Source organism: Megalops cyprinoides, chromosome 24, assembly GCF_013368585.1.
Source record: "Megalops cyprinoides isolate fMegCyp1 chromosome 24, fMegCyp1.pri, whole genome shotgun sequence".
NCBI lineage: Eukaryota > Metazoa > Chordata > Actinopteri > Elopiformes > Megalopidae > Megalops > Megalops cyprinoides.
Genome location: NC_050606.1, coordinates 8,423,916 through 8,568,094, shown reverse-complemented (window position 1 = coordinate 8,568,094; position 144,179 = coordinate 8,423,916). Strand labels below are relative to the sequence as shown.

Here is a 144,179-nt window from a genome sequence, read left to right as displayed (position 1 = left end):
GCTTACTGACTTCAGTATATCAGACCATTCATCACAAAATGCTTTGGAGTTATTTTAAATGTCAGCCGTAAATGAAAATGCATCAACATCATAACAGCAATAACAAAAAACGTTCCACAACCTCATAGAATGAAATAAATGCAAATACCAAACAAATATTTCATATACATCTATAACTGAGAATCTTATGAATAGGAGTGAGCAAATTTAAATCAGATGAGTGGCACTGGCTACATTTTTTGCTTTATCTCAAACTGGATTATGTAAGCAATTATACAGTTACAGAATACAGTTCTCCGCAGCATATTGTCTTGAGGGGTAACCAGTGGGAGTCAATAATAATGTGCTATTATTAAATGCAAGATCCGGAAAAAAAACAAAAAGGAGTATCAAAATCCAATTCAGTGAGCTCAAGTGTAAACCTTGTACTGACCCAGAAAGGCAAAGCATTTTTCCAGTGCTTGCTCTGACACACGAACCTGGCAGGAGCTTTGTAAAGGTGATTGATTTTAAAGACCCGAGACATTTCTTCCACGAAGATTTCCACACGCAAACCATAACACATGAACCAGGAGGACATTCCGTCAGAGGGGTAAATCAGAAAGCCTGAGTTTTTTTTCCGTCTCCATGCGCTGCACGTACCACGTGAGTCTGGAAGGATTTTCGTTGGATGAATGATTTTTGTACTGTACGGCGCACCTGGTCAGAAGGAGTGATGGCCTGTCCAGGGGAGTGATGCATCATGGGAGTTGGCCAGGCCAAAGGCTTCGGAATGGATGGGGGATCAATGGGCAGCAGCTGTTCTCTCTTTATGCAGGTGTGGCCCAGCCTTGGCCAGGCCCTGTCAACGTGCGCTCTCAGAAGGCCCATACGGCGAAAATCACGCTCCTCTCCGCCCCCCTGCTTCCACAAGACGTCCCATGAACAGACACGCTCAGAGCTGGAATTGTGAAGACTGCCTAAGGCAACATCCAGTGCTTTAATACATGTTTTTTTTTTCACAAGTTGCTAACAATTTTTTCAGCTGCTAAACCAGTCACTGCACCAGCCATTACAGTCCAGCTGCTGGTATCCCTTTATCTATACCTGTTTCATTTTTGGAATCAAATGAGAAGATGAGGCTTCACATATGCAGAGCCGAGAGAGTCTGCTGTAGAAGAGGAGGAAGCCGCCCCTGCACACCTGCATCTGCAGATAATGATGTCATGGCAGCAGGGTGCTGTGCAGGGCTCCGGTGTGACCCTGGGTCTGACCCGCAGGGCTAATTGGTGTGAGAGGGCCAGGCCTATGTCCACTGAGAGGCTGTGCAAAGAGGATCTGACCCCAGAGCCAGTCCATTTAACTGCAGTTCACTTACACCATTCATCATGCCCACATGCACACACACACACACACACATACACACACACATATACAAATACATATTTACACACAGGCACACAACATGCACACACAACACAAACCTCACATTTAAATGCACACAGTACGCTCTCACGCACATATAAGTACACCATACATTGTATGTGGGAAGCTGCAGCTGACACTTGTGGAGGCATTGTTCCCAGGGAGCCATTATGTTCAACAAAGCATGAAGTGCACTGCAACTGAATTGAGCTGCTGCTCACCAGAAAAATATCCCCAATAGGATGGATAATGCCATGGATAATGCTCAAACTTCAACACAGCATGATTTACCAGTCCAGCACCTTGAAAACTGAATTCATGCATTCAGTTTCCCAGGTCTCATGTCAGCAGGTTTATTTTTGAAACGATATGGACTACTGCTAGAACACACCATGCTGCAACCTGTCATGTCTATCAGGGAAGGGCAGCTCCAAACCCTGACAGCCAGGGTGGCGCAGGTTATCTTTCAATTAGCCAGCCATTTCTACCTGGAGTACCTGGAGGCTTTGAACTATGTCTTCAGTTAAACAATTACTGCGGTGTGCTGAGGTGGAGGGAAGATCAGCAAGCCTTGCAGCCCTCGAGGATTGGAGATGCCTACTCCTGCCATTAATCAAACCTGCCAAGGGAAGCCCAGAATTCCGGGTTCAACAGGGTGCATCTTTCGGTTGGGCAGGGTTGTGTCAGTATAAACCCTGACACCGGTGTTAAAGTGACAGATAGCTTAATCTGCGCATGCTAACAGTTCAGAAGGGTTTAAGAGGTGAGCGATATATTTAGGTGCAGTGTGTGTGGGAGCAGTGTAAGAACTGGGTCACAGTCATCTTGAATAAGTGAAGAAGAATTACATTACTTGGATTAGAACTGATAATAAATACAATAGTTATGTGTGACTTTTCAATGTTGTCCTTGAAATATAGTATTTAAACTGTGATGAGATCTATTGTTGGGTAATGTGGATGTTGTAGAATAGCCAACAGGAGATGAAAAAAAAAAAAATGATGAGACCAAAGATTTGATGATGCCGTGATGGTGTTTTATTCACCCAAACCAGTGACAGGTGAAAGTAACAAAAATAATACTAAACTAACAATGAAAAAAACAGAAAAAATACTAGTGCAAACAAAAAGAAGACAAAGCAAATAAAATATAAGCAATAATTGCCTAAGGCCAGCAAAAAAGAGAATACATCAATTATACAGCTACTCTAGACACCACTGCACTCTTAGCTAGCTCTCCCTCTACTGCTTCTTATAAAGGAAGTCAGCCATTTTAGAACAAACCAAGAACCATCAAATAAATCAATTCACTGAACAAAGGCAATACACCAGTAGATATTGGCATACAGGCATCTCTCTACCATATTCAAAATGATTCATATGTATTTAGCCTCTTTCATAAATCAATTATAAAAGACTTAAAAGCAAACACAGGAAACCCCCCCCCCCCCCCCCCCCCCCCCACAGTCACAGCCCATGTTGTTCAGCCCCCGGTGCCCTCCCAACACTACAAATCCCATCAGCCCCCAGCCCTCGGGTTCTTTGGTTAATGGAGTCTGTCCTGCTGGTGCTACTGAATGAACAGGTAAGCCATGTTCCCCTAAACTACAAACATTTAATTTACTTCAGCTGCTAAAAAGGTGCATATTGACAAAAATGTCCAAGATTTAGACATTCTTAAACATCCAGTTGACCACCCTGTATATTATATGTGATATTTCCGCCTGTTTCCTTGTTAGTTTGTAGAGTCCTTGGTGTAGGTGCGTTTGGGAGGAGGCAAACAACGGAGTTGGTGAAAGAGGTCTTATAAAATGTCTTTTCCTCTGACTTGTGAGCCTGTGTGTATTTGTCCAGGATGTTCCTGTTCATTTTAAAAAGGTCCATGGAATGGACATGCACTCTGTTACAGTGGAAGATCACCCTATATGAGTGAAATTGCTGGTTGCTGGTTTGAAATTGCTGGTTGCTGGTTTGATTCATACTTGGGGTCCCTTGAGTCTTGTCCGTAACCCTGATTGCTTTAGTAAGTATTGACAATGAATGAATGATATGTAAGTCACTCTGGACTGTGTTAAGATACACACTTTACTCCCTGCCTAACCCGCACATATGCAGACATATGCAGGTTTACATGCACTGTAACACTGGTCAGAAAACAATCCTCAAAACCTGTTCATTTCAATTAAAAATGCTGAAGGAGGGATGTGAAATATGGAAGGGAAGTTCTTGATGAGAAATTTTTTTTTTTCATTTTGCAAACATTAACCTTTGCAACTGGGTAAAATTTTTGTTTTCAGAGCCAGATGGGTCAGAGAAAGAATGGCTTTTAAAAGCCATTGCATCCACTTCTGCTGTTAAGCCCTGCCACTCAACATTTTATTCATGAGTTCCCTTGTGCTCTAAAATGGGAAAGGAATGAAGGGGACCTCAGAACCATGTCCATATATATTATCTTTTTTCAATTTCAGACCCAGGAGTTTTACAGTTATTCTTTTTTGCCTTGATCTGGTGAGGGAGGACAAGATCAGATCATTAGTTTCCCACTCGAGTGAGTTTTGATTTATCTGTTTTCGATTGCTTTTCCTGTGTGCATGAGTAGCTGTCTCTCGTGTCCCGCACAGACAGCATGAGAGGGGTGTGAAATGTCCTAGGGGGTTTCCTCTGGGGAGAGAGGCGGTCAGGGGGAAAATGAAAAAGGAGGGCTATAGGATTTGGTTTAATGGCAGTGAAAGAAACAGAGTGTGGGTGTGTTGGGGGGGGGGGGGGGGTGGCTTCTTACTGTAAAACCTTCACAGGAACAGTGAGGTATGTATATAGTACCATTGGAACTCTAAGACTGTGGCTGTGTCGTTATTCCCATGTAAAACACGAACGAGGACGCTAATGTCCTTTCCTGGAGGAAGAGCGCCGACATGAAAAAGCTGAAAAAGCTGGGTGTCACTGTGAAGTGGAGGTGGATTTCTAACATTATTGTACAGGTTAAAAGCGTGTAATAAATGCTAGACTTGCTAAACTTACAACCAAATTTCTAAATGAGAAGAAAATACTAAATTCCCAATCAGCTGTACTAATCAGCAAATAATGTTTATAAAATGGCTCCCAACTAACAATTCCTCTTCCAGCTGCATCAGCTCTTTCCATACCCCTAATCCTACATTGTCTCTGCTTCTGGGTCCTCCACTCCCACCTACCTGTAAGTCTCAGTGCTGGGCCGTATCTGAAGGTCTTTTGCCTGGCCTTGATGGCACTTCTCACCAGTCAGATCAAAGGCTCCACTGTCCTTGTCCTTGCCAGGTCCTGCCCCTACTCCTCCAGAATGTCCATGGGGAGACATTACAGCGCCACCCTGTGGCCATACTGAGGCATTTCCTTGACAGAATGGACACAAGCCATCAATTCCAGCAGAACTGCTCCAGATAAAATTGATCTTGGACAACTCAGTTAATAAAACTCCTCATCTCAGTTGTTTGGAAATAACTTTTTCCCGGTGCATTGTGGGGTTGTAGGGAGAAGGGAAACGTGATATCGCAGCGACCTTGACCCACGTCGCTGAGGAAAACATCTGCTTTTTCAATTTCATTTCCAAAACCACCAAACACAATCAAGACCTTTTTAATCGGGCCCTCAGAGGAAACAAACCTGGCGTCCTCGGGAGTGCAGTTGTCTAATTTTAGCTGCTGGGTGTTACTGCCGTAGATGAGATGTTGTGGAACCAGCACAAAGAGGCAGGATACTCTGCGTCTCTTCCCTCCCAACTACATCACACAGAACTCTGGGTAAATAAACAGCCCTCTCTCATGCAAATTAAGCATAGTTCAGGGATATGCTCTTCTTTGAGCGGCGTGGCATCTGCTGCACAACAGAGGCAAAAAATAACTCTATCGCATATAAATTAGCCGAGGATGAACTTGTTTGTGTGATGACTTTGTTTGAGTGGCAAGTCTGAGCCCAGGTTAGCCTATGGCTGAGATGAGTGTGTGGACTCTGCCATTGCATTTCAGCGTCCTTGACAGCGAGGCTGATGTGTTCCTGGAAAGTATTAAGGGATCTGAGAGATCTTCTCATTGCGAAGGTCAATAAGGTAAAGCGTGAAAAGGGGACGGTTCTTTGTTGGGCTGGAGCGGTGGGCGGTGGGGGCATTGTTGACTTTTGGGAGCCGGGGCGCGGCCACGGAGAGGTCGGGTCAGCTTGCGGTCACGGCAGTCGGTCACAGGAAGTGGCGTCACCGCGTTTGGCCGCGGATCAGGCGTGACCTCAGGAAGAGTCGGTTCGCACACGACTCTCTCACAATGCACCGGAGCAGCTGGGACGCGCAGGGCAGGAAAGGGCCCCGGTGTGCGCTGTGCACACAGAGGTACCACGGTAACAGTCGCCGCGTGGCGGCAGCCCTAACACTCATGCCGGAGCTCCCGGCCCTGAACCCGAAGATGGCGGGCCTTTTGTAAAACCTTAGTCATAAAGTGGGATGGAGCTCAAGACAAAAACTGAATCCTACTAAAAACAATACCCTAGATTGATTTGAGTGATTTGTATGTATTATCAATCATAAATCAATTACCATTACATTACATTAGTCATTTAGCAGACACTCTTGCATTTTTGCATTTTTTGCTTTAGAATCGCAATATAAATAAATACATCAGGTGCAATGAAAGAGAATCAGCCTTAACCACACGAAGATCAGCCTTATGCTCACAGGGGTCAGTCTAAGGGTTTAAAAATCCAGGAAGCAGGAATAGGTGTGGCCTGCAATAAAGCTGGAGGTGAGAGCTTTTTAAAAAGGCCATTGACAGTTTCTGTCTAGAGAATGTTTTAGCCTGTGATTTTACACTCACCACCGTTTTCATTCTTTAATAACATGTATCATCCACTCAGCGTGATTTCAGGGGGAGAAAGTACTTGTCTGACTGAAATTACTCGTGTGTCCAACTTAACACTTTGACTGGGTTTCATTTTCACATAATTACACTTAAAATGATGATTGTGAAGGAAAAATACTGCACTTTGTCACCTGAGAAAAGCTGTAGGGGTTCTTTATTGGTGCTGTACAAAATGACACTGCTGGAAGCATATGAATATCAATAGATGCATTTAGTTAGCGATTTTAGTTGCACACAGTTGTCTAATTGAATTCTCCCTGTCTAGAGAATTTCACAGATCTTAAGTGAAACAATAGAAATTTGCCCACATTGTTGTGACAGGAAAAGTGAAGTGTGAACAGATGAAAAAGGTCATAACACTAATTAGCAGCTGCTCCCGCGTCTTTGATACGCTTTAAAGAGGCTGAGAGACGTCGTCTTCCAGGATCAAAGCAAACCTTGAGCAGAGGCGCAGCGGTTACCACCACCAGCAGCAAAGCCGTTAAATGAACCAGACACCAAACCATCGGTCAACTGAACTTGGCGCTTCTGACCCGGATTGGGGAAAGCCGCGGGGAAGACGTTGGTTGGTGGGCGATGGAGATCTAACGATAAAGAGCAGTGGTAAGGAAAAGATGGCCACACCGCCGGGGTCCGCTGTAGTCACAGGGAAGACATCGTTTCGATGTTTTGGTTTCAGCGGATCACCGTCTGCAATCTGTGATCTTCACGGCTCAAAGCAGAGTCAAAACGCAAGCATACAAATGTGTTTGTTTTAAAATACACAGGATTGCAAATGATTTCTTTAACAGCAACACAGTCCCACATCATGGGCCTACTAATATGCACATAGAACCTTGTAATGGCCTATCAACATTACCTTGAATGGCAGTGTTTATGTTGTGATAAAACACTCTGAGTGAGTGACATACTTACAATCATACTAAAAATCTCACTGTGCCTAACTATGACAGGAAATGGCAACTTAGTACTGTATAAGATTTAGCTTTGGGGTCAGAGTGATTGGCGACTGGGTGTTAAGCTAAGGACATTATGTCGGAAATGTGACGCAGGCTTTAGTAGATGGGAGCAGAATTATTGTCTTCCCTTGATGGGTGGCGCAGTCTGGAATGAAACTTTTAAACCAGGTTTAACTGGGGTAGAAAAGGGGAGCAGGTGGCACTCTATTATATAAGACCATACTGGATTACACAGGACAGTTAAACAATTCATAACACTACCTAGAGTAACTACCCGGAGACAACTTTTTTCTATAAACTCTTGGGCATTTAAAAGAGCTGACATGCCCCCCTGATCATGCATTTTTTATCCTTCATTTTATGGCTAAAAGCATGAATGTTAGCTCTGACTCTTCCCATGCAATTTGACTCCCTGGGCAAATCATGATTGATTTTGGTGATGTCACAAGATGCAGATGGTACCTAAAATGACAAACTGATGACAATGTTAATATGATTTTCCTATTAAGAAGGCTTGACGTTCCACAGCTAGATGTGTTCATAAAAGACAAATTTCCACACACCAGCTGTGAAATGATCAGTCCCAAGGTTACACCCATAAGGCCAGAAATCATGTCACTATAACACATCCCCTCACATCCATCTCTTCCAGACTCACTGTGTCTTTCCATCATTACCACAAATAACGAGCATATTAAAAAATCGTGTGTATTTTCATACTTTTTCCAGCTTTGTGATTAAATTGCATTTAGTCTCTAAAATACTGGGTTTTGATTTACCTACAGCCCTTGGATGGAGTAATAAATTGATAGGATGACAGCAAACATTGGCACTGAAGTGGAAATATTGCATGAACAGAACCAACCTCCTCTATTTTTATAATGAGGTCATCAGCTCTGGGAATTCTATCTCAGAACTACTGGGAATCACAGTGAAAATGTAGACATATTTGTGTTTTTTTCCATGCCGCTGTTAAGGAAGAAAACATCAAGCAACGCTTTATGCAGGTGTGAGGGAGCTTTCGATTGAGTTGAATGAAATTGTCAAAGTCTCAGACCCTTTTCAAAAGGCATTATCAGTGAAGTGATATGTTTTTGCTGCCTTGTCAAATGTAGATACCATCACAACATGCAATAAAATATTAATATCAGCTAATACTGGATGTAGTGTACAAGGGTGGATCCAAAAGTTTGTGCCCTCACAAAGATGGGTGTAATCCTTTGGTGGTTTTGAATCATTCAAATGCATTACACTGCTGTGCATGCCTACTAAGTCATGAAGTACCATGAATATTCTGCCTTTATGACACTGTGCAACATCTTGCTGCATGCTATAGAGATAAGGTTAATTCTCATCTTTACAAGTTTTTTTTTTTCTTATTATAAAGAAGTGTACATTAATGGTAGCTGTGCATGCATGCGTGAGCAAGCACCCATGCACTTGAAGCATGATTTTGTAGCCTCCCCTTTCAAACGCTTTGTGGTCAGGCCCCACCACTGTCAGGTGCTTTCGATGTGGGCCTAGTGCACCTCAGCATTGCCTTTGTCCTTCACTCACAAGACACCCCCCCCCTCCCGGGCCCTCGTTAGACGGTGCGCCGCCTTGTTTGCATAACGAGACTGACGAGCCCAGCAGTAGCTGTCAGCACTATATTAAATAAATAAAAAGCACCTTGTGTAAATTATTCATTCAACACTCTTTATCCGAACAGAAAACACTTGTTGGAGCACCTCATGAGTGAAACGCGGGGGGGGAAGGAAAAGGAAGGAGAGGAGAGGGAAAGTCAGGGCCGTCACTCATCCTTTTGTGGAGGGTATCGCCCCCATCTCCAGCCCATTTGGGGTTGTCAGACGGGCAGGTAGATAATGCGTCCTGACACGTCCATTGTTTTGAGGTAGAGCTCAGACACGACCCTTTAAAATGGAATACGTTCTGGGAGTGTAATCACCCAGGATCGAGCAAACTCTGAATTATTGGAAAAAAAAAGGAGCAGCACTGAAAGGAAAGGAAAGCACCTTACCACCTACTTACCCCGGGCCCTCCCTCCTGTACCTGTCTGCTTGGTTCTGTCATGAGTTCATCCTACCTGTCATTACTATATACCCCATAATAATGCCCTCCATCATTCAGTTGAAGTAGTAAAAAGAACCATTTCAAAAGGTGAATATTCATTTCTTATTTGGGGACAATAAAAAGACTTAAAAGGATTGAAACAGTGCTTTCTCATATCACTCACAAATATTCATTTATCCATTTAGATGGTGCTTGTTGATCAACATGATAGGATTTCTATAAATATGCTGTAGGGAAGCAAATTGTTACCTGTGGGACCAGTCAGTTCCACAGTGTCACTCCATAGAACAATTCTCCTCCATATCCATGCTGTGCATATCCAAAATTGTGGGGACTGAACAATTTCCAGCAAATTCTTAGATTTCTTTCCCAATGTCAGCTTAATGTCTTTCCAAATGTGCAATATTAATGTATATTCTGATTATAGTTTTAATATTTTTTTTTTTAAAACATGTGGCTTCATTCATCGTTCTCCTCGGGCAGTTTCTTGTTGAGTAGATTGACTGCCACTGAAAGTGCATGCGGTGTGAATTATGAGCAAAGATGCACCACTGACAAGAAACACATTTACAACTTCACAGGTTACGTGCTCGGAAAATTCACTTGGGAGCAGCACCATGGAGGAGATTCTAATTAGAAAGCGTGCTGCAAGTATCTGACGGCGAAGTGTTTGTAGCCCTTTTTGATGTCTTATCTTAGATTAGAAGAATCACAATGTGCTTCTTGTTGAACTTTGTGACCTATCTATGCCAGCATTGCATTTTCGCACATGACATCAGGAGCTTGGTGGATTCTGAAATAAATAAATAATGAATGAATGTAGTGGAAGATAAAAAAATAAATTCTTAATGCTTAAAGCCATTATTCAATCTAAAGGACTTTTCACATTGGTGTTAGATCTAGACCTGTGGTAAATTTTAGCTTCTTTGATACCCCGGGTCGCTCCGCTTTAAGGCATTGCTTTCAAGTCTTTATTAGACAGCTTATTTCATTTTTAAACAGATTATGTGATTCTGATACATACCACGCAAACAAAACCGAAGGATTATTGGATATATTAGGAGGACGCTGAGTGGCCTGGGGGTGGGGGAAAGTGTGATTAATTGATGGAGAATGATCTGAGGTATCTCGCTGCCGTCCCACAATGCTCTGCTCCTCACACGGTGCAGATGCACGCCGCGGCTCCACTTCCTTTTTATTCGCATCTGGAGCTGTCACTCATTTCTCTGTCACCGAATGGCAAACATCGTACAATATAAATGATTACACCCGTGATTAAAGCCCCGTACTTCAAACAGCTGCAGCGTTTACACAGGCCCCGATGCCACGGAGTACAGCATTCGACGCCAAGCTCTTCATCTCCCCCGTCTCTGCATCAGGCTTCGCACACGTGCGATTCCGTGGCCTACCTTTCCGTAGCCTGCATTTATAATTAAAAACAAAATGTCATTCTGCATATGACTGGCCATTCATCTTTTTTCCCCCACCCTTAAACCTCAGAATGCTTTTCCTCAGGTATAAAAGTAAATGTCAATTTGTGTTAAAAGGTGTACATATGTACTTCAAGAAGTGCACCTCCTTTGCATCTGTTGCTAAAGGGATTCATAGGAAATAATAAAGCCAATACCAGGCCATTATCCTGTTTGGTTCTGACTGTAGAAAAGTCCTCAGATCCAGCAAGATTCTCTTACAGAGCGAGAGCAGTTATTTCTGAGCACAAAAGCAACCTTTCATTGGTTCATTTGAATACACTGTATTTCAATAATGCATAAATACAATGCAGAATTAATGCCTCTTTGCAATCCGCAGTGCCATACTGTATCACATCTTCATAATGCATTTTTTCCCCTCTTTTTCATTTTGAATTTAGCTCGCAGTGAGTACCTTCTTTTTTTTTTTTACCAGCACAAACAGGGATCCAGAACATTCCTATACATCATGTAGGCTGGAACATGGTCACCCTAATTGGCGAGATGGGTGCACTGTCATTGAAAATAGATCTGGACTAAGGACAGAATGCAGGACTTTGACTCCACCTCATGGCTGTATGCCGGGTGCTCGTTGAATGGGGGAAGATGACTCTTGGGAGGGGTGAGGTGGGACCGTTTAATCTTGGACAGGCCATCTAATCTGAGAAAACCTTTCATCCCATGATGATTTATCCATGGTGTTTTTGCTCAAATTAAATACCATTCCAACAGGCATAACTGACGTTTCACTATTTTCAGTGTTTTGCCTTGAATCCCCAAGTGAGACTTCAGCAAACAGCAGCAATGCTGTTATTTACTGTCCAAGCAAACACCCTCATCCAGGGTTCATTTACAGAGTCATAGTGCAGAAGAACAAATCAAGGCTTAATCAAGTGTTGTACCAAGAATCAAGTCCTGTGCCAATAACAATAATAGGCTCACAATAACAAAACCACTTCAATGCAAACCGCAACCTTCATAAGTTCCCGGGGACAACCCCCGGGGACATTTCCCGGGGACAACCCCGGCTGTTGTAAGTGTACGGTATTTTAATTGCATAGATGTTTCAGGTACAGTTCACAATGAAAGTGCTGTTTTTCATACTTCTCATTCTCACATTTAAACAAAGAAAGCCCCATGTGCGCTGTTACATAAAGCAATTATAATCGGCTTATGCGTTTTGATAAAATCAGGTTTCATTGACAATTAGGTATTTATTAGCTATGTGTGTTCATTCAAACATCTCTTAATACAATTTAGTGAATTGTGCCACAAAATGGCATTTCAGTTTTAAATGTGCTGAAAACAAGCCATTATAGGAAAAAAAAAAGCGGCAAGTGAAGATCTCAACCTCGAAGTCTGTCAGAACCTCACAGCTGCCGCAGAGCCTAAATGAACCTGGTCCACATGAAAGACTGCCAGCTCCATTTCAGGTGTTAAGAAAATTACACCTTCTCCTCTTATCCCCGGTACTGAACTACAATTAGCTCAGCACTCTAATGGCAAGGGCTTAGGGGTACTAAAGAAACAGGCTTTCATTGGGAACACGTTAATCCTCATCCTCGCATGCAGACCCGTCTATTTATATCACTCTCTTACACGTTAACACTTCATCGATTGAAGCGAAATGTTGACAAAAAAGGTCCCAAGTAAGTCTCGGGACACGGAGGGCTGTCCTAGATTAAAATAAGAGAAATATTTAGAGTCCCACAGAAGATAAATGCATGTTCATTTCCAGGTACTGGAGAGAAGGCAGATATGCTTATTTAAGTAGTAGTACCTGTACACTGTTTTAGCTCTTACTAATGCCATTATTGCGTGGTGAAACATAAGATGGAGAAACAGTGCATTTTAATCAATACACTCGGATTCAGGTGACCTGGTGATGACTGCACATGTCTGAAAATTCCATTTTACCAGCTTTTGTTTCATCGGGCAATAGAGGCATTTGTACTGTTAGTGCTAAGATTCAGTGTACGGTTGCCATTTCCAATTCACATGGAAATATTTAGAAATGCGTAAGCTCAAAACAAATTAAAACCCAATCTATTTAAAAGCGCATTAGAAAATATTTGGGAAAAAATTATGTTACTGATATCTCCATGGTCAGCTGAGTTACTAATTCTGGCACACTGTGAGCTTGTGTTTGCGCAACCAAGGGCACTGGTAGTTCTATCCCCAAAGGGCACTTCCCATCACTCCTGGTTTTATTAGCTGTTAGAGCTTTATTAAAATAAATATTTCATCCACGATCACAGTGTGCCCATTTTATCACTGTTTATTAAGCTCTGCGTGGCATGGCTTGGTAGCTCTTTATTTAGAATTTGAATGTAATGTTCGGCTGGGATGTCCAACATGAGACGATCCAAGAAGCTGTCCTTGATGCCAATTTGTGGGAATACAATGTGTTCCCAAGGATTAACCCTTTCCAGGTTTTAGGAGAGCTAAAGGTGAAAACAGCTCTCCTGGCTTTTCTCCACTGCTTACAGCCCAAGCTCAAGCCCCCCCTGCAGCACACACACACATTCACTCTCTCAAAGGAGAGTTACAGAAACTGTCAGGCTGGAAGGCAGAACAGCTCAAACATCCTTTGTATCAGTGACCCCCGCGGTCTCTGCGCTTGCAGCAAAGTGGCCCACGTTCCTGTTAACATGCAGAAAAGTGGATCTCCTCTAAACCAACGATGCAGCTCCTTTGCACTTCCTCCATCAAGATTTTTTTTGAGGGTCACCGGTACTTCACATTTAAAAAAAAAAAAAAAAACACAACAGCATGCTTCACACACGGTCGGGCTGAAAGCAGACAGCCTTTTATTTCCTCTTCACAGGAGTAGCATGCGTTGAGCTGAATTATGCATAGAGTCTGCCTCCCACTTTTAGGCTCCGGTGCTTGTTAAAATGTCTCTGCTGTACCTTCTGCGTTATTGCTCTCTGGAGCTCCCTTTTTCATCATCTCTGATATCTGTACAGTAGGTTGCTACCAGGAGGATGTTTTAACCATCTTCTCGTAACAATCATCTGATTCTCACAGGGACCTAAGAGTGTGCGTCAGTGTCAAAAATGTGTTGTGAAATTGTGCCATACCATTACACTTTGCTATACGTGTGTGTGTGTGTGTGTGTGCGTGCCTGTGTGTATGTGTGTAGATATTCAAATTCTGTTAAAAGCCCTCTCTCCTCTGCACCTGTAGGTAGAGAATAATGAGATGAGTATTAGAAGAGAAAAGTGCAGGGGGGACCCAGTGGAATTCTGGGAAAGTGAAGATAAACTGTGCAAGTCCAGCTTTGAAAGGGGAGATCAAAGACTGCATGTTTCTGGCAAATGGATCAAATCAGCGAGCCCTCTGGAGAGAGTCCTTTAAATTGATCCCAAGGAGACCTTCGACGGGGATCCGCCGCGCGCGGGCCGTGGGGGACAAAACCCGACCCAGGGGATCTCTCCAGAAGGTGGCGTTTCATCTGTGACAGGGAGGAAGCTGGGTCTGTGGTGATGGCGGCGAAAGCAGCAAAAGTGTGGCTCCTGAGAAAACTGACAGCTTCATAAAGTGTCCAATCAGTGTGGCTGTATGTGAGCCTTGCCTGCTTTGATCTCAACCCATGGTGAAATTCCGTTCAGTCTCTCTGCACTTTAATCGTTATAGAAGCATCATAGCTAGAGCAGTGAGGGGCGTTACGGTATTGGGTCTATGGCTGGTCTTTCCATTGGCTTCTCTTTGAGGAATACAGTGAGGTCAGAACCTGGACAGCAGTCAACATTGTGGGTCCCTCAGGGGACACTGTCTAGGACCTCCCTCCAGATGTTTGGGTCTGTATGTTTCTTGAAACTAGTGCTCCACCATGAAGGAAAAAAACATTGTCATAACTCGCCTCTCCGATTGTACATACATACAAGGTGTTCCAGAGGAAAATGTCTCGCCACAAAAAATATTGACATGGATATTAATAATTGCTTACTTCTGAAGTGAAAACGGGAAAGGGCAAAATCAATTTGCTTCATATTTCATCTTCTGTCTGTGAGGACAAGGCACACACTGAGATTTTATATTTATTTCCCTATAACATTATATAAAGTTCAGGGAATGACTCCTACTGTCACTCATAAATAATAACCATATTCAAGTATACATGCAGTTGTCCCATTCAGCTCAAGCACAGGAGAGCATTTCAGCAGGTGATTTGTATTTCACATGAGGTATACTATATATGGCACATATACTGTGTAAATCTATCTCAGGAGTCAGTACATCCAGACCCCTGTGTAAGAGAAATGCAGGCAAACCAGCTATAACATTGCCTTTCCAGGGCCCAGGCACAGCTTTAAATGAAAGCCCACCTCATGGAGGTCCTTGGAGAGCTGCAGAGTTCAGTAGCGATGGGGAGAGCACAGGGCCGTGCCCCACATGAGCCGACAGTACCTGGGATAATGTGATGCCAATTCCACCTCCTTTCCAAGGCCAGAAAAGTGGCAGAGAGAGAGAGAGAGAGAGAGAGAGAGAGAGTAAAACAGACAGAAAATCAGAGGGAATGAAACCGAAACCTACGGTATATACGTGCAAAAGAGAGGGAGATTTACATTTATTCATTTAGCAGGCGCTTTTATCCAAAGCAACTTACATAGGTTACAGTTCTTCACAATGTTATCCATTTATACAGCTGGATATTTACTGAGGCAACTGTGGGTTAAGTACCTTGCCCAAGGGTACAGCAGCAGTGTCCCAGCAGGGATTGAACCGGCAACATTTCGGTTACGAGTCCTGCTCCTTAACCACTATGCTACACTGCCTCTGAGATGAAGAGGCATTTGAACTGAGAGATACATTGTTTGGGAATCTGTGGTAAGGAGCAGCTGCTAGTCTTCTATACAATCCCGCTGTGAGAACTGTAACTGCTTCTTCTGTGTTTCGCTCAAGCACAACTGACACATGATTACCTGTCTGGAAATGCTACTAATTACTAATTGTATTGAGGAGTTGGTTTTTTTTCACCAATTTAACCAGCTAACTTAATCTGCTAACTATTGCCAATTTCCCTTTCAAATTGCTTTGGATGGTAGTTATAGTTGTGGCAGTGATAGCAAACGTATTCATAAAACTCCACTCTTTTTGCATTTTATAATAACGATGAGACAACAGACTCAAATGTTTTGGTGTGCTGTTTTCATCAGATTACTATTGGGAAATGTCAAGTGCTACATGCTTTTATGACTGTAGCCACTGAATTTCTTTTGATCTTCCTACCACTGTTTCTTACCTATAGGATGAAGCAAGAAATGGACATGTCTCAAGATTTGCTGCAGTAAGTTAGTAACTTTTTAATAGCCCCGTTGATTGGCAGCTCCTCTCTAATTAATTTTGTCTGTGGTGACAAATTAGATTTTGATATACACAGTGAAGGCTGCCAACAGAATAACACCATTTCACTGATAAAGCAGAATGATGAAACTTTTGAATTTTTAACCTCGTCTTCTAAAAGTTGTGCACAGAGCTTTTATGAATGTAGTTACTTAAATCCTTTTGATCTATGCACCGCTGTTTGCCGTTTTGAGTTACAGGCTGAAATAATTCCATTTCTGTTAAAAAAATGTGACAGCAAAATACCTCCACAGTAACTGACTGAGAATGCTTCTCATGTGCCCTTTTATCTAAGTGCAGGACAAGTTAGCGGTAAAGCTACTGCCCTAACTGAGCTCAGCAGTAGGACATGCAGCCATCTTTAAAAACTCACCCTTATCAGCTGATCACGGATTTCATCTCCCAGCATGCAGTTGGATCTAGAGTGCTATCTCAAAGGGGCAGGGGTGTCCCACGCCATTTGGTCTTTTCGTCATGGCCGACACGCAGCGCTGTCGAACCGGCTTCAGGCAGCTTCACTAGATGACCCCGCTGGTCACCTCGTCTTTGGGAAAAGATACCAAACCGAGCCCCTGTTGTCATCAAAGAGGCTGATGGACTCAGTGCCAGCAGTGGGGGGCTGTGACCCCAGTGTCCTGGTCAGATTCCAAATCTCTCTTACATCGCCTGCCTAATCTGTTCTACAGAGGACAGGCGACATCAGGCATCACTTACAAACCCAATACTGACTCCTGAATCTGTTGCTGGAATGCAGACAGCATTTGAATTGACTAAACCAGTTACATTTAATGTAAGATAAAATGAAAATCATCATTACCCAGAGAGCACAGTAAGAAAAATATGACCCTCTTTCTAATATTCTGAACAGAAGAATACAACAAATGGTTTACATGTAGAAATTTTGTCTTCCGTTTGAACATTGTTAGGATTGGGTCACTGCACATCACACTTGCACAGACTTTTTTGGTTTGCTCCTTTGATTTGGCACTTGTCTCTGACATCACCATGCATCCAGAGGCAGCCTCCCTTCCAGGAGAGCTAAAAAAGTTAAAAAGCTGACAGGAAAAGGAGGGAGAAATGGTGGAATGGTGGAATCTTTGAATTTTATGGTGACATTCATTGGCTATTCTTTTGAACACAGTTTGAATGGGAAGGCTAGTTTACAGAATTTGGATTGGCTGACAACAATTTTGGTAGTTCTGTTAAAGTGGTTCAGTTTTCACAAAGATGTCTGTAGACCATGTTTGTTTGAGGTCTACAAATACCATAGTGCTGAGTCATTTTGATGTGCTGTTTATTCAGCACAGACTTGCAAGACTGTATTTTTGGAACCACTTCTTCATTGTCGGTTTTTTGAAGCTAAGCGTTGGACTGTCCTATTTGTGCCATCGTTTTAAATAAATTAAACTAAACTAAATGAACCACCACTGTGGCTCTGGTGGCTGTGAAGCTATTAAGACAAAGCTGGCCCCCCAAGGAGTTCCCCAGAGCCCGACGGGTGCACTTATGTTAACCTGAGAGCTCTGCTTTGTACCACTTCTTGGGTTTGTTTATTGGTCGGTTTGTTTTTCTGCACATTCACACAACATACAGTCAGGTTCAGCTAGTTATTCCTTCACAGCCATTTTCAGCGGTTGTTTTCGAACTCAAGGAGCCTAGTCGTCACATCATCAGTCTGCCATTAGGATACAGTGATATTAATGATAGTGAAAGCAGTATATGAATGAGTTGACAAATTATCAGTAACAGGATAACCATTCATCACTTTGAAATACTCACAGGAGTTCTCCAGTCTAGAGTTCAGCAACAAGTTTCCCTCCAGAGAATAATGTAGTTCTTGTTTTCCACTCTCTGTCACAAATGCTGTATGATAAAGGAGGTCTCTGCTTTACAATATAATATTTTGCTGCGTTGTTTGTTTTTGTTTGTGTGAAGCTGAAGTGGAGAGGAATCTGTACCGGTTTGTCTGAATCCCAAGTTACCCAGAAGTGACCTTTTTATGAGACAAATTGATTGGCTAGAGAACAGACTCATCATTCAGGCTTTGCTTATCCACACAGCGCAAAAGAGTCTCAGTAACGGCGAACGGCTGAGGAAGGTATTCATCACTTGTTCGAATTAGCGGGGAAGGTTGAATCAATCTTGTTTTTTTAAAAGGCTCCCATGTTCCTGCCTTTGCTAAGTACCTTTGACAGCTGAGTGAATGCACAAAGAGAATACGGAACGGACAGACACAGGAGGATGGAGGAGGAGGAGGGAGAAAGAAAAATCAGAGAATGGATGCATTGCATTAAGATGTTCTTTAAAATGACTGGTTGTTTGCCTTGCTTTGGGGCCAACTGACTGGATGTGGAGGAGATGAGAGCTAGACTGAAGGCACTACAGAGCAGGGCTTGTAACTGAAAGGTTGCAATTCCTTGCTAGGGTGCTCCTGTTGTGCCCTTGGGTAAGGTACACAACCCGCAATTGCCTTAGTAAATATCCAGCTGTATAAATGGATAACATGTGAAAATTGTAACCCATGTTAGTCACTCTGGACAAGAGCGTCTGCTAAATGACAATAATGTAATGTAATGTAACTACAGAAGATAAGGGTGTGTTCAGTATCCCCACACTGCACAGGTCACACCAAGGTTTGAGAGGCTATTTATGTTGGTGGGACAGTGCTGTTGTGATTCCTCCTTTGTGTCACTAGGGGGCACTACCATGAGGAGAGTTCTGCAAATCAAACATCCTGTGCGTGTTCAGTCTTGATGCAAATTTACAGGTTCCTTGGTTACACTCCTCGAGGCTCTGCAGACACATTTTGTGACTTCGCTGTCTTCACGGACATGTGTGAATGATAAAATCACTGATGAGTCATTCCTTGACGTGGCTCATATTTAGCTTAATTTAAAGTGGACTCAGATGCTGGGAGGCTGCTGGCTGTCTGCTGAGTGTTTGCGCTCTGGTTAGTAGGAAATGACCTCTTTTTGGGCTTTAGCCACAACTACACACATCCACATTCACAGTCTTACTGCATCTGTGCATTATATGTGTTATCCAGGGCAGACATATTTGTCGGTCCACCACAGGTAAAAGAATCACAGAGAAATCTGAGGCGCTGCGACCGAGTACTGCTTAAATATAAATGGGGTGACATCACTTGCCATACCTTCATGAATCCACAATGTGGCAAAAATGCACGTGTGCGTGCGCATTTGTGCATGTGTTTGCTTTTATGATATATTTCGACATGTAGTGATTTGGCACCTATACTTACATAATGTGATTTACAAGAGAGATACAAAGCACAGTGCCACATACAAATAGGCAACAGTAGGTACAGCGATAGAATTAAATCACAAATACAAGCTGTTCACAATCATCTACAAACTATTAGTTGTGATGGCCTGTCTGTGGTACACTGCTTTGTGACCTACGATGATACAAGCAGGAAGTCACAGGGTGAAAGAGTGGAAAAGGTCAGCTGCATCTTGAGAGTCTGTGTGAAAAAGGTCATATGCATTCTTGTGGCTGTGTAAAGCTGCTGTTGGCTAACACTGCTAACAGGTAGACAGCTCTAATGGAGTGCTCTGTGGTTTCTCTACAGTCTTTAAATAGGTGTGTGCAAAACCAGGTCACCCTTCAAATAAACATGCCCTTCTAACTTTTAACTTCAGCTCTCCTGTCAGGAGAAATTAAAAAGCACACTTAAAAGTTACTTGCGAAACATCGCACAGTTGGTGGTACAAGGAAAGTTAATCCAGTCTCCCTCCTTTTGAAAAGTTGCTTGAAGTGTAGAGTAGCCTTGTGCTGTAAGTTTTAAACACATAAAACACAGAACAAGGGGCGGGCCTCTTTGCTTTGTAAGTTGTTCTTGATAAGAGCCTCTACCGAATGAGTAAATGCACATTTCTTACAGTGAAAGATTCTCTTTCATTTTGACATCTCAAAATGCCCAGCAGGAACCATAGCCAAAACCAAAAACTGACCTTTTCCACAATCACACAGAAATATATTTATAACTGGTTGTTTGCCTAACAGGAATGTGCCTTTTACAATATTATCATATTTTGTCCATTCTCTAATGCACATTCTCCCTTCTCACAGTAGCTATCCTCTTCCTGTCTTAATGTGTGTGCAGTAATTCTGGGTCCCACTGACTTCAAGGCAATCAGGAAATTTAAAAATTTGGCATAAAGAAGCCTTGATTGCTGTATCTTCCCGCTTTCAAGGACATCAAACACCTGTCTTGCAGTGATTGTAATGCCAGACCAGCCCTTCCTCACATTGCGGTTTAGCTGTCCTCTGAGGATGTCTAAGGACATTTGTGTTCAGGACAAAACGCCATGCTTTGAGCTTCCCTTGGTATGAAGGACTTAAAACATCTGTAATTGAATCTCATAAACTCTGTTGGTGAATCACCTGGAGCTCAGCTATACCTTAGCGCAAGGCAAGTGATAATCCACTCACTTCATGACCGATTTCATGTCATCTTCTAAAGCTAGAAGAGTAGCAGCCAAATCATAATCATTGTCCCTGTCTAACCATGCCTTCACTGCTGTATGTTGTCTAATAGGAAAGAATGCGCTTCCTCGAGGGCATCTTGCTATTCCAATAGAATTCCGTAGAATGCAGTAGATTCCAATATGGCGGACACAGCGCTGTTACCTAAATCAGCTGTGAGCCACAAGGCCTGGAAATCATTAGGGCTCGGAGGGTAATTAGTCACAGCATCACAGGGCTAAATTTAGACAGATTTGGCAGCTCCATTTCTGGGTCATGCCCATGTCTTATTGTCATATTTGCTCAATGTGGGATTGATTTAAAGCAGTGCGGACACTCTGGTTTGCCAGGCCACTTTGCCAGACAGTGCAATGTAAGCAGATCTCTCTATCAGATGTCCATTACCAACAGCTGAGATGAGGGGTGTGGGAAATAACAGAGCAATGAACAGATGTGCTGGAGGGAACATTTTAGGGAGGGGGGAAAGTTCTGGGTTGGGGCTCAGTGGAAGAGATGAAAATCTGAGACTGAATCTAATTTTCTGCTTAAATTCCGATTTCTTGTTTGCAACAGGTGGCATGGATGTAATGTCTGCACTTTTTCATATGACAGTTACAGTTACCACTAACTGCTGTTTTAACTTTCAGCTCTGTAGTTGAGTTAAAGCACTTGTATTTTTTGCTCAGAATATACCATAAACTTCAGCTTTAGCAAAAAAAGTGATTAAATAAACACATGAGAGGTATGGTTAAAGGTGTGGTGTTTTTGCTTTACTAATACTATGCATTGTCACAGACGCTAATGGTTTCAAATGCTGCACTTACATCTTTGCATCGTCCAATATTCATCAAGAAGCAAAACTGAATGTAGCTCAAGGGAATCTATAAAATAGTATGGCACTCAACACAGGGATCATCCTTCTGAATCCAAGCCTCAAAACTGACACACTGTTATAAAAGAGAGCTCTTACCACCACCTTTAAAGGAAGCACAGTGACAAGTGAAACACTATTCTGGGAGAGAGAGGGAGAGAGAGAGAGAGAGATTTTTTTCCTTAAAAACAGGCTGCTCGCCCACGCGTTCACCTGGGACCTTTCTTGGCCGGTTCAGGCAAGCCAGAAGGTTAGAGGAGCCTGGGAATGTTTAACATCAAGAAAGCAATCAGAACACAGCAAGAGCAGTGGGAATTGAGCAGGAAATGTGAAAAGTAACCCTTTCCTGCCTCAGGAAAAAAAAAAAAAACAGTTTGAAAAATTATATTTATTTCCACACCAATGTGCAGCATCGACCGGTTAAAATTTACAGGCCCGCGCTACAGAGGAAAGAAAAACAATGGCGATGCGTTTTAACATGGGCCAGACCTTACACCTCACCTACCTCACAGCGGAGACCTTGAGCGCGGAGTGCATGAAGGGGGGGGCGCGGAACAGCCCAGGGTCCCGCTCCAGGATTTCGAAAAATGTACTGCCAAAGTGCTGCACTTGCACAATTCACCTAGGCCTGAAAGTGCTTACCTCCACGAAACAAACACATGTCCCATATACCGTTGATATGGACTGTAAATAACCTTTTATTTCATGCCGCAGCAGCAAGATACTTTTGAACACACAATGCCTCCAGTGGAATTCTGTTTGATGCTGAAATCCCTAATTACCTAAAAGACAATGGGGTGGAGGAACGAAAACAGAATATTCTAGAGCCAGAATGGCTGTCTGTGCGGAGAGGCCCTCGTCATGTAGTTATTTACGTGCATTTATGCCACGATTCGGGTGAGTACTCGAATCTGATTGGCTGCTGAGCATTCAATAACTTACCATGAAGGCATTCTCTGGTTTTATCACAGCACACTTGCTTCAGATATTAACCTGCACTGACCAGGTACTCCTTTCCTTAGAAGTTAGTGTGCATCACCATGGCATCAGATTACTGGTTACCCTGCTATTGATATGTTGTTTACGTTGATGCCTCATGTAAACTGGGCTCGGCCTTGGGCCAAATCACTACCTGTGCTTAATTTTTGTCCTACCCCGGCTTCCTTGTGTTTCATGCCATACATAATGCAGCAGAAGCGAAGTTTGATTTAAAATTTCAGGGTGCCGTGGAGATCGGCCAGGAAATGTTTGCTCAGACTGATGTGGCCAAAGCCTCCATTGCCTTAAACACTATAGCTGCTTGCACAGAGGAAATCAATAACGGCAGTTACAGGTCTGGAAACGGGGGGTGATCTTTTTCATTTTTTTTTATCTGGTGCCAGGCTTGTGTATGGATTTTAAATCTGAGGTATATGGAGTTGCCTTTTCAGACTTGCATCGGCACCTGGGTAATTCATAAAGTAGATTCAAAAGGTTAAGGGAGTAATGACTTTAAAATATCCAAGCTTTTAAAAAAAGATGAGATACCCAAATGTATCCAGTCATTAAATGATGTTTTGATCACATATATAAGTCATGCTCAGCAATGACTAATGGCAGGATGGAAGCGCTGGGTGGTTGAATATTAGCTAATAGATAAAAATATTAATAATATTAGATAACAAAATTTGCTAGAAAAACCTTTGTCTGTGTTGTGGTATATGGAAACAGACTGGAAAATCTGGACCAAACAGGCATCAACCAGGCAATCTGAGGGACATTGTTGTGGGTTTAACAACATAAACAAATTTAGCCAATTAGACTGAACAAAGCTCTCATCATATATCTCCATATAAAAGAGAGCAGATATTGGTACATTTTTCTAGCTGGTATTGGCAATACTGGTGCACTAATACTACATCAAGTGGACCTGTTCTACATCCAGCTGAGAAAATGTACACCATCCTCTTTCTATCACACAGAAATGAAATCCATACATGGTTAAAGACACATACTGGATGAGATATTGATCTGGAGTGACATCATTTCTTGAAATAAATCCCAAAGACTGAAATATGTATGGCGAATGCATTATGCACAGTTCTTTCGGGAGTAGATGCTATTTTATTCAGTGTAACAGTAGCTTGTTTCCATCAGAGGAATGACTTGTCAGAATGCTATAACCTGCCTTTAAGACCATGATGCCATAAAACCATGGTGTCAGACTCAATTCCTGTGGGGGGGGGCGGGGAAGAGGGGGTGGGGTAATATGCAGGTTTTTGCTCCATCTAATTTCTGTGCCTTAATTGGTTCAATGAGTTAATTATCCATATGCATTGTCAGCTGTGATTTATCAGATGCAAAAAAAAAAAAAAAAAAAAAGATTTTAAAATGGGGTCAAACTGAGTTAATAATTTGACTAATTAAGTCATTTGGAGCAGTGGTTGGAGCAGACACCGGCATGTATATGGCCCCTGGGGAGCCGAGTTTACACCCCTGGCATGAGGATACAGAGTCCCTGCAAAGCCATGATGAATCTGCATTCTCTGCGGAAACAGTCTTTCACAACCTCAAAACACAACGGACAGTTTATCTCCTCATTCCCGCAGATGACGCCCTCCTCATGGGCGATCTGAATGTGATCGTAATACCACTTTGATTCCCGCAAAGACTCACACCTTAATTGCTTTTGTAACTGGGCATGATTCACTGGAATAGCATTGTCTCCTTCCTCTGCAGCTTTGATGAGACAGAAATGTGAGTTCATGACATCTATATACTGTGCAGAGTCTATTCATTAGAACCTTTATCTGAAAAGAAACCATTACCTTCAGCATTACCTTCCGCTCTGATTGTCTTGTGCGGTAGCAGAAAAATGAATCCAAAGGCTTAATTGCTGGACACTGTAATGAATGGCAGAAAGCAGCAGTATCATCACTGCTGCCTAAACCATATGAAAATGGTACCCATTATAAAATATTAATATGTTGCTGAAGAGTATATATGCAAATATATTTAAATATATATTAATACAAAGCAGAAATATACTGTAATAAACTAAAACTGCCATAATACAAAATTTTAAATGTATTGATTGAGCTGAAACATATCCTCAGTGTATTTTTTGTTTGGGAATCTTGCACTGCATATTGTTAACCAGGTTTCATGAAATGATGTCTTCCATTAGATGACTTTAGCATGTTGGATTAGTGACGCACACAGCCAGCCCTGTGACTTATAGTGTTAAGCCCTGAGGAGAAATTAATCAAGTATTATTTTATGCTCTTAATTTCCACCACCAATCCTGTCTTACTTCATTACTTTCACCTCAAAAGAACTTTGTCCAAAACGAGTGTGTGTGTAACTTTACTTATGAAGTGTTTACACACTAGCTCAGGTGCATGGAAGAATAACTGCTTGGCACATCACACGCGTTCACACGCCGGCTTGGGTGCGTGGATGAGTGCGCAGTTGGTGTGTGTTACACGCACTTCCAAATGACTCTGAGGAAATGTTCCGTGTAAACACACCCACGGGTTCTGGACTGCGCGGCCGGGCGTGGTGACGCACAGAGAAACCCCACCCTGCTGCCGTTCCAGTGACCACGCAGTTCGACCTCAGGGCGGCCGCGGGTTAAACAGCTTGCGTGTGCTGTCTTGATGGAGCCAGGGAACGCAGTCTTCACGAGTCAGGGCTGAGGATGTAGAGGAGAGGAGCACAGTGCTGCTGGCAGAAAAGTGGCTGGTCTGGTCTGAAAGTGATAGAGATAGAGGCAAAGGTATGATCTGGCCCTCCAGCTGCATGCTATTATTCCGTCCCCCACTCTACAGGAAATGAACAATCATTTAGCACTGACAGGTACACGGGGAACCTCACTATCTCCCCCTCTAAAACCTACCTAATAATGTATTACAGCAGGTTAGCATTAACCTTACAGCTCACTTCACATTCTTGCCAAGGTCAGTTTCATACCTTCTCTGTGTTTCCTTTTTTCTCTGGGAAAATAAAAGACGGTGGAAGGTGGGGAAAAAAAGAAAAAGGAAAAAAAAAAGGAACTCTGCCTGCCAGACCAAAAAGAAACACAACAGCAGAGAATACCGTCCAAGGCTCTTTTTTTAAGTCATAATTTAAAAGTCTCCTGTGAGCTGTAGAGATTTTAGTTCGTCCAGCTTTAACCAGGGTGTAACTGAAGGCCTGCCTTAATGGACTGCCAGTTCTTGTGCTTGTGGGGAGGAGAGGCGGCTGTCACAGCCCAGCCCTGTTAAAATAATAGCATCTGAAAACGATCTGCTAGCTGCTCGGGGCTGCTGCGACGCCCCCGTCAGAACCAGCCACCAGGCAGCCAGGACGCAGCCACTCACAGCAGAGACTGAACCAGTAGCCAGCCGTTTGGATTGGCTTAGCATTGGGATGGGCTGAGTCTTAACCTGCGTCCTTGCATGGTTTGCCACAAATGGGTTGCCACAAATGGGTTCTGAATGCATCTAACATATAACATAACATAGTACAACATAACATAATATAACATATGCATCTAATCCAGATGTGAGTGACAGGTTGAACAGGCAATGAGAGAGCGAAGTTTCACAAATGGGTGGAGTTATAATGTGCTATCAGTGTCTCGCTGACTTGATCCAAGAACAGTGCTTTGATATAGTACGAAATCAAATCTGATTGGTTCATGCCCTGTAGTGATTGACACATGATGCAGTAGCTCCACCTCTTTTGGGGTTCATAAATCCTCGCTGGTCCAGTCCCCTGGGATGGGTCAATATGCTGATGACTGTGGCACACAGTCATCATCTCAGCGTTTTACTGCATGGTCTTTGACTGTTTTTTCTGGATCACAGAGTTATGTAACCTAAACAGGACTACTTGAAGACGTAAGGGAGACAATCTAGTCTCAAGCACCTGATTTATTCCCCTGTTACTAAATTCAATGTGACATAACTGCCCAAATGATGAAGTAGTGCAGTTTTTTCGCTGGCTGGGGAAAAAAAAAACTTCGGATCTACGTGGAGGAAAATACAAACATAAAAACAGCCAAATATTTTCGGTCAAAAACAGGTTTTTATTCTTCAGGGCAAAATTATTTTTATTCCTGTTCTAAACATTCAAAAGTAAACAAATGAGTAAGAAACCAGATGACTGATTCTAAGAAAGTACAAAGCTGTGCATCTATAACGGGATCAGCTACTCACACTGCAGTGCCCAAGGCAGTGAAACCTAAACAAAATTATCTGATGCCAGAGATGTCTTTGTATGCAACTGTGTGTTTCACAAGTTAGACTCCCTTCCACTGTCATTTGTTTTAAATATCATGTCATACTAGGAAAGTGAAATACAAGCACTGTGATTTATTCGAAGGCATTTACACTGAGACAAGGCAGTTCCATTTGCTCTTTGAGGGTTTCCAGCAACCTCAGAAATATGCAGTTATTTGAGAATGAAAAATTATCACTGCAATTATACAATGCAAGACATTCATGCATATTTCAGTTTTGTGCTGCTGCTTCCTCCAATAGCTACCGGGGATTGCCCGGGTCCGTTTCAAAACCTATTATATGCACTTGGTTTGCAAGTCTGTCTGGATAAGAGCATCTGCCAAATGAGGAAATGTAAATGTTCTCCTTGTTGACCAGCAAAGACCAGTATTTGCACTGGGGCTTAAAGAGGTCCAGTTTTTCTCCCTTGTTCAGTTTTTGTTTCACATGTATTTCTGTACCATTTATAAAATGCACTACACTATAATTTTGAACTGGAAAAATAAAAATATCAGACACAATTAAATGATGCAAGTCTGCTCTCATTGTGTAAAACACAGCAAGGCTAAAAGGCTTAAAGGGACCAACTCTCTCTCTGCAAATTATTTTGTCTTGCTCTCGAATTTTAAGAAAAAATAACTAACTTCCAATGTAGACCTATGGTACAAATAGACATGGGCTGTTTCCTCTGAGTCTTTATGCTTGAAAATAGGGTGATGACAGGTGTTCTGAAGTTCTGGTAAGTTTGGGGCACACTGGGGCTCCCCATAATAGATGAGAGCAGTGCTAATGACCAGAAGGCTCTTTCAGCCTCTTCTAGAATCCCCTTCACCAGCACAACAGAGGCCTACTATCTGACCCAGACCGAGACTCAGCCTTCTCCAGACACATAATGAGGGCCATGCCATGGCTTGTAACACACACACACACACACACACACACACACACACACACACACACACACACACACACACACACACTCACTCTCTCTCTCTCTCTCTCTCTCTCTCTCTCTCTCTCTCTTTCTGTCTTTACACAAAAGTAAATGTTTGTAAGAACTGGGACATTGTGGTGTTTTTGGTTATTTCCCCTGGAAACTCTGAAAAGGGACTGACTCTTTGATGTATAGGTATATACTGTGCTCTTTCAAGCCATTACTTAACAGAATGCATACCTGCCACCCCAATATATGTTATTACCCTTTTACATATTTAATTTGTGCCTTTATTGTAGAATATATAGTCAAACATCTTCAACAATACGTCCCTGAAATTGTATGTTGACTGTATAAATTGACCATGATTGCTGTCTCTGCAATACAGTATATGCGGTCCTGTTTACCATATATGGAAATATGAACTCTTTTTTTTTTTTATTCTGGAGTTTGTATTACCAATCACTCGCATATTTTAATTTCACACCATGGTATAAAATTCTACTGTTTGCCTCTGCTTTCTCTGTGCACCGCAAAGTAAGAGCTCAGTGAAGGCACTCCTCTGACAGGTATTTGAGTGGCCCATCCCATTTCCTGCTGCATGTGACCCAGGCTAACCAGCAAAGCGTTCCAGGCAGCTCCCCATCCAAACATGCTTTTCCTGTTTATACTGCGTGTGGGTTCGCTTCTCAGCAGCTCGGACCGGGTCACCTGTGGAGGGAGACTGCTGTCCCATTGGACGAGCCACTACTCCCATTCTACCCCCTCCTCACAGTATACAGGGAACTCTGCTTCCTTTGTCAGCCATTCATCCCCCGAGTAACAATCCAAACCTGTTTCATGTGAGTCCAGTTTTTTTTTTTGATGATTTTCCAAAAAAGAAAACCTCCACTGGATTTATTTTACAATAGATGTACCAAATTACAAACGTCACTTATGATATATAGTTAAAAATACCTAAAATAAATTCCTTACAATATTTGTTGGGATTAGCATGCAGGGAGAATTATAGTTCTTGTTACTGGCACTCATTTATGCATTATTAATACATTATTAGTCGTCCTTGGAAAATTCACGTATGTGTACAGACCAGGATTGTCCTCCAATCCTCATGCATCTGCCTTGTCTTTCTCTTGTGCTCCTTCCAGATCAGGCTTTTTTTTGTTTTGTTTTTACTTTTTTTTGTTCCATCTCAGAATAACATAATGTATCAGTCCACTCATTTTAATGAATGATTTTACCGCAAAGGCACCTGCATCAGATTATCTGTAACAGCGCATCTTATTTTTGTTATTCCGTTCAAAGGGGACTCCAGGCAACCACTTAGCCTGAAAGAGCAATTACCCACAAATCAAAAATGCACCAGCCTATTACGCCACCCATTTCTTCCACACCACGATTTCCATTCATAATTTAATCTTTTATGCACTTTCCATGTAAAATTGTTGCAAGCACTTCTGTCAGTTACTGTACGATATACTGGTGTATTTTCATATGGATAAGTAGACATCAATTGCCTCCCACTACAGGTAAATTATTTTAAAGTTTCATGTACGATCGCCCTCCACATTTGCAAGGCTGTGATGTCGAGCGGACAGGACCTCTGTATGTGTCCTGGGAATTAACCATCGCCGGAGCTTTTAATTAATGAAAGACATTCAAACGGATTTTGCAAAAGTGGAAACGCCGCTCCAGTATTTTTCGTTAGGTCCGTTCGGTGAAAGCATTTGTACTACACATGTCACAGTTAATTTGAGTTTACTGCATCCATTTGTCCTCCTACTGTTATACACGCGCTCGTGCTGTTTTATGCCTGAGTGCAACGCGAGTCCGAATGTCAAGCAAAGCAGAGTAATCATCTCTTCAAAGTGAACAACCACGGCCTAAACACAACTTGAAGACAGCAATCTCATTCCATCTCCAAAAAACAAATACGCAGCGTTGCTTTGGTTATGACTGACCAGAAACCATAAATAAGCAGCTTTGGAAAAAACATCCACGACTACTGCTCTGCCATTTCTCTAACCAGATGAGAAACCACAATGTACAGATACGAGATGCCAAAGCAAACTGCCACGTGTTTGTGTGTGTGTGCGTGCGCGTGTGTGCGTGAGAGAGAGAGAGAGAGAGAGTTTTCTGAATACATGCTAAAATAATCCAGAATAATTCTCTGTGTTTACATGAAAATCCATACTGTTCTCCACTGCAGTAGACCAGGTTCCATCTGGGACTAAGATTCCCTCACACAGGAAAGATGCCGCGTACATTGTTGAATCTTGAAGGTAAAGACAAACATATCATATTTGATTTCAAGATGCTGCAATTCCTGGTTTGCTTGTCCACACTTCCACAGAGACAGCCGATGCATTTGCATCACCTGTCAAATGTTTTCTCAAAGTCCGTGTGAGAAAAACACAGTGTGGCAGCTTGATTCTGACAAACTGCAATTAGTGTCAAAACAGACTGCTGAATGGCACAGACACTGGAGTGTACATCTGAGAGCACTGGGGGAGGAGGTAACCCTGCCTGTCAAAGAGGGGTTAAACGGATATATAATGGCTCTAGTCTGGATCTAATGGAATTTTCCCCGTCTCTCTTTGCCAGTCATAATCATAAATTCACTCTCGCAATCATAAAAGGCCTTCCAGTGAATTCTCAATAGCGCACAGGTATGCTAATTCAACGCGCACGTCACTTGCGGCATTCACCCACAGTATTGAGAATGGGTCTCCGGGGAGCACTATTTAACAACTGACGAGAATGACTTTTAAAGGGAGGAGTCATCTGACAAAGCTGCGTGAAATAGGACTATTTTTCTTTTTTCTGAACCAAACAAGTCCCGGCATTTATGGGTTCATCCTGGGAAGTGTGTGCTCCCACAACATAATCTCCCCCCACCCTTGGAATTTACATCACATTAGCTTTCTAGTCTACATGTGTAGCCTGAGTTAAATGTTTAGGTTAAAGGTTAGTCTGCATTATAAAACCTGGGCTACAACTGGACTGGATGAGATCAGTATGAACTCAGATAGAGTGGTTTGCTGTTAGCTTGGTAAATGCAAGGGGTAAATGCAGAATGTATAAAATTTATAGCAATCAAAGGTAAAGGCAGCTGCCGGCTTTTGGGGTTTCATTTTTTCAGAATCCATTCATGATCTGACACCCCAAAGACCTGACTGGTGTAGCTGTGCATATTGAAATTTGTATCTCATAAATCTTAATCTGTGGCTTCACTTTAAAACACTGAAGCCCACATTTCCTTTAGTAGGAAATAAAACCCGACACAACAGGTGGTGAGCATTGCATGTATTCAGATTCATGCTTCCTATTTTCACTCCTTTAACATTAAAAAAGATTTTCATTGAGGGTATAAATTTCACTGACCAGCTCCTGCTCTGTCACAGTGTCCCTAACAGCTAAATCTAATAATTCAGTGCAGAAAAACAGTGCAGAATTGAGGTGCTTTACTTCAAGCTGGCAGCCCACTTTATTGGGGCTGGCACACCCCTTAAATAAATAATATGTTACTATACACTTATTAATCATGCATTTGTTAATATTTGATTAGCATTTATGACAAATTCACTCACTTTCAGTCAGTGCTGCATAATTCGGCTACAGTAAGGGCCACAGGGATTTCTGCCTCTGACTCAACTTTAAATCTGCATTGGTTCACTGAATTCTGGCTGGCTGGCATATGAATGTCCAATTAGTTGGTCATTGAGGTTCATTTTAAAACATGCATGGTCTGAGGGACCAGATTTACTTACTTTCAATATCTATATGACTTATTGCTTACCGAGCGCAAGTTTACAATGCTTCACGTGATTTGTTCTTTTTAAAGCAGCTATTCAGGTATAAGTTCATACATGTGCGGATTCATTATGAAGTAAATCAAATGAAAGCCCTAAATGATAGCCAAAAAACATTCTTAAATGGTACATTCATTAATATGCTTACAGCAGAAGAGGATAGGTTTATGAGAAGCCACAGGGATGGACAGGAACAATCCCCTCCTCAGTGGGAGAGTTGCTTTTACCCCACTGTTAACAGATAGTATAATTAGTAACCTTTCAATTACTTGATAAAAATAATTAGTTCACATGCTTTTATACATAAGTTTCTAACAGAAATGTCTCTAGATCAGGTTCATTGCTGTCTGAGTTTTTTCGCCTTGATGTGGAGCAGGATTAAGTCAGACTGAAAAGTTTAGCTCAGAGGTGAAGGACTGGAGGACTGCACTCAAACATTACCCCAAACGGAACCTGTGCTTTCCGAGTTTATAATGCCAGCATCTGTAAGAGGGAGCACTTGTGCGTGCATTGAGAAACCGCCACCTCGGGTCACAATGTCAGGGATGTTGGCACCTCATGCACGTTGTGGTTTCCATTTGAGATGTGAAATTACCTGCCTTGATACTCCCCCCAGATGTTTCCCTTGGCCCATGGCCTGCACACGCTACTGGTTGAGGACAGGAGAAGACGATGCTGTTCCCGCCTGCCCCACTTTCTGCTGGGGTGTCACGCCATGTCCCCAATACCGTATGACTCAATCTACTGAAATCACATCGTGTGGCGCATCTCTTTGCTGCTGTGGCAGTGTATGTCTCAGCCTCCTTTAATATCAAAGGCGTCTTTCGCTTCTTTGATGTGGAGGCGCAGGTATGCCTAAGAGATGTTGGGCCACATTCACACAGCACTGTGAATATTTCATTCAGTGTGCTGTTTTTTTTTCTTCAGATATAATGAGAGATAAACTTCTGGGCTTGTCTTTGGTTATCTTTTTTCTCCATGAGCCAGGTATAGGTGTATGTCTGGTTGTGGTTGCTGCTTTTGTTTTATATTCCCCTGAAACTGAGACGTGAGACCAGGGCAGTGAACCGAACCCAGGTCACTTAACACCTCTCAGAGAGACCGCTGGGCAATTCTGTAGGTCATGCACTGTATTAACTCTCACTACACCCGTTCAGACTCGCGAATCACGCAGAAACAGTGGCATTGTGATTTCCAACTGAGACCTCCAGCCATCGGACAAAAGAGCAGTGAGGCATGCCGGTGTGTCTGGGGTGGCTGCGCTCTCTAGTTGCCGTGACCTGAGGTTGTCACCGTTCACTGGCTGATGTCATGTGGGCCGCGGTGTAGCACAGTGGTTAGGAGCAGGACTCATAACTGAAAGGTTGCAGGTTCGATTCTCCACTGCGCCACTGCTGCTGTATTGTTGCGCAAGGTAATTCACCCACAATTGCCTCAGTACATATCCAGCTGTATAAATGGATAACATGTAAAACAAAAAAACGTTACATTGCTCTGGATAACAGCATCTGCTAAATGCCAGTAATGTAATGTAACGTCACAGCCAGGCCCATTCGCACGTATTCTGCTCTGTTAAGGGAAGGCATCGTGCATTGGGCACAGTGGCACGTTTATCAGGACTGTAGGACTGGATCGCCTCGTGCCTCTGCCCACCCCCCTGCCACCGTGGACAGACGCCAGACTGCCAAACGCTCAGATCTCGGCGCTATCAGCCGCCGCTACCAGCGCCAGATTCCAGCAGAGCGCCAGGAGGCTGGGTAATATGTGCTCTCATCCCTGCAAAAGAGATCACGGGATGAGGGTCAGATTAGGGACTGTTTACATGGAGCTTTTGTGGTGCTCTCCACAAGCTTCTGTTGCTGGAAAAAAATTACAACTGTGACATTCAAGTTATTAATTTGGAAATGTATGGTGCTAATTTAGCCATCATTTCCGTGTCACTGATGTCCGTGTATAGCCATGTATTTTACTTTCATATGCAATGAAACTGAATTTCAGATGAAAGAATGTGAGGTGTAATACAGCAAATAGGCTACACAGCGGCATGAAATTAAGGAAGGCTTTGAAGAGTGAAGTCTGCACTGTTTTCTGTAACAGAGGCACATCTGTCACCCACTCTGCTGCTACCTGTGCTGAGCGCTCCCGGGCTCCCTGCTTCCTCGCGCCTCTCATGTTAATGTCCCGGTGCGCTCGAGCGTGGCGTTGTCAGTGTGCGATCCGCGCTGCCCGTGGGGGGTGCCGTGTGTCCTGTTCGGTTAGCAGGGCGCGGCGGTCCTCCTCGGCAGGTGCGGGTCTCCGCAGCAGCAGCAGCAGTGAGGCGAACAGTCTCCGGCGCCGGCAGCCTCACCGCGGCGGGGCGGAGCGAGCCGGCGACGGGCGCGGCGATGAAGCGCGTCTTCTCGCACCGGGGCTCCCTCGCAGGCAGAGGGAGGCACCGGCTCCGCGGCGATCCCGTGACAGGTGGGGGAGCGGTTGGGCGCGGTGTTGCGCTAATTGATTCCTCCCCCGCCCCCGCTCATTAAATCTGTGCGGAGAGCACTGAAGCGCAGGAAAGATGAAACGCATCTGCATGAGTGAAATACATGGCGTGAAGCAACGGCTCTGACCTGTGAGAGAGGGAAGAGCCCCAGCCTGGGGACAGCAGGTATATTGCCCCCTTCTCTGGTTATTCCTGGATCTCTACTGGTTGTTTTATCCACAGGGCTGGGTCCCTCAGTATACTGCGGCATGCCTCGGGATGCAACATGAAGAGGAAATCTTTAAATAGATGCAAAGAAGCAGGTGCCGACAGCTGCCTGTTCTCCATCGATTGCCCGTAATGGCGCCGTTTGACATGCCGAATGATGTAGAATGGTGCTGTTTCAGGGGGAGGGTGGCAATAACGTAAACCCCTTCCCCTGAGCTCTCGGGAAAGCGACAGCGTCCATTAAACAAAGTGTCAGATTAGCAGTGTCATTCTGAGACAGTCATGGCAGATTAGAGTTTGCCTTCCAGTGTGAGTGATGGCAGATAAAGTGACTCGTCGAGATGCAATAAAACCGGTCAATGCAAAGAAATTTCTCTGCGCCCGGTCCAATAGTGCATCGGAAAGCAACCCAGACCATTTTAATAATCCCCAGGGTGATGCCACAAGGAGGTCAGGTGGTATGCAGTTGATTGGCATGCGAAAGGACTGGGTTCTTGAATGACACACTCGCCATCTTCAGAATCTTAAAACCATGGAAACAACATATTGCGAATCTGTTTTGTATTGTAGATGATAGCGTGGGTTCCCAGAGGCTACGAGGTACATGTATCCAGCCTCATTTGAATAGTGTTAACAGAGCCAGACCCTTTAATGTGAGTGACAGCAGGTTTTATAGAGGGGTGTGGAGGCCGAGGATGGATGCTTTCCCAAACTGTCAGTACGCGACCAGCTCTTCTGTGATTGATCCTGGCAATTTGCCTTTATTCTGGTGCAACACAGCAACCTTAAGCCATGTTAACTTTCTAGTGAACAAACTCTGAAATTAAATATTCAACCAAAAACCAGTTAGCTAATTCCCAAATCCTTGTTGTAAAAGACATATGCTCAATTACAAATTGCATGATAATTAGCAACAGACTGCAAAATGGCTTAGAGTGAGCACTCTAATTAGTCAGAGCCTCATGGTTAATGCTATGCAGGCATGTGTGAATTCATGTGTAAAATGCTGTGGTAGGATGTACAAGACAGTGGTATATGATGAAAAAAAGGAAATGGAAATTTAATGTTCCTCAGATTTAGAATCCTTCCAGTCCAATTATTTTAAACCAATGATAATGCCCACAATGACAATGAAATTAATGTTACAACTGATGGAAAATAACCATGAGGAGAAAAAACTTGGATATCAGACACTGACATTGTAAAAACCATATGAATTTTAGTCTTTGCATCGAACTACTAAAAAAATATGAAAATCATATCAACAAATTCCATTAAACATTGGGACTCTGATAAATTAACAAGCTTTCAGCTCATTTTCGTTGATGTTTAAAGTACTCTCTCACCTGTGTGAAGAACATATAAAACTGAACTGTATACTATGTATACACATAAACTGAAAGTTCAATTTTTGCTTTTAGGCCTTTTTCTTTTGATGTTGGAATATTGCATAAAACATTGCATAAAATGTGTTTCTGTATTCAGAGTATAGTTGCATGTAAATGTATGCATGTCCTACTCGCCTTTAGTCTGATGATATTTAAAACAGAATAAATTAATAGAAAATTAGAGGCCGCTTTATTCTGGGCACATACTGTAATTAACGCTCCAGAGGTTCGCATCACACCACATTATGCACCTGGAGAGCATGTGCAATTTTAAACATATAAATCAATCTGAGAAACCTGGAAATAGGATCCCTCCCCCGAGGTAATATGTACATGTCTTATGGTCAGTTGACTGCACTGATATTAAGCTGACTTGTAGCAGCGGTGCTGTTGAGACCTGTTGTTAATCATGTCCCTCTTTTAACGTGCGAGTCGCTAAAGTGCAACGGCAACACCAGGAGTGTTCGCCCACGCCGATTACGTAAACCTCCAAGGTTTTTCCGCCCTGGAGCTCAATTTCAGTCAAAAGCAAAGGTGATTTGAAGAGAACGTGGTTTTACCTTTTTGAGTGGACGACTGTCAGTTGGGGGTATTCCTGATTTCAGATAGAACTGGTGAAGGTCATGAGGTCACTGCACAGAGAGCTGTGACATCTCTCTGTTTTTGAGAAAGTGAGACTGAGAATTCAAAAGTATATATGTGTAGATAGACATTATTCAAATGAAATTCTGAGCAGAACTGGACATGGAAGTGTGCCATTAGACATCTCTGTAGTAATTGTACCTTTTAGGTCAAACTGCAATCTGGCTGAGAGCCAAAAATGATTTGACTTACCAGAATCAATGCCTTAATTCACTGAAAAGATATGTGGAACGGAGGTGTCATGACCTAGTGGTTTATCTGCCACAGGTGTGCACTCACAATCCCAGACAGCAGCAGACAGGTGATAGGTGAGTCCACAGCCCCGCTTCCACATCATCACTGCATATCTCTGCCCCCCCACCCCCCTTCTGAAAACAAAATGGCTACTGTCGATAATGACCTGATCAACCGGCGCCAGTCCCCGCTCAAGTGTCTGCAGGAGACGACAGAGGTGTCTGTCCTGCATATTCCGGAATGGGGGGGAACTGTGATTTACGGAGTTTGCCTGCTCGGTTAGGTAATGCCTGCACTGTAATGAGTCACACATGTGTCAGCTGAGTTGACGTCACTTTGCATCACCCCCGTTGGGTCACAGTCCCTGTTATTACGGGCATGCTATAAGAGCTGCGATTTGTTATTCATGGCCATACCTGGAGGCTGACCTAATTGTTCAGGATGTCATGCCAGGATCATGTGTCAGTACAGATTATCTCGGGTAACCACTGAGTTCTGCTCCTGCCCCTAACATTTGATCCAGGATCAGCTAGCACGTCATGATCCTGACCCCAACCATGAAGTGAATCAAGCTAGAACTGATCTAGGGTCAGTGTATTGGAGGCAGAATTAATATACACCCATTGGCTGGCTGGGCTCCTTGGGTGAGCCTTTATAATGTTGACAGACCAATCTCTCGACGCTGGCATCTTTCACATCAATCATACCACGCTATCCCAGATATTTCAATCAATTCCTAAGCTAAGTGGACTTTCATTCCCTCTCCCTTTTAGAATGATGAGCAGCATTTTAAAAGGATACATGCACCACAGGGGTTATTTTTTTAAATCAGCCAATCACGCATGCCTCACTGTTGCTGTGTTGAAGCCCTGAGGCAGATCTGAGTACGCAGCAAGGCGACTCTGAGAGTCGAGAGGTCAAGAGAAGCATGGACTGAACATAGAACACTTTTAAAGAATCATGGCATGGAACAGACGGCTCCTGCCCATAGGTGTACCTCAAAGATGCAACGTTTATCAGAAGAAACTTGTGCACAAATTCAGGCTAACTGCACACAAGTAAAGCATACTGTCTCCTCACTGGACTTCGTATCCTCTTTCGGAGCTGAACAAACAAACTTTATGCTACATATTCTCCTTGCACTTGTGGACTGCTGCTCAAGCTTGCAGTGTTTCTCCCATTATCAGTATGTTGTTAAACCAGTCTTTGGAATTCTTTAAAGGAAAAGCTAAAATATTCTTTCAACAAGGAGCATAATAAAGCATATAAAGCATAACAGGGTTTTTTCTTTGCGTGGACTCACTGCTCCTCCCAACAGGAAATTCAATAAAGGTATTACTGAGAAAGGGCAAACAGTCTAAGGTGTTCCGCAATTAATATACTGTGAAGTTATCATCTACTTTTATTAGACACCTATTTATTATACAGGTTCATTAATAAAAGGCTTTTGTTCCTTGAGAATGGGAGAATTACACAGTGACTTTTTTTTTTTAATATGCTTTTCTTGGACATGATGGCTTTATATTTACCATGGCCAATTCACAGTTATATCCTGGCAAGTCATGTTTAATACAGACGGACAGAGCTGCCTGGAGACAGCATCTGGACTCTGTGAATATGGTTTTATTGGATTATTGTGAAGTTTTGTTCAGGGGGATAAATACAGGGATTTTAGCTCCACCGGTGTTCTCCCTTTCCCCCCCATCTCTGGAGGAACGCTTCAAAACTCAGAACTCTCTCTCTCCAAAGGTTGTTCATCAGCCAAAAGGAAACGGTTTCAGGTCCACTTTATCCAGATGTCAGATGTATTGGACTGAAAAAAATGTTTCTGCATTTCAGCACTATAATACAAATCCCAGTCATTTTTTTCTCTTTTGCTGTTGTGTGTAAAGCATTACATATAACATAACAGTCATAAGACTGGGGCATAGGTCCACAGCTGAGGCTGTGAAAATATTTAGCTTTTGGCTCATGTTTGTGGTACTTTTCCGTTCTTAGAAAAGCTTTAGAATGTGAATGGATACTGAAACAAATATTTAAGAATCAATAATGAGATACACATTCTGTCAGGTTTGTGTGTTTTATCCTAAGGTTAAATGCTGTGGATTATTGACCACACACTGCATTGACCATATGGTTGTCTCAATTCATTCACTTTTCAAACTTCTCCAGACAGTCAACAAACAGGCCAGCTATCCAAATATGAAAGTGCATCTTCACCTCAGCTGTAAAATGCGCCAGGCAGTCAATGAATCATGAGATGATTTTAACAGACTTTTCTTTTTTTCCAACCAAAACACCTGAGACTACATGGAGGATGGGCGGCCAATGATTAGGTTGGTTGGCCTCATGCATGACTTGATGTACGTGACCCATGTAGTATTATCACACCAGAATGACCACGTGTGTTGGACAGCAGGGACTTGGGTCCAGTTATGCTTGCTGCATTCTGTGAGAGGTTTTGTTGGCTGTAGTCCCTTGGTTGTGGTGATCTCCCTCCAAAAAGGAGCCCTGGGTTTCCTAAGAAGGACTCCCTCCTGAATAATTCACTTCTCCTGGGCACAAAAACTAAGTTATTCTGAGAGCCGCCTCATTCACATACTGTACGACAGCAGGGTTTGACTTCAGAGTAGTCTGAGCCAGCGCGTGTGTGCATGCAAGTGTCCCACACGCTGTGCGAGCTAAAACTCTGATGCAGAAATCTGGGATGTAAACTCGTATTCCTGTGTTGCGTAAATAAGAGATGACTCTGATAAACTTCACAGTCAGTACAATACCATCAGCAGGGAGTGGTGGCTGAGGAGAAAATTCCAGGCCCAACTCCTGGACCTTTTCCTCTGACTGCCGTAGCTGGGTGTGGTTAAGCTCTGACTGGCGTGACCACCTCTTCCCTGCGAGGAAATCTATAGAAGACTATAGGAGGAAGGGAGTTTATTGTGACCTGGGAGCAGGAAAAGGACAAAGATCGACATCGTGCTCTCGAAACATTTCGCATTCTTGGGTTTCTTGGAGCTTTTGTGTGGGTGGTGAATGGCTCTGGGGCTGTTGAATTTACTCTGAATGTCTGCCGGAGTGAAGGGAGTCAGGCTTTGTGTAGAGTTTGTCAAAATGAAATAACTGCCATTCTCAAAACCCAGATCAATTGGTTATACGTGCAGGGCACATCAAATCAATGTTCAATGTTTGAAGTATGGCTCAAGCTGCCAGCCTGCACAGCACAGGACCATGCTCGTCAGCCCCAACTAGCCCCCCCCCGACCCCCTGTGCCTCCACAATGATCCTAAGGCATGAGGCATGTGCCATTCTTAAATTTGCCCCAACACACACAGACACCCACACCCACACGCACACATGCACACATGCACACACGCCCTCACCAGGGCTCTACCGCCGGCGTGTCTCTAAAACAGCATCGCTGAGACGGAGGGGACTCTCCTCGCTGCTGGCATTAATCTCCTTAATGATCCTGGCGGTGGGAGAATCGATACTCATTTTCAGCGAGCGGTATGATCCCTTAATGTGCAGGGTGGGTTCTCATTCCTTAGCTCAGGCTTTAACTGGAGAAAGCCAGAAACTGCCTGTCATATGAACTCCTATACCATGCATTATACATACATATATATGTACGTGTGTGTGTTTGTGTATATACATATATGTACGTATGTATATGCGCAAACACACACACACTGATTTATATTTATTGCATCTAGGAAACGCATATCATGCTTGTTTACCCCCCGCCCCCCCGTTACTCCCAGCTCAACCAACTACTTGCTGCTACCTCGACAAGTTCTGAGTAAACGCTTATTCACCTGTTCCATCACTTTCCAGACAACTCCAAATGCGTTCTGATCAATGGGTTCAATTTTTCCCTGTGACCAAGGAGGCTATTATCTCCTTATCCCCTTATTATACATTAGGAGGCCTGTTAAAATATTGATGTGGTGCTTACTGCGCTACAGCTCTTTAAAATGGCGGTGTCAAAGGAGAACAAAGAAAATTAAATGGGGATATGCATGAGTAATGGTTAAAATAACACATAATCCTGCATATAGTGCCCTCCATATTTATTCATTTCCCTGATTAAACAAAAGGCATGCTGTGAAAGAAAATAGTTATACTTGAAAACTGTTATACTACTGCTTAGAAATGTTATACTTCAATCTCAATAGCACTGCACACAGCAAACTCACAATGAATTTAAATCCAGAAAACAAGAGGGCCACATTTATTCACACATTTAAGTAATCTTTAAAGAAATCCCAACCAAACAAATCTACACCATTGTTCTGCTTAATGAAGTTCGGTGGAAGTTCTGGAACTACATAGGGGAATTGGAGGTAGCACACAGAAGAGATTTACCCGAGAGAGTAGAGCGCTCTTTGAAAACTGCAGGTAAATGGTCATTGACCATTACAGATTGGAAGATGGCTATCAAGGAACTACCAAAGTGGGATCCACTACATTCAGCTGTAGTATCCATTATGAATAAATTTAAGGCCACTGGCACAGTGGCAGTGACATTTGTGTTCACTGGAATAAAATCAATTATTATATCTGAATTTGCACTGTGCAATTCTCTTATGGTTAAACTATAAGTTTTTAAACATCTTTAAACAGAAGGAAATATCAAAGATGTATATTTTATCTTTTATGCCATCTTTTTCTTCCTGTTTAGTCAGAGGTCTGAATAAATATGAGTAATTGCCAGATTTCTTTAAGACATTCTGTGACTCATATGAGTCATCTGTGTTATTTTATATTTGCTGGCAATACATACAAGTATAAACCTTTGCTGATTTGACCATTCACAGTTAGTACCACCACTGTTGGTAATCATGTTTTGGTCTATTCCCGGAACATTCTGAATCCAGAATGGACTGTCTTTGATTTCTGAGCAGTCCTGTCTATTCTAGTTGTGTTCCTGAGGTGGAATAAACACAAAACAAGAAGACCTGACATGATTTTGACCTGAACTAGAAATCTTTACTTCAGCATGACCTGTTGTTATTATTCACAGAGACACATTTAAAAAAAAAAAAGATAACTAGCGTTAAAAGATCTATGCAAAAAGAAAGGATGCAGAGCGGAGACCCGGTATTCTCACCCCTGCAGTCTATATGTTTTCCAGCCCTTTTGATCTACGCTAACTGAGAGGAAAATCTGACACAAGGAGCCAGCTTCAAAGACCACACGTTCTGTGGCTCACTTTCGCTGTCATTTTTTCCCCCCCTCTTCTGACTATAAATGTGTGGTCTGATGCCAAGAGAGGGGGAAACGCAGTGTATAACACTAAAGGCTCTTTGAAAATCTCACATATCTGGCCCCAGTCTGGCTACACACAAATCACTGACTACTCACTTATTCTTATGTACCTACCCTTTCCAAAAAAAAAGAAAGAAAGAAAAGAAAAAGAAAGAAACTGACTAGCGACTGACTTCACGCTAGAGGAAGAATCCAAGGGAAAATGGGAAAGACTTTAGATTCCACAAAATAATAATAACCGTTTCTTTTTCCAGGCTATGTGTGCGGTTTTTCTAAACACATTGATCTTCGCTGACATGGGCGCTCGCTGGTGCTTTTTCATCCAGTGACACAGTGTTTCACCCTGTTCTGTATTTTAACAGCTCTGCTTATTGGTCCAATGTGGCACCGGAGTTTCAACTGCAGCGGGCCGCCAAATCTATTACACCCTGCCATTATATGAAGCTCTACTGCCCACCATTCCCCCCCCCCCCGCCGATTCAGGCTCCAGTTCCTGTCATGATCTACGCAGTCACTACCAGAGGTGTGCAAACCTATTCTTTGACAATAATGATTTGGCCTATTATGGATAATTGTATGATTTTGATGTATAGTAATGAGTACTGTGAGTGTGTAAAAGTACACTAGAGCACATTTCAAAATAAGGTGAACATACAATCAAAAACAATGTTCTTTCTTACATAAATAAACATCAACCGCTGTGCTGGTATTGAGCAACATCAAGGTACTTAAAGATATTTATATTTTCAAAGGAAAGGACTGCAGCATCAAATCCAGTGTAAGTACATATGTTAATTTCAGTACTTGTAAGCAGGTTTTAACAGGACTGCACAAAAGCTCTACCACACATTTCCCTATATATGATTAATTTAAGGAAGAACTCCAGTCAACATCTGCAACCTGATATGTTGGATAATAAATATGAAATATTACCTTGATGACTGAGAACAATCCTTTCAACAGATTGTTGCAGCCCAGCACCCCCCCTTCACCAAACCCCCCTCCACAAATAACTTTCCCCTTCCTCCCACTGACTTACAGCAATAGCTCAGAGGTGCCTTTGTTCCACTGAAATCATCGGCAAACTGGACAGGGGTGGGGGTGTGGGGAATTAGCACTGGGCTAACCAGCCTAAGGCATCGATCTTACTCATCAAAGTATTATTTCATACGTATATCAAAATTATAGACTTTGACCAGAGTGCCCATTAATGGGTACCGTACACTTCTCCTTGTCAAAAAACTCTGCAATCTTTAAACTGAACATGATGTGAATCTTCCCAGGGGTACAGCATCTCTCATAAATGTCAACCTCATAAAGACCCATTCCTCTATTTCTTACAGTTAAAAGAAAATGAAATACTCTGCAGTTGAACATTTGGTTTGGCTTTGATCCTACACGAGTCCTTGACACCTTAGAGGAAGGGGAGATGGCCAGCCGACTGACTTTGAAAGGCAAGGGGCAGAGACCGCACCTGGCAAACAGCAGTCCCACGGGAAACTCGATCGTCGTCAGGTACAAGAATAGCTCAGAGGAGCTGCGAGAGCTGCTCCTGTGACCTGCAACTGACTACCACCAGACCTGAGGCCCTGTTGTTGTAAAGCAAGTTATGAATGTTTCCTCTTCATATTTCTGGACAGCATTCAAGGGCATGTGAATGCACTTTTTCCACGGATGGGGAAGAAAAAAAAGAGAAACATTTGACAAGTGATCCAGAGCATCTAATTGGATGCAATCCCGCGGAGTGTGTTTACTTTTTTTTTTCCACATAACGATAAGCACTTCTCTCAACTCTGAGAACAGCAAGGCCATTCTTCGGATGATGGATTAAATCACTGAAGAGGGTCCCATGACTGCCCTGGTATCGCATAACAGCCTCACTGCTCACTTCGACTGGAACAAGGAGTCAAGAGGGAGAAAAGTGGTCTAAAAAGTTAAACACACAATATAATAGAAAACAGATGGCTACTTATAGTGACTTACCATACCAATATGTGACATACAGGTAACTGTTATGGTGGATGCCAAAAGAAAGTGTACATTAAATAAATGTAAGTAAACTAGCTAGGTACAGCACATGAAAGCTGACACACCAATGGCTGGGATGACTGTAACACTATACAGTAAGTGCCAAAAAAAACAGAAAACAGATACAGCATATTCCTGGGTTTTCTAGGCATAGAGAAAGCAAAGTAGCTATTTGATTTGTGCCTGCTGTGTAAATTTTGGAGGAACGATGTATGCAATTATGTCATCATCCCAAGCTTCTTTCCGGGAATCTGTAGTTAGTACAGGGAATGGAGTACAATTGCCGCAGTAGTGTTTTGGGTAATATTTTTAGAGAAGCATGCTCAAATGTAGTAGTTATAAGCGTGGAGAGAAAATGAAATAAACTAAAGCCAACTGATGTCTCTATTTACCCAGCAAGCAAGATGGATTGCCACTGACCACAAAGAGTAATGCAGACATTTGCTTACAATAAGAACTTTCCAGCTACGTAGTTTGTTATCTTCCAGAAGTATCTAGTCAGATTACATTTTTTGAATGTGCTCCTGTAAGCCAGCAAATGGGACAGTGCTTTGCACAGTATCTCATTTGGAAATGCTTCACCAGAAAATTAGGTCTGAGCTGAAAAACTCTCCAAGGAGCTCTTTGAGAATTCAGCACAGATCAAATTATTGATAAATCATGGCATGTTGTGGAAATTCAGGCATGGTTTGAACACACACAGTGGTGAAGCTATGAGTCTAAATGAATGGACATGCCTGTCAAATGCATTGTGGTTATGTCTTATCAGTTATGTCAGTAGCAGTTTACCCTGTCTAGAACATCTAGCTGGGATGTTTTACTGATGTTATTAGTGCTACTTTTTTTTTTTTAATGAAATGGAATGCAACTTAATAATTTAACATATTATGTCTTATGTATTCAGGACACCAAAGTAAAGTAAAATATAGCCTCAATATCAGTTTTAATGTACTAGGTGCATAAATTTGTGTGGTATGTCTTACCCAGGAAAATCATCTTGTGCTGAGTAAACGTACCCCCCCTTCCCCCAAGGTCCATCAACAGGTATGTATGTATTTACATTGCACATATTTCAACTGTTACCAGACAAAGCGAAGTAGAAACAGAGATAAAGAGTAACTGTGAGAAAACACTGTCAGTGCTGCCAGTGGACAGTGTTAGCATGAAAGTAGCATCATTATGGAACCTTGAAAAGATGAAGGCTCCTAATGCTATAACGAGAGGGCATGCTGCTCCTTCAGTACCGGCTTTCATGCACGTGCAAGCGGCTGCGAGCACGCGCTCCAATACACTGCCTGTTACAAGTGCAGGCAGAACGCATCTTAAAGTCCATAATGAACTTTATAATTAATAATTTATTAGGGGTAGGGGGCAAAATTCCTTCTATCACCTAGTCATTACTTGCTTATGAGCATTCATGATGTGCAAAAACTTACATTTCTTTATCATAACGTGTTCCAAATCTACCTGTTTACGCTGTATTTTCTCCTGTCTTCACGCTCGCTACTTCAAAATGCCTGCTGTCTTTTAATTTATCTATGCCTTTTATTTATTCAATAACACACAGCCCACAGTTCTTAAAATAGCCGTCTTGTTTGTTTGTTTAAATGTTATGTATTACTTTTTATTAGTTATTTTGTTTTGCTAGGTTTACCACTTCATTAATTGCCCTGTACGTGGTTCGAATGACCGCTATTGCAACTGATGCCAGCAAATATAAACATGAATTGCGGTCCTGAATGATTCATGATTACTTTCAGTTTTAGCCAACTGTCTCTGAATTTTGATTAAAAAGCTAATATACACCCGTAGGGACACTTTCCACCAATGCCTAAATTAACCTTTTCACGTGGTGGTTCAGACTCGAAAGGGTTAAAGAGACTGGTATTGAAGGGGTGTTTTTCCAAAGTGGTGTTGCTCTGCAGAGCGTGCCATTACTAGCTCAATAATAACTCAATCTCTCATGTTACCTGGTCGGGGAATAACCTCCTGACCGGGATAAAACTGTTCAACTTTTTTTTTTCCACCTAACTATTAACTTACAACCGCGCACATACCAGGTAGCATGATGCGGTGTGTAAGTGAGCGCACAGAGCTAGCCGCCCAGGGGCAGGCAGGCAAACGTCATGGAGGCCGAAGAGAAAGAGGGAACCGACGGAGCGCGTGTGAGGTGTTAGCGAGCCACGAGAAGGTGATGTCGTAAAGCAGTGTGTCGTAAACCAGGTGCAGGGGAGGGGAGGTGGAGTAGAGGGAGGGAGGGGTGGGGGGGCCAAAGAGGAGGTGACTCTCCGGCAGCATTTAGACACAGCGAAAGGATCATGGCGGATGGCCCCAGGTGTAAGCGCAGAAAACAGGCGAACCCGAGGAGGAATAACGGTGAGTTCAGCCGTCCGGATCCGGCTCGCTATTTCTCCGGGACGCGGACCCTTAGCTGACTTTTTCATCCCTGGCTCCCCGGCGACTTTGAGAGTGTTTGGATCTTGTTTTTAGTTAGTTCAAGTGTAAGAAAGTAGTGGCTAAGTCAGCTCCGTATTATATCCCACTGTGGTGTACCGTTATACCTGGCTCGCTTCTCTCTCTCCGCCTAGCGGTTCAGCGCTCTCAGAACCGTTATCCGCACCTTATCTCGCACCGACAGATCCCACTTTTGTTTCGCTCATTCTGATTTATGTTGAATTTGCTACTTTTGAAAGCGGAATTTATGTATTTATTCTGTTGCGATACTTGAAACACTGGTTACCTGATGTAATGCTCTCCTCCGTGCTTTTTCGCAGTTTTTGCTGAACGGAAACTTATCAGCAACGTTTTGCTTGCAAGCTATCTTATTCACTAGTAAAAAAAAAAAAGCATAGGTAACTTAGTGTGCGAACTACATGATTTTCTACATTTCTTCGTCAGCTAAGTTAATGTTACCTGGCTTAAAGCATAGCAAAAAAAGTGCCCCGGTTTCGTTGAACCACGTCAGGGTTGTAGTTAAACAATTATGCAGCCACTGCTTATTCATTGATGTGCTAACTGCTGTTTAAATATGTATTTTATTGTGAACGTCTATAAGGTCTTCGTGAGATGGTACCTATAGTTAGTGTACCAACTTAACCTTCCCTTGCAGCATGATCAGGTATGATACACACTGTTGCTGACTTTTTAAACTCTAGTCTTTGATATTGTTGTACTGTTTTATACTGACCATTAGTTGAGATCATTTTAATTTCTCGTGAACTGAATGTGCATTCCCCCGACTACTTTATTTACATTTTATCCTTTTTAGGTAATACGGAGGATTGTTTATAGCAGGCGAGCACGCTGTCTAACTACCTAGCTTAGCTAACTATTATTAGCTAACGTGAGATATTATTTTTGTTTTTGCTGGCAAATAAGCAGTTTGAGTTGTGTTGTGCTCAAAGAAACACGACTGCTTTAAGTTTATAAACTAAAACGCTCATATTGTGCTGCTTGAAATGTTATTGTTTATCCACTGAGCGATGCCTGCGCTTTTTCTGTTGCTACAATAAGGCGTGCTGGGGTGGGAGCAGAGCTAGCCAGCCAGCTAGAAAAGCTAACGGTGAAAAGAAGGGGCGTCACTGCTCCCTGCCTGTGTGGAGAACTGCAGCAGTCTAAATAAGGAATGCATTTACATACCACTGTTTGAGCTTAGCTAGTAGCTAGCTGGCTACTTCTCCTAAATAAAGGTACTGCGGGAACCGCGGTGCCCAGTGAGTTATTAGTTGTTGGCACTGACAGTGTTTAACATTTGATTGTTTTCTTTTTTTTATTATGTAGCTGGCAGCTTGCTTGCTGGTTAATTGGTGGAATTATATTATATGAGCATTGTTTGGTGCGCACCATAATGTAATTGACTTATTTTTTTCTGAGTGAAAGTGGCTAGCTCTATGTCTGGCTGTCCCCGTGTTTTTTTAATTTCTACCTTTGTAATATTTCTACATGTATGTCGTTATTTTTGTATTTGCGCTGTGTCTACGAAAATCTATTCTAAAATCTGACATTTTCACTAGTTATACCTTATCTGTTGTTTAGTATATTTTTCATTTTTATTTATTTATTTTTTAACTCCCTAAAAAGTACTTTAAAAGCTTTGGAGCGTTTAATGAGTATTACAATCTAACGAAAAGGGGCATTTCCTGCTGCCTCTGACGACATGTGTATGACACAAAGCTAGCTACAGCTAGCTACAGCTAAGTGTTGAGCCGCCCTGTACAGGAGCCATAAACCTGTTTACCTGAGCAGGAAATAACGGGACTTTCAAATGTGCTTTACAAAAGCAAACCCGCTCCTCTAATATCGGGAGAGCTTAATTAACAAACAGTGTTTAAAGGGCATCGTTTCATGAAAACCGATCTCTTTGAAAGCAGAAGGGAAAGACTACTCCTAATCGCTGCAGCAAATGGCAACTTGTGCAGGTAGAAAAAAGATGGTGTTTAGTTTTCCCCTGCATGTTGTTGTCAGCTAACGGTATCTTCTGTCGACTGGCTTCGTTCTCGTGGGAGCAAGTGTATTTATTTACCGTGTTTGATGTCCATTTGTACCACACTGTGTTTTAAATTAGAAGTTATTTTTTGTTAGTTTCCTTTCTTTTGACGAACGGAGTTTTTGTGCATACTAGTCTGTGCCGCCCTGTGTCTAAGCCGTAACGTTACGTTAGCCGAAGAAAAGGTGTTGACGAAAAATGAAAGTGAAGCGTAAGGTGGTTGCAGATTATATGTTGTTTCCATTCATGTATATCGATAGCGTTTCATATCGCACCCCGAATGTTCCCCTTTTTTATTTTCCGTCTGTAATGTCTATAATTATCTGAGTGAACCGGGGGGAATGGCGGTCCGTTAACCGCTACTGCAGTGCAGGCGGGGCTGGGGATTTTTAATGTAGGAGACGGCCCAGGTAAGCAAGGTGGTACACCAGCACCTATAAAGGTGTCTGAATATGAGGTGTTTCTAAAACGTATTTACAAGCGGAACGTTTAGTATGTCTGCTGTGTGTATTTGTGGTAGTGTGCGATTCGGTGAGATTATGATATTATCGTGAATAAAGGTTATGCCTGCGTGTTGGTGTGTACACACGTCGCGGTATAAAGCGTTATTTTTATTTTCATTTCGTGATTTGTCACGCATTTCCCCCCTCATTATGTTATATGATTGGAGCATTTGTTTGTCACTCACTTTGTTTTTTTTTTTTGTTTTTTTTTTACATAATATTGATGTTTAAAATAAATAATGGATTACCTCGATTTTATATTTGTTTGAGCTTATTTTTTCCCGACGATTTAAATTGATTTGAGACTGCTCATGTTGAACGTGTTAAAGGAAAAAAAAAGAACATCCTGCTGACTGTTACTAGTCCATGACATAAAGATGTAATTAGAAGATGATGCGCTAATAATGGGATATTCGTTCGTGTGGGATAGATGCGTTTGTGATGCTAATGCTTGCATTATGGTTATGTAAGTGTATCTCCAGTACAGTTTGAATATGCTGGAATAGATGTAATTTGTTCTCATTCACCTGCTCACATGCCTTAATGTTTCTTTTCAGCCCTCTGCTTGTTGTGCAGGTACTGTATAGCCGTTTTGCGATCCAGCCACAACAACAGGTCAAGAGGACCGTGTTGATAACAGCCAATGAGCAGCTGGAAAAAGATCACAAACCACTAAACCACACCCCTTTTGTGCTGCACTCATAGCAAAACACAGTTCTAGTTGTCAGAAGCTTCCTCTTTCTCACCGGTGATCACACTGTGAAGAATTGGTATGCAGTGTGACTGCATTGAAGTGTAGCTTGAAGCAGAGGGCTACATTTTGGGTCTTTCTGTAGATTTTGTGGATGGTAGTTGTTGGAAAAAGTCCTTTCACATCCAGCCAACAGTATGAGCAACCTACAGCTGAGCCATCCCAGGGGAGCCCATTTGCCCAAGAGCCTAGTCCACAATAAACACTTATGCCTACTTGGTTTTAGTGACTGTGTATTTTTGCTGGTGGAAACAGTCTCGCCCACAGGTGATCCACCTGAACAACTTGGTCAGAGACTATGACTTCTGAGTATAAACTGGACTATTATCTAGGCAAGGCAACTGCATTAGAATTAGGGGTGTGGCTACATGGCTGATTACTTGATTGGTTGACCTAGAGGATTGAGAGTGATTGTCTGACATTTGAAGGCGTGTACCTCAAAAAGAAAAAAAAAAACAATCTGGTCCTGAAGTTTAAAATACTGAAGACTGACAGGTCTGTAACCTTCATTGCATTTTTTGCTAGCTGGGCTAGTGGATGCAGACAAAAGTTAAGAGTGACATGCTGAATTGTTGTGTTTAGCAGTTACACAATGTCAGTGAAACCTTGCAGTGAGAATTATGTGGTGCATTTGTTTATTATTCAATAATTTGAAAGCTGTGGTCTAATCGATTAGTGAAAATTCTGTTATGTACATTCCTAATAAGACTGAATTTCCATAGCTGTCCTTGGCCCTATGCTGTTTTCCTTCTTAATGTTATGGGTCATCTGGCACTCCAGACCACAGTGTTAGATGTGACTGGTGAGGAAATTAAATGGCAATCAGGGAATGTGCTCTCATGTTGGATCAAGTGAAAAAAAAATCTTGAAAGCAGTAATGACGATGGTGGCTTTCTACTTGATCCAGACGTGCAGACCAATTCACTTGAAGTGCGAGGCATTTGATACCAGCAGACCTCTCACGCGCCCAGACGGATGAAGTCAGATCAGATCGCGGCTGTAAACATCAAGGTGTTAACAACTGGCCGGATGGCAGGTGTTTGCAATTTGCGAGGAAACTGCCACTCTTTGTCATGACTCTTTTATCCAGCCCCCCCGCCCCCCCCCTTTTGGCGTCTTGCATTTAGCAGAATGGTAATGTAAGACTGCAGGTTGGGAATAGAGGAATGCAGCTCGTGGTAGCATACCTGGCAAGATAAACAGGCCTTCTCAGCACCAGCTCCAGCGCCGGTTGAAGAGCTTTTGAAGCTCTGTAAGGCACTGTAGTATACTTTAAAGGCAGAGTTACAGTTTTAAACTTGTCACAGAAGCTGTGTTGGCCGCCACAAGAAATGTTTAGGCTCAGCTGTGCTAAGTTGGTGGGAGATTTAGGCCTACCGGTGTTAAATAGGGGGGAACCATTGGGAATCCACTATGAGAATGATTGGGGGAAAATGAGACAGCACTGTGGTATTCCTCATTCTGACTCTTAGCAGCCAGCATTGCTCAGTAATAATGAAAAAAAGGGTGTTACTTTACATTTTCAGTTAGCTTGCTGTACTATTTTTGAAGTCTTTTTTTGCTATTTGAATTATGGGGTCCAATATGATTTATGGCTAATTCTGATGGCTATATCTTAAGCAGGTAGACCAATGCATCAATACAATACACACATTTATTAGAAGATTGTAAGAATGGAACAAAATAGGCTAGGCCTACTTGTCATAATTTGCTAACATAACTAAATATTTATAAATTGTGAATTATGAACAAAAATTAGCTGATGACACCTCATGGTTCTCAGCTTTCATTTTGCTTTCCATGTGACTCGTATACAAGTAGATTGTTTTTCAACATTTAAGCAAATATGTTTGATGTCATGTGCCACAGACATCAAAGTCTTTGGCAGAAAATAGTAAAAAGCATCCCATGTGAAATTGGTAAGGTTGATTAATCATTAGTAAAAAACACAACCACACCTTTTACAAAAACAGTAGTTTATGTCTCTACCTTCTTTATTTTGTTGCGTTTTACAGACTTTTGAGGAAAAGTTGGGAGCAAACCCTTGTTCCTCTGAAGCATGCCCTGTTTCCCTTAAGGGCAGTAGATTTGTGTGGGATCAAGTGAAGGCAATATGTCTGTTATCAAATTTTAAAAATCCTATGATGCTTACAGTAAAACCAGTTCCCTTTGACAGTCAAACTAGTGGCTTTTGTACCTTTTATAACAATTAGCAAGTACAACTTGGGTGATGAAAAAGGTCAATGTTGCCAGTGGCAGTCAAGGCAAAGTGATGTGTGAGACCAGGAGTCTTAATCAAAACGGTTCATCTGGCCACCATACAGCCAAAACACAGCTGCATTTCTGTTCTTTAATTTAAAAATAAAACTCAGTTTTGGTATTGAATTTTATTTTTGGAAGGAACTACTTTTCAGAATCGCAGGAAGTGTGGTAACACTGATGAGAAGGATGATAAAGCAGAGGTACAGAGCCAAGGGGCTTCCAGCGCTCTGCTAACAAGCTGACTAGCTGAATAAACAAAGGAAAACCATTTTGGTTACATTGTGTGTGTAATACGTCTACGACAAATTATATAATGTCATGAAAATCACTTCCCATTTGTTTTGGTTTTGTTTTGAAATCAACACTCAGCACAGAGACTGCACAGAAGAGTGAAAATAATGCTTAATTTGATTTTAATTTGCCTCTTTGCTACAGCACAGGTTGTCACAGGCAAATGGTCTTTGTTATATAGACAGTGAGAAGAAAATAAGCTGTTTAATATTTCAGTTGAAGTGTCTTGCAGTGACAGTTGTGTTAACAATGGCTTACTATTCATAATTTAAAAGTGACTCAATCTAATTTATTAAATTCATGCAAATATGATTCACTGTCTTAAATATGGATTAAGAGGGGATATCTGAAATAAAATGTTCTGATGTAGCCTGTACAAATGTGGCCAATTGTTAGCATCTCAATTTTTCTTTTACTTGATTGATGATTTTTTGATGCCAGTACTGCCTAAGGTTAGAACACAGCGATGTTGAACAGGGTGCAGTCTGTGAGTTTAGGATATAAATCGCTGTTTTTCTCATTTTCAGAGTGTGTTTCCCTGAAATATTGAGTTAAGCAAGAGGGGAAAGTTTAATTCGTCTGACTGCTTTTGAGTAACTTCCTGTGCTTCATTTGAAAGAGAAGAGTGTGAACAAAAATGTGGACTCCAAAAGATGGGTCTCCTTCTCCGCTCCCCCTCTTCTTTACTCTGTTAGTACACAGTAGCCAGCCCATTGTTGACTGACCTTTAACCTTGGCACCCATGCGGGCAATTTCACTTTCTCCCCAGTTGTTCTTGTGTCTGGGAGCGAGGCATTGTCTGTGCTTAGGTCACTTTAATGAAAGGGCTTAGTGAAAGCATCGGGGGCGGTCTCAGGGAGAAGCCACGCCCTTATCCCCATTGTGTTGACAGGAGGGGGGAGGGGCCTGGGGCTCTGGAGGAGGTGTTGCTGAGGGCAGTGTGTGGAAAGGTGGTCGCTCTATTCTTCCAGGGTTTGCATAACAACTTAGCCGCTCTCTTGAGAATTGCCTGCATTGATTTGTAGCAGGATGGTTGTGATCCTTGTTTCTTATGCTGTTATTTGTTCTTATGTTGCCAGGGGGAAAAAAAAAAAAACTTGTAAATCTAAAATAAATTTGTTTGTAAACTTGTGGTTTAGAGGAAATAAGTATTCATTCTGCATGATTCAACCAGATGCACGTAGGTGGGAATATTGGGAATATTTAGTAAAGGCATAGACCTTTTTTGCTCAAAATGCTATCAGACAGGTTTGTGCTCAAGTGAGACAGTATAAATCAAGGGTTACTGACCATCCAGTACAGCTGAGCATAGCATGCCCATGGCTGTTCTTTGAAGTGATTGCCTATGTGTAGGGGTAGAATCACACAGAACTGTTGTGCTTACTGAACTGAGACAGGACTGAAATTATCACTTAAAGTGTGTGAGTGGGAAGCACAACAGATACGAGCAGTGTTGAGTGGGGCTTTTTTTAAAGATCACTTTTATTTTGTAAAAAAAAAAAAAACGCTATCCTCTATTCGCAATCAGTTTTACAGATCTGAAGTGCACTATTCAGACATCTCTCTCAAATGCAGATCTCTCACAGTACACTTCAAATTATCTTCAAATTTGAATGACTTGAATTTGGTGAAGACTTCAGATTTGACTTTTTTCACAATTTTAAGGACCCCCTCCCCCCACCCTCTTACTAAAAAAAAAAAAGAAAAAAAAAGCTAATATTGTTCAAGTCCGTTTCACTTACCATCGGAACTGGAGTTGGACGTACTTTTGAGTTCATTGGGCCTGAATGCGTAAATAAGCCATTGTGCGTTGAAGCCCATCGAGAGCCTGGGCAGAAAAGAGTCAGTCACCTTCGCCGCCTGCCCGCTCTACCTCGGACACTCTCTGTTTCGGAAGAAAGGGCCCATTCAGCACCGTCTGTATGGCGAGGGAGCGCTCTTTTCACACTCGGGCTTGTGGGAAACCTCTCCCCGCACCGTGCACGCTATCTGCATACGCCAACTGCTTCTCTTTATGAAGGCTCCCCAGGCAGGGCCCGCAAAGGGCTTGGGAAGTGATGAAATCTCATTTCCACGCACCCCCTGGGTTACGCGCTCGTGTTTTTTTGTGTGCTTGTGATTCTGTTCTGCTTTTGTCTGTTCGGGGAACCCTTATCTCCATCAGATTTGTGTGTGTGTGTGTGTGTGTTAGTCATTTTGTTAAATTGGCAGTTTAGGATACATTCTAATTCTTAGAAGGAGACTGGAAAAAAAGTCATGCATCAGATGATGTAATCAAAAACATACTGGTAAGTTTCTATTGACTGAGGTGCCCGAATGCGGGGGAGAATACACACAGGAAGAACACTGCATTATCAGTTGTGTCCTAAACAAATCAATGTTGTACATTGAGGTGACAATGAATGAATGTAGTTCTTGGCTCTAGGGCCAATCTGTCCTTTTTGCCATGATGAATTACCCCATGAATAGCACAAACTGTCATAGACCACTTAGACCACCTTTTCCTGTAGACCAAAGGAAAATGTCGCATGCTGCATGATTACGCCTCGCAGCATGCACCAGTAGTTTTACACAGCTTCCACATTAAAAACCACATTGATCCAAGTATGAAACAATTGACATCATTTAGTCAGCCAGGTAATGTTGTAGACATGTGAGCCATTGTATCAATGGTTATCTAAATTTAGCGGTGGGACTCATTGATGTTGTTTCGTTTTAAACACACACACGCACACATATGTATACATACGTACATACATGCATTTGTCTATAATATAAAAGAAAACCAGCAAACAGTCCCTTATACTGTTATTATTTACCTTGATGTGGCTAAAACTTCATTCTGCCACTGTACCTGTTATGCATTGCATGACTAGAGCAGATATCTAGCAAATTATATATTGTGTGATTCAGGTGGCAATCAGTTCCAAGCAAAATTTTAAAATTAAAGAAGTTACATTTCTTGTTTTGGCAACACTTATCTCAATTCCTCTTCCTCTTTTCATGCATCATCAAGAGCATATTTTAATTCTGTGGATCTGGTGGTTGAAATTACAGTTTGTGTCTGGCTCATTTCTGTTTTGCTAAGTTTGCATCTGACAAAAATAAGTGTTTGCGTTACTCCGTAAAGGAATCTTGGGATTGAATTAAGAGAGGCATGTTTTCAGCTTTCAAACAGCTATTTCAGAGGATTCCACAGGAACCCACATGTCAAATTAAGAAGTAACCATGTCTCAATTACTATAGCATTCTCAAAGGTGAAGATTCAGTTTTTTTTTTTTTCATTTTTGTCTGTGTGATTTATCATTGGAACACACACTCTGTAAGGTGTGGTTTCAAACTGATAAATGACACTGCACACAGTAACACTCATTATTGTTTTTGGAGAGTTGGGATGGCAAGCCAAGTATGTGTGCTCCGTGGGAAGGTGCAAATGTTAAACATGCATCAGCTCTCACTGGGCCTCCATGCCCTAGCCATTCAGGCGAGAGTGAGAGGAAACAAATTCATATGGGCCTGACAGCATGGTCGATGAAATAATAAGAACCATTATGGTAGGACCATTAAGGTAAATCATTGTTGACTAGTATGCATGAGAATGCTATTAAAAATCAAACTCTTGGGTCCTTAAAATTTGAGTTATTTCTCTGTGTATTCTGTGTATGTAAAACACGGAATACTTAGTTTTCAGAAAACTGTAGTTTCAGTTTCCTGTGTTTATGAGTTTTGATAAAATTTTCAGTGCTATATCAAGAATATAGACTGCTTAATATGTCAAACAAGTGAATGTTCAGTGCAGTAGTGCATCTTTTAATATTTTTAATGAAAATGAACTTGGAAAGTGACTGGCAACTTTGAGATGTATAGGCATAGAGGTATGAAGTGCTTGTGTACAGCGTTAGTATGATAGTATTAGTATTTCCTGCTCAGATGCAGTAGGAAAATGCAGGAAGATGCACACCCAGCCCACATTGATTGGCCTTTCAGTGTGACACCCCTCCATGCTTCTCTAGTGGTTCTACAGACTGGTTTTCCATCAGACGCATGCAGCTGTGGTTGGGTGTTGTCCACATTAAGTAGGCCGCCTGCTTCATTTACCACCTTTAGGTGAGGTGTGGTTGAAAGTTGGTAGCTACAGGTGCAGTCTGCAGCCTGGTGCTTAATTGAGCCAGGGCGTGGGTGCACCACTTTAAGAATAAGTACGTGCGTTCATGATGAAGGAAGTAGCCTGGCAGGATGGCACATTAATAGTTCTAGTTGACTAAGTGTTGTTGTTTTACCTAGGAAGGGTTGCGCTACGCAGTTGCGGTTTGTAACTTTTTTCTTTTTTTTTTTTTTTTTTTTTTTTTTTTTTACTAGAGTGAGATAGTTGGTCTACCTGCCCCTCAGGCAAGCAGCATCACACCATGATTAAAAACTGTCATAAACACGTAAAATAAATGCTATTTGTGCTTGTTTCAGGATTAAGGTCTCCATCGTGAATTGTAAGACAGGACACATGGATGGCTAAGAAGGGATTGTTTCTCAAATTTAAGGCCGTAGACCTCAAATTCTGGCAAGCACAGGTTCGTGCTCAGGTTTGTAAGAGGTTTGTGCTCAGGTAAGACAGTGCAAAGCGATTCAGGGTGTTGGAAGTTGCAAGTTGTGTTTCACGTGTTTCAGATTAGAGGTAGCCAATGTGTCAGGGAAGTTTGGATGGCATCGTTCAAATGATGCGTTACTAAGGTCTCCTAATGCATTTTGACACGTCTTCTACAGAGCCCTGAGCAAGATGGAAGATGAAGCGTGATGACACCCTGTGTTTAAAGTGCAGTAAAGAAGGGGAGAAATAAGATAAGTTTAGATCATTTGTGAGACACTGTATCTGATAGAATTCAAGCTGGATTGACATCGCAGAGTACAATGCTAAGCATTATCATTGTGTGCTTGTTCTGGGTTTTCACAAGTGATGAGAAGAGGTAGAGAGGAAAAGCATAAGTGCATCTAGAGCCTAAGACGAGTCATAATTTCCTTTCCAAGGAGGTCCTGAGAAGTAGCGTTTCCTCTCCTAGGAAGTCATATTTTGTAACAGTATCACGAACGTATTTAAATAAATTTGATCTATTTTATTGACCAGATGTGTTACTATGTGGTAGAAGGATAAGCTTTGTAGCTGGAACCAGTGGGACATCTGGCAACCTCAGTGTTATCTGTGTGTCTGGGGTGTAAACGGATCATCTCACACGGAGAGCTGACTGGCACCTCAGTAGAGCTGAGTAGCGAGAATTTCCCTGTTGTCGTTGTTGCAGCTTTGCTTAGGCAGGTGCAGGGTGGAGTAAGGCGTCGCTCTGCGGTATTTCGGACAGAAGCACCCCGGAGGTGACTTGGTGGCGGTGGGGCGCACAGCGAGGTGTGAGGGGGCAGGGTGTGTGCAGGGGTAGCGGTACACAGACAAGGTGCGTGGGATTTGTTTATTGTTCCCAGCAGAGAGGCCTATTCCGGCTGAATGAGTGGCACACGCTCCTGTTTCTTACAGTGGCTGTGCTGGACCTGCCCTCACCATTTGTTCTCACTTCTGCTGCCAGAACCCTGTGTTTCAATTAGGGAAACATTTCTTTGTAGCACGGCACCCTTTCAAATGATATTTTACCGGCGAGAACATTATTAGAGCTCAACTGTTTGAGCCTGCAAAGTCAATTATAAGGTAGATATCTTTGCTGGTAAATAACTAGGAGGCAGACAGTCTCCGAACAGTCCATTTCACTTGACAGTTATGTTTATTTGGAGAAGAAAAGATTGTAGGTATTAAAAATTATGAAGCATTATTTTGTTGGGGGCTCCTTCTGCCTTGAAGCAGAAGGATTGAAACTGCATGAACTCAAATCCGTTATAACAGTATTCTTCAAATATGTCCTGCTCACACAGTAGCTCTCATATGGCGTTAATAATAAACAGAAATGATATTTTCGCTCTGCAAGTAAGGCTGGAAATGTCAAGGAGGCGTGTGACGAGGCGGCGGACGGCGTTGGGGGAAAATGGAGGCAGATTATGCGCCGAGAGTAAATGGCTCAGGGCCCTACCTGCTGAATACAGTAATCAGTGCTGGTGTGAAGCATTAAAGCAGGTGGTGTGATGTAATGAGCAGGGGGGGCTTCCCGACTCCTCCGGCGGTGGCGGCAGCTGCCTTTTGTGTCCGCGTTTCCGCGAGAGTGTGCGGATCGTCGAAACGCCGCTCCCCTCTCCCCTCTCTCCCCCTGGTGATAAATCAGGGTTAGGCAGGTGGACCGGGCGGATTACCTCGTTAAACGCCCCTCCTCCTTCCCCAAAGCACACCCTACCCCCCCACCCCCCCGTTCCCTGAGCTGTGTGTGTCATTCGATCATGGCTGTATGAGGCAGGAAATTAATACCTGCGCTGTATGGACTGGATGAAATGAGGTTGTTGTGTGGTGGATTGGTGTCACAATATATGTGTGTGTGCGTGCGTGTGTGTGGGTGTGTGTGTGTGTAGGGGAGAGAGCGGGAATGTTGTTGGGTTTATGTGTGAATATGTATGTGTGTATATGTGTGTGTGTTTTGTGTATGTGTGTGTGTGTGTGTGATATTGTGAGAGAGAGTGTGAATCTGTGTGTGTGTGATATTGTGAGAGAGAGTGTGAATCTGTGTTTGTGTGTGAGAGAGAGAGCGTTGGAATCTGTGTGTGTGTGTCTATGTGAGAGAGAGTGGGAATCTGTGTGTGTGTGTGTGTGTGTGTGTGTGTGTGTGTCTGAATGTAGGTGCCTCTATGTGTTAGCGCAGCAGAGGTGGCCAGCACTGACTGTGTGAGCTGCAAGTGCGCAGTAACGTGACAAAGCTGTGACGGTAATGCTTTTGGACGTGGGTCCCGGCGGTGTGCTACTGTCTTTCCCCTCTTCCGGCTGGACCCACGGCCAAGCCGCGCAGCAAGGAGCCAGCGTCAGGACGACCGGGCCTCTGATGCACGCTGGGAACGTGGCACAAACACCCAGTCCGCGCAGCGTTGCCCGCGGTTAGCCAGCAGCCCAGGACCGAGCTGCAGCCGTGTCTGTGCCGTAGCTGCTGGGGACTGGGCCCGAATTAGGCCGAGTCGATTCGCAGGTCTCAAACAGCCCGCTCGCTCACTCGTCCGACCTCATTATCCTCTAGCAGCGCGCAACATCTGCGATGCTGTGTGACACGGCGCAACGTGAGCACAAAGACGTGCCGCTTTTGAACTTTTTTACAGGCAGGTACTGCTGTGCTGAGTCTGACTGGCAACTGCAGTGCTTTAAAGGTGTCATTAGTGGCATAGCAGGTCATTTTGTTTGATGACAGGATCAGTTCCGCCAAAACACAGGACCTCCATATAAATGGGAATACTTTGTCAGACACTGATAATTGAACTTTTCTTCCTAGCTGAGACAAGCACACAGGACATCTGCGAAAGACTTATTTTTCTTCCGATATTCCTTGTCTTTGGTATTTTTCTTCTGATTCCTTGCCTGTCTGTTCTGCTGAAATTAAAAGCGGATACCTCACGCACTGCGTGATTGAAATCACAGCCCCGGAATCGCAGAGTTGATTAATCCAAGACTCTGGCATGCTAAATGTCAGGACCTATTAACATTCAGCAGCAATATTAGAGACATGAATGCACAACCCGTGATGGAAAGACCTGCTGCCAGAACAATTGAATGGCTCTTCAGACAGGAGCAGAGGATTGTGGGAAGGCGAAAGGTGGGTCTGGTCCTCCACGCTGCCCGGGAGAGCCGCCTGAGGACACCATGTGGTCTGGGTGGTAGTTGTGCTAGAAAATGCAGCAGTTTGCTGCGCTTGTGCATTCTTTTGTCCATCCCTGCGGCTCGTCTGCATTCAGTCGCATGTTTTTTGCCTTGTTTCTTTCGCATGTTTTGGGGCTGTGGTTTTGCGGCGTGCCAGCTCTGGATATCAACTCTTTCACCCGACCGCTGTTTCAACTGCTCCGTCAAAGCGTCCCCATATCTCTTGCGATGACGCAAGCTCTGGTCGCCGTGTGAAGGAGGGTCGGTGCACGCTGTCAGCCACATCTAAACCAGGTCGAGGTTGAAAAGGAGAGTGAAGACAGGGCTCCCTCTGCGAAGCTGTCGAGCTAATGAGAGGACTCGAGACATGAATGGGACGAAACTAACAAGTTCCGGAGAATGCTTTTCACAAACGTTGCCTACGCTGGAAGTGTTGCACAAACTGCACTCCTTACATTTGGCAGGGAGCGTTAATATTTGGCAGAGCAAAAAATGTTTTGATTATGTGTTCAGAAATCTTGAACTTTCACAATGAACACCCTGATTATCATCTAATGCAGAACGCTATTTGGCTGCGTTTTATTCTTTTTTTTATTTCCTTCAGTTTCCTCTGGGAAACATTGGCCTACTCTGTCCAATGCTTTGTGATGCAGTTGCAAAAATATGTTATAACAAATAGCCTACATTTTGATCAGTTGATTGTGTTCTTATGTGACAATATTGTAATGTAGTGGTGTTAGAGCCACATGGCAGGCTTCTTGGAGATAGGTGAGGCCTAAATTTAAACATTTTTTGATACCTGTTTATTTAGTCGATTGCAGCTAAATAATTATCATGGCAAAAGATGCATCCTTTATGTGGATGTTAAGCTGGACAACAAACCTGTTGGCTTGTTTTTGATGGATGGAACATTGCTTTCCCTTAGGGATTTCCACATACAGCATATTCTCTTCATTGTATTTAAATGTGGCATTTGTACAAATTGGGCATTCACAGGTATATTCAAACAGTTAAGAACCAATTAACCTAATAAATGTAAAGATATTAAATGAATACTATTGAGTAGTTATGAAGAGTGTGTTCATTGTTCTTTTTTTGGTTTTTAGTAGGCAGGCAACAAGTTTTCACACAGTGATACTGATGGTTCTCATAATGTAACCATTTTTTAGGGGGGTACTCAGGCACTTCCATTTTTCTCTTTGCTGATTGAACTGGTACTGGTGGAAAAGCCTCTTCCCAGGAGATGCCTCCCCCCTCCCCCCCTTAGACCGGCGCGTGGATGAAGTGGAGCGGCTCCTTCACTGTAGTGACAGAGCCGGCACTGAAACCGCGTGTGCCTGACTGACCCGCGCCACCGCTCATCGGACGTGTTTGTGCCGGGCCTCACAAACCGTTTACCGTGTTCACCTCCCCCTCCGACTCGCCCGCTGTTGTGTCTGCCTGCCTTCCTGCTGAATGCGCACGACCCGTAATGAGTTGTTTGCGTTTGCGGTGTTCGCGCTCCTGTCGCGTGACGCTGGCAGGGCTTCAGAGCTCTAATCTACGTGGGATGGAATGACCCGCTCCAGTCCTGAAGGGACCAAGTGGGCCCTGAGCACACTCTTAAGTGTACTCCTCACAGCTGTGTCTAACCCCCCCCCCCCCTTACTCTCCTCTGCTGGGAATCATGGGAGTAGGCGAAGTGACCTTTCACCTACCCCGCCCCCACCTGCCAGCGCGCTCCGCTGCTGTGGAGGTGGAGCCAGCTGCGGCGGACGTGATTGGCCGTCGCGGTGAAAACAACCTGGTCAGGTGAGCCTTATCTGTTCACCTGGTGAACTCCGCTCGCAGGTTCACCTCTGCTTTATGTGCAACAAGGAAAAGCACAAACAGGACACAGCTTTCACAATCGGCTTTAGAAGCAAGATTATTTGTGTAGTGATGGGCAGATTTGGCATTTGCTGTTACACTTTTCTTTATACAGTAAATGCGGGGTGTTTATACACTTTGTTGCCAGATTGCGCTGCTTTATTTTTCTGAGTTAAGTTTTAGTGGAGCAATTTAAGCAAAGCACCTTGCTCAAGGGTAAGACAGTAGTGTTGCATTCAGGATATGAGCCTGCTGCTTGAATGTCTGCTTTAGTAGTCTGCCTTGAACAGTTGTGAGTTATCTCTGGTGCACAGAGTCTTTCAGCCTGCGTAGATTGTAGATGGAATTTCATTGGTGGCAGCGCTGTTGATTAGCGATTGTTTCTCCCTCTCGTTGCGTTCAGCGGGTTCAGAGAGAGAGGATCTCATTAGAGGCTGTTTCTATGCGAACGCACCGCGCCCGCTGTAATGACAGGGTCTGTTTCCTGCAGAGTACAGCTGCATTCCGCCACCCCCCCCCCCCCATCTCTGCCCCCCCATGCCAACCACACAGGTGCCTCTGCCACACGGGCACAGCCTTGCACCTTTCATGAATAACAGCTGCCACAGGCAACTTTCTGCCAGAGCACCGGAGAGGGGCAGGGCGCTCTGAAGAATATGCCTACTTTGCGCTTCTGAAGGGAACATTAAACAGCACTTTGGTATTTTTCAAAAGGCTCGGAGGGGAAAGAAGCGCATTTCTTACTCGTTGTCCACCCCAGCAGGGGTTCACCTGGGTATGGCCAGTTAAAGGAGACCTCAGCAGTTCCCTCTGCAAACGTGGGTTTGCCCACATAATGTGAGTGCAAGATAACACAAATTCAGAGACACAAAAACAGCCTAACACTCGCTGTCTGCACAGCAACCTTTGCAACCTCTTGAAAGTCCAAAAAAAGGAGAAAAAAGCCTACCTGAGTAATACTGGCAAGGCTAAATCAGAAAGCGTGAACAGCAGCGTCATTAAAGGCAAAGCATTTTAAATTAGCGTCACACAGAGGTGTGTGCATGTATGTTTGTGTGCGTGTGTGTGTGTGTGTGTGTGTGTGTGTGCGCGCGCATGCGTGTGTGTGTTTGTATTTATGTGTGTGTATGCGTGTGTGTCTGTGTGTGTGTGCATGTGTGTGTGTGTGTGTGTGCGCGCATGCGTGTGTGTGTTTGTATTTATGTGTGTGTGTGTGTGTGTGTGTGTGTCTGTGTCAGCCTCGCTGCTGCATGCATGACAGCGTCTCTCTTCCCTGTCCGGCCTTAGCACAGTGACATTTCAGCAGACGTCACCCTGAACGTGCCTGACATTTCCTCAGCCGTGCCTGGAAATCTTTATCTGCCCGCATCTTGTATTTCCTCTCACCCCTGGATGAAAGGAAACACTGTCACAGGCTTTGTGCTGTCTGGTGGAGAGTGATGGCCGTGGAGCAGACACATCGGTGTGTGTATGTATGTCTTTATGTCTGTTGTACACCGTGGCTTTTCAGACACGGCATTTTTTCGCCTGACGTGTATTTCCAGGTTGCCTCACTTAAATTGGTAAGTTGCAGCCCCTACAATGCTCTGTTTGCCATTACGTTTTGATAAGCATTCCTGGAATGATTATCTCCATTATCCTGGCTTTCCGTATTTCAGATTTCATTTCATCAGCGAGTCATAGAGTGCCATAACAAGAATAATTACCACGGTTTCATAGGAACGGGACTGGCAGCCAGGCCCTCCGCAGCCGAGTGGGGAGTGGTGCACAAAAGACTGTAATATAACACGAAAGCTGTCCTCGCCGCTGAATTATCTGTTATGTCATAAAGAAATGAGGCAAGCTGAACAATGACAGTCACGGCTCTGAAAGCCAAGGTGTGGTCAGGAGCGAAATGGCAATCTGAAAGGCTCAGCAATTAATTACCTCGACCGGGATGAATGGGGGTGTCATTAGGGCACAATGCATCACTGTGCCCAAAGTGAAGATGACAAACGCTGTTATTATTGGATAATAGCTCCCCTTCGCGTACAGAGGTGCGCACTGTAATTTTTGGGAGACCTGCTCTGGCAGCCCAGTATTTCCCCTGAATTGATGTTGGTTTTCTGCAGGCTGTCCGCAGTGGTGGGGGAGTTGGACACCCAGGATTATCAAGTTAGCCGCTCCTTAGAATCCGTGTCTCTCTCTCTGTCACAGCACAGAGAGGTCGAAGTAGGATCTCATCAAGGGAGGCCTCAGGTCACCTCTCCCCCACTAACAAATCTCTCATTTGATTAGCCCCCCAAGGTGGGGGATGGGAGGGGTATGGTCACTGTGCCTGTACAGTCAGATGGACATACTGTGTGGAAGGCGATCTGCGTGTTCTCTCTTTCTCTCTTTCTCTTTCTCTCTCTCTCTCTCCCTTCTCTCTCTCTCTCCCTCCCTCCTGGAATCTGTGGTGCATCAGCTGATCTTGTGGGTCTGACGTCAGCTGGGCGCGTGACACTCATAACGAGCTGTGCTTTTTTACTGAACCACCCCCCCCTTACACACACACACACACACACACACACACACCTGCGGAGAGGAAGGCTTTTCAGAGAGACCCAGGAAGCGCGCTCTGCTCCGCCGGCCCACGCGCCGATTCGCCGCATTGAGAGCAGCAGCAGATGCGGGCGAGCGCGTCGTTGGGAAGCTCAAAGCCGCGTCTGATCTGTTTTACATGTGTAAAGCGCCGCACGCTCTGAGGCATTGATGCCACACCTGGAGCACGGCGCAGCAGGGCCGCCGCAAGCATGGGGGAAGGGATGGGCGCGTCTGTGGATGTGCTGTCATTAGATTTTTCCCGCCACCAGCTCATTACCAGCAGTTCAGCTATTTCTGAGTTCAGAAACAATGCAATTCAGATGGCGGATCCGCATATATATTTTTTTTTTTGGTCTCACTTTTAAGTTTTGATGAAATTATGTGCGGGGAAAGCCTTGAGTGAAAGGTCAGGAAATGAAAGGTAGTGGTTCCTTTCCAAGCAGCTCTTCCAAAATGTCAGCGTGCACTGCACTACTGCACGGGTTTACCTTGTGGTAATTTTATCCACTGGTCCCTAGCAGGTCATGTGTGGTTTTGGATGCCCACTAAATACTTTAAGACCTTTCCAGAATGTCACTAAAACAGACCACATCGATGAAACCGATGCCCTATATCTGAGTTTGTGGAGTGTGTGTATGTGCATACAAGCAGGCTTGTTTGTGTGTTAGGTAGCGTGTGATACGGTAAGAATGTGTGTGGTAGTGTGAGGGTGTGTGTCTGTGAGTGAGTATCCATCTTTGTGAGTGATTGCATGTGTAAAATCACAGCTATAGGATTACAGACATGAATGCTTTTGAACTGCAGACTCCCATTGGCTGCTGTAGCACTGGCAGGCTCAGCTTTGCCTTCACAGGTCAGTGAGTACCTGCGTCTCCATTATAACCTGGGCACCTGCCCACACCAAAGGCTTCCTGTGGAACTGGAACACAGGCTGTTTGTGAAAGGTACACATCATGAGAATAGCTACTGAGTATAGAGATGATGATGATGATGGTGGTGATCATCATCATCATCATCATCATCATGTGACAGTGACACTGATGTTTTATGATAATTGTTGCAACAGTGTAGATGATGGTGATGACTACAGTTTGCCTTTGCCAGCAGCAGGCTTCTGTCATCTATCAAATATCTCACTGACAGGGTTTTGAGCTTTCATTTGGAACAGTAAGCATATGGAAGTCCACTGTTGTAACTTTGCCTGATAAACACAGCTGGTATGCCTAACTGCCCAAGCCAGTACCTAACTGAGTGATGAGGAACCCCAGCTTGCAGTGTAGGTTTCAAACCCTCTGCACAGTCAGCATTTGAGCTTTTCTTGGTGTGCATTTGACCTCATTTTCATCAAGCTGTAGCCTACACAAACGGTAATTTCCAGCCATCTTAGCACCCAAAAGTAGAGCCATGGTGCTGTCATCTTGGGGGGGGGGGGGGGGGGGGTGGGGGGGTCACAGTCCCATTTCCCTGCACTTTATACCTGCAGCTCTCAGAAGTGATGGGGAAGCCGAACTGGTTAAATTAAAGCAGCGGTCAGCTGGATCAGGTAGTGGCTGATATTAAAACCATCAGGCCCTGTGGCCCTCCGGGAGCAGACATGGGTGGTTGGTGTGAAGGAGCCTGTTTGGGTAAGCCTCACTCAGGGCTGAAGGAGCTCTTACCTGTCTCTGAGGTGCTGGATGGCCCGCAGCACCTGCCTGGCATCACTGGCAGTGGGCCGTCATAACATGGCTCCAAACGGGCACTCAGACTTGGCAAGACTGGAGCTGTGAGCTTGCATAATGTGGGGCGAGAAGGCGCGCAGCGCCGCCAGAGAGGCAGCAGAGCAGAGCAGTGCCGAAATCAAACACCCACCTTCTGTCCGGCGCTGAGCGCAGGGTGAGTGGGAGGCGGACAGCAGCTCTGTACCGGCCCTGCCGAGGAGCAGTCTCCCGGGGCTTCACCAAGCACACGAGAGGCACAGGAAGGGCGAGAACATTCAGCGGCGTGTCTGATTGGTTCGTGGCGCCATTTGCTAAGCACCACCTGAACCGCAGGCTCGATGCAGGGCGGACGGGGCTCGTCTCCTGCTGCACTTCGCTGTGGAGTGATCAACGTGTGGTCCTGGGGGCTGATGATGGTTTTTCATAATGTTCCTTTAAAACCGCCATAATTATTTTGTGCTGTTTCCTCACAGTTTTGGGGGAGGAGGTGGAGGGAGGAGGGGGTAGTGTCTGGCAGGTTTTCCTGGCAGGGTGGGCAAATTGCTGTTCATTTCTGAACTGACGTCTTTGAGAATTAAGTGCTTTGCAAAGTAGAGTTAGGTGTCTGAAACGGTACGGATTTCAGAGAAAATGAGTCTCTCACACTGCCACTTGCCGCAGTTTGATTTAGCAAAGTGAGCTGGGGTTGAGAAGGTTGGGTGGGGTGGAGCTGCTGTGTGACGTTATTCCTGGAGCAGAGCAGAAACAGACTCAGCCCAGTACAAGATGTGCTCTTTTCTGATCTCTTTATTATCACAAGATTGTAGGCTACAAGATGATGGTTCTCATGAATTTTCATATTAAAATATGTCCCTGGTGACTCCCGGATGTCTCCAGCCTGTGATTTGATTTTTATTGCATGAAGAAAAAATTTCTTAAACGATTGAGGAGCCGCAAATGTATGTCCCTTGATGTAGCCATAAGCAGGCTATCTAGCTAGGAGGAGACATTGAAAAAGACTTTCAGGCTTTGGTATTTTACAGGATTAACACAACCGGGCTACTATCACTTGTCAGGGCATGGGCCAGGCCTGTTGGGACTGGGAACTGGGCTTCACCATCATGCTTTCAGCTTGGGTCAGTTTGCTGTAGAAATGTCTCTGGCTTGACCTCAGGTATAACTGACCTACATTTAAGGCCTGCGGATGGCATTGCCTCAGGCTTGCCTGAGGTATAGGTGTTCTGTGGCTAAGGTGAGTCAGTGGAAATGTTCCTGTAATGCTCATGTTTGCCAATGCCAGAGGGTCGTATAGGTAGGGTAGCGTTACCTTGTATGACCGGAATTTCCTTTACAAGCTTACTGGATGTTGGTCGCGGTTACGTAATGAAAACAATGGCTTTGTTTGCCCAGTGTATTTGTTCATGATAGATCCACCCCCTGTCACTGCTGACAGGCTACACTGTACATGGTGGACTGACGCTGTTTTCAAGCCTGTGTATACAACTTGGCCTGCCCATGACCTTCCTGCATCCAGCCCCTTCCCTATTCACTGTTGTTGCTGTAATCCTGGACGAATCAGAACTCTTCCTGACATTCTTTTCTGAGAGCCTGTCCCTGTCAGTTCGCTGAAAGTATTTATTACCTGACACACATACTCATTCCACAGTGATTTTGCCAGACAGAAGAGTAATTGGCTGTACAGAAATACAGCAGACAGTATGTTGGCTGTAATTGTTAGAGTGGAAGTGTCAGGAGCTATTTGAGAACATAGTTATGTTTCATCCACATCACATCGTGGGTGGAAGGGAAGTTCTAGAGTGGTGCTGTTTGTTCCTGAGGAGAGGCCTGAAGATTCGTATTGACACCAAAAGAGGTGAACTGTGTTCCCTTCCTGTAGCGGGGAGACTGTGTTCTTATTCTCTGTGTGTGCAGCTGAAGTAGGTTGTGATCCTATCCTGCATCATGCAAGGTTAGGTTGAGGGGGCACTGTGTTCCATGCCTGTAGTGTGTTGAGTGAGGTTGAGATACTGTACGTTGCATTTCTCTACTAAAGCGTATGAGGGTAAGGGGAAATCCCCTTTCTCTGCGACAGTGAAACTCGGCACATAGGCTACGTGTCACCAACATAGGCACTCTCTGATGTCATTTTCAGGTGTGCTGTGTTGTGTTATTTCAGTCCTACATGTCTTTGCTATCAGAGATGAGCAGGATAACACCCCTAAAGAACACAATGACAAACATGGAACTTCAGCCTCTGTTCAGTTACTATGACGTAGGGAGAAGAATGTGTGGTGTCTCTGATGTTCAAATGCCAACAGAGTTCTCACAAAAGTAAAGTGAAAGGGTTGGGACTGGTATTAATTGTTTAATCATTTCCCAGTTGAGGACATAGTTTTATTTCTTGATTTATTTGTCTACATAAAACATTTCTTATCATTTCAGCTGATAGAGTTATGTTATTAAGGTTGCAGCAGAAATATTTGATGTTGAGTAAATTTCTTCCTTCCTTCTTTGTGGTTCCAGGCAAACCATGTGGTTTCAGGCCAAACACTGCATTTTGAGAGCAGTCATGTCAATAGCTGATGCTAATTCAAACAGAATTGTGACCCTGACTGACACAAAGACACAAGTGACCTTAGGTAACATGATGCAGGGTGGAGAGCGCTCGTGTGCAAGCCTGCACAATGTAAAAAACAACCTCAAAACCATCCTAGCTAGCTAAACAGCTGCATTCTATTCTTAACATAAATGTGCATTTTCATTCTTGGAAAAGTCACTATTTTTCAGCTAAAAAGCTGGTAAGGGGAGGCATATGTCTACGCGATATATGACCGGTCATACGTGGTTAAACCCGTGGAGACTGAAACATGCCCAAAGGGAGTTTCCCCATCATGTAAAATTCCAAAGTAACCACTTATTTTACGCCTTTTTAATCACACATGTATATTTATTGCACCATTTTCTATTAGTGACTCAGTACAGCATGTTCTTGTGGTAGAAAAAGGTACCACCAGGCTTAGGACATGAACCCATAGCATTAAGAGAGAATCTGATGCTTTACTGTCTGGCTGGTGTGGGTGTATGAGATCAGAGAGGCATGTCGTACAACAGATATTGTTTGCAGGGGATTTTTTTCTTGTCTCTGGGCTGCGGTAACTTTTTTGTTGTTGCTTGAGGGGCACAAGGACATCAACACTGCTCGTCCTCATGCGGTGTCATATCCTACTTCTTAAAGTGCTGACCTTGATGTGCTATTCAGCCCGTTCACGCATTCGTCTGCCAGGATCCCGTATATCTCGGGCCCATTGTCCAGCGTCATGCGGTCAGAAGCATTGGCTCCGCATCGCCTTCGATCGTTCGTACGCTTGGTGACAGAGGTTCCTTTGTGGCGGAGAATAAGCGGGGCAATGGCAGACGTGCTGTGATATTAATGTGAACCGTGCAGCAGGTGTGCGCTGTGGCAGCCTCAATCACCTCATCACAAGAAGCACCTAAGGAAATGAAGGTTGTCGTGGAAACAACGGCCCTGTCTGTCAGCGGTCACCCCGGCATTGATACGTCTTCTAATGGGGAATAAAGGCCTTGAAGCTCATGTAGGCAAGAGAGAACATCTCTCAGGAGGAGAACAGGTGGCTATCATTTTTGCCATGAAAGCAGTGCTGTAAATAGTAAAGCGCTAATCCCTTTTACTTTTGTTTTGTTAAATGTGCTTCACAGTACGAAATACTGAATTAAAATGAGTGGAGGATTGTTTCGAATGTCTGCATGGTTATACCCCTGTGCCTCACCATATTTATCTGAATTATACTGATAATGTGTACAAAGACAGAGAGAAAATTGCACATGGTCTAATGCAATGCTTTTGGAGTAAGAAAGCAAAGTCAATTAAGTCTTGCTCAGAGAGAAATGTGTATCTGTGGCATAATTTAATGCTACTTCGTATCAAATGGTCCTTTTGTTTGGTGCAGTCTTAAGTAAATTGTCTCCTCTGAAGAGGCATGTAGTGTGAGTCGGTAGCCATTTGAGCTGAAAGTGTGATGTTTAATTACTGGGTGGAAGCTGGCGGATGTCAACCATTGCATGTTTTTGTAGAGTGTGTTTACATGGACTTTCATTCTGTCAGGCCTGATATTTGCCACATTCAGCTTTTCTACTTTGACACTAGAGATCCTCTCGGCCCCTCTGGCCTGTTAACTAAAATCGCTGTGTAGGGTTCGTTCCCCACACTCCCATAAACCCACACTGGACACTCTAGATTTGTCATGAAAATCACATGTTTCTTGTATTTAAAGCTATTCACAATGCAGCAAAAAACACAGATGTGTAGGCAAGAGCTGGGTGTGAAGTTTACATGCGTGCATTGGAGACATACTGAACTGGTGAGGTTTAGGCCATCAAAGATAATGTTGTGGTGAGGAATACCCACACAGCGCAGAGGCCTCTGCCTGCATGTCTTGTCTGTACTGGGGGTCCCACAGTGGTGAATGAGCAGTGTCTTCCTGGGTCTAATTGCATTGTGGGTATATGTTGCCTTCAGAAGGGCTTCATTTAGCCTGTATTTAGGTTCGGTCCTAAAACCACAAAACGCAGCAATCGGGGACAGGCTGAGAATTTGGATTTTCAAATGAATGTTCAGTTGTATAAAAAAAGCTTGACTAGGAGTATTTGAGAAAAAAAGCCCCAGGGAAAGTGCTTAATTGGACATCCACACCAGCTGCATGTCTCCTGCAAACTTGCTTTGTGGATGTTCGACCAGACACTTTACCTGGGTTTTATGTTCTCGCAGAACAGCAGTATGTAGCTGGAATTGGGTGTCGCAACAGTCCAAGTGGCCCACTATGTATGTCTCAGTCCCTTCCTCTGTGCTGAGACTCGGTCTGGCTGGGCTGGCGATCTCACCCAATCCCGCGTAATCTTCACCAGATGTTCTCTCCCACAACTTTTAGTCACACCCGGCCCCCCCTCTGTGGGTATATTAAGCCGGTGACCAGCGGATGAATAATGCAGAGCGTAGGGGAGCGCTGTGCCAGAGGAAAGCCAGACGGGTGTGAAGTGCGCTGCATAATGATCCGGGGGGGGGAGGTGAGAGCTGCTCTCAGGAGCTGGGCAGAAGCACGCCTGAGGGGCTGAAGTTAGCCAGGGCTGATTGCTCCACCGCTGCTCGCCAAAGGGGTCTGATTGCTCGACACGTGACCTCTGAACCTCATATCCTGTGAGAGAGCCGTTAGCAGGCACGTGCGAGGCCCTCTCTGTGGTGTCAGCTCTCTGGGGCAAAGAGCTCTGCTGTGGAAATGGGAACGCTCGAAGGACCCGCATGACAAGGAGGGATCTAGAAGGAAGGTTGGGTACAAGGTTAGCACTGGGACCTCATCCTGAAAAACGTTTTTTTGGTCCAAGCATGAGACTGCAGGAAGATTCCTTCGGAATTGCGTGCGCTTAACTCAGAGGTACCATGACGGTGCGCCTGACGTTGGACCTGTTCTCAGTGGTCGTGGTGGGAGGAGCATGACCTCATTGGACAGCGTGAGTCCTGCAGATGCAGCCAATCACAACAGTGGACACAAGGCAGGCCATGGCTCTGGTATGTGTTTTCGACAAGGTAGTGGTCCCATGGGAGAGCAGGCTAGCACGGCAGAACCTCACCATCAGGACTGTTTTTCAGTGATGTCTGTATCAGTGACCTGAACCGGCACTGTTGACTAAGCAGGATAAAGAACACGGCATCAGGTAAATATTATTTCAGGATAATAATAATAATAAAAAAAAGATTTCCTGAATGATAGTTTCGCCCATCTGCATTGCATTGATACTGTAAATATTATTATTAATGTTGATTTGACATACCAGAACGTCTTATAATTAAGTGGAAAAAAAGGTTCAATTAGAGAGAAGCCAGGATTGTTTTGTGGAGATCATACTACTTTTACTACTGTTTGTAAGACATGGCAGAAATCTACACACGTGCAGTGTTTTGTTATAGTAACTGACTGTTGAAAAGTATACAGTGGCATTTGTTTTCCATAAAGGCCCTTTTAATGTATTCTTCAGTGGCACAAGTTCTCATTGCAGTTTATTTGAGTCCTGCTTACCTTATGGAAATGCTTTCTGAAGAATTTAATTAGATGTGATTAAAACAGAAACCAAAAGAAAAATGAGTGATCCCTCTTAGAGTCTGTCTGCTGTAACTACAGAATGAGGCCATGCACTCCTTTTGTGTGGGTTCAAATCAGGACAGGCAGTGGAAAAAGAGGCTGCACATGAGCTGGTGTAGGCAGTCAGTTTATTTAACTGGTATTAACTTTATTGTCAAAGCACTGCCGTGATGCTTGTGTAAGTGGCCCTTGTCACATGACCCGACCTGTCTAAGTGGCCCTTGTCACATGACCTCGCCTACATATAGGAAGGATAAAGTGTTGCTGAGGCCTGTAACCGTTGAAAGTACGGGTGTGACTCATGTTGGCTGATATGTGGACCTGTTTGTGGAGGGGATACAGCATCAGAAAGCCTGTTATTTCAGGCCGTAAAAATGCCAGAAACATCTATTCAGCATTTCCTATTCGACGGTTAATAGCTGTGTTAGTCAGGCTGTCTCCAGTTTGAGAGAAGGAGTCATTCTTATGGGGCATACTAAATTCAGTGGCTTGCGTTTTGGACATCCTGCAGCCGGTTTCAGTGACTCTGCTTCCTGTTACAGCGCGAGCCTGCCTGTCTGATAGATAAGGGAAAGGCCGAAGGGGGCCGTGTGCAGTGTTCTTCACCTTTCCGTCAGCGAGGTGAGGAGGGCGATAGCGTTGCGTTCCTTTCCTTTTCTGAGTGTATCGCAGACCTGCCTGGGTGGCTCTGTTCCCAGTGCTGCCCAGCTGCTCACTCTGCACTGCCCTGTGTGTCTGAGTGTGTGTGTGTGTGTCTGAGTGTGTGTGTGTGTGTGTGTGTGTGTGTGTGTGTGTGTGTGTGTGCATGTGTGGGGGGGGGGGCGTTGCTTGTCCCTCGAGAGAAATCGGTCCCAGTGGAATGTAAACATGTGAGCAAAACAAAGTTCTGTGCTCAGGGACAGACTACACCCAGGGGAGAAAGAGGGAGAGAGAGGAGAGGGAGAGGAGAGGGAGAGAGAGAGAAAACAGGAGAGGGGGGAAGAGGCAGAGTGAGAGAGAGGAGATGCAGAGCGGGAGGGGGGGGATGGGCTGAAAGAAACAGAGAGAGAGAGAGACACAGACATGCTGTTATGCAGCCCCTGTGCGCCTCATCTGTCCAGCCCGGCTCTGAGCCTGAAAGCGGCTCTGTTCAGGAAGCTCTCTCTCTGTATCATCCCTAACACCATCTACTCACTCATGGGGTAGATATCTCAGAAATTGTGTTTTCTCTTCCCATCTTTCAGCTCAAGGCCTTGTAAAACCATGCTGAATAAAGCCACAAACTGAAATTGTCACTGGATGTGCAAAGCTTTCGCTTGGCCTGCAACGTTAATTATAGGGTAACGGTTTTTAATAGAAGTGTTAAGCCTCTTTGGAGACGACGAGCACCTGCCCAGTCGGAAATTTAGCGGTTGGATGCTCTGACTTAGCGAACAAAAAAAGTACATTTTCATCTCAGGTCTAACAGGAGTTTGACCTCTTTTTTTGACCCCCTCTCCCTTCCTCTAAGGGCCTTGATTATGACAGTGATGTCACTCCAAATGTGACAATGTTGTCCCCTCACTTCCTTCCTGCCGCGATTCAAGGACAACATTGGAACACGCAGCAAGTGGAGATGCCCACTTATAATACAAAAAAAAAACTCCCGATGAATAATTCACAAAGAATTTTAAAAAATACAGAACAGCTGAGGGCCATCTGGTTGTAAAGAAAGCCACCACAGCAGAGAGTTCTGGTTTAGCCCCAGCTGTGACCCCAAAGTAAATTGAGACGGGGTTAAAAATACTCTGCGGTGCGGTGGTGATTGTGTCTTGCCTCACTGTGAGGTGGAGGAAGGAACAGCGGTAGGATGTGGAGTTCTCAGCGGTGAAGTCACCGTAAGTGATTGATGTGTTTTTGTGTTCGTAGCCATTGAGTGTCGCCTCGCTTGAAAACAGTGGTTCTGGGTCCCGGCCGGAAACAAATTGTACATTTAGGGGGGGAGTGCTGCGGTCGACGGGTGAAAGTTTGGTAGGCTTCACCCCCGCGCGGCACAGAAAGGCCAGTCATTGCCATAATGAGCAGCCATGCTGAGAACCAGCGGCGGTTAGCTTGTCCAGAACAGAGGTCTCTGCATGGTCATTGTCAACTGCCATTTTATCTCAGCTGCGGCCGTCCACTCAGTGTCCAGCAGCAATAACCTCCCAATGGCCTGGCACCTTCAGAGTGAAATGTTTCGGCTGCCAGATCACGATTTTCGGTCCATTTTTATTTGTTTTAAACCTCACTTGGGAAAATAACCATGTTATTTTTCAGTGTAGATCAAAAGTGTGATTTAAAGTAAAGCCCACATTTCAGAAGGTTCAGGTTATTACAGTTTTGGATTTGTTCTGATGTTTGTGCTATGGGTCCTCTGGACACCATGACGGAGCTTTCCCACAATCCTCTGTTCTGAGCGGTTCTCATCCTGTTAGCAGGCCCCATGTAACTTACAAAGGTGTTTTGTTTCGCCATTACTGGATTACAGGAAGTCTTATGAAGATATCGCAAATAGCATGACAGTAGGCCTGAAAATGGTGTGAGGCCCACTGCCTCACAGTCCTGCCATTTGCAGGGCTGTGCTGCTGTGAATCCACATTATTGGAATCACAGTGAAACCACCAGAGTTATCAAACAGACCTACAGTGGGAACAGTACTATGGTACAGTGAGTTTCAAGGTGAAGCTGCCCACTTGCCTCATGCTGTGGTCAAACAGCGGCCTACAGAGGCTGCCTGTCATATCAGCGACGCCCACTCCCCCCGAATATGGTGCACTAATTAGTTTAGTATTAGGATATAGTATCACATTTCACACCTTGTACATAAAATTGAAAATGTTTAATTACTGCAGTAGACCACCTTTGGGATTTTGGTGGAGTTTAATTGGCCAAAAAGTGATGAAGAAACACAACAGATCCCAAATGAAGGCACGCACTCCCAGAGAGCGAAATTGAACCATTGGTTTTCGCCAACAGTATTTTCCTGACACTTTCACATTGGAAAAAAGCAGATGGCAAAAAGCACTCACTCTGACCAGTCACCCCCCCTGGCAGGGCATGAAAGCATCAATAAAATGTTTGTGCAGACAGCATGGTTCTGTCTGTCACTTCAGAAGAGCAGCCCTACCTTTTAGATCAGGTCTCTTTTAAAGGAAGGACAGGCTCATCGGTGCAGTGAGAGTAAGTTTTTGGATCTGAGGTCATTCCATCCTCACCAGCACCTTTCCTGCTCTAGAGCTTGGACTTCTGACGCGTGATTGGTGTCTGCAGATTGGTCATTCATGCAGGAGCAACACAAGTTGTTGCTGCAGTAGAATAAACCCCAACGCCCCGCTGTAATATTGCATGAATCCACGGGCATCCATTGAGTTGTGAGCGGCAGTATGAAACATGCATCTGGGCCCTCCTTGTGGGGAGGAAGTGCGATTTATGAGTTTGGGGGAGCCCGTATGCTGCAGGCCCCAGTGGCTGCTGGGTAGCAGTCTGCCTGAGGGCCCACCCCACACACGCATGCACGCACACACGCACACACACACACACACACACACACACACACACACACACACACACGCGCACGTTCAACGTTGGATTAGAGACGCTGGCATCTGCATTGTCAAAGATGAAAGAGAGAGAGAGAGAGGGAGAAAGAGAGAGACCCCCACACTATCTGCACCACAGACATGATTAGGCGTCCCTCTGGGGTCGGTCTGCCACTTGGGACCAGAGGGGAGGAGAAGTGGGGAGGAAAGTGCAGGGCCAGCAATTCTCCCTCCCGCCCTGACAGATGGGCTCCTCAGGTAAATTGAATGAGTGTTTCTTGCAGGCCGGGCCCGTGTTGCCTCTGGTTGGAAATTCTATCAGATTGATTTTCATTTGCTTTCTGCTTTTTTTCCCTTCTTACCCATTTGCTTAATAGGAGAGCGGTTCAGGCCTGAAGCAGTGTCTGAGCCCGGGGCTCTTCTTGTTAATGCAGCCTTATGAACAAGCCTGGTCTCTTCTCTCTCTTGCTCTCTCTCTCTTTCTGTATCTTCTTTCTCTTTCTCAATCACTCTCTCTTTCTCTCTCTCTCTTTCTGTCTCTCTGTGTCTCTCTCTCTCTTTCTCTCTCTCCCTGTCAGCCTCTGTGTTTAAGGGTTGTGTAACACCTCGAGTCATTATCCTCCAGCTAATTTTAAAGGAGCTATTTGAGCTAAGCGGAGAGGTCAACGTTTTCCTTAATCTCTTATTCTTGGCAGCGTGTCGCGTTATGAAATCCCTCGGTTCTGTTTCTGACCGCCACCGTATCCACGCTCAGCAGCAGCACGCCAGGGTTGCTGCCTTATTAAAGACCGCCACTCTGCACGGACAGGGAAGGGGCTCTAATCCTGGGAACTAGGCTGGCGGTGTCTGATCCCGTCATACCAAGGCAACACAAACCGAGGGAAACGGAAAGGGGCACACGTTTACCAGGACCGGGAGCCCTGTGTGAAAACCCACTGTCTATCACAGTGTAATTACTCAAATCCCATCCCATTTAACATTACATTTTTAGCATTTAGCAGACGCTCTTATTCAGAGTGCCTTACATACATCTTTTTCCGTGTTATCCATTAATATAGCTGGATATTTACTGAGGCAATTCTGAGTTAAGTACCTTGCCCAAGGGTGCAGTGGCAGTGCCCCAGTGGGGAATCGAACCGGCAAACCTTTCGGTTACGAGTCCTGCTCCTTACCACTATGCTGCACTGCCACAATTTAATTGTTGCTTTAACTGTATATGGGTCGTTCCGATGACAAGAACCATTTGAAAACCGCGGTTTCTGCTAGTAGCGTGGCAGGTGTGTGTGGGGTACGAATACGGGGAGAAAAGTGTGCCGATTAATTCGTTTACTGTAAAGCCTTAATCTGGATGATCGCTCCTGACCCGGGAGCAGGTATCGACTGCACCGCGGCCCGCGAGATTAGGAGGCCCGCCGTGGCGCTGCTGTCTGATCTCTCCTCTTTAATGAGTTTTCATCAGCGGCTGAACGCGCACGGGGGGAAACAAACAAAGCCGCCGCTCGGAGCAGCGGGGCAGGCGGCCGATCTCATTACCGCCGCCGCCGCCGCGTACGCGCGGGCCGCGCCAATAAAGCGGGGAGTTATTAGATGTTTGTTTGTCGAACACGAAACAAACGGGCGCGTTGGCGGGGCTGGGGGGGATGTGGGGGTGTAGAGTGGCTTCAGTCTCTGAGAATATCCCGTTCCTGTTGCATAAGGAGGCAGCGCAGCAGCAGAGAGGTAGCTGGCGATTCCACCACCTGACTGGGTTATAGTGACGTGTGCGCGTGTGCGTGTGCGTGTGCGTGTGCGTGTGTGTGTGTGCGTGTGTGTGTGTGTGTGTGTGTGTCTGTGTCTGTGTCTGTTCCTCTCACCATAAGGTGTACAGTACGCACAGCACATGTGGGAACTCATATTTACAGTCTGCAGAAAAAAGCGCTTAGCCTGGTTTCTGAGCAAAAATAAAAAATAAAGGATGTGAGATAGAGTGGTAGAGAGCAGGGCTTATAACCCAAAGGTTGCTGTTTTGATTCCCAGGTAGGCTGCTGTGGCTGTGCTTTTTGGCAGGGTACTTAACCTGAATCACCTCAGGTAATGTCCAGCTGGATTAATGGATAACATGTAAAAACTGTGTGAGTCACTGTTGAGTGTCTGTTGGTGTACTGTTAGCTCTGTATTTTATAGTACTACTGGATGCATGGCTGCTTGGTGTATTATAGTGCTCTTATGAATATTGTAGTTCTGTATTTTATAGTACTGTGAGGTGTTCTGTTGCTGGGTATAATTATGGCTGTTAGGCTGTCGCATGGTATACTGTAATTCTGACAGGTGTATTATTGCTTGCTATTTCATAGTGCTGTAAGGTGCACTGTTGCTCTGTATATTATAATGGTTAGGTGTACTGTTGGTCTGTATATTATAATGGTTAGGTGTACTGTTGTTCTTTATATTGTAATGCTGGCAGGTGTTCGGTATATTATAGTGCTGTCAGGTGTGCTGTTGTTCAGTATATTATAATGGTTTGGTGTAATGTTGCTTGGTATATTATAGTACTGATTGGTGTACTATTGCGCAGTATATTACAGTGCTGTAAAGTGTACTGCTGCTCTGTATAAATAATGCTGTTAGGTGTACTCTTGCTTGGTATAATGCAATGCTGTAAGGTGGATTGTTTCTCTGTGTTTTATAGTGCTGACAGGTATACTGTTGGTCTGTATATTATAAGGTTGCCAGGTGTACTGTTGCGCGGTCTATCACAGTGCAGTAAAGTGCACGGTTGCTGGGTGTACTGCAGGGCCGCATGCTGTCTCCTGCAGTGAGTGAGGCTGACAGCGCTGCTGAAAGGTGAAGCGCTCTGCGCAGTCGGACGTGCAATAAATATGGAGGACGTGGGAAGAAGCGTGTGTGTGTGTGTGTGTGTGTCTGCAGATGTGGAGGAGACATTGGGCTGTGGCATGTAAACACGCATTTGGCTCACATGCACGCACACATAACACACATAAATAATCTCACATACAGAGCCTTCAAACACCTGCATGCTCACACATGCACGTACATACGCGTACACATACACATGTACGTGAACGCTGTATAAACACAGAGACAAATGAGCTAACACGCGCAGTACTTTTACACAGAAGTTCGCACATGCATGTGTGCACATGCACACGTGCACACAGACATGCTGGTACATGGCTTGTGACATACGTAATCACTCACACACACACACACACACACACACACACACACACACACACCACCTGTAGTGCTGGATGGGCCTTTCCCCCACTAACTCTTAATTGTGACCGATGGACTGTAATTAGTGTCATTTGTTTTATTCCTTGTGAGCAGGAATAAGCCATTGAAACCAAAGGCAGGCAGAAAAAGGCTGCATGGGGCTGCATGGTCATGATGAGATATCTCTGCCTGAAAATACATCGCGCGCAGTCTGTCTGGACTCAGAACCAGAGCTCCATCCTCCGTTACAGATAGTGGTACATTAACAGCTGGCCCTGGTCCAGCTCGTTCAGAGCCTCCCAGGTGGTGCAACAGTCAGGTCCTCAGATTCTCTCACCCCTCTTGAGGTGCATATTGACACCTGTGCAGAATGCTGTTGCAGAACGCAGTGCTCCACGGGTCTTTATTCAGTCCTGGTTTGGATCCAGTGTTTCAACTCAGCTGCAGTACCTGCACATGAATTCACAGGTAGCACTGACAAGTTGTGTTTGGTTTTCTTGCCATTTCGCAGGAGCTCCACTGGGCCTGTACTGTAAATGTCACAATTAATTTAATCTTTATTTAGCCAGGAAGGTCAACTGAGAACTCATTTCTCTTTTACAACCTGGCAACCTGAGGGGACGAGGAATGCCAAGAATGCACAATCGCGTAGCCAATCCTCTGTGAGGGGGGGGGTTATTAGGTGGCCAGATAAAGAGTTTGGCCAAGATGCCGGGGTTACAACACCAGCCTTGTGCAACGGGATCTTTAACGGGAAAAGTGAGTCATGTCCTCGGTTTAACGCCTCGTTCGAAAGATGGCTCCTCCTGTAGCACAGTGGCCGATCACGGCGTTGGTGTGTCAGGCTTATTTGGTCCCGTGCCTGGGAATCAAACCTGCAGCCCTTTGGGCGCAAAGCCAGTGCCCTAACCAGCATGCCCCTGCTTCCTCCATCAGCAGTACCCATTCAGGACTAATCCAGCACAGCCCCACTTAGCCTCAGCCACGGCAGGGCAAGAAGGCCTCTTGGTTGTACGGCTGTTATGCCAGATGTGTGTTGCTTAGATACAAATCAGATACACACCAGATTTGGCTAATATACTTAGGAGAATGGTACAAGAATGGAGGAATGATTTTCTAGGTAGCATCAACATTGCTGGCTTTCCTTTGCTTTTGCTGTAAGGTAAGTCTGTGGTGGCTGTAATGACATTTTTGGTTAGACTACAACTGAGCAGGTAACTACTAAAAACTTTTTTAATGTGAAAAATTGTGATGGTCTTTTATGTGTCAAGTAAACACAGTGGCTGTCAGAGAACTGAATATGTTAAGAGTGTAAGAATGTGGAAACATTTCATATCCTGATATCCACATATCGTGTGACTGGCTGTAAGCAGGCAAAACTGTTTGTACAGTGGTGTTGCGCGAAAGCTCTTGCAGAGGATTTGAAACACAAACTCTCTTTCAGTTCTGCTGTCAGATGGAATGCTTCCAAGACGAAGCTGCTTTTTTCGAGACGTTCGGCTGTCATCATCCGCTCGTCAGTCCGTAAAGGTCAGATCTGATAAGGTCTTCGCTCGTGTTCGGATTTCACGGTCTTCAGCATCAGTTTTGGAATACACGGCCGAAGCTGTCTCACTCAACCCGCGCTGTCACCTGTTATTTTGTCATTGCCGTTGCATGTGTTGCGGCGGTGCAGTTATTGCGACCGCGGGGCCGGGATGGCAAATGGAGCAGACGTACTAAATCACGTGCTGTGCGGCACGACGGTCTGCCTGTAAAGAGGGTAAGCACTCTAAGTTGGCTGCCCTGGCAAGGTTAAAACACAGATAGGGACACCTGCCCATGATGAAGCACCCTCTTTTGAAAAAAGACACCCCCTCGATTGCAATGGACAGATACACGTGGCGTATGTAATCCGGTGAATACTGACTCACGACCGCATCGGCACACGTCACACAAATATACACACACACACACAAATAAACACATACATACACACACCCACACAAGGCATCGCAGTACAAGCAGTCACCAAACCATCCCCTCCCACCATCAGTGCCTGTGTCCTCAGTACACAAGGCAATGATACAGGCCCATGTGCTCTGACTTTAACTGTTGCCCTCTGTTAAACTTGGCTCCCTCTTTTTATTAACCTGATTGGCTACAGCGGGAACATGCAGTGACATAGCTAGCGTATTTATTGTAGTTGGCGCCCCCGGCGGGGAGCGTTGTCGCCCCACAGTTGCAGTGTCTGGAGCCTGGTATGCTCCCTGTGCATATTCTGTTGTCCTCCTGTATCCCTAAGGCACGCTGTTGAGGTCAGCCTGCACCTCTAAATCGTCCTGTGTGTGTACATACTGTATGTGTGTGTGCCGCTCAGTGAGGTAACATGGCACGCAGGGCGTGGTCCCTCCCTGTCCCCTGTGGCTGTGACCCTCTGCGGGACACAGAGGCCACTGAACACGGATGGATGATCACCAACACAAAGGCCGTCTGCGGCGGCGCTCTGGGGCCCTGAGTGTGCGGCCTGTTCCAGCCGCGGTCCCTCAGTTCCCATCATCCTCTGTGAGAGCGCAGGCCTCTCGCTCTCTCTCTCTCTCTCTCTCTCTCTCAGGAGAGGGGAATGGCTCTGCCCGAGCACCTGGGCCAGAACAGGAAGCAGCTGCAGGGGCAGATTACATGTGCTAATGATTTCTCTCTCTCCGTCTCTCCTGTTCTGCCTCTCGCTCTTTGTCTCTCTATCTCTCGCTCCTTTTCTCTCTTTCGCTCTCTGTCTCTATTTCTCTTTCTCTCTTCTCCCCCCCCCAGTTAGTTTGTCTTACTTTACGTTAATGTGACGCTTCCTGGACCTTGAATGGCTCCCTTCCGCTGTTTCAGCTGTTTGTGGAAGCGCTGCACTGTTCACGGCATCGCTGTCAGTATCCTCCCTCTGTACCACAGTAGCTCCTGTGGTACGAAAATAATAATAACTGTTAGGGCCAAATGTAAGTTGGAGCACTTTATTTGTGAAGAAGGTATATCAGTTCAAGTAAGGAATTCAAACATAGCAATTTTAGCAATTGGGTTTAGCAATTTAGAGTGTCTTAAGTAACCAGCATTGCTAAGCCATTCTCAAATGTTAGACTATAGGCTGTTTACTCTTTGAAGAGCTCAGTTTTCTTTTTAGCTTTTTGTAATAGTCTGCTTGCGAGTAGCCACGGTTTTGTTTGAGTTACCTCAGTTGAATTTATTAAAAGCTGTAATGTCACGAGTCTTTAACAACTGGGACGGGACAGTACCAGGCCACATGTCCAAACATCTTTGCGTGATATTAATCTTTGAGTTCCTGAGATTTTCATTTTTGCTGCCTCTAAATTGTTTTTGTGGGCGTCACAGCCTGAAAGCAGACAGGCAGCTATGACATAACAATATCTAACCGCAACAAATGAGACACACAGACACGCACACACGCATACACACTCATGTGCCAGTGTACTGTGTGCCAATTTGGTCTCAATTTGGAACCCTAAGGGGAGACGATCTGCATAGTTCTCCTAGTCAGCCTGTTATTTTTGGGTCCAGATGAATCGGTACTGTTCCGGTTCAGATCTGGCCTCGCAGTCCAGCAGGCCCTAGTGCTGTGATGTTCTGCGGTGCCGACGCTCAGAGACTCGTCTCAGACTCGCTGTGTAGGTTCTCCGGTCTGTGAGGGGAAGTCCCACAGCTCACTGGCAAGGACTCTGGGGCCTTTGCTGTTGGTGGAGAGCGTGTGTATTTGTTTGTATGAGTGTGTGTGTGTGTGTGTGTGTGGGGGGGAGTGAACAGACAGACTGGAAATGCTCAGACTCTCGCAGGGGAATACCTCGGGAATGCCTTTCCTCCTCCAGCCCTGATGCGCTCCTGTTCGACCTCATTGGCACCTGTTACTTTTCAGGAAGTGGCAGCTCCCCTGCAATACTTGGGCAATACCGGTAACTTCCCACATTACAAACGCCATTAAGCGCGTGAGAGTTTCACTTCAGTTTCACATTGGGAGAAACCTGTACCTGAATTCAAATGGAGAGAGAAGAGATGACTGGGTTTTAGCATCACTTCAGTTAGCTATAGTTACACACAGTCTGGTCTGAGTACCAGGTGGAGTTACTGTCACGCACGTGGTCTAAGCTTCTGGGTCCTTATGTTTAATTCGGCCCCCCTTGCTCAGTGCTACCATTTCCTAGTGATGACCACTGGTGGAAATGCACTTACAGGCTCTATCAGTCAGGAGGGTAAATGGAGAAATGTGTTGCTTACTTTGTTCAGATTATGATTAAGATGAAGGAAGCCCGATGATTAGTGTTTTATACTGAGCTTTTGTTGCACAAGTGAGCCCTGTAATGAATGAAAAGCAGTAGGAAGATCAGTTGAAGCGGGATTTATCGGAATCTGTATTTGCCTTTGATCACTGAAAAATGATAAACCGCAGGCTGAGATCTGGTGACTTTCATCTTCGCAAACAGAACTCAAAACAGCCCTGCGTACTCATTCCACGATTTCAACACTTGTGTTTCTATTTTCACACATGCCCTAGTCATACTTGCAGAAAACCCTCTGTGTTGCTATAAAAAAATGATTGTCTCTGTTGAAGCACTTGCAAGTTTGACCAATCAGAGCCTAGTGCATTGACACATAAGGCTCACTGTTAGTTACAACAAACATCCTTATTGTTGTTTTTGTGGTGTCCTGAAAAGAACCCAGAGGAATATGCTCTTGCTCCCCTAACCTGAAATAACCATGAATAACATGATCATTAGACTTTCATTAGACTCATTTTCATTCAACTTGAATGGATATACTTTTGTTCTTTTGTGCTGGAATTCACTCTGGGTAAGAGCATCTGTGAATGAATGTAATGTAATGTAATGTAATTGTTGAAGCATGCAGTTTTCCGATGCTATCCTGTGGACCACACGGCTTTGGCCCTAGTTGCCAAATTGCTAAGGTCAATGCACTTGTGTCTCTACCAGCTAGCTTGTTCCATGTCTGGCAAGCTATTGAAACTATATGTCATTGAGCACTTCTATTCTTGTGACTCCTTGTATGGCTTTTGCTGGTGTTGTACTCTGCCTCACTTGTAAGTCACTTTGGATAAAAGTGACTGCCAAATGAATAAATGTAAATGTAAATGGTCACAGAGCGGGAATAGGGTTGAATGAATGGGTAATGTAGTAATGTTGTAATGTTGGATTGATCCAATCATTAGTACTAGTATTAGCATTAGTACTATTTCAGTAGGCCAATCAGGGTGAGTCTGTTCAGGGATGTTAAAGAGAGCCAATCATCAGCGGTCACAGGGCAGACACTGCGGATGAAAGAACTCTGACATGCAGGGCTGTTTGCCGTTCTCCGCCAGAGAAGACAAATCAGGCTGCTCGTAGCGAAGCATGAGCGAGGTGTGGGTTTTGTGTGTGTGTGTGTGTGTGTGTGTGTGTGTGTGTGTGTGTGTGTGTGTGTGTGACTTCGATAGAATAAACGGCGCTCATCGACGCCTCTGCGCAAAATGCGAAACAAAATCCCTCCGCTCTCCCTCGCGCATCAGATCGGCCTCTCAGGTACGGCCGAGATAATGAGCCCGTCTTCAGAGAAAATGGCAGCAAAGAGCCTCCTCTCCCCGTCTAACCTTCCCCCGGTGGAGTAATTGGTCAATACGCTAAAGGTGAATGTCAGTCCGCGTTTTCCGCGGTAATGACCTGGTTGAAGTGGCATTGACCGGCCGAATGGTAAGCGTGTCTTTTTCTGCCGTTGTTATCAGGGAGAGGAAAAAAAAATAATGGGAAAAAAAAGCTCCAATAAATAGACAAGCCTGTGTCTGTCATGTTTGTGCTGTCTGTCACAGTGGCCATGCTGTAGTTTGGCGCGAAGGCCTGACCTTTAGCAGCCCGTGCCCCCCGTACCCCCTTCAGTCCCCCCCCCGGCGGAGCGCTGCCCTCAGCCTCTGTGTGCTTGGCAGGCCCTGAGACGGCCGGCCTGACCGCGTGTGACACAGCGTTGCCCGCGAGCCAGCTCACACACAAATGAGCATTGTGGCTGACAGGCCAGCTTTGTATCTTAAAGTCATTAGCAGTTTCCCAGCGATTTGGCTTTTTCCTGCTCTCCCCTGCGCACGCCTCCGTCTGCTGTTCCCGGGGATGGGGGGCGGGGCTGTGGGGGGATTTTGGGGGGGGGGGGGGGGGGGGGGGGGTTACAGGAGGCTCTTTGACTCGCGAGTGATTTCAATAGCGGGATTTGAATTTTTAAGTCGGTTTCCCTCTGCGGGATTCATTTCATGCTGGTGTTCAGCGTGGGAGGGCTTGTGATTCGCTATGAAAAGTTGTACACTGCTCTCTCTCTCTCTCTCTCTCTCTCTCTCTCTCTCTCTCTCTCCCTCTCTTTCTGTGTCTCTATCTCTGTCTCTCTCTGTAAAAATCAAATTCAAAGGCTTTACTGGCTTGCCTTCCAATGATAATAATATTGCCAAAGTAATCATTCTTAGCAATCAGGGTGTAACATGTAAACAGATCAGTAATGAATCTCTCTCTCTCTCTCTTTCTCTCTCTGTCTGTGAATTGCTTTATACTGGAAACGGCATATGATGGTTATGATCTAAGCATTTTTCATAGGTGTCCTGAAATGGCTCAGATAACAGGTCTGTGTGTAGCATCGAGATGTGGACTGATTTCTGAGGTGCATTTTTCACTGCCACGATGGCAGTTTGTCTTTTTAACAGCTCAATAATCCATTTCTCAGAGAAACCCAAAACCAAAAAGAACTGCCAGTGATGGCCTTACCTCACTGAAATGCAGAAGACTCATATATCAAAGCCGTTGTAATTCATATTAATGTTAACATTCAGCATAAAAAATGCGTGTGTGAGAGAGGGAGTGGGTGTAAGAGAGAGTGGGTGTGAGAGGGAGAGAGTGTGTCTGTGAGAGAGGTTTTTGTATGTGGGTGGCAATGCAGCATAGCGGTTAAGTAACAGGACTCATAACTGAAAGGTTGCTGGTTCAATCCCCGCTGGGACACTGCTGCTGTACCCTTGGGCAAGGTACTCAACCCACAATTGCCTCTGCTGTATAAATGGATAACATTGGAAAGAACTGTAACTGTAAGTTGCTCTGGGTGGGTTTCTGCTAAATAATGTGTGTGTGTGTGTGTGTGTGTGTGTGTGGCAGGGAGACTCTGCATTAATGTAAGATGTGCTGAGGGTCTCCTGGTGGTTCCTGACACTTGATTGGCTGATACTCCAACAGTCTGATGCCTGGCTTACCTGGTGGGAGATGGGAGCCCTACAATGCCCCACTCCACTCAGAAAAAGGAACACTTACTGTAGTATTATGAGCAATGTAAGAGCATTGACATTTTATTCAGGTTTAACTTCTTTACTGCTCACAACTGTGTGTTGAGTAAAATTTAAAAATGAGACAATTAAAGGGCTTTATGTACACAACTTGATGCTGAGTTGGATGGTGCTGATCTGAATCCCTTTGGAAATGGTTAAACCTGTGACTCCTCATTTTCGGCGCACTGGATAGAGCATGTGCATTTAGCCTTAAACAGTCACAGTGCCCTTTGAGTTACAGTTTACCATGTTAATCAAGGGCTTTGTGTCTCTCGTTAGCTGGTGGAGGGGGTTTTTGTTTTCTCCACTGATTAAGCTCAAAATGGAATACAGCTGGGCAAGGTGTTCTAAGAAGGAATGCATGCTTTGCTGGAGAGCCAGGTCAAAGCTCTTCCACTTGGACCTCCATGTTATGACAGGCCTGCTGAGGCCAGCCTGTCAATCAAACACACAGCCAATCAAAAAGGCAAGGATGTTTTCCTCTCTTTTCCCCCCCTTCAAAAGCAGGCAAGAGAGCAGATGAACAGCTCGAGCCGCCCTGCGCGCTGACTGTGTTACGCACCTAGAGAAGTGCAGGAACGCACTCTAAAAATAACCGAGGTGTCCTCGCGCTCCGGCTGCCTGTTTGCAGATGCCTGCTGTTCGCCGGCCCTGTCCATTCAGGTTACTGCGGCCTCGTAACGGAGAGAGAGAGAGCGCTGGAACACCCTCCGCTGACGCCTCCAGAGTTATTTAAAGTGACAGCGCTGCTCTTTATTTAATCAAGTGCATGCACGCGGGACTGAGAAAGGAGGGCCGGCCCATCCCTTTTGCTATCGCGGTTATGTGTTTGCTCAGCTGGCTCTCCTAGCCTGGGTGGCTCTCGTGGCATTTTGTACATCAGCCATTCGTACACCTGGATTTCTCCTGACGCAAAAAGCACCATTGCCCAAAGGCAAAAGTGGAGTTCCCCATCCACGATTTGAACCCGCAGCTCCACTTCTAAAGACCTAAACGCTGCTTCGACGCGCCTTTGTAACGGGTGACATTTTTCACTGTATTTTCGCTGCAGTCACTACCCGTTTTCACTTGTCGTTTCTTGTGGTGGCGGTGGGGTTTTCCGAGCGTACAGTAAGGAGGAAATGACAGAGGAGACGCAGCACGGCCTTCGCCTGAGCTTCAGAATGCCTTTAATCAGTGGCAATGAGAGGGTCTGTGTGGCAGAGAGAAGCATTAGGAAGGGGATAGAGTTCATGCTGTCATCTCTCCAGGTAAACCCCAGGGGGCTAGGCCAGACGCCTCCCCCTGGTTTTCTGTACCACACCTCAGTCTTCAGCTGATTATATATAGGAGCTAGCTGCAGTCAACGCAAGTGCTGGCCCTCAAATGCTAAATGGCCTTCACTCCCATTCGCTGTAGTCCTGTACAGAGAGAGTTGGCCGCTGTGTAGCTGAGAGAAGGCTGTAATTTGCCCAGTGAAAATGACAGGTCTGAAAGTGATGCTGAAGTAGAGCTCTCTGTGTCTGGCTATAGAGGGAACCCATGGGAAGCAGAGCTCAGGGGAGCTGGGGAGGCAGAACATGACTCAGAACACACTCAAACACACACACTCACACATACACAAACACACACACACAGATTCTCTCTCTCTCACATACACACACACACACACACACACACACACACATTCATGTTCATCATTGGGGATGTGGGACTATAAGGCCAGGCCAGTAACACGTGCCCCAGTGACTGCCCACTTCCTGCCCCCCCCCGTCTCTTCCTCATCTAAACACCCCTCCCCCTCCCACTCCCACTCCCCTTCTGACCTGGCAGTGCTGATACCTCACCCACCCCCAGCTCAAGGAAGGCACTCACAATGACCTGTGTAACCGTATCAGGTTTTCCGCATACCGCCTCTCACAGCTGCCGTGTCAGGTCTCTGTGAGTAGAGCTGGTACCTCCTTGCTTTTCAAAAACCTAAGCACTGTTTGTACACTCCATAACACACACACACACACACACACACACACACACACACACACACACACTCTTGTCTGAAACCGCTCTAACTTCAGCCCAGAATCCTTCCTTTTACACACTGCCGTGGGCGTTTTTGTGGTGTCTCGCTGCCAGTCACTCCACCACTCTGCGCTGATTAGACCTGTCACCGGAGAGTGTCCAGACCCCTTTTGCCACTTTCCCCTCACACTCCACTGCAGGTGACATCACAGAGTCACGTGACATTCCTTCCCCTCCGGTCGATAGTGACAAAGAGGCTCTACATACTGTCTGTAGGGACTGTACTGTTCAGCCTAATGTGGAGCATGTTCTCATAGTAACACCATAGTAACAGGCCCTCCTGATCCAGCAAGTTTCCATTAAAATGTTTCGGAGGAGCAAAGCTGCTGGTGAGCCCGGGCCCAGCAGTGCCCCCTCATCCGCTTCAGGATTAAAGGCAAGGACTTCCTCTGGCCCGCGGTAAATATTAGTCAGTTGACTGGTGGTAATGGCAGCGCAGTTTGTCCTGCTACCCACAATCCCTCGGCTCCCCCTTGGACCCCAGTGGGTGGCCTTATTTAGAAGGGTGAGGGTTGCCAGGGCAGCCTGGCAGCATAGGCTGGTGACCCAAACGCTCTGGAGCTCGGAGGCTGACCCGTACCCTCTGCTCTCAGATCAGCAGCGCGTTTACACCTTTATGGGAAGAATAAAAAGGGGCGCGTAAAAAATTGACCATCCTGTGAAGTGCGCAGTTAACAAAGACAGCGGTCTGCTGTTATCCCAAGGCTTCCCCACAGCGAATCCTGTGTGATGAGGCTTTACAGTTTCAGGGAGGGTCATGCGCACTGCTCATGAATGTGTGCGCATAAGGAGACCAAAGCGGTAAAGCATTCAGGTTGTGCCAGGTAGCTCTCAGAGACTTTATGCGGGGAAGTATTTTTCCGAAACAATTAAAAGGAAGGCTTTCCGCGAGTACAAGCCTGGTAAAGCCAGGCGAACGTGTGAAATTAATAACCCTATTTGCATGGGAAATGCTTTGCAGAGCTCTTGACTTGCTGTCTAATAAAAGATGAGAGGTGACCAAGGAAACATAATTGGCTTCTCGGCTGAGGCTGAAATTATGCACTGTTCCGTCGACTCCTACAAGTACCTGTTCATCATTTCTTGACATTATAAATCAAAGACGTTTTGCCAGAATGCTTAATGTGCTCCATTTTACAGCATTAATCACATCTTGATCAGAATTGTCATTTACTTCATTTGGCTCTCTTGCTCTGTTATTAGCCAATTGTTCTTCTGCTCTTCGTAATTCTTCATCTGACGTTGTATTGCTTTGATTGTAGTAAGTGTAATAATAGCATGCCATGTTCCCTGAAAGCTTTCTGGAAAGGGGAGCCATGCTGTAATTAAAACAATGACATCCTCAGGTTAACTGTTTGCAGCTAGGAAGCAGTGATATGCATGCTGTATTGGGTGGAGTTTAGTGTGCAGACCAGACTTTTTAATGTTCAGGGATCATGGTGCCCTCTTCAGCTATTATAATAGAAAAGACTGTCCATTAGACCACATTTAAAAAGGGGGCTGTGAGCACTACACCTCATTTAAGATGGGGGCGCTGACCACTACACCACATTTAAGAACAGACTCTAAGCACTAGACCACATTTAATAAGAGCGTGCTATGTAGGTCTCAGTGTTGCTCTAAGCCAGTGTGTCCTGCCATTTTTAAGCCTGTGTTCTGTCTTGTGCATGGTACAAAGCCATTCAGCCCAGAATAGTTTCAGTATTTTAGTGCGTTTGCATGTTGCAGAGGAAGGACCCTCTTCATTTGGGATGCGAGTGAACTTCGGTTCATCTCCTGACTGCGGTTCCCACAGCCCTGGTCAGGGACTTTGCTCTGGGAAGTGTCCGACTGGGAAACCGCAGGCCCTTTCGCCTGGGCTTGTTATGGCCCGATTGTTTGTTTTTATTTTCTTAAGAGGGAGGCCGAGGCGGGGTGCAGTCCTTAATGATGGGAAATTCCTCTTCGGGCAACCGCGGTACCTCATTGTTAGCGCGGTCAGCGCGCGGTGATGTTATGCTACACCCTGAAAGCGGGGTTTAGGCCTAAATATAGCTGCAGCATAAAGGCTCTGATACCTTTGTCACGCACCCTGTGCTCTTTATGAAGTGACCACTCCCTTTTTTACAGACATGAAGAGCAAAAAGCTTAGGAACTTAACTTAGAGCATTTTAGCAATTGTTTAACAGAAAAAATGGTTTTCAAATATCTTCCTAAATTACTGTGACTCTGCTCAGACGCATGCCGCTGTTTGGTGCAGTTTAGCAGCACAGATCAGGGTGTGGCTAAATGTGGCTTACGATAATGTAGAACCAAACGGACACATCATACCTGGACTGATATTATGCCAGGATATCCTTGGTGGTAGGCCGTGAGCTAAGGGAAGTTTCAACTGATAACCGCCCTCAACCTCTGCTGAGCAGGCCTGTGACATTGTGATTACCTGATACGAGTTTTAAGTGGGCTGTCCCACCTATAACTTTTTTCTGCATTACCTTTATGCACCTCACACTAAGTATCTCATTCGAGATTGGGTCACGTTACATAAACTGATTTTGACAAAGAAGTCAGAGGTCATTTTTACCTTAAACCACTGTTTTTTTTTTAAGCTATATTCAGAATCTTTTCATGTGATGGCCAGGAAGTCAGAGCTGGCACGGAAGATGCAGGGCTCCGTGTAAATGAGCTGTCCTGATTTGAATTAGCACAGAGTAAAGCAGAAATAGGTTGAGTGTCAATATGAAATCCTGGTAAACAGCTCGCCTGCCCTGTTTGTAGCACACCAGCCGCCACTGGCGGTCCCAGGATACTGTCCTCGGCAGGCTTTTCATATGGCTGTCAGCGCGCCGCGCGGCTAACGCTAATCCTACCTCAGGGACAGGTGTCACGGCTGTCTTTTCAGGTAGGGTGACCTGTTTTTTTTTTTTTACACAGGCTGTGGTAGGATTTCACCGAGAACGCTTACCTTCGCGTTCGTGCGCTCTCTCTACAGAGCCTACCTCGTTCCCGCGGCGACCCCCACCCCCTGAGTTACGCTGTTGGCAACCTGCATATTTTTTTAATCTGTTATGTCACCGAACGCGTGTCATATTTCATGAGCTATTTATAATACACAGCCTCATAGTCTCTAATCTGAGATATTTTCGGATGAGCTTGCAATGGTATGAAATGTGTCACATGTGGGACTTCGATTTCGGAGCTGTCAGCTCTCAGACCTGGTGTGTTGTGTGTATTTAACACACAGTCCTATTTGCCTAGAACAGGGTGGCCTTATTTTATATAACCTCTCAAGGTATGACTGAGACCAGGGACTGCTGGCTCGCAGAAAACACCTGGACTGGTCTTTCTCTTTCATACCTCTCCAAGGCGCAGGGGAATTCCTGCTGCTGAAAAACCCTATAAATTTCACACCTTCAAAAATCATCCGTTGAGCATTCAAATTTAAAATAAAATGGTGCTTTTTAGTCAAGGCTCCAAGGTTCCTGTTTTTGAGGCGGTGCTGAGTTTGCATGGCTGAGTCCTTATAAATTCGCTTCACGCGTAAAGAAAACCAACTTCCTGCAAGCTCCTTTTGAGTGGGAGGCGAACGCTCCACAGTCCAGCTGGGCTTCATTCAGTCCCCTGCAGCCTGTTACAGTCCTGTCCGGTCACACGTACGTGTTAATGAGGGCAGCTGTCCAAGCGCCCCAGCCCCCCCCCCCCCCCCCCCACCCTCCAGCTGATAGATAGGTTCTCTTTCGGGAGCCCTCCGTTCTGGCCATAATGACTCCCACCTCCGGGAGTGACTGTCTGGCAAATGAGCTGTGTGGGGCTACATTTCCTGTCAGAGCCCCTCCCCCCCAGAGGTCAGGGCCCGCCTCCTGCCCCCAGCACCTCTCTGATGGGTTAAATGAAACCAGTGATGTAATGTGTGTGTGTTCCAGCTGGTGAGTCACTGGGACTCTCCACAACAGCCTATTTTTTCCCCTCTCTCTCTTTTCCTGCTTTTCACAGGCATCGAGTCAGAGCAGTCACTATATCGGTCATTGTGTTGTCTGGCCTAATGGTGGGTGCCAATGATTACCATACAATTTAAGGATTAGGTGGCCTGTATATTGCCTGTATAGTGCCTGCCATGAATTGATGCCCACAAACAGTCACTGAAAAGGTAAATTACCTGAATCAGCCTGAACAGATGTAGATACCACCAGTGGTAGCCGTAAGAAATTAAGGTGATTCATCTTAAGTGTCTCACTTCTGTTTATCTGCGAATGTGTTCGGGGTTTTTGAGATGTTCCTCAATGAATCTGTTGACTCTTTATAATAGCTTTTTGCTTGTGTTGTACTCTGCGTCACTTGTAAGTCGTTTTGGATAAAAGCGTCTGTCAAATGAATAAATGTGATGTAAATGTAAATCTGTTATATGAGAGGATTCTATGCCGTATAATGTACTATGACCATAACAGGTTTTAATATTTTCCTAACACTGGTGGTGTTATGGGGAACACAGTATTCTTCACATTTGTTAAATTAGCCAAATTTGAAATAATGGTGGTTCTGTAATTTGAGCAAGTGGAGACAAAAAAGATGACAATTTTCCCTTCTGAAGATAATCATATGGCTTCCGGTGGGTCGTTATACGGTATAGCTGTGCCGCCCCATTCCTGTAGCGGGTCTGTGACTCGCTGTGGTCTTGCTGATAACGTTGTCCTTTCACAGACTCTGCACCTTAGCGTTTATGCGGTGGCCTTGTTGTCCAAAAAGGTGTTTAATGTGACAGTAATGTGGGGAAACTCCATCCCTGTGTGTGAGGCTCAGGCGCAGGTTGCAGGGGAAATCCATGCATACTTTCAGCTGTGGGCTTTTTCCGCTCGGCGCTGGAGGCAGGCCTGGGAATGCCGAGGTGCCAGAGTGCGCGGCACGCCCCGTCGCGGCCGAGTACGTCAGAGGCGCTGCGCTAAACACAGCACCGTCCTCCTCTAACGGTGCTTCGCAGACGGGCTCTTTTCCTCGGACGCGCCTCTCCCTTCCCATCGCTGCTGGGCACGCGTCTCTGATCCTGTGCCACTGTAGCAGGACTGAGAGTCCCACCCTGACCCCTCACGCTGAAACACGCCCCCCCAAGGCTTGCCAGTCAGCTTATCTCGGGAGTGTCAGCGCCGCGGCGACTGCCGCCCCCCTCCCCCGCCCTGAAGAGCAGGCGCTCTGGTCCCGCGGCTCCTCCCCCGCTGATTCAATCTCGCATCGATCCTGCCTCCAGCTGCACTCGCCCCGATGGCTCCGCCCTGAAGACCGGATACCACAGATCCGCACATCACACGGATGGCTCGTGTCGCTCAGCATGCCCTCTCCCAGCCCGTCCGGATGACGTGGGGATCAGTGAATCTGGCCTTGTCTGGCGCAGTGCCGATCATTGAGAACGCAAGCGAAACGGCGTGATGGCCCACCCTGAGGAACTGAAGTGATCATGTACAGTAGTGTTTTTCTGTAAGAGACAGAGAGCAGAAGAGCAACCACACGGAAACACAGCAGAGGAGACGTGGACGCAGGAGGCGAGAGGCAGCTCCACTGCCCCGCCCCCCCCCCGACCGCGAACCGCGCGCCGCTGTCACCTGCGACTAAACGGCGGCACCTCTACATGTTAATCGCCTCCGACTGCATCCCAGACACCACCGTGCACACTAAAATGAGGTCGTTTCTCAAGGCTGCGCCTGGCGAGCACCTCCCCAGCCCGGGTGGCTCACACACAGAAAGAGAGCGGAGCACGTTTCAGCTGCCTCCCATTAACGCAGAGTGCCAGGGAGCCAGCCTGAAATATGGGGGAGCATTAGCTCTCAGGAGAGGGTGCAAGCGGCTCGGCGGGTAACACAGTGAAGATTCTCGTCTCGGCTGCAGTGCGTATTCACAGAGACAGCGCAAGTGTCTGTGGTGCCCAAAGGAAGTGTGGATTGGGGTTACGGGGGTGAACTGGGGCGTGTTTGGCAGTAAGCAGTGCCTTGGTGAAGTTGAGAAATGTGCGTGCCTCTCTCAGTGAAAGGGCGTGCAGAGCCGCGTTTGCCCGCCGGTTAGGCTGCGGGGTAGAGCAGACCTCTGTGATGGATGTCACCTCGTCCACCAACAAACAATGGCCATACGTGTTAGGAAGCAGGGATGGGGGGGGTGACTAATTTCATGTTTCTGTTCCATTTTAGCAGAAAACACTTCGTCTGATCAGCGGGCCCTGCTGTTCCCCACGGCTACATCCCTCACCCCTTTTTTGTCCGCGTCAGCAGCGGTGGCTGCAGGTGTAGCTATACAGAGGCAGATAAATCAGTGCACCGGTGATAAATCCCGCCCCTCTCCCCATTTCCAAAGCTCTCCCATTACCCCGGCACAGTCCTGTTGTCTCCCAAATCAAGCCCCACGCCCCTCCTCTCCCCCTTCAGCTGGGGAGTGACTCCTGAAGGCATTTTATGCGGCCTTCTAATTCTGTGCTCTGTTTGGATTACCCTGACCAGTCATCCCGGCTTGCTCTGCTCCCAGACCCGAAATCAATATCCCATTTCGACACCCCCCCCTCCCCCCACCCCACCCATAGCCTCGCGTAATTATAACTGCAAATAAAGCCCTGCGTCCAGCCTCAGCACAGCCAATCAGGAGGCCGTCGCTAATCGCATCACCCCATTGTACACAGGCGCATAACCAAGGCAACCCTCTCTGCCTGGGCGTGGCGGCTTCGGCTGCGGTTGCCAGATGCTCAGGCGTGACATCCGACGGGGGATTTTGTGAATGGGGAGAGAGGGGGGGAGGCGGTGAGGAAACGGATTCACCCAGCACGTGAACAGCGAGTGAACAGGGGCGGCAGTGTAGCGTAGGGGACAGGTGCAGATGCCGGTACGATTCCCTGCTGGGGCACTGCTACTGTATCCTTGGGCAAAGTACTTAACCCACAATTGCCGCAGTAAATATCCAGCTGTATACGTGAATAACATGTAAAAATTGTAACATGGTTTTGTCACTCTGGATGAGAGCGTCTGTATGTAATTTAATGTAATGTAACGTGCAGGTCTAATCTGGTCAGAAATGCTGGTGATTATCAAATAGCTTCCGTGTGTGTCGTTTCTCTCGTGCAAGCACACAGGTTGGCTTCGCCTCTCCATGTGAAGGGCCCTGAATCCTCTTGGTACAGAGTAATAACACTTGTGCAAGAGAGCCGTTGAGCACCCTGCTGGAATGGATGCACATATGATACGATGTCAACCGCTGTAGGCTTTTAGGCCTTGGCTTGAGCTTGCATCTGTTGGGCCGGTTTAAGTGCCCAGAAATGGCCGCCGAAGCTTTCCGGCGGTGCCAGCGTTCTGCCTGGGTATTTGGGCGCCTCTCCAAATGAGTCCTCCTAAAATGAGAATCATTCCGAAATCTCTTTAAATGGAATTAGAGAGAAGCCATTAAGACCGTGTCCTCGGTGCAGGCTCTCCTAACTGATGAAGCCCTATCAGACAGGCAGGGCCTTCTTCTCATTCCTCCTTTTAATAGAATGTTGCAGGGTGCCACTCTCCTTAGCATACACCTGGTAATTAAACCCGTGGCACCGCTACATAAAATCAATGTGATTCTCTCATATCTATCACGCCACTGTTTAAACTGCGAAATAGGGGTCTCGGGGTTCTCCACTTAAGAAAATTACTTTTCAGGAACAGGCTGGGGAAAGTTTGAATAAGGAAAGTCAACGGCCCTCCATTAATGCGTAGACATCTCTCAGACACTGTGCTGAACGGAGATACCTGCATCTGGCGATTAGGCTATGGTCTGTGCGGGTTTTCTAGTGCCGTGAGGTGACCCATATCAGATGAGAAACGAGGAAGCAGAACCAAAAGCTATAGCAGTGGATTTAATAATGCTTAAGATAGGATAGACCTGTGAAGCACAATTCACTGAGGTTATATTGGGCATTTCAGCTCAGAACTTAGTTTTAGAAAATGGCAGTTGTTTTGGTGTCCAGTGTTTCCAGCTGAGTGCCGATGTTGTGGGCACAGTGGATGTTCGCTGAATGAGGTGGGTGTTCGATAGACATTGCCTGGCCCCTCGTGATGAAAATGGAGGCCTTTTAGACTGTAAAAAGCGCATCATCTCCGTGAGGTAAACTCAGGCCTCGTCTCCGCGTTCCGCTCGCGTCGGCCGCCTGCCTCCGCCGCAGCCCGCAGCTGGACCGGAGAGCGCAGGTAATGACTGAAGCGGCCATTCGGCTGCGATTTTAATCATCATCGCTGTCTCGCGGAGAGAGCACCCACTGTTACGCTGAAAGCCAAGCACGGGCGGTAATTGTGGCAGTTCATCTGAAGCCCGAGTCCTGTTGGCCGGGAGTAAACACGAGTAAATAGAACATGTCGGAAAAAGCAGAGGCTGTTCAGTTGAGAGCAGGTACAGGAAAAAAAAAAGAGACAGATATTCTGATCGTGATCAAGGTCAACTCTGAGAAATGGTGGTGAAAAATGCGCTTTTGTAATCGCATGATATCTGTTGATGGCTGCAAAAGCTCATGTTCTGTAAAAGCAATCTCCTATTTTTTTGATCCGGCTTTCTGAATATTATTTTTCTCTGACAGAACGGTTGTGTTTGATTGATAATGAAGTTGAATTAGTTAAACCTTCCACAAAGAGGTGTTAATTTTACTTCACTGAATATCTGAAAATGTACATTTAATTACACATAATGTGCGTACACATCACATCATCATCATATGTTTCTGTAGCCAGAACTGAACTCAGGGTTAATCTACAGTTTTGTTTTGTTTTATGGTTTTTTGGTGGTGGCGGTGAAGTGAATTTCTTCCTTTGTCTGACTGGCTTGTGTGTGTTTTTTTTTTTTTTTTTCTCTGCCCTGCAGTATCGAATTACAGCAATGTGGTGGAGGCGAACTCGGACTCTGACGACGAGGACAAGCTACACATCGTGGAGGAGGACAGCCTTCCAGACGGCGGCGACTGCGATGGCGGCGTGCCCGGCCACCCGGCGGCGCTGGAGCAGAACGGGGCGGAGCACGAGGAAGAGTGGGAGGAAGGTGAGAGGCGTGTCTGTGCGGCAGAGCACCATCCGGGAGGCTGTCTCTCAGCGTCTGTATCTCTCTGTTCTTATCTCTATCTGTCTCTCTCTTTCTCTCTTTCCTTCTTTCTCTCTCTCTTCCTCTCTCTCTCTTTGGTGCTTTGTCTCTCCATCTGTCCTTTAACCTCCCTCTCACTCTCTTTTTTTGCTTCCTTTCTCTGTTGCTGACAATTGATGTCTCTCTTCCCCCTGCTCTCTTTCTCGCTCTCTCTCTTGGTTACTGTCTGTCCCTCATGTTTTCTGTTGATCTGTCTGTCGCACACACACACACACACACACACACACACACACACACACCCACACACACCAGCCTACATGGTGGTCCTGATTCATTAAATGTTTTTTGAAAGCCCAAAATACTGATGTTTTTTTTAGTCCTCTCACAATGCTCATGTTGCTTAAATTGACAGTTGTGGGATTGTGAGGTGCCAGACGTGGTATTTAATCATTTGATGATTATGTAAAATGTGGCACTTTCCCAGTAGCACTTGATGAATCCCACCAACCATTCACTGCCTCGCACTCTGTCACTCATTGTCTATTTATACTGGACTCTTATTTTTAGAGGAGGGTGAAGGCTTTAAACATAAAGAAAAGGGTATGATGTCACAGAGCGAATCAGGAAATGCTGTCATAAGAAGGAAGGAAGCAGAGGAACTGTGGGCTGCTTAGGAGAGAGAGAGAGAGATGAGCTATGCTGCCACGGTGACGTTAGGTAAGGACTGTCAAGATCAAGGTGGCGCAGTGGGACACGGTTAGCACTGCTGGCGGTTCTCTGGGCCATTTTTGCAGCTGTCTGCCGTCCTCCTCTGTCAGCTTCCTGCTGAACATGACAAGAGTTTTTTGGACGTGACACGCCAAATCTGGCCCCGATGGCTCTCGGCCGACTCTGCCCGCAAATTGATTCGCAGACCCAAAGCATGGGGGGAGAAATGCAAATTGCTGTGAGCGCCGCGCGTTGCGATAGGGCTTCAGAGAATACCGCGCTTGCTCTCAGTGGTTTGCCGCCGGTTACGATCTCTTTCCCTTCTGCCCCTTTCTTACATTTGTGGACTTGCACTCAGCTTCCGAATGTACACTGCCTTAGCTGCGTCTTGACTCTGTTCAAATACAAAATCTTAGGAGTACAGTGTGTACAGATACACTCGTCACATACTTTCGTGTGTGTAATTTTCACATGGATTTCAAAGGCCTCACTCCTGCCAGCCTGCGCCAGGATTTCACTGTGCTTCACTGTGTGCGTCTGTTCTCTCTCACTAATGTGGCTTTTTTTTTTTTTTTTTTTTTTTTACACGAACACTAAGCTTCCCACTGGAATAAGAGAACTGCATAAAAATCAGCAAAAACCCGCACTGGAAAGGCATAAATTATTAGCGCTGGTGAGAAATTGTACCTGATTAATGGGATCTGACTTTAATTCAAGATGCCAGCACGATCGCCATAGAGACCTTGAGCTTCTGGATAATTATGTAATCATCGCATCCTCCAGCACATAATTAAACAATCTGCTCTCATGATGAGAGACGGTGGTGTTCTTTTGTGCCCCTGAATTTGGAGGCTCTGTGTTCTGTGGGCATTTCTTTAAATGGACTCATCAAAGCCACACTGCGGGAGCCCTAACGGACGGAACACCGACTCGCAGCTCTGTGCATTGGGAGGCATTGGGTAAGATTCCTGACCGCCGAGAACGATTTCCACCTGAGTTTTACTGTGCGCTGTCCGAATGAGGTCACGCACAGCCTCCTGCTGTTTGGGTAATTAGACACTGTAATTGCCACTTCAGCAGAGCTTTCTCAAAGGAAGAAAAACAGGCGGCGTGAACGAGCCCCCTTCCCTGCCTTTCTCTTGCGGCGGGTAGAAGTGCGCTCCTTCAAATCATTGTCAAGGTTACGTGGGCCTGCCAGGAAGCTGCTGCTCGGCCCCGGAGGAGAGCGCTGCTAAATCACGATGTCCCCTCGCCGGAGGTCTTTGGAGCCCCCCCATTATTACACTGTAATGGCCTGTCAGTGCACGAGAGGGGAACAAGCCCAGAGTGTGGCCCCGCGGAGCCCGCGGCGGGAGCGAGCGTTACCACGCGTCACAGCGAGGCCGGGGCGGTTTCATCTCTGGCTTACCTCACAGGAAGTGGCTTTCCACACGAGCCCATTGTTATTTGCTTCTGGTAGGCCAAGGTTATGCGGCGGCAAAGGGAGGAAATGGGCCCAGCGTTCAGTTTCGGTTTGCATCTGTCTGAGGGGAGACACTCAGGTAAATCTGATGTGAGAAAAAGGGGCTTGCGAAGTTCAGTATCATTATGAGCAACAACTTCCATTGTGTCCATCAGAGCTGTTAGTAGACATCAACATGAACTGGTACAAAATGGCAAGTTGACTCTTTACTGTATGTGGTGAGAAGCTGGTATCTACTACCTACATAGTCTTGTTCATCGTAGAAAGGAATACAAGTCAGAGGCCATTTCCAGCTCAGGCGAAGAACGCAGTTGAAAATGTTGTGTTTGGTCAGCATTTGCAGACCATGCTCAAATGAGCTTCTCCTCTGTATGCATTGAACTGACACCACAGGGGTGAGGAGGTCACATGACATCATTTCTTCCTGGCTAATACCAAGCACTTCCATCACAGGTGCAGAATGCCTCCATGACATGATGCCCTCAAGCCGTTTAAAGTTAAGGGCAGACGCTGAGACCCCTGTGACGAGATGTCGCGCCGTTTGGTCAGCTGGCGCAAATCTGAGGCAGCGGGTTGAGCAGAGCTCGCGGTGTGACGCAGGAAGTGACTGCGTCTCAGAAAATGTTCATTTTCGCATTTAGCGCAAAGGCAAAACTAGACAACACCGGCATATCACAGCTGTAACTTTCTGTGTGCTACGATTTGCATTGTCTGAGCAGTATAACATACGCCTTCTCTCCCTTCGTGCTGATGTGTATTTCTTTCACTCTGAGCTGAACAGCCTCCCAATTCTCAGAGCGCACCACTCCCCTAAGTCCTCAGATGAGAACAGCCTTGACTGACTTGTCACCCTCCACCACTCCCCCCCCACAGCCATGTTGATTTTAGGGAGGATCCATTCTGGCGCTGTTGTGTGTCAAGATTCCTGTCTGAATTTGATTTGTTCAGCATGGCTCTGTCCTGTTACACAGTGCTACAGTGCACATTGGTCTGTTCTTTAAAGGAAGCACTGCAGACCAACGTTACGGATACTGAGATACTGAGAGGGCTCAGATGTCTTCCAGCCCTCATGCTCCTGTGGTCATGTTAGTCCCTTCCCCTTCCCCTTCCCTTTTATTATTATTATTTTGCCCCACAACACACAGCAGAGTGATCATAAATATGTATGCAAAAAAATAACATTGTGGCTTAATCTATAATATATTTCAAAATGTGCATGTTGTTCTGGATTAATAGCATCTGCCAAGCAAAATGTAACCTGGCAATAACATCTGTATATGCCTGAAAGCTGTTACGCTCAAAACAGAACTTCTAATGTGGTTAATTCATTTCGAGTAGAGAATAGTGTTTTTAACTTGGTGAAAGTGCAGTTGTTAGTCCTCTTTTCTCCTTTTACTTTTGCAAGGGTAACTGTATAAACAGGCAGTTGAATGCATGGAAAAGGACAGTCAATATCCAGCTGTGTTTCCCTGTACTGTGAAGACACTGGCTTCAATCAGCTCACCTTCATCTTATTTCCACAGTTTCTCACAATCATTGCATTGCATTTCCTACTTACTAAACCTAGCCCGTGTAAATGCTTATTATTTATTCTCCCAGTGCTTCAGGAAATCAGGAAGCACCGTATGTCGCTTCCTCTAGCTCTGTTCCTACAAGTAAACCCCCCCCACCCACCCACCTACAGCGGAGAAGCCTTAGTTGTATGAGGATCCCATTATGATGGTTGTTCTCAAAGTCCAAGTGAGAGAGTTTGTCGTTCTCAGCCTCATTGTCATTGTAGATAAATTGGGTGTAATTAGGCTCATCACTAAACAAGATCAGACTCTCTGGTGTTTTAACGCTCTCCGTGCTCCTGTGTTCCCCCGTCACGCTCCGCTGCTGTGAGAACAGTCGTTTGCTTACCTCGAAATCACTCGCTGCCATCTTCCAGGGTGACCTGTCAGTCACTCCAGTGCGTCGGAAAGGAAGTCACCGACGGGTATCTCCAGATGTAGAGCGGGGAGGGTGTGTTGTTCTGTGTGTGGATTTGTCAGTTCTTCCTGCTCTGAACAAGTTAATGTGAATCGCTCTTCTGCTATAACCTCCCCACTGAACAAAAGAGCGCCACTTTGGCTCTTCATGACTGGAGAGGGAAAGATTAGGTTTTGTTACTTTTTAAGTTTTGAGGTTTCAGCCTTTGCAGTTTGATGCGTTGTAGAATTCTAGGATTGAAATTTCTGGCAGCTTCTGTGCTGTGTCTGTTAAAGTGAGGGTGATACGGTGCAGATTATTATCGCGGAAAAAATTGCCTTTCACCTGTTTTCTACCAAACCATTGCAATATGATGATGACTGTGATGGTTTGAAGGTTTTATATGATTCTCTGGCTTTGTGATAAGCTACACAGGAAAGTGCACCTGAGGCTATTGTTCAAGCTCCTGCTAACTGGGCAGCAGTGTGATTTAGTGGTAAGGAGCAGGACCCAGACTTGCTGGTTTGATTTCCCATATGGTCCACTACCATTGTACCCTTCGGCGAAGTACTCAACCAAATTTGCTTAAAATATCCATTTGTATGGATAATGTGTGAAAAATGCAAGCTATGCAAGTCACTCTGGATGTCTGGTAAGAAAGTAACAATTACCAGAAGCAGGGTCCCAGCAGATTCTGAGGACTTGTAGAAAACTGCATAAAATTGACCTTATATTTGTTTGCTAGTGCATTCAGTTTTTACTTCCTGCAGTGCTGCACCACAGCTGATATTACAAACAGGGGTCAAAGGACAGTAATGAAAGAATAATATTGTAATTGTTTGTCCTCTTTCCCACAGAAACGAGAGAGGGAAACCTGGGGCCTGACGCACAGCAGCAGGAAGCAGGGTTTAAAGGTGAGTTCTGCTCAGAGCCAATGTTCTTTACATCCAGAGAGGAAGTGGCGAAAGACCTGACCTGTGGTGCATTGTGGGATTTGGAGTTCACAGGCTGGCTGTAGTCAGTGGTGCTAGCGTCGGACTGTTGTCACTGTTACTTACTTAACTGAGGATATATCTCATGTAAGACAGAAACAGCAATTGTAAGCAAACTACCATCCAGCAATTTCACTGTCAAACGGTCTTCTCAGTTTCACTCAGCTGAGTCCTCGGGAGAATGCTGCCTCTTACTTTAGAGCTTTTATTTTTCCATTTTCCCTGGGCCACGTTTCGCAGTGTAAATGTATGACAAGGGTAGAAAGCGTTTAACCCAGAGTGTAAGAAGGCAGCAGATGTGAGGGTGTGAAAAACATTTGACAGGAACATCGTTTATGCGCGGCAGGGACTGCGAGCCTCTCCTATCAGTCAGACCTGTCACCCGGCTCCCTCAGATTTACCCATGTGACCGTGGAGGTTCGCCAGCCATCAGTGGGAGCTGGTATTTTCTGCTGGCTTGCACTCCACGGCGCAGAGAAATCCATCCATCACTGTCTGCCTGGCGGAGCTCATCATAACAGCTCACCTGCAGGGGGCGATGAACGCGCCTGACCTGCGGTGCCTTTCGGGACTGTGCATAGACCGGTCTTGTGTTCATAGCCAGACCCCCTGTCACCTCACCGTAGGCTGTCTTGCAGCCCTCTTTGCTCACTGCACAGGCTCAGTCCTGATTGGCTGCAGGAGAATTGTGGGCGGTGGAAGGGGAGGCGCTTTCAGGTGTAGCGCTGCAGTCAGCTTTAGAGACACGCCGGCTTAAACCTCACCGTGGCGGAGGCGGAGGGGGATGGGGGGCGTGTAGTGGCTGACGGAGAGCAATTGCGTTCCAAGGCAGTGGCAATGCACTCCAGCATCAGTTCCACCCGGCTGCACAACATCATTAAGGTGAAGACCGGGGGTGTGTTTCAATCAAGGTAAATTAAGTTACGGCAACACAAATCTGTGTCATACCAGCCTCAGACAAATGAGCTTTTCATGTGAAAGCTTGCGTGTGTTTACTTGGATGGCTGAAGACATTGATAAGCTTTAGAAAGTATTATGTCTCAGGCTATATTCAATAATCATTAAATTGTTGATTGATATCCTAAAAAATTTTTACATAATAAATGCATATTTGTTTGAATATCTTCCTTTAAGCACATAGTCTTAATTAATGCCATTTTTCTTTTCACTTTCGTGTTTGGTAGCTTGATTAATTGACCATTGACTGTCGATTAATTCACGGGCTTGTGCTCGTGTCTCCACAGTCATAATTTTCTAATTAGTGATGCTATTTAATGGGGATTTTTCAGCCTTTTTCTGGTCATTAAAAGAAGATGATTTTCACAGCATTCATGTGCTTAGAGAGATAGAGAGAGAGAGCATTTGAGAGAGATAGTGGTTGAATGAGGTAATGGGCTGAAAACCTGTGGATTAAAACGAAAGCAAGCTGGTGCTTTAGCCTGTTTTTCCATCCTCTCAGAAGGACGCGTGTACTACTCCGGTGATCTGACCTCCTTGAGACGGGGACCTGGCTCTCTGTGCTCTGCGGGGAGGGGCGGGGCCAGCTGGCGCCGGTTCTGTTGCCGCTGAGAGCATTTAATCGCCATGGCGACGGCTGACTCCGTGAGCATTGCTGTTTCCCCCAGCGTGGCTCCACCCATTAGTCACTGTGCAGGAGGTGGTGCCAAGCTTTCAGCGCTTGCTCAACGGTCATCAGTTTCAGCACGTACATTAAGCGGACTCACAGATCTGTATGTCTTGTGGCAGACACTGATGATTGGACCGATGCATCCATGTATTGTACAGATCAGTGGATCTGCTCGGCACCAGTGCCCATGAACAAGCAGCTGCTTTGACCCCAACAGGGTGAGGCACTCCCAGAGGAGCACAATGCAGTGAGCTGATTTCATTCAGGAATGGAGTCTCATTACACATTCGTGTTCTCACACGTTACGGAAATCAGCCTTCCTGAACTCGAAGAACTTCAAGGAATTTTTCACATTTTGCAACTCAGATTATCGAGTTTTTGTCGCAGGTAATGAACAGAAATACCATTTCTTTGTCACCGCTACACTGACCGTAGTGTCATGGTCACTAGGCAGCTGTGATTTTTGTTTTGACGGTAAAGTTAATTGCCTTTACGAGGGTATCGCTTGCACAACAGCAAGTTATAATGTTCTTTCTAATTCATGAGCAAGTTGGATTACATTTAGGTGCCCACGTTCTTCTGGGACCGAGGGTATGAACCACATGTGCACAGGCCTTAGGGGGTTTTGTCTATGCATAACCTCAAGTTACACACTTTAGGAGTATGGTGTCTTAATTAGCCCTCATTAGTGCACCCAGGGCTCATTAACGTAGTGTGGGAAATGTGTATCACAGATGCCTCAAGGATTTTTTTTTTTTTTTCACCTGAGTCTTCAGCTCAGCAGCATTGTCTGCCGATTCGTTACTCTGTAGCGTCTTTTATTTTTCTGTTTTTTTCAGTGGAAATCATATATTTGTTATTTACCAGCTGGGAGGAGTTCAGGGGAAATAATTTTTACATGACCCAGTGTTGTAGGCTGAGGTACATTTACTCAATATGTGTGCATTTTTCACAGTCCAGAATGACTAATACCAGTAAGTAACATTTTTCCCAACAATAGCCTCACTAAGGCCCTTGATTTATTCATATTTTACCTACAAGAAGAAGATTCCCAAAAAAGAGACCTCCTTTGTAAGTGGCCTGTATTTTCAGTTATTCTGGGTTAGCCAGCCTTTCTAACTCCAGACACTGAAGTCCTATTGCACTATCCTCACCACTTTCTTAGCACCTACACTGTTTTATATATTCATCACTGCAAGGCTTTTTTCTGTGTTTTCTAACAAACTGTTATTTCCTTTTCTTTTTACTTTCACCTCACAGCTTCACTTGTTTGCGAAGGTGTAAATCTTTTCCTGCAAACACGTTTTCTTTATAAGCACAGGTATATTTAAACAGGCCTGACACTTCTTTTCCTGCATGTTTCCTGTGAACAACATTCTAAATGCACGTTCTCTTTATTTAGCATGTTTACTTTTTTACTGCAGAACTGAGGTAAACTACCTATACCTTTTCAGTTCATGTCTTCAGTTAATGAGTCACATGACTCCAAGCCTCAGCTGCACAATAGACTTGTACCTATGCAGCCAAATGCGTTGGTGTGAACAGACACACAGCCTCAGAGATGAGTCAGTCAGCCAGGGGAGGTTAGCTTTGTGGAGGGGTCAGAGCAGCTGAAGAGCACCACAGGAAGGGTTTTCAGATAAAAGGCCCTCAGTTCAGTGCTGGGTGTCCTGGCCTCGGAGGGACTGCCGTTTCGCCCGCTCTCGGCTGAGAGCTGAAAGTGGCCTCTGTTTTCCGGCACAGGTCGGTGGCCGCGGGGCTCGGAAGGAAACTCACCACAGGAGGTAGCAGTGGGTGAGCAGGTCAGCCTGTGCAGGGAGGTCCGCGGGAGCGGCCGTAACAAGCTAACGAGGCACAAGACTTCAATTTCACCACAATCTTTCACTGTTTCACTCTGTTTAAGGGGGGAGGGCCCTCTTAGTTATTTGATGATCTCAGTCAGGTCGTTCCGCTGTCCCAAAACCAGCGTGCCACTGATCAATGCAGCGTTGACTAAAAGTGTTTCGGCCTTTACGTGTCCTTTCTGGTGTGGGCACAGCTTGTCAGCGTAGCTCCCATGGTCAAATGCGTTCGCTCGAGGCGTTTTGAGAGGTGCTGTGATGAAGCACAGGGGAGGGGGCGGGGGGCGGGGGGCTGCAGCGTGATGGTGTTGTTCGACCTCTGTGAGCAATCGCGGGCCTGACAGAGCGACATCTGGTCACTGTTTCCTGGGGGAGGGGAGGGGGGGGCGGGGAGGGGAGGCCCGGTGCAGAATGCTCGCCCTGGTCATCCCGGAGGCGCATGCCAGCTGTCCCCTATACAGGAAGCGCGGTCACACGCAAGGGGGAGGGGAGTCTCCGCTGTCGGTATTGCAGAGGTGAGGCCGCTGTGCCTGTGGTCTCTGTCAGAGATTCTGTCACCTTAAAGTACGGGGGGCTGCCTTAGACCACGTGGTGACATTTTGATTTAATTTTGGCTTTGGCAAACAGGAAACCATCTGACCTGAAATGAAAAATGGAAACATGAAATCTGTCGTGTTTTTGTCATTCTGCAAGGAGAGTGAGCACAAAACTGAAAGCTGGATCACTGAAGTGCAGGCATACTAATCTCAGAAATTAGAAGAGTTTTGCTCTGAGAAGGTAAATTACCTGAATCTCTTGCTACATCTTGAATTTGAAATGCGGTAGCCGTGTTGGGTGTCATTTCAGAAAATACGGCAGAAAATAACGTAGTGGTTCTGGTTAGATTCCCAGCTGGGGCACTACTGCTGTACCCTTGGGAAATGTACTTAACCTAGCATTACCTCAGCTAAGAATTGTAACTTATGTAAGTGGCTCTGGGTAAGAGCATCTGCTAAATGACAATAATGTAATGTAATGAAGTGCACTTTGTGTTGCAGTGAAGGATGAGTGCGGCTCAGATGGGGAGGAGAACGGCAGCACGGACGCCATGGTGGAGGAGATGCTTCAGCAGGGCGACACCGCCGTCATTTACCCAGAGGCACCTGAGGACGAGGCACGGCAGGGCACACCTGAGGCCAGCGGCCACGACGAGAACGGTAACACCCCCCCCCCCCCCACACACACACACACACACACACACACACACACACACACGCACACACACCTTCGTTCCACTCTCCACAGCTCGCCTGCCTCAGTTCACACCTGTCAGTGATGTTTTGGTGGTGCAGTAATACCTCCAGGCCTGTGGGGGGGGGCGCAAACTGTAATGTGAAACCATTTTGCTCTTTATTTACCTGTGAAAAGGGGCTGAGAAGGTGGGTGCAACACATTTAGTGCTTATATTTGTGAAATCCATGAGGGCCATGACCGCTACATCTCAACCCTCACACCTCTAATATCCTGCTTATGAACAGGTAGTCCGTTCCCTGTGTGTTACCAGGTAGTCCTTCGCACAGGACTTACCTGTGTATTTTCTGTAGATGTATAAAACTTGCCCAGGAAATTAAGTTAGATATATCTTCTGAACAATTGCCACATCCTGTTTCTCCTGCCAACAGATTGTAATTGATCAACAGCCTTGCATGTCTGCTCTTCCCCCTTCACTTGATTCACTACGTGCTTCACCTTATCTACAGCCAGCATTCTTTTATTCATTAGTTTCTTTTTTTAGGTTTGTAATGTTTTTCTTTGAAAAAGCCAGGCAGTTGCTCCTGGAGTGACTGTTTCAGGGTTGTTTGCCGCACAGACGCATTTCAGTGCATTCTCTCCTTGAGGTATCCTCATAGTTACAGTGCTCAGAAGGGCCCATTGTTTGCGCTGATGGTGTTTGGAGGACGCACAGTGGCACTCGTAGATCTCATCGGACGTCCTTCCGTGTCCTTTTCAGGCCTCCAAGGTTGCTCATGTCTTAGCTTGTTATTGTTCGACATCAAAGCGCCTCTCCTTCAGTCCCCCATCCACACGCATAGTATTTCATCTTCGGTCCCCAGTGATGAGCACTTCAGAGCTGTGTCAGGAGAGTGAAACGAATCGGCGGCAGAGCCCGCAGGCTGATCCGGGCCTCTCACTCTCTCTCTCTCTCTCTTGCTGTCAGGGACCCCAGACGCCTTCTCCCAGCTCCTGACGTGCCCCTACTGCGCCCGCGGCTACAAGCGCTACACCTCGCTGAAGGAGCACATCAAGTACCGGCACGAGAAGAGCGAGGACAACTTCAGCTGCTCCGTCTGCAGCTACACCTTCGCCTACCGGACGCAGCTGGACCGGCACATGACGGCACACAAGTCCGGGCGGGACCAGGTGCACTCCGCCTCCCGGAACCCACATCTCTGGGCCCTCAGAGAGTCAACGGGGCCTCTCAGAATCAATGGGGGGATTGTTTGATGTGTTAATTTAGCATTTTAAGGCAATGATAAAGGATTCTCTAACTTATGTACGCAGTGTAATTGGGCCGGGGTTTTTTATGCACCTAAATTTGCTGCCCGTGATGTATCAGTCCTCGTACGCAGCTAAGAGGCCTGGTTCCCTGCCCCCTTCAGTGTGGGCAGATTGCCCATTTAATTCAATTAGTAAGGAGGGGGCAGTCCTCCCACAGAGTGCCATTAGTGTGAAATAAGTAGCAGGATATTAATCTCTCTCCTAGCATTACTGTACAAGTTATTTATTTATTTCGCATTAAAACGTCCCTCTGATAATTCTGAAATATGTATGTTACAGTCTTTTTATCCAAAATGAATTACAGTCCATTTGATATTGTACATTAAACAGTGCAAAATATTGTCTTGCTGGATCTTCAGATTTCTAAAACCCAAATCATAAAAATGCATGAAGGAAAAATTAGGGTGGAAAAGCAGCCGCAAATGTATGCGGGCATTTGAGGGATGCAGAATGAGAACATACTGCGTCGGAGCACGGATTCCTCTGACGGAGGTTCAGCTCAGGAAGTGTGTGGGGGGGTGGGGGGGGTGGGGGTGCTGCAAAAAGACTGAAGAGGATAATGAGTCACATGCTCATTGAAATGCTGCCTGTGTCTTGCTCTGCCTCCCAGCGTGTGCATGTGACGCAGTCCGGAGGAAACCGCAAATTCAAGTGCACCGAGTGCTCCAAGGCGTTCAAGTACAAGCATCACCTAAAGGAGCACTTACGAATCCACAGCGGTGAGTGTCCGGCCGTGGGGTTGCAACGCCCCAAGTGCAGACACAACTGGCCTCTGATCTCACGGTCGGTCCGGATCACACCTCGTAACCGAAAACACCTCGTCCGCAGTGTAGACACAGATGTGTTAGTTGTAAAGCCAGAGGTGTTTATATTTTCAATTTTGTCTGTTTATGTCGCTTAATTGTATCAGCAAGTTTGTCTCTGTGTTTAATGTGTCCTAATTGTATTGCTACTGGCAGCCTGACTTTGAGCGAATGGTTGTGATTTCTGTTATGCCACACACTTAATCGTTGTTGATGAAATTTAGAAGAAGGTTTTGTGTTTTTATTATTTCATTAATTTATTTATTCACATAGCAGATACTCTTACCCAGAGTGACTCACAGAGTAGAACAGAATACAATGCAAAATACAGTTTGTTGTACAAAATACAGATTCAAACTCAACAAGAACAAGCTGGCCGTGACCTGAAGAGCAGTCCTCTGAATTTCCCTGTTGATTGTTTACAGGAGAGAAGCCATACGAATGCCCAAACTGCAAGAAGCGCTTTTCTCACTCCGGGTCCTACAGCTCCCACATCAGCAGCAAGAAATGCATCGGCCCGCTGCCTGTGAACGGCCGGCCCCGCCCGGGGGGAAAGGCCCCCCAGTGCCCCTCCCCCTCCCAGCCCGCCCTGCCCTCGGCCCCCGGCCGGACGCAGCTCCGCGAGAAGCCGGACCACGGCAAGCCCCTGCAGGAGCAGCTGCCTGTCAACCAGATCAAAGCGGAGCCCGTGGAGTACGAGTACAAGCCCGTGGTGGTGGCCCCCGCGGTGAACGGGGTGTTCAACGGGGGCCCCGCCCTGCAGGCGCCGGCCCCGGCTCAGGGCGTGGTGCAGGCGGTGGTGCTGCCCACCGTGGGCCTGGTCTCGCCCATCAGCATCAACCTGAGCGACATCCAGAACGTCCTCAAGGTAGCGGTGGACGGGAACGTGCTGCGCCAGGTGCTGGAGAGCGCCCACATCAACGCCGTGTCCAAAGAGGCGGGGGCGGCGGCGGTGGCGGCGGGCCAAGGCCAACCGCAGCCCGTGGCCGGCACCCACTCCGTCATCTCCGCCATCAGTCTTCCCATCGTCGACCAGGACGGCACCACCAAGATCATCATCAACTACAGCTTAGAGCCCAGCCCCGCCCAGGTGGCCCCCCAGGCCCCCAAAAAGGAGGTGCCCCGGAGCGCTGAGGTCTGCAAGGCGGAGAAGCCCCCCGAGGATCTCACCGTCAAGGCGGAGCAGAACAAAAAAGCGGAGGCCGCGAACGCCAAGGCGACAGAGGTGGAGGTGGAGGCGGAGGCGGCGCCGGGTTCGGTGCCGGCACAGAGTAGCAGTACCTGCCTCCTGTGTGATGACTGCCCGGGAGGCCTGGATGCACTTCACAAGCTGAGACACTGTAACGCCGAGGGCCTGAAGATCAACGGGACGGATGTGGAGAGCTGCGACTCCGCCATCTCCTCCCTGCTGTCGGACGGGTCGCCTGGCCAGCCCCCGCTGAAGAACCTCCTCTCGCTCCTCAAGGCCTACTTCGCCCTGAACGCCGAGCCCACCGCCGAGGAGCTGGCCAAGATCTCCGACTCGGTCAGCCTGCCCACGGATGTGGTGAAGAAGTGGTTCGAGAAAATGCAGTCGGGGCAGATTTCGGTGGGAGGTCCCCGCCCTCCCCCTCCTGGGCCCGAGGCCCCCGCGTCCGAGAGCAACAAAGCCGAGGCTGATCCCCCCGCGGCCCCTGAGCAGAACGGTGAGGCCGCCGTGTCTGAAAGCCCGCTCACTGCACCCCAAGCGCAGAGCGCCTCAACCGAGCCTGCCAGCGCCGCCGCCAACGGAGCCAACAGCACCCCCACCTCCCCCTCACCACTAAACCTGTCCTCCACCGGGCTCATCATCATCAAATCCGAGGAAGACTCTGAGGAGGAAGGGCAGGCGGAACCCCTCGACCTGTCACTACCAAAGCTCCCCAGAGGAGAGACGGACAGAGCCGCCAGTAGCGTTTACCAGAGCAGTGTTTACTCCGTTCAGGAAGAGCCCCTGAACCTAACTTGCACAAAGAAAGAGCAGCCGCAAAGTGACACTATTTACGTAACCCCAAGTGCCAACCCCGTCAACATCGTCACCACTCAGTTACCCACCATCGTGGCCATCACCGACCAGGGCAGCGTGCCGTGCTTGCGGGCGGTGACCGCCAACAAACAGACTATCCTGATCCCACAGCTTGCGTACACCTACACCACTTCAGGAAGCAGTCCCACGGGGACCGACACCCAGAAGAAGACGCTGCAGGCCAATGGCCACCAGGTTCGTAATGAGCGGGTCTAATACGGTGTGTCAAGACCGTGAGATTCTGTTTGACACAGGGGGCAGGCGTACTCCTGGAGTCTGCAGTGTCTGCATGCTCTCCGTCTTTCTACGCATTCAGCCACCTGATTCAGCTAATATTTGTGCTGATCAAGCCACTTTAGATAGCATCCCCACTTCTGAGTGCTGGTGGTTTGAAGAGAGGTTGAAAATGTGCTGGGCTGTGGCTCTTGAGTTGAGCAGTCCTAGACTTTGGTATGGATTGGACCAGAGCTCTGTAACCCTGCTCCTAGTGAGCTTCACTCATCTGCACTCTCTGGGTCTGCTTTAGGTGTCGGTCGATATGGCAGCTGCTCTTATTGACCTGGTTAAGTGATTGGGAGGTTAATTTAGCCAATCGAAAGGACAATGCATTTTGATCTTTCCGAAAATAGCTGCATGTTCCGGTATCACTGTTTTCAATAAGGCCTCTTCAGAATTATTTCAGCAAACCTCTTTAGACCATACTACTCTGGTATTTATAGAATTTTTATTATAATTTTTTAAGTAGCAGGTCATGATGTGGCAAGCCCTCGTGCCTGTGGTATGCTACAGGTGACTGACCGCAGTGCAGTGAAAGGTGTCATGTTTTACCATCAAATCCAAAACCTCTAGAACATAATACATCCCTTGTGACCGTTCCATAAGAAATCAAATAGTCCGCGACCAGATGCTGGGGCTGGTTTCCACATGAGGTCAGCGATTGTAATGAGGTTAGGCTCCACCTGTTGAGCGCATTTTTTCAAAAGGCTGCATATTTCAACCGGCGCAAAGAGAGGAGGCCCTGGAAAGCCGTGCTGGTGTGACATAACTCTTCCCTGCGAACGTCTCTGATGGTCAGGAGCTGTTATGAGCTTTCGCTGAGAGGGTGGAGATGGAATAGTCCCTCAGGAATGAGGGACTATTCCATCCCCCTCTCTCTCTCTCTTCCTGGCTCCAGATCGGAGCTCTTTCAACAGCTCTGTATGAGCAACAGGGGGCGGGAAAACTCTGGGTGGGGTCCCGTTTGTGGAGAAAACGTGTTGGTAATTTGTTCCCCTGCTCACATGGAGAGTCCAAATGGAGAGAGTTGCTGGCAAGCGTGGTGCACATTATCATGGAGATCTGGGGGAGGTCTTCACAATGTAGCATACATACAATACTGGATTAAAAACGCAGTTTGAGATTTACAGTTCATAGCCGCTCCTGGCTTGATAATCAGACTCTCTCCTGAGCATGCTGAATGATAGGTCCATCAGGTGAACTATATTAATATGCATGACTGCGCAGTTAAATATGCAGCTTGGCAGACAGCTCTGTGAACCTCATGATGAAATTTGCAGGGATGGTATAGACAGAGACCACTTTCTGCCTGTGCCACTGTGCAGCTACATTACCAGATCATTAAGTCATCCTGAATGCTTAACAAGGTCGTAGCGTCCGGCTAATAAGCTCAATCTGTTCAGTGTTACCCTACCTGACAGGCTTGATTGCACTTCTCCCCTTTACCGGAACATATCCTTACATTTATAATCCTTCTTGGCATATCCTACTTCTCACAGCAAGGTCGATCTTATTGATGTCACCCTATCTGACAGGCGTAATCCCAACAGTGTTACAATATTGTCATTTAGCAGATGCTGTTATCCAGAGCAACTTATATAGGTTACAGCTTTACATGTTACCCATTTGTACAGCTGGATATACTGAGGCAATTTTGGGTGAAGTACTTTGGCACTGCCGCTGCATCCTTAACCTGCGCAAAGTGCCCAGCAATCTTTCGCTTATGAGCCATGCTCCTTAACAATACGCCACACTGTCATTAAATAAAAAAGGTTAGTATCTCTTAGTCCCTTTTTGTCAGTTTAGAAGTCCTATAGCGTAAGCATCAAAATGTAAAGAGTTTCATATTTTGTTACGGTCAAAAAGATCTCTCATATGTCCTTACTGATGAGCTTGAAGACCTTAGACAACGCAAGGTATGTTGTTGTGTTTGTTTTCATGGCCAATGCCACCTGGACTATGGGTTTATTCAGCAATGGAAATATTAATTTAAAAGCTTGAATTTGTTTCAGTTCAACTGTTAATATTCTGTTCTGCCGTTTTCCAGAGGTTTCTATTTTCCTGGGTTCAGACAATAATTTTCCAGTTATTCACACATGGCCGTTGGATTTGCGTTTTGAATCCTTTCAGTTCCCTCTGGAAAATTCACTCGCGATTCAGTTGATTGCTTTGATTGGTGGCAGGTTGGATACAGGGTGCTGCAGTCCTCCAGCTTTCCCCCACCCTGACCCAGATGCCACACGAGTGTAGAGGCCTGTTAAAGTTCATTCTGGAGCCTTGTTCTCCTCAGTTCAAGGCTGTAATTTGTTAACCAGTTGGGGCTGTATGGAGTGCATTGCTCTCGCTGCGGGCTCATGCAGGATGACATCACAACACGCAGGCCTTTAAACTGAGGCTGTAAACCTCAGAGCCGTCAGCATTCCGCATGCCACGCGCATATCGTATTCTCCAAACAGGATGTGACCTTATGTCATTACTTCCTTTCAGTACAGCCCCCACGGGGATTAACTTTGGAAGCAGTGAACTTCACACAGGCGTTGCGCATACCAGCCCCGAAAAACATGCCGATTTCCAAGGCTCGTTTTGTCCAGTTTTGGACGGGGCCGCAGTATAGCACAGTGGATAAGGAGCAGGACCGAAAGGATACTGGTGCAATTCCCTGCTGGGGGACTGCTGCTGTACCCTCAGGCAAGGTACTTAACCCACAATTGCCTCAGTAAATATCCACCCGTATAAATGGATAACATAAAAATTGTAGCCTATAAGAGCATCTGCTGAATGACAATAAAAGCCTGTATCTTCATGGACAGAGATATTTGCACAACAGCTCCCCTGAACTCTGGTCCTCCTGTTAGTAGGCAGGACTGATGGATTATGTCTGAATACACCGTTGTGAAACCGTGTGCCTCTGTCCTATATTCGGCGACCTCCCTGATGTCAACCCCCACCCCCTCTCCCTCTCCTTCTCCCCATGCCCCACAGGAGGAGAGATTAGACACTAGCTCTGAGGGCGTGGAGGAGCAGAACGACTCGGACTCGGCCCCGCCCCGGAAGAAGATGCGGAAGACGGAGAGCGGTATGTACGCCTGCGACCTGTGTGACAAGATCTTCCAGAAGAGCAGCTCCCTGCTCCGACACAAGTATGAGCACACAGGTACGTTACATGGGGAGGGTGCCCTCAGCCTCCACCCCGGCCCTCCCTAACCCCCACCCCGGCCCTCCCCAACCCCCACCCCAGCCATCTCCCACCCCCACCCCACCCCCCCAGCTCGATTTACGGCCCGGGCCTGGCGCTCCCTCCGCTCCAACCCGAGACGTTGCCTCATAGCGGAGGTCCCGCAGAAATATGAAACCGGGTGAAACGCACAGCAGTATAAAAGCAGGGTTGCCATTACCCGGGGCCTGCTTTGCAGAGGGCGCCGAGACTATCCGCGCAGGAGTCATTGCCCTACGCCGGCTCACAGCGTCGTAAATTCCTCCCTCCCCCCGTATCTGTGCACCGCTGGCCTCACCCCTTTAATTAAAGCTGGATAAGGAGTCGGGGTTCTGTTTGCAATTACATGGGGGCCCTGTCCAAGTGTTGCTCCAGATCGCCCACGCCGCGCTGGGAGGTCCCTCCCTGCCACTACGGTACCTGGCTTAGCGCGGCTGCCTGACGTCCAGATGACTTCAGAGTGCGATTGCAACACCTTGACCTGTCAAACTCCTCGGGCCCCAGCTGTTCAAACCACGTCCAGCAGAGAGTTTCAAAATGTGTTACTTGAGCTCCAGAACGCCCTCCAGGACATCATTTCACCAAATGGTTCTCTGTTGCCTAATACCACAGTCAGAGGTCGTTATAAAACAAATTATTGTCTACAGTGCAGCTAATTTCCAGCTCTCCTTGAACCCTTTATTTCAACATCACCATTCCCTGTTCGCTCAGTGATATGAGCATGATGCGTATCTAAATATTGCTAATGTTCTGGAAAAAAACCCCACACCCCCAGATTCTGCATAGCTTGGGGTTGCTGTGGGGATAGTTGTGGGTTGTGAGAGATTTTTTAATGCTGAATGCTGTTCTTGTCTCCCCGCAGGTAAGAGGCCACATGAGTGCGGTATCTGCAGCAAGGCCTTCAAACACAAGCACCACCTGATCGAGCACATGCGCCTGCACTCGGGCGAGAAGCCCTACCAGTGCGACAAGTGCGGGAAGCGCTTCTCCCACTCCGGCTCCTACTCCCAGCACATGAACCACCGCTACTCCTACTGCAAGAAGGAGGCGCAGGAGCGGCAGGAGGGCGGCGAGCGGGGGGAGGGCCGGGGGGAGGCGGCGGCCCCCGGGGAGCGCCTGACGGGCAGCCAGGCCGCCTCGCCCCCCTCCCAACTCGACTCAGACGACCGGGAGAGCAGCACCCGGGAGGACGAGGAGAGCGAGGAGGAGGAGGAGGAGGAGGAAGAGGAGGGGGCCGCCGTGAGCGAGGACGAGATCCAGGTGGTGCGCGTGGGCGAGGGGGAGGACAGCGAGGAGGAGGGGGAGGGAGAGGAAGAGGAGCATGCGGCCGAGGAGCAGGAGGAGGGAGCGCAGGACAAAGAGGAGGCGCTGGGAGAGGGAGAGGGAGCCGTGCCGGGAGAGGAGGAGACGCAGGAGAACACGCAGGAAGGAGGTAAAGCTCAGGAGGAAGAGGAGGCGATGGAGACAGAGGAAACCACGGCAACGGAGGAGACGGCAGAAACCGATAAGAAGGAAGACAGGAAGGAGACCTTGATGGACTTAGCAGAAGCAGCGGACAGGAACGAGGGTGAGAATTCGGAACATGGGGACAAGGAAGCGGAAGATAAGGTTGATGGGAAATGAAAGGAGCCAGAGCGATTATTCTCTGAATCAAAGTATGAAACGGAAAGGAACAAAGGAAGAATGAAAACCACATGTTTCCCTCACTATACAACCTGTATAGATTAATGTTGGAAAAAAAAACATGGTTTCCCCGACACTGTGTCTCAGTTCACTACTGTGGATAAACCCGGGTGTGCCTGAACTAGAAAAAAAAAAAAAAAAGAAAACTAGTAACTTTTCCACGTGAGAAATTTTCAGTGTTAGAAGCTGTTTGTAAAAATACATAAAGTGTAACAAAAAATGCATATACGGACTTTGAAAACAAGAGTTGACAAGTTTTAGATAATGTTTTATTACTAAAACATCCTGGGTCATTTCTTTTATCAGTGTTACTAATTTCGTCACTCATGTTTTAACCTTTTAAGCTGTACAGATGGGAGAGATTTCTATACCTTTTTATTGCCAATGAAGTTTGCTAAAATCAGTATTTTATTAAGTTGGAAGAAAAACCTCTGCACTACAGTATTCCTGGTTTACTTATGGATACCGATGCTTCAGTGTTGTCTACCCATCAGTATTGTCGCACTAGAGTCGCCCTTCACAAAGTTAGCTGACATTAACATAGCGTTTCGTTTTCAATTGGATTGTTAGCCTTAACGAAGTATAAGATATTCTGGGGCACTGACACCTTCAAGAGGGTTTTCTCCTATCAGGGAAGATGGCGTTACAGCCATGAAGCCAGCATTCTTACACTGGCCTCCGTTTAAACTAACCGCAGTGCTCTTCGTCCAGTTGAACCCCTGTTACCCCCAACACCCCCCCCCCCTTTTCTTACAAGTCATGTTCTCGTTAATTTCAGCAACTACCAAATTCGACGTTTTTGTTCAGCAGGTGCAGAAGGCAACCGTTCGTGAATCTTTTACTCGAAGCAAAGGGCTAAGCGCGTTGCGGTCAGGTTAAATCGAGGCGATTTTTCTTCTGTGTGTTCTGTTGAGTCGGAGCTCAGTGTTATAGGGTCAGGTGAAGCCAGATGTACAGTACAGAACATTTTCCCCCAGCCTTATGCAAACCTGTGTGTAAGTGCCATTGATCAGTGTTACTTTTACTAAGTGGCTGTAGCCAGTATTTGTGTTAACGTAGGGTCCATATTAGCTATGATTTGTCGGCTGTCTTGGACGCTTTCTGTTTTTTTTTCTTTTTGTCGTTGTTGTATTGCTTTTCTCGGCAGAGAGAGGACTTCGCACAGAATATTCAGGAAGGCTCGGTTATCGAGCAAAGGAAAATTATGTACATTTTTTTTCTGCCTTGGAATGTCAATCAGAATGGGTTTGCTGCACTTGTTGAACGTTGGAAGTTTGTGGCAAGCTCACCTGCACTTCAGGAATCAAACCTTAGTTATTATGGTCCCACAAATGAAGTATTTTAGCTACTTTTACCTGTCAGTATTACAGTTTTTTTTTCACTTTTTTCACTTTTTTGGTTTTTGTTTTGTTGTGTTTTTTATGTTCCTGCAAAAATGTTCAGTATTTTAAACAATGGCAGTATAGTCCCCTCCTCACTGAGATACATACATGTTTAGTTATAGAAACCTTTTATATTTATGTGTCTTATTTTTATATTTCTTTATGGTTATTTATTACACAATGTAGTGTATAATACTGTAGTTTGTATTAATACAATAATATATTTTAGTATGAAAAATACTTTGGAAGGCAAATGAATTCAACGCTAGAGACACAGCTCTGGCCTATGCTTTGAAAATATGATCATAACTCAGTTAAATGTTTGAGAAGAAAAAACAAAGATTGGAACCTTTTACCTTTGCATCCATTACCAACTTAGTTTTAATTTTTCCCACTTTAATATGAAGCTACTGAACTTTGAAAACTAAGTGTGTGATTACTAGCATGAGTATTTGCTGTTGTATTGATTGAAGGAATACCATAACAATGAAGATGTACTGTCCTTTTGAAAAGCCAAACCTGGATTGACATACCTTTCTCTTATTTGTGCCAAGTTGTTACATTGTATGTCTGAACCAAGGCTAAAGCTTGTTTTTTAAGTCCCTGTTTGATCCACAGTCATTTTTATAGGTTTCTTTTTTTACATTTTTGCTTAGGATTTTGTTTTTGTTTTTTTTTTTTTTTTGTTTTGTTTTTTATGACTGGCCATCACAATAAAATACATCAACAAAGCGGCATTGAATTGTAATATTTCTCTTTTTTATTAAATATATGATGAGAATAACCATAATAGCCAATAACAGCAATATCAATCACTATAGGTTTTCTAAATAATTACATTTAGCTGCGTAAAGTAGTTCTGTTTTTGGTATAGTTTGCAATATAGTGAAACTATGTGATAGGGTTGTCTGATCCTTGCGGGACAGTCTGCAGTGCTTTTTGTCTTTATCTTTTTTTTGTTTTAAGAATGGACATGCATCTGTAAATATAGAGATTTGCATTCTGTTTCATCAGTTAGACCTGAATAGCCATCCTGGCAACAAGGCAAGTTTTGGGGGTTTTCCGGTCATATCAAAACAAACCCTCCATTACAGTGCATGCGTTTTTGTTAGTCACATTCAACTACAGCTGAAAGGAACCGGAGGACATTGGACCCTGTGAAAAAGGCATTTCTGCTGCATTACCCGGGGGTGATGTGAGATCCGGAAAGACGTATATCTGCCCATATGGTCATAAGTGCACTGACCTGTTCCCTCTCCCACGCTGTGATCGATGCCTCCATATGGCTGGGTGTGTTCAGTGCTTACTTCTGTGCTCCCTTGGACCTCAATCCCCAGGATAATTTCAGTTTGCCAGAGATGCGATTGTGCTGGGTTATGTCCTCTTGTGGAACAGTTGTATAAACACACCTTCATCTGCCAAAAGTGCTGCAACCATGCCCTGGCTGCGTAGAGTACTAGGTAGCCAACCATTCCTGGGCCAATGTGATTTCAGTCCTACCTCTCTGGCAGTGACCATGAGTGGAAACTGAATGTCTGAACAGCATTGTCATGGTCAACTGGACCTGTGCATGGATTAGCAAAAATGGGGTACCAGTGGGGAAGAAGCTTTATTCTCAGGTAAGAATCCATGGTCTTAGGGCCCACTCCTTTTCAGCATGCTAACTGTCTGCTTGGCCAGTGACTCATTTTAACTGAACAGCCTCTGCCATTCCTCTGTGTAATCTATCACAAAGGCCCTTGTGTCAAACTATCTGAACTCCCTCTAACCTCAAAGACCCATTTTCTCTAATGAGTTAAAAGCAGGTGTTAAATTCCTCCATTTCTTACACATCATTTCCCAAAAGTGAAAAGTGCGCTGTCCCCTTGCAGAGCCAACTGGCACGCCTTTTAAATTCTATGTGTGCGAAGCTGTTGCCGCTTCACCAAAGCTACGGTGTGCTTTATGAGTCCCTGTTTGGTCCGGTCGAATTAGGGAAGTGACAGAGAGTTTTCATTTCAGACACGGGGAACTGGAATGAGATGAGGGAACTGGGGGGCAAATCCAGTCTGATGGGACTTTAACCCTGCCCACCACCACCTCAGGCCTGATACACACAGTCCAAAACCAGCCCAAGGTTATTTGTATCGATCTGCGTCTGCTTTCCCTCAGGTGTTACAAATACATGAATTAGTAATGGACCACACAATAAATCTATAATTTGATGGGGGACCGAAAGCGGTCCTTATTACAAGCAGTGTGCCATGCGCTGTGCTCACCATGAGTATGAGGTGGGCGTTTTCCGAACCGGACGAAAGGGAAGGTCTGTGTCATGAAGATGGGAGAGGCGAGGAGGAGGACGACACCTGCTGGTCATGTGACACATCACATAAAACTGACAAAATTGTCTGTTGCATTAAGGAAGTGGTCCTAGATTGTTATGGGAGTCTCTGAGCTTTGGGCGGGGGGGTTGACACGGGAAGGCTCTTTGGGAGACTGCATCGAGTATTAATATTCTTGTTTGATCCTGGATGTGTGTGTGTGTGGGGGGGTTGCCATGGATTGATTCAAGCTAACTGAGAGCAGCGGAGTGTATTGATTTCAAGGAGGCCTGAGCCACTCTTACTGAAGATTTCCACCAGCTTCCTATTCATTCTTCCTAACAGGGGCCAATGGCTGCTGCCAAACACACGTCAGTCAGTGGTAGTGGGCCGTAATGGAGATGGAGAGAGAGACAGCAAATAGACTCACTGAGTTCCTGTGCCCCTGGCTCCAGGCTCTTTAGGGGTTATCCCTCATTTTAAGTACAGTCAGAAGTAAATCCTTTACATCTTATTTTAAAACTACTCAATGTCCCACAGGAGCAGTGCATTTATTCTGGGTAAATACCCTCAGATGTTGAAATAACAGAACCATATAATGAGCCTTATGACACTGCTCTCCACCTGATAAGATGGGCTCAGTGAGGAAGGACATTACTCCTCCATGTGCTGACTGCTGATTTGCTGAGACCCAAACCAATAAGATTTCATCTCGCCATAGATGGTGCATCTCTCTTTGCAAACAGACAGAAGTGTGAATGTTTGTACGTACATGACAAATGGAGAGAACTGCTTCACATTCCCACTATAAGAGGGCATGATCATTCAAACAAAAGACAGGAATGCTTGCGTGCACAGCTGATCTAATTAGAATCTAACTGATTCAATTAGAATTTAATCATTTTCAGAGAGCTGAGTATTTTACATCCTCATTGGATTTGTTGCATCTTACGGTCAGATTTATTATTAAAAAATACAAGAAACAAAAACAGAAATTTAGTACTGGGATTTCATTGCTTTTAACTTCTGAGTCTTTCAAATCAGGGTAAACTATTAGGGAGATTTCGTTTCTGACAACGAGCCCATCGCCAGGGCAAAGGTCTCCAGGGAAATATGGAGAAAGCACATTTTCATTTGAGAAACTCTGGAGCAGGAAATTGCACTCTCAGTAATGCATCTTCTAAAGCCTGATCATGCTTCCAAACAAAATATTCATTACCTAATGTCTCCATAAAGACAATAAAATACCTCCCTATTGTATTATTGCTTTGAGGGGGAAAAAGTAACTTTTTTTTTGCTAAATCATTATGTTGAGTGATCTCTATCTGTTCATCTTACCTCTACAAATATTACTTGCATGTGGTTGTATTTCAAAAAAACTTACTTACCTTGTCACAATGGTTTCTAAAATATATTCAAGAAAATTCCATTCTAAAACAGAAATGAGAAGTTAATTGTTATACATTAATATACGACAAAAATATTTGAAAACATAAGTGTTGGGACACAACAGTCTTGAAGTAACCAGAGTAACATGCACTGCACCCAGAATTCATTTAAATATTTTGTATTCCAAACTGACACTGACACAGACATATGAGGATCATATGGTTATGATGCCATGGTTATGATATCCACTTTATACTGAAGCTCCATTTGGAGTTGGATTATGTCCACCTGATCACTCCTGCTATTTCACAGTAATGGAGACCAAAACATGGCTACACAGTAAGCAGCTATGGCCTGGTTCAATTTGGTGACAGGTGCCGATGAAAATATTATTCTTTCACGAAAAACAGTGGCAACTCCACACCTCTGACCTTTTTTGTCATGAAACAGGATTCACTCATCCATCAGATTTAAGTCCCTACTAAACCGCTGCTATACCTCAGCCAGCATAATCTGGAATCATTGTGCTCTGGAATATTATTCAGAGGCATGATGCAGTTATCAGAAAAAACACACCTATCAGCAAGGAATGCTGATCAGTTTTATAGCCTCGGCCAATGCAACCTGCATCCGCTCGTAGAGCTTCTGAGAGAGGGTACTTGACCCAGTTTAAAGGAGATTATCCCCCCTCAATCATTAAATGGGTTTGTGCTCAGGAGCAGGGGGTCTGGTCTCATAGGCTGGGAGCTCTGGCACACTGGGGCTATGGCATTTAGACCCTTTTCAGACCCAACAGCTCCTTAACAAGAAGGAGATAAACACCCCCCTCCCACAGGCCTGGCCTTCCAAAATGCAGTATTAATTTAATCCTCCTGTATCCAGTGGGTGGTTATCTGTCCCCGCTGAACTGAAATGTCCACCAATTGTTCATTAGAGTATGTAGCATGGCATGGTTTTGAGTTTGTGACCGTTACCGTCTGATGCCCGCATCGAGATCTTTCTGCTGATACAGGATGTGGAAGCATCTCATTGGATGAGCTCTGTTCTGATTTGATAATTGGTCTGTCCGTAAACTGCTGTGCAGGGGAGTCAGTGTTACGCTTCTCGCCCCGTTGGTTCTCTCACGTTTCACTCCCTCCGCAATGCCGGTGGGACCCATTCAGCCAGTAAGATTGCATCCATTTAAATGAGACTATTATCCTTCGATTGTGTTTCATGAGGACGTTCTCATTAGGTTTGCTTCGGTTCGCAAATATTAGGATCCTGCTTGCACACAGAGTTTGCCTTTTAAAGATCAGGTATTCAAAATGGGACAAGGAGGACCCTTTGCTCTTCGCAAGATACAACTGGCAAATTGGATTTTGATACCAAAGCACCTCTGAGGTACTTTATAAGAAAGAAAAAAAAAAAAAAGAAGTGTTTGTGAGATGACATGGTTGCGATGAGGCAGGCGTCCATGCTTTGATCGCTTGATCCCAGATGTCCGGAGCGAGCCCAGCACTGGATTAATGCTGAATCGCCCCCGCGGAGCCCGATCCAAAGAGGCCGGCGCGAGCCAGCAGAAAGAGCTCTGACAGCCTGGGGGACTCCCAGCCAAGCTCGCTGGAGCCGGGGAGTGGGGATCGGGCAGATGTGGGGGCACCCCAACCCAAGGGCAAGGGTGCTGCTGTCCCCCCTGCACGAGCCTCAAACCCCCGGCAGAGAGGAGGCACCCGAGCTTCAGACCTCGGACCTCGCCCCCTGGTCGAATCTGCCCATCCCCGCGGCGTTACCCCCCCCGCCCCCCTCCTGGCGGCCCACAGCTGAGCTCCACAGCGGCCACTCATTAGAGTCCTCTCCAGCCCACTCGCGCTGTGTTCTGCCGAGATAAGAGGCAGCAGAAATCCCTCCCCACAATATCATTCACACGAGCTCTCTAAGCCTCCCTGGCCATGCTGGTAATTGCAGAGGAAAAAAAAAAAAACACACACACACACACAGTCTACCGCCAGCATCCTTAATCTCCACAACCACGGGATGACATTTCAATTGCAAACTGTTCTTCCAAAATGTTTTCACGCATCCTTTTGCAGCGGGTGCTCCTCATTACTGTCTCAGTTCCAGTGTTAAAGCATTCCGAATCGGAGCGGAGACCTTCATCTTTCACGTGCGGTGTAAGGGAAGTGATGAAGGGGTGCCGATTCTCGGGTTCCCCACACACAGCACAGCTCTGCGCGTCCTGTTTTGTAAGAGATAAAACCATCAGGAGTAATATCAATGTCTGTAAGATGAGTCACTATAACGCAGGATGCTCCGGCATCCGAATCATACGGGCTCGCATCTGTAGTGTCCCCACTGACACCTCTGCAATTGTACCGTATAATGCGGGGTGATTGCACAAAAGATATCAGCGTTTCATGTTTTCAAGTGCCACAAGATTTCACTGCGCCTGAACGTGTTTAGCAAATACAAGTGTGTGACATTTGGAGCGCTCACGTGTGGAGCACCTTAGTTTTTTGGGGAACGTTCGCTGTTCGAGCAGCGTTGTCACGAAAGAGGCGAAGCGCACTCCTCTTTTGCAGATGTAATTGCTGGTTTGTAGAATCCCTCCCCTCTTCTAAAATAAACTGAAGAGATCCATTACCAATCAGCATCCAGACAAAGACTCTGTCCGAAAATGCGCCGGTGGGCTGCTTTGTACGGTTAACAAAGGCAGTTACTGGTGTTTACCGGCGTTCAGGGGGGAGCCTTTGTTCTTTTCAGATTGGGGGGGTGAAGAGATAAAGTGATCACCAGGGGAGCGGCCTGGAAAGGGTGGATTAGACACACGCGTGTCAGCTGCGGATTAGCGGCTGACTCCATGCCAGTGTAAATAAAGGCAGAGTTCACCGGGCACCGCGGATCACGAGCAGGTGTGCTGTTGTTTGGTTTTGCAACAGCGTGTCACGGTAAACACAGCATCCCTGTGCCTCCCAGTGATGCCAGATCTCCGCCCCCACCCCCCACCCTCGCCCCCAGCCCAAACCCACTGCAGAACACACGCAGAGGAAATGGAATTTGTTTTTTGAGGATGATCATTGACAGAAAATGATGTCACACTTCTCAAAATAAGATGTCTTAATCGCTTTCCTTCTCATACCTCCACAGCGACCATGGAATGTGTGTGGTGGCACTGATCTGTTGTCCACTGAGTGCATTCCAGTCTCTGTTGTGAGATGGGGAAGGGACATCTCTTACATGCGGCAAGGTGAGACTCGTCAGGGTCGTTTCCATGGTGTCACTGTGAAGATGAGCGATAAGAAGCCAGCGGGGTCATGGCAGATTGAGCAGCCAGTGCTACCACAGGGCTTCGCATTCTCACCTCAGCGTCCTTTGTCTGTCTGTCCACCAGGGGGCGCAATTCTGCCTCACAGGGTCTCTTCTCTCTCTTCTCCTTGCCTCAGCAGTCTTGCCTGGAGCATTTGGCACCTCCGGGCGGTGACACACAGGGCTGTTTTGTCACATTTTCTCCACGTCTGACTGGACTCTGACTCAGCCTGCCAGGACACACGGCTCCTGAAGGAGATGACTAGCAGAGCTTCCAAAGAGAAACGAGGAGCAGCAGCGAATCAGAGCGATCTTGACTGTCACTGGTACATCCCCCAGGCGCCCAGCACCCCCCCCCCCCCCCCCCCCCCCCACAGCTGCCCAGCAGGGCCCAGAGGGACACCGAGTGCATCACAGCAAACAGTCCGCTTCTCCACCCCCCCCCCCGACCGCCCGCCTTTCACACCGCTGCGGCAACAAAAGAAAGCACTCAGCCTTCACAGTAGTCAGCGGGCGTGTTTACCTAGCGGGATGGAAAAGGCCGTCTCCTGTACAGCAGCGAAAACTGCGCCGTAATTGATTCTGTCTGTGCATTCTCTCTGTCTCTCTCTCTCGTTCTGCCCAGTGGTGTCCCCCATCTTGCACTCAACCCCCCCCAAAACCCAAAGGGGTACAGACCTCCCCATGTCAGAGCCCAGGAGACTGAGGGTCCCACACAGGGACCGCAGATGACAGACGCCCTCCTAGCCTCACCTCCCCGAGTCCATTATCTTGGGAATACGCACTTGGGGGCAGTACACTCAGCTGTGTAGCACGCTGAAGCTAACAGCCTGTCTTGTGCAGCGACTCCGTTCCTGCTACAGAGCATTCGGTCTCCCTTTCTTCTCTGCTTTCTGTCACCTGAGCTGGAACCAGGGGCCCCGCTGGGGTCACAAGGGTTAATGCCCTCCTTCTGGGCCCTGAGACTGTGTGCGTCCCTGTCAGACTCCCCCCCTGTGCCAGCCACACACAGACCATACTGCTGACCTGTCAGTTAATCCACTGCAGAAAGCTGGATCAAAGAGCAACATACAGCACATACACGGTCCCAAATATCCTATCTTACAGTGCCGAGTTCAAATCTGCATATCTGTACCATTCGGAATAACACTAAATGATTTTTATGCCTCAAGGACGTCTGATTGATATGTTACTCACACAGGCCTTCATCAGAACTGTAAGACAAAACATATGGTCAGAATAAATAATGTACCTATGGGCCGTTACAGAAAGGGTGCAGGTTCTTTTCACAATAATGTGTAAGACAGCTGTGACACTGATTTTTTACACACATACAGAACTCTGTTCTGTTGAAGTGGACATCCACAGCTCCACAGAGTCCATATCCTTCTGTGGAACACACCTTTCATCATCATGAAGAAACCAGGGAGTATGATTATTGATCCGGACTATGACTGGCTTTACAATCAATTACTGCCAGGAGCACAGTGCGAGAGCTCTTTATCAAAACGCCTGTGTGTGTGTGTGTGTGTGTGTGTGTGTGTGCGTGTGTGAGTGAGTACGACACTACCCCATACTCGCTACTTTGTGTGTCTGTATGTGTTCACATCAGACACCAACAGTCTCCCAGAATGATGGCAGATCGGTCCCTGTCAGGTTCAGCACTTGCTCTCCAGGCGAGCCAGATGGCGTCCCAGGAAAGCATCGATCAGATGATCCCTGGGTAACGCCCAGGGATTTGATCAGAACCCCTGGCGGACTCCACCATAGTTTTCCCCCTCGTGATTCTCATAATCTTGCCCCCACCCTGCCAACAGCAACCCCACTGCGGCTGAGCAGAAACAGCGATTGTCAGGTCTCTGGCGCCAAACGACTCATGTGGTATTAATACGGATGAATTACATGGCTAAGTAAACCCAAGGAAATGCAATGAGGGGAGTGTGGACGGGACATCTGACCAGCTTTTGGCAGCACCACAGAGCACTACCAGCTGTGCTTTGGTGGAGGACGCGTGTCTGAGAAAGCTCATTTGGATAAAACTGCTGGAAACCCTGCAGCAGGTAAGGTGTTCCTGCCTTTCAAAGGGATGGATTAAAAAGAGGTTCCACTCTGCCCTCTGGTGGAAAAGATGAGACATTGCGGGAACAGCCATAAACTTAAACCCAGTGCATGTTTTTTTTTTTTTTTTTTTTGAAAGTATGACCATTTTAAAGGCTGTCATTACAATTACTTTTTAAAGCAGAAAAGTGTAAGATGAGTGTGAATGTTAAAGCATTAAATAATTATCTTACTAATTAACAGTTGTGTCACTTACTGAAGTAGCACCTGCAGTTACAATATTTCACCAGTAGGGTGGCGAAGGCCAGCAAAACGACCGCAACCCTTGAACTATGCCTCCTCGGTCCTTGTTTCTTCCCCTTTATTATGCGGGAAAATGGCATTGAAAGGAAGGCAGTAATCGCAGGTGAAAAATTCACACTGGCAGCAGGGCCAAGGAAAACATATTATTTATTTAATCGGTCAATCAATGAGACCATTTAGTCTGGCACCTTCCACAATGAATTTGCTGCAAAGTGCTGAGAAGAGAATGTACATTAAAATCTAATGTATTGCTTACGCTGCACAAAGGCGGCTTCACTTAACATATCTCAGCCACTTAGCTGGTCGATTCCTGCCAGCCTGGAGATTATGTGTGCTTATAAACTATCTGTAAAGTTAATGAGGTGTTGACTTCAGTATGGTAATGAGAGGTCTGTGAAAAGATCTAACAGTCCATCTACCGTTACTGCGCGAAGCCGTTGATTATTTCATTGAGACGAAAGTATTTCAGATCACTTCCACTGGTGGGGATGGGACTGCGCTTGCTTCACACTGGGCTTTGGGTGTGTCTCTCAGAGGGCAGAGAGTAAGAGCTGTGCTATGTTAGAGACTGTGCGGTTGAGTATACATTTACATTACATTCTGTCATTTAGCAGATTCTGCTACCCCGAGCCACAAGAGAACAAAGTGCTTCTAACATGTTAGAAGTTAAGAGTTACATGAAAGATGGTACAGGCACATGCACTGGGTGTGAACTCAGTTGTCCACATCTTAAGACGCTTCAGCATGTAAGCAGTACTGTGATAACTAGGACAGACATGCTCTGATATGTATGTTCAATAGATACCCTACAATAAAACTACACAAATAAGGGGAAAGTGACATGCATGGGCAGGGGGGGGGGGGGCGTGAAGCTTTCTGAAGAGGTGAGCCTTCAGTGCGTGATTAAAGATGACCAACGGTATTCGGCAGAGGGGGATAAGTAGTGACCAGACATGACAGTAGTTTGGTAGATTGTGGACCAGCAGTGCCATAATGGATGAGCAGCAGGGGTGTGATAGCACATACAGGGATGTGAGAGAGGTACAGTAGAGCAGAGATGGGAAAGGCCTAGGCCAGGAGCTGGGCTCAGTAGATGGTAAAAGAAGGGATTCTTAAGATGTTGTACAGGCCCTACTGACCACTGATATGTGGTCCAGAAAGGTCACTCCATTGCAGTGCCACTGCAATAGTGTTATGTGCCCAACCCAACAATCTCCAACACAGCAGATACCGCACAGCTCTGGCTGACAGAATCCATCTTTGCCAGACAGTGGGACCGAACACAGAAGCCGTGCTTTATCTGGTCTGTTCATCTGCTGGTGCTAACGGTTGTACATCCTTTCAATTATTAGAACATGCTAATCAGAGGCTTAACTGGAGGACCGCACTGGGGGAATCAGCGTGCAGTAGCTGGCAGGCTTGAAACATTAAATAAAAGACTTGTCCCAACCTGGGAATCAGTCTGAACATTCTGTCCTCCCTCCCCTCCGCGTGGCTTTGGAAGGCACTCGACAGCAACGTCCTGGAGCTGGAGATCGCGGCCGATACCACCGACGCAGGCGGTAGGACCCCTGGCGCATTCCATCAGAACTGGGAGGAAGACGGCGCAATTAATCAGACACATCAATCCAGGCTCTGCGTGCCCTAACCTGGCATGCCCTCTGCCTGCTCCTCACCTCCAGCACGCACCTCCTCATCTCTCTCTCTGATTTCTGATTCCCTCTCTCCTCTGTCTGTTACTGGTAACTGCATCAGGACATGAGACTCCCTGTGTTCAGCTTTCCTAGAAGGGGGGGTGCTCTGCCAATCGACAGCACCAGGTCTTGCAGAGAAACGTGTTGGCCATTCAGTTATTAGGAGTAATATAATATCTGTTGGTGAACACGTGAAGGCCTGGAATGGTTAGATGACTGATAGCTGGGGTGAGCATCATCTGTGAGCGACTCCGAGTCCATCTTGTATTTATTGCCCGCTGGGCTTGATTGGTATTTCTGAAGCGTCTCCAGCCAATGGGGCATTTTTTTTTAGCCTTCCACAATTACCTTATGTAAATCCACTGCTGGAGTGCCTTGCTGCCATTTAAAATGCATAGAATTTCCATGGAATATGATCCCCTCCCGCTGCTTCAGGTTCATTAATCGTGAAAGGCCAACAGCATTCGGAATATAAACCTGGCTGCTTAACGTTGTAGGTACACACATCCAATTATTTATCCAAAGCGCTGCGGCCTTGTATTTTACACAGAGCGTGCGGAGGCTAGGCAGTGTTGATTCGGCTGCAGACAATTTCGAAGAAAATGTGTAAAATGAAAAATTAACACTCTTTACATGGGACTGGGGGAGGGCATGTTGATAGCACGTGGAGCTACTGCTGAAAACGGTTTCGTTCACTTCCACAAAAGCACAGAAATTCTTTCTCACAAAAGATCCCGGCTCATTCATTGCTTCCCTTTCAAATCAATGTAACCAATTTTACAAAGCAGGAATTTTTTTTTTTTTTTTAACTTGGAGGCACAAAGACCCAGGTACTGTCAAAGAATTAAGAAGCTCGGTAGGCATTCATAACAGCTAATGTTAAAAACAAGATCCTTTCAGAGAAGTTAAACAGTCAAATAAATTCAATTTCCATAACACAATACCAGGCTTAGGGTCACCTTACCAAACATGCTGCCCAAAAACTTGAGTTCAGTAGCAGACAAAACACTGCCTGTCAAACAGGATTTATAGAAAAGACAGCCATTGGAATGTGTTAGTAGGAACATTATCAGTAGCAGCAAAGGAGAATGCAGAAAACTATAGGAAGCCTGGCAGCACCTTATGCTAATCAAAGGAACCATAGTCGTGCTTCCATTAGTCAAGTCACACAACATTAAAAATATACTTTAACTCATTGTGCAGTGAGCTATATTATTGACTGCGTTTCAGAGACAGACAACTTGCCATCAGATTTTTTGCAGAAGCTTTCATGAGCACCAGTTTTGAATCTGACCCTCAGTATCACTGTCGAAGGGCTCAGGTGTCCAAACCAAATGGCCGTGGGCAATGGGCAGCTGGCAACCCGTTGAATATTTAAGCCTCATTCATAAGCATTCATGTTAGCATAATAAACGATCATTTTAAACACAAGAGAACAAAAAAATCAAAAGGGTTTCTGGTTTTGAAAATAAGGCCGTTTTCCATTCTCTAATGTTTACAGCATGTGGGAGAGGGCAGAAGGACCTGTACTGCAGATATGAATGCTACCACACCAGCCATTTGGCATCAGGGGGTCTTTCAAAAATGTGTCTATATACAATTTTAACAATGTATGCTACAAAAATAATTATAACATTTTCAGTAGAAAAGGGCCACTTTACTCGTATAAAATATAAGCTGGTATATACAAATTTGCAAAAATACAAACCTAGTTTTATGGTGTGGTTGGGTTTTCAGTAATATTTTTGGCTGTACGATAAAATAAAGCTTGAAAGATCCTCTTCAGTGACTTCACTGTGGAGCAAAATTCTTTAAGTTGATGCCATATCAATATCAATTTGATATTGTTAAATGTCAAATTGAACTTAAACTTTTTCAAATGTGTATGTACTGATCAATCCGATATGATACCTGTAAATATGCAGTGTTTGTATGCTGTATTTGTTTATCAGTCATACAACAAACCTACACTGAAAGCACTTTCTCATTTGCTTCTTGACTGCGAAACTCAAATGTTTAAAAGCAGTATCTGGTAATCTATGGACCCTTCTTGTATGCACATGCTCAACTGCTGCCACCTAGTGGAAGAGAGAAAAATTACACATTTCACTCTGCTCCCATGTTAATCTGTAGGAACATTATATACATTCATAAGTTTGTCTGAGCATGCATGAATTTATTCCAATGTACACTTTTAAATAATCAGTAATGTATGTGTATACATGAGTAAATGTGCAGCACAGTACATATTTTCAGTTATACATACTGAGTAAGACTGATCACACAGTGACATTAAGGGTTTTATTTCCAGTGATTTAGGAGTCAGACCCCCTGTTTGACTGTACACGGCATGAGAGAATGGTCCAGTTACAGGAAGCACCTTTTCATGCAGGTTCAGAGATGAGAACAACCATCGCCAGGCCAGTTAACCCCCAGGCACACTATCTACATGCCTATGTTACAATAGTTTACAAAGTCTGGCATTCGATGGAGTAAAAAGAAAAGCAGCTAGAACATGACATATTTACACTTAAGTTACTTATTTTACAGAAATATTTAAAATTCAAGTTCCATTAAAATCCAAAAAAAGAAAAACAGGATGTATAAAATGCGTTAAGACCCAAGTGGAATGCCAAAAAGGAATGGAAGCTCTTGTTTTGCCTGTTTAAAACCTGTGAAATTTACTGCATGAGTTGTAGGTAAAACCTCTTTCACAGTACGAACATCTTTACAACGTTTCGAACGAAAGACAATATGGCACCCTAAACTAAAACCCAGAAGCGAATAATTAATATGAGGCACTTTCCTTTGAGAAGAAACATGATTTCAGGTATAATCATCCTTATTTTTCTTCTATTTTTTTTTGCGATCTGACGACAGGAAGTGGGGAAAGCAACAATACGCAGACACGCAGAGGAGAGATGTAGACAGTATTGCATCAGAGGAGTTGTTCTGTTCTCGTCTGTCGTTTAGAAGTGTATATATATATATAATGTATAAAAAAAGAAACGCATGGTTTTGCTCTCGTCTGGCGGACACAGTGTCTGGCTGTTACGACGCACTGCAAAGGGTTTCCACAGCACACAGCACAGAAAAAGCAGCCCAAATTTGGGGCTGAACAGAAATGGGAACACACTTCAAGTACAGACAGAAATATGTACACTTTAGAATGCCATTGGGTAACCAGCAATTAAGCTTTAGTCGGTGGAACAGCAAGCATATACATTCTCCTTTGGGTTACTGAGGGACAAAGTAAACTGTCGCTCCCCTCTAAAACACCCTTAATTACGCATAAAGTGAATGGTTCTTCAGTAATACTTAAGACACCGGAGCCGGTTCTTTCTGATGGGCCCGGTTTGTGTGTTACGACCTATAGGAAGTGATTTTTACCATCGTTAATCTAGTTGTCATTACACCATCCATTACACCAACGTAATGTAATGTAAATGAATGTAATGCAATGTACCATCCCCCTGGGACTAAAGGCCTCCTTGTCTTCCAGTATTACTGGGGTTTTACGTCTGACTAAAAGAGGTTAACCTCAATGCAGGAGTACAAAGTCATTGCTGTATGTCACTTTAAAATGAGGATACACAAACTCCATATATGTTCCAGTACGTTGTCGCTGTCACCCTGTGTGAGTAAAAACACTAATGTGCAGTAATCCTGGCTGATATATGTACATACACAAACACACAACCACATACTGCGTGCCAGTATGTGTGACGGTTCATAAATACTGATAGAATCGTGAGCGGACCACTTGTGCTCCGGACAGTTTGTGCGGGTGCGCGTCGGCCGCCAAGCTCAGGGGGGCTTTGTTTTTGTTTTGGGGGCTGTCCCCGTTCACCTGCTCGGGGGGAGGGAGGTTGTCCTGGGCGGATGCAGAGGGGGGCGTGGCAGCAGTTTGGGGCGCCTCGGTGTTGCCGGTGCGGCCGCGCTCCCGGACGATCCAGTCGCGGATGGAGAAGTCCTGCGAGCTGCACTTGGGCTTGAGCCGGTCGACGGCCGACAGCTCAGGCTCCTTCCAGTCACCGGCCACCGCCAGCTCGGCAAAGTCCCGCTGGCCGCCCATGGTGTGCCGGCGGCGGATGCTCTTTTTCTTGCGCGCCTCAGGCGAGCGGGCTTTGGGCGTGCCCACGCCGAACATGTCGTCCGCCGACGTCTTGAGGCGGAACTTGAGGCGCTCGGTGATGCGCAGCCTCCAGGGCGGCTCCGCCTTCTCCGACTCGCTGCGGGAGGAGGAGCTGAGGCTGCCCGTGGACCGCCCCTTCACCGCGTCCAGCACACGCGATAGGCCCCGGGACTCGCGGTCGCTCCGCCCACCCTCAGCCGATGACTCGCTGTCCGTCTTGGGCTGCGGGGACTTCTTGCGGGTGGGGCCGTCTCGCTCCGCCGGTCTGTGGGCGGGGTTTGCATTGCGGGAGTCCTGATTGGGTGCCGTGCCACCCTGCGTCCCCACAGGCGGGGTCTTCTCTTGCGGCCTGTCCCCCGCGGGCAGCTCCGGGGCCCCGCCCCCGAAGACGGGGAAGTCGCTCTCGCTGTCCGTCTCAGCGGGCCGGCCCTCGCTCACCAGCTCGCTGCGCTCATCGTCCGCCTCGTCGCCGCGGCTCTCCGCCACCGAGCGCACCTCGGGGCTTAGCGCGCACGACTCCGCCCCCGTCAGGAAGGTGAGGGAGGAGGTGGTGGAGTAGTCCGAGGTGATGGAGCTCACCTCCGCCACCGCCTCGCTGCCCCGCGGGTCGGGCCCGCGCCTGCGGTGCCCCGCCCTCGGCACCGAGGCCTGCGAGCTGGTGCTGTTCATCGTGCCCAGGTCGGACGTGGCGTCGTCGTACTGCGACACGGGTTCGGACAAGGACGACTGGCGGGCCGTCTGCACACGCTGGCTGAGGCTGGGGGAGGGCGAGGGGGTCTTCTCCTTCATCGCTATCGGCTTCTTGTGCTCCTTCTTGCCGCCGGGCTCCGCCTCGCAGATTTTGCCATCCTCCTTCTCCTCACTCTCTCTGCCATTCTCCTTCCGCTCGCTCGTACCGGCCTCTCTCTCCGCCTCCGTCTGGCCCGGGCCGTCCCGGGTTTGGCCTGGGTTGTGGTTCTGGCCCGGGGGAGGCTCCTTTCTCAGGAACACTCCATCCAGGTCGTCGTCCGAGCTGCTGGGCTGCGGCTTCTCCTTTTGCTTCTTGCGCTTGCGGCTGGCCGCAGCAAAGATGGAGGAGCGCAGCAGCTCTCTGCTGTACTGGTCCTTGCCAGACCCCCAAGAGCCCTGCTGGAGACACAGCAGACGGTGAGCGCCCTGCCATCACACATTACAGCCACCACACCCTGCCTCAAACCGCCACTGCAGACAAGCAGCGCTCTACCCATCCCTCTGGGAGCAGGACCATTAGCACCATCGCCACAATGCTAAGCCGCTACTATCAGCAATGGAAGATGCGCTTGAGGTTGGCACACTGGGCACCAATTCATTTACTAGGTGGAGGGTTGGCATTTTATACTGATGCCACAAGCAGCCATCTTTTCAGGCTCAAAAGACCTACGGGACCAACCATTCCAGCTGCATAGGAAAACTTTATTATCTGTTTCATATCCATGTCATCTGAGACAGGAATGTAGGAAATCCTGTCTCTATTAAAAGTGACTAAAATTATTATGAGGTGAAATGTTCAGTGAGCCTAAAGGTGGCTTCAGTGACACAGCGGATAAAGTGGAGCCCTCCGTGGTACAGAGATTCAGATGAGATGCGGAGGGCTAGAGCGAGCTTAGCGCATTAACAATCAAAGCTACAGGCAGGCTGATGCCGGCGATGCGCTGCCGTCGGGTGAGGGTATCTTCCACCGCAGGGATGAAAGGCACGCTGAGCACAGCCAATAGCAGAGCGCAGTATTTAACAGAGTTCTCTGCGTACAAGCAAACCCCGCTAACGCCTTTGATCACTCTGCCACCAGTTCTTAAGAGAGAGTAAGAGAAAGAAGCGCGTTACTGCGTCTGTAAGAGAGTGCGCTGGGCCTGAACTAGAGAGATGCATTTTGATACTGACATCAAAAGGAATTCATCTGATCCTCTGATGCTGTTATTTTTCTATCTACAGATCTAAAGCAGACATGAATACACAACACAGACTGGTGTACAGGCAGCTCTCCTCCGCAAGGACCCCGTGGCCCTGTTGGGTGGGGGGTGGGGCGGGGGTGTGTCCTGAACACCTACCTCACCTGCCCCTCTAGCAGAGGACTGCACAGCCAATGGGAGGAGGCCAACACTCACCTTAGATTTGGCAGAGTCACTAGTGGGCGAATCTGGAAAGGGAGAGAACATAAGAGAGCGTATGAGAGAGACGAGCCAGGCCACGCCCACTTCTTCAACACGGATGAGTGAGAAAGGGAGAGAGAGAGCACCACGTGAGGTCAGAGGGCAGAGGTCAGGAGTCACGGAGATGGACGCAGCACAAAGAGCGAGCGAGTGAGCACCACAGTTTTGAGGAAATGAGAATGGAAAGAGCCATGTTCTGTACGGTTCACTACGACAGCCAGCATGACATGCACACGAGTCCACCAAAGCACTACGTTACACTCCCAACCCACATCCACCAGTGACGGCATTCTTTCCCAACTGAGAAAACACCAAGGGACAGAGGGGCGCCTACAGTTATCATCGGGCGATTTGGGGGGGATTCGGCCATTTTTACAGTGTAAGTGTGTTGTTATTAATGTGGTGCTTGTAATACAGGCCAACTGGAGATGAAGATGGACTGGAAGATGTTTAAGCAGCCTCACACTGACACCCACTGCAGTATGAGAGTAAACCTTGACTCACTGCCTCCGCTATATTTTGTGAGGAGTGTTGGGTAATCAGCACCATTAGAAATGTAAAATAAATCTCTATGAAACTAAGCAAACTTTCCAATGTCACAGTCAGGCAGAAATAAAGCCCTTCCTGCCAGCTCTGGCCTGCTGATAATGACACTGAGCCAGGTGAGCCCAACATAGCTTGAGGTAGTAAGTATCTTCAACCAGAGGTGTGGGGCATTGACAAATTAAATCATGTAAAATTTAAAAATCAATCATATAATCCATGTGAAATGCAGTTTTAGGTAACGGTAAATGTGTGTGTGTGTGCTCTATGAGGCTGCAGTGCAGTAAATGTCTGTGTGTGTTGCTAACAGGCTGTGAGAAAATGTGAGGGTTTGTTTGCTATAGGGGGTTGTGACAGAGTGAATTACGGGGGGTTGTCTGCTGTATGGGGTTGTGACTGCACAACTTGAGGGTCTGCCGTGTACTGTATGCTACTGTGACAGCGTGACTGTAGTGGTCTGGTGTGTACTTTATAGGGCTGTTACAGAACGCCTGTGGTGTTTTGGTGTGTGCTGTAAGGGGCTGTGAGGTAGTGACGCGATGCAGAATGAACTACAGAGCGGCCATGGGGGGGGGAACCACAGAGGCCAGACATGACAGGAGGGAAGAAAGGGGCTAGCTAACAGCGGCCTCTACAGGAGAGGAGGAGAAAGGTCCTCTACAGAGCCAGCTGGGACACTCTCACCAGTGCCCTTAATTAATCCATGAAGAATTGGCATTCATCAGCTTTGTGACTTATATGAAGTATGACTTATTTTCTTTAGGAAATTGAATGTGTTTAGGCAAGAAGAGCATAAAGCCAGCATAGCCCCCCACCACACCCCCTGAGACATATGACTGAATGCTATGACTGGTTACAAAACCCACAGTCCATACCATGCTATTTCTCCTCACGGGTTGCTTCAGAAATAACAAGAAACAGCAGAGAGGCTTTGAGAGATTACATCGGCTCGGCGCGTTTGAAGTATTCTTAAATATAGACGTACAACCACAAGAAGACAATATCCATTTTTTGTTGTTGTCGGTTTGGCTTTACAAGAATCGGGTGTTTCTGCAGACTAGGCAGCTACATGGGGCACAACAGTCCTTCTTCCTACAGTCCCAGCTGTCCGTCAAAGACATTACACAGTCCACCAGTGACATCACCGAGTGATAGGCTCCGCCCACTTGGCCTGTTTCGAGATCAGTATGTGTGAGTGCTGAGCAGCCCTTGGACACGCGACAAGGGGGAGAAAACACTAGAGACAGAGGGGTCATCGTTTGGTTTTTTTGGGAAAGAACATGCCGGGTTAGTGCAACAGTAGGCAGATTCACGCTCATGGGCTGACTCAAAGGAAAAGGAAAAAGGCCGTACAGAACCAAGGGGCGGGGAACGAAAAGGAATAGGGGAAAAATGAGAGGCAAGTGAAGGAATCCAAACATGGAAACGGCAACAGAAACGATGAGTAAAATGCTGAAATGATCCAAACCTAACGGCCGCTTGGGCCAAATCAATTTAAAAAAAAAAAAAAAAAAAGATCATGATCACGTAACATAAGTCAATATACAAAAAGAAAGCTAGACACAGGGCAAACTATTCCAACCAGTTTCCAAGATGGATAACATGACATTTCTCCATTGCAAAATAGCTAAAATAGTTTGCTTTTACAAACACATAGACATTTTCAGCCTGCTTGGCATCTGCACATTGTATCTCATGAAGAGCAAATGGCAGCTGCTTATCACTTATCTTCCTGACGGCTGAATATCACTGACTTGCATCACAGATACACGCTATCCACCTGAATTGAAGTTTGTTTGCTATTTCTGTTCCAATCAATCAACACCTTCCATTTCTATGTCAGCATTACAGAAGTCTGTCACACATTTCCTTACTGTGATTGAACGTAGTAAAAGAGCGTAGTTAACCCACCCCAGAGACGGCCTGATCCGGGCCAGTTACCTGATACATCGCCAGGTGAGGTGGCGGACGGCCCCGTACGCCCGATGTTGGTCAGCAGGTGGTCGATGTTTGGCACGGGCTGGGACTCCACGGCACTCTCCTGCTGGACAACAGTCTGGAGAGGAGAGGGAGAGGGGTTCAGAGAGAGATGGAGGAATTGGATGGACGCTCAATGTGCAGCCTTGTCTACTTGCTGGACGTCAGCCCGTAAGATGACTTTCTGACTGTATGTTTTAGCCGAACCCAGCTTTGATATCCTCAGATGTGCTTGTAATCAGAGAAATGCATCCCTTGTGCTGTTAGCATGGCAGTGTAGAAGTGCATGCCCTGAGCGATATTTCTCTAAAGAGCACGGCCGAACAGGCCCTGTTCTGCTATGAGGGACCTCTCCCGTACATACCGTCGGCTCCTCATCGCCTTCTTCTGTGAAAAACCAATCGTACTGTAAGAGAGAAGAGAGGAATGTTAGCTTTAGCATGGTGGTTTACCGCACAGCATTTAAAAGGGCAGGAAATGCATGTGGCACTTGTTGCCTTGGCTCATTATTTGGCTCTTACGTGTTGAATGAGTGTCTCCACGATCTTGTACTGGTCGGGCATGTGAGTGACCATGTGGGTCATGTTGTCCTCGGACGTCCTCACCAGGGTTGGTCCAAACACAATAGCAAGGTTCCGTGGCTCCATCTGAGAGAGAGAGAGAAGGAGAGTGAGAGAGACAGGGAATGAGTGACGAGGAGACTGGTCCCATATGTACTTTAACAGACACAGAGTGACCTAACACATAAGCAAATGTATACCCCCACCTCACTCTCACACATTATCACCTCATATTCTCTCTCTCTCTGCACGTACGCACGCACGCGCGCGCACACACACACACACACACACCTCATATACCATCCTGTTACTCCCCTGAAACACAGGTCATCTGTAAAAGCAGTACAGAAACACTATAAAAATGGCAACATTTTAGCTGAAATATTGGCTACAGTAAAAAAAAAACAAAAGGCTGATGTTCATCACTGGCACCGATAATGCGCTTCACTCGTTCGGCATGTCTCTGCCCCCAGGACAGAATGAGGTGGGCTGCAGTCTGACGCTACCTTGTTTTTCTCGCAGTTCTCGGACACGGTTTTGAGGTGAGCGGAGAGGAACTTGAGGGTTTCATAGTGATGGTCAGGAAGCTGATGGAGCTGCAGAGAGAAGACGGTCAGCACCCATGTCTGCTCTCAAAAAGAAACCAACCCCCTTCCTCTCAGCAGTGAGGTCAACTCACCAGCCTCTTCAGCACTTTCAATCTCTCCACTGCATCCTCTGTTCGGTTGGCTTCAATAAAATCTGCATATTTTTCTGTTAAAAGAGATGAGAAGAACATTAAATGTAGTCATAGACAAGGGAACTGGATGTACATGTGAGACGAATTTGTAATGAGGTACGAGGTCAATGCTGTCCACTAGGTGGCACTCTATGACAGTTTCAACTAAATTCAGTTGAAGGAAAAAACATGGAGCCATGTTTTTTTTAATCCAAAAGCAGTATTTCTCCCAACGTTCCTCATTTAAATACAGATTTATGCCAACGCACTGACAACACACTCAGAGCCAAGACTGACTGGAAAATAAAGGAGCACCAGTACTGATTCAGCCTAGGGGACAGCTTCAGGATCTTACCGTTTGTGAAGAGTGGATCGGGAAGTTTCCGGAAAAAGGATTTGAGTAAGCTGCTGATCACATTGAGGTCCCTCCATTTCTGTCCAGGGAAGAGAGAGAAAGTGAGGCATGGGGGAGAGAGAGAGAGAGGGAGGGGGAGGGGGGGGGGAGAGAGAGAGAGAGAGAGAGAGAGAGAGAGGGAGAGGGAAAAAGACAGCGACAGAGTGGGGGAGAAAGGGAGAGAGAGAGAGAGAGAAGGGATAAATGACAGCTGAAAGCTGGCCGTGACGGGCTATGCTTCAGGTTTCCCGGCATGTCGGGGACACTCACATCGTCCTGGATGTCGATGTCGGTCATGCCCTTGTTGAGCTCCTCCTGCATGCTGGAGATGGCAGCATTGTTGCCGGGGACTCTGTAGATGCCGGTGTATTCCAGACCCCGCTCCTCCACCAGCTTACAGCAGATCTCCACGATCAGGGGCACAAACTGCAACACATGCACACACACACACACACAATTATCATCTTCAACAAACTGGAAAATATACTCAGTGTCACTGTCACAAACAGGGGTAAGAAGCCTGCCCACAGAATCACTAGTACATACAGTGTCACTGTCACAATCAGAGGCCTGAATCACTAAATCCACAGAGTAAATCACTGTAAATATCAGAGGAACAAACTGAAACACACCATCACCACGAGAGGCAGACACACACACACACACAGGAAATGCAGTGACACAAATTGGCTTTCACTATGGCTGATCTCACCAGCAACATCACCTGGCATTCCACCATCTGGAGACACACACTCGTAAAGCTGGTAGCACAAATGTTTAGACTGCAGAATCAATACTGTTTCTCACTACAGATAATCGGGTGCTACCCAAGCAAGAAGCGCTGGCTGACTGGACAGCTGATGGTTCTGGGAGAGGAGCCAACGGGGGGGTTGAGCTCTTACCCTGTTGGTCTGCGCCGGGGGGCAGTCGTCCAGGCGAACCCCAAACGTCACTCCTGGGGGGGTCTTCTTCTCGAAGGGCTTCCTCATCAGTCCTGGGATGCCTTTCCTCCATGCACCCTTGTCCCTGGGCGGGCTGGTATCATCTGGGGGGATGTCAGCAATGACTAACGCTTGTATGAGAACGCACGCACGCATGCACGCACACACAAACACATGCGCATGCACAGACACGCACACCAACAGCAGAACTTCTCTCAGACAGTGAGCTATAGATAATAATATAACTGGAACTTAAAAAAAGAGTGAACTGACTCTCAAAACAAACCCCAAGGAAATCATTTGGTTGGGGGGGTTCCAAGCACAGGTCAGTTTAGGAAACCAATCTGGCAGCACCAACAAATCACTTTCCCTGGGTTTTGGTCTTCATAAAAAAAAATATCCCTCTGTTCCATTCAAAATCAAAGCCAGAAGTCATACGATTTGAGAAAAAGGGAATGACAGGATGCAGACAAAAATAGCTTGATGCCACTGCCCTTTTCCCTGCTGAACAGCTGCAGCACAGGCGGGTGTGCCGGGGTGCCGATCAGAGAGGGCCTTCAGCAGCATGTCTCAGAGTCGGGGACAGAGGGGACGCTGGGCTCGTACCTTTGTGCAGGGGCTTCCTCTCCGAGTCCTGCCGGGGGGAGTGGGGGCTGGGGGCCTTGGGCTCCCCCTTCCCTCCCAGGAGGGTCTGCCTGATGCTGAGGGACTGGCGGGAAGCTTTGGGGGAGGGCTCCGTCTTACTGCTGGGGGAGCTGAAACACAAGCACAGACACATTACATTAATGGCATTGAGCAGACGCTCTTATGCAGAGCGACTTACATAGGGTACATGCTGCCCATTTATACAGCCGGATATTTACTGAGGCAACTCTGGGTTAAGTACCTTGCCCAAGGGTACAGCGGTGGTGCTACAGCAGGGAATCGAACTGGCAACCTATCAGTTATGAGTCCTGCTCCTTACCACTATGCTACACCACTGCCCGACACACAGACAGAGTGCCGTGAACAACGCGAGGCAGGGTGGAGATGCCACCGAGCCCCCAGTCTCCCCGCCGCCTCTCCCCAGCACTCACCTCATCATGGTGTTGTACTCCTTTATCTTCCTGCTGATCAGGTCCCGGCTCGTAACACCTGCGTTCTAAAAAAAAAAAAAAAAAACAGCGACAGGGACGGCGTCAGCCCCATCTGCACGGCACGCTCCAGCACAGCACCCTTACATAACCACAGGCAGCATTCCAGTGCTGTGGAGGAGACGCCGTACAGCCAGGGGTCCAGGCAAAATCATTATGCCACCGTTCTGCTGTCTATACATGCTGAATCTGAGCTCCAGTGGTACATGTAAGAGCATGACCCAGAGAGAGGCCTGAGGACCAATACTCAACACCTGCGTTTCATCGCTTGACTATGAATGCCTCACTGAGCTACACAAGTATAGGTGTGGGTAATGAACTCTTAATCTGTCCTGTGTGTATTTACCACCTACAAATAATCCCTTTTCAACTGCCAAAACAGCCACGTTATTGTGCCAAGGCGATTCCTTGACACTAGCTAGAGAAAGGCGTCTTTTTTGGGAGGGGGCAGGGAGTAGAGGGAGCAGCCTCGCCCACCTCCTCGTCCAGGTTGCTGTTCTCCTGGATGACCCGGATCCAGGACAGCATGTCCTCACGGTCCTCGGCCTGGAACAGGTACTCGCAGTCCGAGGTGGTGAGCCGCAGCGCATTCTTGCGCTTGGTGTCGCTGTAGGAGATGTCGATCAGGCACGCCTTGATGCTGATTGGCTGGGGCTCGTCTTCGGACTGGGAGGCGGCGTGGGCCATCCCCTCCCTCCTGTCCTTGTAGAAGTAGAGGGAGTGGCCCCGCAGCACGGCGTACATGTGCTTCCACGTGCGCATCCCCCCACCCACGCGCTGGGGGGGGGGGGGGGGGGGGACAGAGAGAGAGAGAGAGAGAAAGAGAGAGAGAGAGAGAGGAAGAGAGGGAGAGGGAAAGGGCAGGTAAGAGAGAGAGAGAGAGAGAGGGAGAGGGAGAGGGAGAGGGCAGGTAAGAGAGAGGGAATGAGTAAGAAGGGTTGAGAGAGAGAGCGAGAAGAAAGAGGGGGAAAAAAAGGGAGATTGACAGAAAGAAAAACAGAAGAGGAGAGAGACACACAAACACAAACATGTTAATACAAAATACAGTAAATTACACACAAACGCCTTTCAGTGTCTGGCCCTTGACTATTCTGAAGTGTACAAGCAGCCTTTGTCATGGGTGAGGCTGTGGGCGTGAGGCAGAAATGACGACCATTTCATGATCAACACACAGGATAGTAATGCCCATGCAAAGAGGATATTTGTTATAAGGGTGATGGCTACTCTACACATTTCCACACACACTGGAGCACACGGAGCAGAGCATTGTGGGACAGCCGGAGTCTAAATGCAGAGGGATCTTTTACCATCTGGCAGAGAGCTGAAGCAGAGAGGGCTGGCAGCCTATAGCTACAGTCCCCCCCCCGGCTCTCACAACCGCGTTAGGAAGCCGAAAAAAATGTCAGTGTGTGGGTGCGGAAAATAATGTGCCTCCATTCCCCCGGAAAGCCCAGCCACGAACAAAACCTCATTCAGCATGTCCGCAATCACGGCACGTTCCACTACACGGGCAGGCACGTCCGAATTCCACCAATATTCTGCTCTTCAGCTACAGATTGTTCCCTGGCGTTTTGACTTCTCCCTTTGTGCATGCACGCATGTCTCTGTGTGTGTGTGTGTGTGTGTGTGTGTGTGTGGAGATTTTCTGAGCCACCCTGAGCTAAAGCTGCGGAAAGCAGGACCTCGCAGACAGCGCACGCGCTGACAGCCGTTTCATAAAAGGACATCAAAGGAGCGTGGATTTTTGTGTTAGCGCCGCGGCGTCCGCTCCCCTGTGGGACTTTAAAAAGCCGCTTCTTATCTGCATTGCGTGCTCTAAATACGAGCTCCTAGGGAGGGCGCGAGAAGCCTTTCCCTAAATGTTTGGGGGCAAATGCGGAAGCTCCAGTTCCCCTCAGCGCGGTCATTTATCTTCCTCGTTTTGGAGTCGTTCCCGCCACGGTAAAGAGGACACGCTAACTTGCAGAGCGTGTTTTTTACTGAACACACGGTTCTGGGACGCAAGGAGCTGACCCATATACTGAACTTCTTGAAAAAAAGCTGTTCTCAAGAGTCTCCTCGCTGATAATCTTGGCAAGAGGAGGACTGATCTAGAAGCCCATCACCCTGTGCTATGCGTCTCTTGCTTTGGACTCTGGTAGCCGTCCTACAAAGCAGAACCTCAGGTAAAGGAAAGGTAGCTGTCCCACCTTTCACAGCTGTGATGTTCTAATAATATAGTTACAGTGGAAATGCAACAATCAGCAACTGTTAACCAAGGCTATATAAGCACATCCAACCCGTACAGGGACAGCTGGAATTGGCTTATTCCTGACTCTTGATGACAGTGGTGTCATTACTTTCTCCAGCGGGCGTGTGTGTGTGTCTGTGTGTGTGTGCGAGAGAGCGAGTGAGAGAGAAACAGGGAGGTACCACACACACACACACACCTTGCTCTTGTCTGTGTTGAGCTGCCGGAAGTGGAGCCACCCTTCTTTAGACGCATCGCTGAAGACGTCCGAGGAAGAGTCCCTCCTGGATCCGGAATCATCTGAGGACTTGTGTCCGTCCAGGGCCTGAATACAAACACAGAGGGGTTACAGTCCACCCGGGGAGGGCCACGCTGCCTTACAAAGAAGGGGGATCACAGAGAGGGCCCTATCCTGCATTACCAAAGCCGGGCTGCCCATGTCGTGCCTGTGTGGAGCGCAGCCACGCATGTGTCCGAGGCGGAGGGGGGGGTGGCAGACTCCCCACTGCCCGGAGGAAAGCGGATGGCAGGGCCCTGCCTGGAGCACTTCCTCGTGTGTGTGGGCTCTGACCCCGCCCCCACCCCGCAGGCCCTGCCCCTTCCCTCACCCCCTGCCACTGCCGGGTGGAAGCACGTCGGCCAATCAGATTGGA

At 46.2% G+C, this 144,179-nt stretch overlaps 2 protein-coding genes across 5 annotated transcripts in view; one reads left to right on the top strand and one right to left on the bottom strand.

Annotated features, from left to right (window-relative positions):
* The first annotated feature begins 46,023 nt into the window (after nucleotides 1-46,023).
* LOC118771537 (zinc finger E-box-binding homeobox 1-like) lies at nucleotides 46,024-116,256 on the top strand. The gene is made up of 9 exons (XM_036519544.1): nucleotides 46,024-46,100; nucleotides 96,966-97,139; nucleotides 102,156-102,212; nucleotides 106,796-106,954; nucleotides 107,956-108,158; nucleotides 108,907-109,015; nucleotides 109,525-111,338; nucleotides 114,402-114,573; nucleotides 115,496-116,256. The coding sequence occupies exons 1-9, from the start codon at nucleotides 46,043-46,045 to the stop codon at nucleotides 116,254-116,256; spliced, it is 3,507 nt and encodes a 1,168-aa protein (XP_036375437.1). The 5' UTR covers nucleotides 46,024-46,042.
* A 14,750-nt stretch (nucleotides 116,257-131,006) lies between these two features.
* LOC118770857 (rho GTPase-activating protein 21-like) overlaps nucleotides 131,007-144,179 on the bottom strand; it is an 82,661-nt gene continuing 69,488 nt past the window's right edge. For 2 of the 4 annotated variants that reach the window (XM_036518601.1, XM_036518603.1), the window contains 14 exons: nucleotides 143,726-143,851; nucleotides 141,774-142,073; nucleotides 141,240-141,304; nucleotides 140,770-140,918; nucleotides 140,125-140,267; nucleotides 139,493-139,648; nucleotides 139,184-139,262; nucleotides 138,790-138,863; nucleotides 138,617-138,706; nucleotides 138,072-138,197; nucleotides 137,915-137,956; nucleotides 137,515-137,629; nucleotides 134,986-135,017; nucleotides 131,007-133,990 (listed from right to left, as the gene is read on the bottom strand). In XM_036518601.1, coding sequence (XP_036374494.1) covers nucleotides 132,458-133,990; nucleotides 134,986-135,017; nucleotides 137,515-137,629; nucleotides 137,915-137,956; nucleotides 138,072-138,197; nucleotides 138,617-138,706; nucleotides 138,790-138,863; nucleotides 139,184-139,262; nucleotides 139,493-139,648; nucleotides 140,125-140,267; nucleotides 140,770-140,918; nucleotides 141,240-141,304; nucleotides 141,774-142,073; nucleotides 143,726-143,851 — 3,030 coding nt within the window. In that variant the 3' untranslated portion in view covers nucleotides 131,007-132,457. The remainder of the gene's footprint in view (nucleotides 133,991-134,985; nucleotides 135,018-137,514; nucleotides 137,630-137,914; nucleotides 137,957-138,071; nucleotides 138,198-138,616; nucleotides 138,707-138,789; nucleotides 138,864-139,183; nucleotides 139,263-139,492; nucleotides 139,649-140,124; nucleotides 140,268-140,769; nucleotides 140,919-141,239; nucleotides 141,305-141,773; nucleotides 142,074-143,725; nucleotides 143,852-144,179) is intronic. The other 2 variants (XM_036518602.1, XM_036518604.1) reach the window with 1 other exon arrangement.

Bases quoted from the DNA above. Each gene is read 5' to 3' on its own strand.
- LOC118771537 (XM_036519544.1), top strand. From the start codon at position 46,043: ATGGCGGATGGCCCCAGGTGTAAGCGCAGAAAACAGGCGAACCCGAGG. The intron at 111,339-114,401 runs GTTCGTAATGAG...CATGCCCCACAG, and splicing joins TGCAGGCCAATGGCCACCAG to GAGGAGAGATTAGACACTAG. The intron at 114,574-115,495 runs GTACGTTACATG...GTCTCCCCGCAG, and splicing joins ACACAAGTATGAGCACACAG to GTAAGAGGCCACATGAGTGC.